The sequence below is a fragment of the Arvicanthis niloticus genome, chromosome 25 (assembly GCF_011762505.2).
Source record: "Arvicanthis niloticus isolate mArvNil1 chromosome 25, mArvNil1.pat.X, whole genome shotgun sequence".
NCBI lineage: Eukaryota > Metazoa > Chordata > Mammalia > Rodentia > Muridae > Arvicanthis > Arvicanthis niloticus.
The window spans coordinates 16,172,527-16,279,339 of record NC_133433.1 but is presented as its reverse complement, the minus strand read 5'-3'; the positions used below and the strand labels follow the sequence as shown (position 1 = coordinate 16,279,339).

The 106,813-nt window shown below is 41.0% G+C and overlaps 3 protein-coding genes, 1 long non-coding RNA gene and 1 pseudogene across 6 annotated transcripts; 2 read left to right on the top strand and 3 right to left on the bottom strand.

Annotated features, from left to right (window-relative positions):
• Positions 1-2,293: 2,293 nt before the first annotated feature.
• Positions 2,294-28,039, bottom strand: Decr1 (2,4-dienoyl-CoA reductase 1). The gene is made up of 10 exons (XM_076924126.1): positions 27,882-28,039; positions 15,497-15,699; positions 13,741-13,798; positions 13,534-13,620; positions 12,352-12,499; positions 7,361-7,460; positions 5,583-5,655; positions 3,036-3,182; positions 2,560-2,622; positions 2,294-2,460 (listed from the first exon to the last, which is right to left on the bottom strand). The coding sequence occupies exons 1-10, from the start codon at positions 27,948-27,950 to the stop codon at positions 2,401-2,403; spliced, it is 1,008 nt and encodes a 335-aa protein (XP_076780241.1). The 5' UTR covers positions 27,951-28,039; the 3' UTR covers positions 2,294-2,400.
• LOC143438508 (uncharacterized) lies at positions 27,080-27,921 on the top strand. Of its 2 annotated transcripts, none has more exons than XR_013107294.1 (3): positions 27,080-27,144; positions 27,378-27,433; positions 27,788-27,921. It is a non-coding gene; the product is annotated as an uncharacterized LOC143438508 (long non-coding RNA). The 2 variants fall into 2 exon arrangements; XR_013107295.1 differs by having other exon boundaries at positions 27,106-27,144; positions 27,378-27,444; positions 27,788-27,920.
• Positions 28,040-39,403: 11,364 nt separating the features above from the next.
• On the top strand, positions 39,404-75,183 carry Nbn (nibrin). Of its 2 annotated transcripts, none has more exons than XM_076924123.1 (16): positions 39,404-39,559; positions 42,935-43,068; positions 44,813-44,961; positions 45,296-45,455; positions 46,176-46,279; positions 51,750-51,867; positions 53,133-53,326; positions 54,199-54,296; positions 57,301-57,430; positions 61,008-61,280; positions 62,933-63,374; positions 65,542-65,610; positions 68,095-68,244; positions 70,935-71,048; positions 73,787-73,836; positions 75,028-75,183. In XM_076924123.1, exons 1-16 carry the CDS (start codon positions 39,523-39,525, stop codon positions 75,053-75,055), a joined length of 2,250 nt encoding a protein of 749 aa, XP_076780238.1. In that variant the 5' UTR covers positions 39,404-39,522; the 3' UTR covers positions 75,056-75,183. The 2 variants fall into 2 exon arrangements, with proteins under 2 accessions (XP_076780238.1, XP_076780239.1); XM_076924124.1 differs by having other exon boundaries at positions 39,409-39,559; positions 45,337-45,455.
• Positions 75,184-81,009: 5,826 nt separating this feature from the next.
• On the bottom strand, positions 81,010-101,492 carry Osgin2 (oxidative stress induced growth inhibitor family member 2). The gene is made up of 6 exons (XM_076924125.1): positions 101,250-101,492; positions 90,119-90,273; positions 87,863-87,999; positions 86,811-87,002; positions 83,285-83,376; positions 81,010-82,777 (listed from the first exon to the last, which is right to left on the bottom strand). The coding sequence occupies exons 1-6, from the start codon at positions 101,291-101,293 to the stop codon at positions 81,745-81,747; spliced, it is 1,653 nt and encodes a 550-aa protein (XP_076780240.1). The 5' UTR covers positions 101,294-101,492; the 3' UTR covers positions 81,010-81,744.
• On the bottom strand, positions 92,016-93,023 carry LOC143438387 (tubulin alpha-1A chain-like; annotated as a pseudogene).
• Positions 101,493-106,813: the final 5,321 nt, after the last annotated feature.

The following is a 106,813-nucleotide window of genomic DNA, read 5'->3' as shown; positions in this document are numbered from 1 at the left end:
GAAAGAATCTGGAAGGCCTTGGAGTGGAAAAATATGATTAGAATATATTTAAATTTCAAAACCATTTTAAATAATAAAAATAAAATACACTTTTAAAAGAAAAAAGAAAATAGAAGCGAAAGAAAAGGGCGATGCCAAATTCTCACTCATGTGTTTTGTATTTTTAAAATGTTTACTTCATCTTACTTCGCCCTAAATAACTCTAAGAGGAAGAAATCATAATCTTGTGTTTTGCTGAAGAAACTAGGGCGTTGGAGAAATGGCTGAGAGCATGCACGGCTCTTGTAGAAGACTCCAGTTCACCTACATAGGAGGCAGGTAGCTCTCAACTACCTGTAACTTAATAACTCTGGGTTTGATGCCTATCCTGCTTCCTCTGTGCACCCAAACACACGTGTGCAGACACATACATAAATAAAATATGAAGAAAAAGAAGGAAAGAGATGATGAGACCTCTATAAGATTATACAACTGCTGAAAAGTTTTTAATGTTGAAGAAGGATTTGACAAGTTTAAGCAGAAGGTGGGGATGAGGGGAAGGAAGTAAAGCAATGCTGGGGAATGAATGGGTGGTTGTTGGCGCTAAGAGGATGTGCAGGAAAAGTGCCAGCATCTTCCACCAGCCCAGTGGACACCAGTGTAACAGTCACTCTCAAGGGCCTTACTCCAAACCCAAACGATGACACTGTGGATGTTTTACTGAACAATAAACAATCCTTTAGGGACACAAGTACCTGTCAATGTATAGTTCTCATACAGGTCTTATACATAACAAGCAGAAACCATACATTCTTGCATAGATCTACTCACGAGGTAATAAAAGCTGCTTCCTATTGTAGAACAGAGGACAATGGTGGCAGTCAGGGTAGTGAACACACTATAAGCACTTGCTCTGAAAGCCAAATGAACTTTCTAAAAACACAGGCTCTGGAGGCTTAAGACTGTGGCTTTCTTATTTGATTCTCGAGAGTACAAGATTATAGCCCAAATAAAAAATACATATTAGAAAGATACAAATTTTTATAGCCTTCATTATTCTCTTACAGAATTTTTTTTTTTTTTTTTTTTTTGGTTTCTGAGGCAGGGTTTCTCTGTGTAGCCCTGGCTGTCCTGGAACTCACTCTGTAGACCAGGCTGGCCTCGAACTCAGAAATCCACCTGCCTTTGCCTCCCAAGTGCTGGGATTAAAGGCGTGCACCACCACCTCCTGGCTCCCTTACAGAAATCTTGACTGCTATCTCATATTACTATATTTGCTAACTTTGAAAGCAATGTAAATTATCCCTTCCCAACACCTAAATCTTATATAATATTTATCCCAATGTCTTCGATACAATTAGTTTAGATCCATTCCCACTAGCTAGTTTCAAGAGCCACATACTATTAGTTATTCTGTATCAAATAAAGCATCTGGCGAAATATACAATCTCCTAATACACTAAGGTTGAATTAATACAGAGCTGTAAAGAAGATAATTCCCAAGTCTAAAGGAAAACAGAATATACTGAGAGGACGGGGTCCTCTCATTTCTAGGCACCATTGCCGAAGGCACAGTGTGATGTGTTCCTCACAGGTTACCTCCGCTCTCAAGGTTCTTCTGTTTTACCAGATCACAGAAGCCAACTCCCTTTCCATTGTCCACCTTTCCACACACACTTCAGTACTATCAAAGCTTCCACAAACACCCCACCTGAGGTGCTACAAGCAGTGAACGGCTGCTGGGGGACGGGCATCACAGTCCTCAGTGATGCAGCCATTCAGTCAGCCCCCTTACTGAAGGGAATGACCTCCCATGATGCCAATGGAAGTAACCCTAAAAATATGAGGAGACTGATATGGAAAAAGAAATTGTTCCATGGGAGAAGAAAGGAAATACACACACACACACACACACACACACACACACACACACACACACTGGGCACAGGGTGTGCACGTGAAGCAGGCAGAGACCCACTTTGGAGAATTGGTTCTATCCTACAGAGTAGGGCCTTGAGATTGAAGTCAGTTCATCCAGCTTAGCACCAAGCACCTTTACCTACCGAGCCATCTCACCAACATAAGAATAATTTGAGAAGGAAAAACAATCTTTTCTCCTTTTTGTTTTTCACATGTTTTAAAGAAAAGATATCCCATCCAATTTACCCTTCAGTACACAGTGGCCACCCCTGACCAGGCACACTGTTTGAACTTGGCGAATGTTGACCACTTACTAGGGCTGAGGTGCAACTCAGAACACGAGCATACCGGACACCCTGGGTTTGATCCCCAGAACTACATAAATCATCAAGAAAACAATTAAAACAGTTTATTAACCCTGGAGACAAGCAGAAGGCCATGGTCCATCTGTATCACTCTCGTCCCTAACTTTAGTGTGTGACAGATGAAGTCAGGACCATCTTAGGAGCCTTTTGTCTTCCTGATGAGTCCTTCAATTATATCCCACTCCTCCTTGGTGATCTGATGGAAGGAAACAAAGTCAGTTTAACTGGGTCTGCTGGTGGTTTAAACAAGCCCAGTACTCTAGCCTGTAATGGTGTATGAACCCAATGGCATTACCTTCTTTAGAGAATTGAATTCACCTGACAGAAATACTTCCTCTCCGCCGTCAAATCTAATGACCTGAAAAAGATAGCACAAACCCCTTCACTCCTTCTGAAAAGTCTCTCAACCGTTACCCATCTTCATAGCCCAACTGAATGCAAGCTCCTCCTCGGCAGCATCAATCAAAGCTCAAATTTCAAAAGATAAAACTGAGACACAATCTGACCTTATTTGTTCTGATCAGAATGCCCCTTTCCAACAAAATTCTACCCAATTTAAGGATCATCTGTGAACAATGTCTACCAAGGCAACTTGCGCTTAATAAAATTAATTTATCAACAAATAAATGTTTAGGATGAGTAATGTGTAAATATTTTATACTGCTTGCAACTATCTAAATATTTTAAATTATACCTATATTGAGCATTAGGATCAAATTCAAACTAGGGCTCCCCCCACCCCCCAAAAAGTGAAGACACAGCAATGCTTACTGCCCCATTAATCCAAGAGGCATAATCACTGCAAAGGAACGTGGCTAGATTTGCAAGTTCCTCCACAGTTCCCAGCCGACCACAGGGGATTCTGTCGATCATGTCTTTCTCAAATCTTCCAGTCGGGTCCAAACGGCTGAAGGCACCCTTAGCAACAAAAGAGAAAATTTAGGTTAATGTGTCTGTCTGTCTGTCTGTCTGTCTGCTCAGGTGTGAACGCAAGAATGTGTTTTATTTCTCCACTTTACATAAAATACAACTGTACCATAGCATGCTGCTCACAGCAGAGACGTTGTAAAAAAGATTGTCACCAAAACTGTTCTCATTCACTGTCAGCCAAAACAGTTCATTTCCCCCAAAATCTACCCTTTAAAAGGAAAAGAGGTCTACCAAGAATGTAAACGGCTACCTTAGTTTTTAATTTCTCCTACTCAACAAGTCATTATAGAAAGTCAAATGAGCAAACAATATACCCAAAAGAGCTCTGAGCATACATTGAGTGAGACAGTGAGTATTTCATTCAGCAAACACAGAAAAGCAATTCAAATATGAGATGTTTAAGAGAAGTTACTCTATTCTCTTTTCTTTACAAATAAAAACAGAAAAGGTAAAGCAAGGGCTATTAACTCCAAGGGCACGTGTGAACAAGGGAGCAGGGATCACACTGGCCAGCGTCGGGGGCTGTGATGTGCAGGCATAGCAAGGTGAGGTCAACGCTTGCAGTCTCCTAAAACGAGGGTCCCTAATACAGGTGAGGGCTCACCCAGGAGGTGCCGGGTGAGCCTGCAGTTCTCCCAAGGCTGGCACAAGGGAGCAGAGACTAAAAGCAGCAGCTGGTGCAGCCTTCATGCCATCAGACCTTGCCAGTTAAGTTCTGGGCTTCAGTTCCCCTTCCTCTCTTTAAAATGGAATACCTATTAGTTGGGATCAAGCCTTATCTCCACTTCTCCACTATACACTCCTACTTGGGAGACTCTCTGACATAAATGTTCTCACACCTTTTCCATTATTTTTTATAAAATGGACACTCAAAATATCCAATGTAGGGGCTGAAGAGATGGTTCAGCAGTTCTGAGCACTTGTTCTTGCAAAGGATCAAGGTCAATTCCCAGCACCTACATGGTGGTTCACAGCCATCCCTAGCTCCAATTGCAGGGGATTCACTGTTCTCTTCTGACCTCTGTGGCACCAAGCATGCATGTGGTACTCTGATGTGCATGCAGACACACATGTGCACTCACAGAAAAGGATAAAACTAAATTTAAAAAGTAAAGAAACACAAGGCAAATAAATACATAAATCAGATGATCTCTCCTAGTCGCTGGAGTCCAGGAAAGAAGCTTCTGCAACTATAGTTCTTCTGGGACAGTGTGCAGCAGGGGGCACTTGAGTTATGTGCCTTGGCTTTCAGTTATTTTGCCATTAGATTCTTATTACTGAATGTGTATGTGCGTGTGTGTGTGTGTGTGTGTGTGTGTGTATAAAATTTCTATTCACTCTGGCACCTTTTCTTTATATTTCTATCAATTAAATTAATAAATAAACTAATAGTAAAATTTCCATTGAAAATTTAATACTACCTACTAATCAATCAATATACCTTGGTATGGTTCTTATGTAATTTTTCTGGGTTTTCAAAGTTCCATCTCAGGAACCATACATTCTGGCTTTACAAGAAAATAAATGATATTTAAGAGTGAAATCATCAGGAGATGATATAAGAGTGAAGTCATCAGGAGATCACGTGAGAGAGAAGTCACGAGGAGATGATGTGAGAGCAGAAACGTGTGGTCGTTCTAACGATGTCCATAAAAATGGTGACTAGGAGTTGTCATGGGTGTCTGAAAGGTTAATGACAACTGGTGAGGTGCACTCCTCCAGAGAGAATTTAACTGGCTGCAAGTAAAGTGGCACAGGCAATGACCCAAAGAGAATGTACCTGAAAGCCTTCCTCTCAGATTTCTAGAGGTCCTTGTAAGCTACAGATATAGTGGCATTGCCACAACTTAAAAATAAGACTATAAGAGTCACAGGACTTTTAAAACATGCAAACATTGGGCAGGAAGGGTGGCTCAATGGTTAAGAGCACTGGCTGCTCGTCCAGCATCTAGGCTTCTATTTCCAACCCCCACATGGCAGCAAACAACCATCTGGAAGTCCAATTCCAGGGCATTCGGTGCCCTTTTCTTCCTCCACGGGCACTGGGTGGAAATGGTGCATAGTCAAATATGCAGGTGATACACCCATACACATAAAACACATTTTAAAATAGGCAAAAAATTAAGAAATTCAAGGCAATAACATATCTATGGTAACAAAATAATCACTAAAATGTCAAAACTGATTACATAAGTACCTGGGAATATGAAGACACTGGCTGTGTTATCAGTACTTATAGTGGAATAATTGCAAAGATTCTCTCCCTACAGCAAGGGTTTTGGGTCCAGGCATCCCTGGAAAGTCCCACACAGCAATGAGAACACACATCCATCACGGTTTCGTTCTTTAATCCCTTCACAGAGTTATAATATGCCAAATAAAACTTACTTTGGTTTTGATAGGCCCTGGCTGAATTATGTTGAAACGCATTCCATATCTACCCCATTCAGCTGCAAGAGACCTAAAAATTAAAAGAGATAAAATACCAAAAATTAAAGTACACAGCATGCATTCTAAAACAGTGTACTGTATGTTCAAGCATGAATAGACAGGGTTCACTACATACTCACTGCCTTCCAGGAATCATCATCAGGTAAGTGTTACTATTACTCCTTATGTTACAAATAGGTAGATAACTGAGGTGTGGGGAGATTAAACCATTTTTCTTAATTTTATGTTGCTAATCTGTCAACCTCTGAGGGTCTAGGCCATGGTTGTCCCTTTACCTTCCCTATTACACAACAACACATTTTAGTGTCCTTAGTCTCTACAGCTACCATCTACAGTTTACAACAAGAAATCTAACATGCTGGGCATAGTGACACATGCCTTTAATCCCAGCTGGTAGGAGACACAGGTAGGTGGGTTTCTATGAGTTCAAAGCCAACCAGGTTTACATGTGAACTTCAGGCTCGTCCCCACCACCCTCTGCATCTCAAGCTTACTGTTACAAAGGTCATTATGTTTCCTTATAGCCTATGCTCTGGATCAAAATGTCTGTAGGCACTATCATAAGTACATCAACTGAACAACAGATGGATTACACAGTTAATTAAAGCAGAAACACAGCCTTGTTTAACAAGGTTTTAACATAATTGTTGAACTGGGGTCAAAGGAAATAAGACTCAAACAAAATCTTGAATGTCCTAAACAAAAATACATTATTAAGAGTGAACATGGAACTTGTTTTGAAATGCACTTAACAGTCTACTTTTTAACATGATCATATTTTACAGATTTTATTGTCATGTTTCTTATGTGTGTGTGTGTATATATGTACGTGTACTTAATACAGTTGCAAAAGGAGAGTAAAGTTACCTTAAAAGATACAAGTAATGCAAATAAGGGAGAGAAGACAGGAGGAGAAGCAGGGACGGGTCAAAGCAGACAAGGAAGCGTAATGAAGCAAAGAGCAATTTGTTAAGATGTTTTATGTAGGGAGGCTGGAGAAATGACTCAGTAGTTAAGAGCCCTCATTGCTCTTCTGAAAGTTCTGAGTTCAATTCCCAGTACCCACATCGCAACTCACAACTGTCTGATGCTGTCTTCTGGTGTGCAAATGTACATGCAGACAAAGTACCCATATACATAAACAAATATTCTTTAAAAAAAAAAAAAAAAAAAAGATGTTTTATGTGACCAGATGTGGTGGCACCTGCCTTTACACCTAGCACTTGGAAGGCACAGGCAGGCAAATTTCTGTGAATTAGAGGCCAGCCTGGTCTACAGGCTGAGTTCCAGGACAACCAGGGGCTACATAAAGAAACCCAGTTTCAACACCCTGCCCCCCAAAAAAGTGTTTTATGTAATGGGAAATTTGCATCCTCTTACTGTGACCCAATGAAAATGATAGCCTAGTCAGGTATGGAGTTCGCAGTGCCTATGACAAACAGCATGCTATTTCCTCAGAAGTGCATGCTTTTAGTATAAAACTCAGTAAAACATTCCCTCCTGAGAATGTTTTTAACATAATAATGACCTTAAGAAACTGTAATTCTGCAACAGATAAAATTCAGTAAGAGAGTATCAATCAAAGTCGAGGTCAGTAAAATCAGTCCTATGGCACAGGAACATGTGATCAGACATAGCCTGTTCCAAATCAGTCTTTCTTTTGACCAGAGAACTTTGTCTATTTTCAGCAACACAATTAAGTCAGTAGTGCTCACTTATTCATGGCTTCCACGCCTGATTTGGCTGAAGAACTTGGCATTACAAAGCCTGATCCACTCTCAGCATAGATGGTAGTGATAGCAAGAAATGCAGCTCCTGGAAAGTTAAAGGACGTGGTTATCAGCATTGCAGCTACTTCATGTGACAGGCAAGAATGAGGTCCTGTGCCAAAAGGAATCACAAAATCTAGAGGGTCTATTCTTGTTTGTAAGTTTACTAGCCTTCATCACTGAAAGAGTAATCTAAGAAAAGTATGTCGTCTTGCTCCTAGTCTTAATGTCTGTAGTGGATTTCGTATTTTTGGCCTATGGGAAGTGGCACTATTAGGAGGTGTGATCTTATTGGAAGAGTTGTAGCCTTGCTAGAGGAAGTATATCACTGTGGAGGCAGGGCTTTGAGGTCTCTCAATACACTCAATACATTCAAGTCTAGCCAGTGAGATCTAGGACTGCCTCTGGGCTGCCTGCAGAAGACAGTCCCTCTCTGCTGCCTGCAGATCAAGATGTAGAAATCTTAGCTCCTCCGACACCATGTCTGCCTGTACGTTGTCATGGTTCCTACCATGATGATAATGGACTGAACCTCTGAAACTGTAAGCCAGCCCCAATTAAATGTTTTCCTTTATAAGAGTTGCCTTGGTCCTGGTGTCTCTTCACAGCAACGAAACCCTAAAACACTGTTTTGGGAATGGCCAGTCTTCACTGTCTGCAATTCTTTGCCCAGCCTGTTAATACAAAGACCCAAATCTAAGAGACACATTTCACAGCCAAGAACTACTTCAAAATAAAGAAATCAGAATTAAGTTATCAAGGACTTCTATCTCTAGCCACGATGGACTTATACATCACTATAACTGTACAAGAGATACAGATACTGTCATTGCCAGCCACCTTAGAGCAAGTAGAGAAGGGATGCCATCCTGAGATGATAAGCCTAACACCATTTTAGAATTTCTGAATGAGAAGCAGTTCTGAGAAGGGATGTGTGCACAGGAAGAGGGCTCAACTACTTTTCATAGAGTCTCCCTGCATTCGTGCCGATGCCCCATTAAGTACCTGAGGGTAAACATCCATGGAATCCAGAAAAAGGCAACTGCTATCACAGCATTGAACTGGATGGTGTCCCTAAAGGCTCACAAAGGGCTGGAAGACAGAGAGGCAGTAAGCACCCTAATGAGCATGCAAAACCTTCGGTAGCCAGCTCAGGAGAATCACACTGAAGAGCTAAGTTAGGCTCAAAGGAGAAGCTACTATACCCAGCCAAATAAACCCAAAAGATGAGCTGTAAACTGACCGTGTGCTCAGAGTAACTGCTTCCTCATATACGACTCAACACACTTCAAAGGAAACCTCAGAACCCAGGCTTTGTGTTCACTGAGGTAGAAATGTGGGGAAACTCAGTTAATAGAGGCAAAAAAAACCGACCAGACGATACAGCTGTAACAGTATGATAAACTTGATAAAAGATTTCAAAGAAAACATGTTAAAAGAGTTCAGAGAAGGCCCTTATATGAGCATCTGGGTAAAGGAGCCTGTTGCCAAGCCTGACAACCAGACTTCGACCCCCTGGAACCCAAAAAGTGGAAAGAGAGAAGCTGATTCTGAAAGTTGTCCTTTGACCTCCCGTGCTCACTGCAGAATATATCTAAGCATACGTGCATGCGTGTGCATACTCACACACAAATAAATAAATGCGATACTAAAAGTAATTTAAAATATCAAAATAGAAACAAACAACACCTATGGCAGAAAATGTACTATTTGAAATTTTTAAATTAAAGGAATGAGCTTAGCTGTGGAAGATCTTCAATGAAGGCCCAATAACAACTACCCAGTACAAAGGTCACAGGGGAAACGGTCAAAAACAAGCCAAAGACTAGAACATATGGGACATTCTAGAAGAATATACGTGTAAGTGGAGATCTGGAAGGGAGAAATAAAGACTGAAAAAAATCTAATTTGGAAAGAAACAAAACTATAAATTACAACTTTTAAGAGGCAAACAAATGCCAAGAGAGGTAAACAGAAGGCAGAAACTGTAAAAACAAGCAACGGGCCACCAGAAGAGGGTAGATAAGGTAGCCCAGGTGACATCTTCACGAAGCCTTCATCAGGGACCACAAGGAAGACAGTGACACCTTTAAGATTCTGAATCAAAAATCCTGTCAACTTTGAATTCCCAAACAAACAAACAAAGAAAGAAACAAAAAAAGTCCTGAAGCTGAAGGTGCTGTCTTCTGCTAGCCCAGTGCAGAGTTCACAGCCCCTAATCTGCATCAGAATGAAGTTAAAGACAGTCTTAAGGCTAAATAAAATTAATATTAACAGAAATTCAGATGGACAGAAGAGCGACATATCAGAAATGTAGACAAACAGAAAGCATGCCTTCTTGTTTCTCAATTTCTTAAATGTGTTTTACAAAACACATTTTAATGACTGTATATTGGAAAGTGAGGTACAGTGGTATACACCTATAATCCCCACACTTTCAAGGCCGAGGCAAGAGCTGAAGGATAGCCTGGGCTACATAATAAAACACTGCCTCAAAACAACAAGCTTGAAGGACCACAAAGAAAGCATTTTGAAGCACACGTCAGTAAGATCTTCTCCTCCATACCGTTAAGATTCTTACTGTCAGCCATATCTGAGAACAGAAACAACATGCAGCTCAGCCCCAAGAGCCTGGGGGTACTAGAGGGTCCCTTGACAATATGCAAATAAGCATGCTTCTGTTCTCCATTCTCACAACTACTTCTACACATTGAACTCGGCCTTTCAGATCTCTAAAATCGGTTTGTCTGCAAAACATCCTTGTGTGAAAGACAAGGGATGTGGAGACTTAGTGGCCCCAGAACAGGACAAGGACAAGAAATGCCAGGCACATTTCTCTTTTAGTTACTCATAGCTGCTACCTTTGTACCATGACAGCTGGGCCTCAAGTCTACCCTCAACCCTCAACCCTCAACCCTCAACCCCTTGCTGTGTCGATCTCTATACTGTAAGAAGCAAGAGTGCAACATCCAGGCTTACCTATACTGGCATGCTTGAGAGATCATAAGTACTTGAGACCCTCAACTGCTAAAATAGTACCAGCTTAGACACACAGAACTCAGCCTCTCCAACCCAGGACCCAGAATGTCAGGGCACAGCCTCAACAGGCAGGAAACGTGGAAGAACAGAAATGGGCCCCCATCTTTTACAGAGTCTTAACCTAATACATTTATAATGAAGCCCATAGAATTTTAATCCAGTGTGAGGAGTAAAAATAGACTGAAGACTGTGTTAAAATGAAAGTCAATTGAGAAGTGAGTCAGAAAACTAAGGATCCTGAGGATGAGCAAGGAAGAAATCAGAGATGATGAAGCAGAGAAAGAATGTATCATGGAGACAGAAAGAAACAGATAACCAAAAATGAAGAGCGTACAAAGGGAAAAGAGATAAAGACAAAAATAGTGGCAGGATCAGAAATTAGGGAGGGAGGGAGGGAGGGGGGGGGAAACACACATAAGCTGGCACAGAACAGAGACAAAGGACAAGACAAAGGACACAAAAAGTAACAGCAGGCAGGCAGAAAGAGCTGACAATCCCAACTCCCTTCTCAAGTCTATCTATCTGTCAGGAAAAAAATTAAATAAATCAGTAAATAAAGTAAGAGTGTCACAAAAGTCCAGATCCCAGTCCCATGTGCTTTGCTTATAGTGGAGATGGGTAAAGGCTGTGCTGAGTGCTGGGAAGCCATGGAATTACTAACATCTGTCGAAAAGCTGTGCCTCTCTGTGATGATTTTCACCTTTCCATGTCTTTGACCATCCTTTCCAAAGCTGGTTTGTGAGTTATCCACACTGGGGAGAGGAAACAGAACCTCACAGGCAAGTTTCTGAACAGAGAGGGGACCAACGTCAGCTACAATGTCCTCCATACCCCACTCCAGCCACTGAGAGTCCTTGGCCTTGTTTGGAGTACTCTACCTACTCTGAGAAAGTACCCTAAGCCTCAGGTCCTGACCCCAAATTATTGAGAGGCACAATCTTGTACATTTTCCCCCCAGAGGGCACACAGCACGAGGTCTGTTATATAAAGTCAGAGCAAGAATCTAGTAAACAAAGCTCTCTCTCTCTCTCTCTCTCTCTCTCTCTCTCTCTCTCTTCCTCCCTCCCTCCCTCCCTCCCTCCTTCTCTCTCTGTCTCTCTGTGTGTGTTAAGTATATATAAGGCATTACATGTTTTCTATTTATATAGACATAAATCTTAATAAAGAAATTGGTTCAGTCATGGCAAAACTCTTCTAGTAATGTCCACTCAAATCTAGCCTCTTTGTGGTGTTCTTGATCTCTCAGGTGTTTGCTGTCTCAAAAATGTCACCTTCAAACAAACTATTCACCTCAGCTAAAAACCTGCCTCTCTTAAGTTCTGCTGCTACTAGCTTTGAAACTGCCTCCCTTACCACCCACAGCATCCCTCCACGTGCCCAAAGGAAAAACATCAAACTTCCCAGGAACACAATGCAGTCAGGGATATTTTCCAGCAAAGCAGCCTTCTTCACAAGGTAACTTCAATGGACTCTGACTTCCTATTTTGGTGCTGGAGACTTTCCCAGACACATGACAAGCCACCTCCCCACAGTTGTTTCCTACTTCCTCTGCTCCTCTTCTCTGTCCACATCGAATTCTTTATTATTCTCTAAACACATCTGTCCTTCTCCCCTACCAGGCCGCTATCTAGGTAAAAATAGATTGGAGTCTGTGTTAAGATGAAAGATAATAATGAATAGTGACTCAGCTACAGGAAGAAGGAGTCACTCAGAGTTCCCAAATGCCCTTGAAACGTGTTTACTAAGCCTTCTACCACAGCCTCTGGTAAACGTGGATCTATCTTCATGCTATGAGACACACGAGTGAGTGCAGGCTACCTCATGTAAATCTTGAAGTAAGCCAGGGCTTCGAACTGACTCAGCTGAGAAAGAGCCTGACAATGATTGAACAGACAGACCTTTCTGTGCTTTAATTAGCTGCTTTCCAATCTCCAGCGTCACATAGGCCGTGCCATTGAGAACTATGTCAGTTATGGTCTTCCAACCTTTGGGAGACAGTCTCTCACTGGGAGAAATGAAGTTCCCGGCGGCGTTGTTTATCACCACCTGAAATAAAAGAGGCAAGGTCTTAGGCACATGTGAACACCACCGTCAGCTAGGAAGCAAGGCCACGAGACTCATTTGGCTTTTATGTTTCTGGAGTCTGTAAAAGACAACCTGTATTATTTCCCAGTCTCAGAATTCCCGAGCCTGTCTTTAAAATTAGTGCAGACTAGAGGGACAACAAAAATAGGTAAGCTTACTTACCACATAACTACACTTTACTTTGAATAACCACAAGATGCCTCTGAAACAGCTGTGTTGGTGCATGCCTGCAATCCCAGCATTTGGAAGGCAAAGACCAGAGGACTGAGATTAAAAGCCAGCCTGGGGTACACTGGAAGTTCAGGCCAGCCTGTGGTACATGGAGAAGGAATCCCTATGTCATCCTCCACCCATAGACAGAAATCAAAATAAAATTGGCTTTTAGGTTATGCTGTGCTTTAGCTTTAAGTAATGAGCTTCACTGATGCCTGGTCCCTCCCTCCCAGGGAAGGATCTGCTGGGTTCTGGCAAAACTTCAGTGTTAGGGGTCTCTCTGAAACAGCTTTTAACAGAGAAAGGTGTTCTCTTTGAGACTATTGGAAAAAATAGGTTTTCTCTCGCAAATGAACCACGTAACAGCAAAGTACTGATTACCGCTCAGGTCCAGGAAGCAGAAGTGTATGGTATTTCTGACAGTTTCTCTGGTTTGTGCCATTCTCTTCTACTGAGAGACACTGACAGTTGTCAGGAAAAGCTAACCCAACCAATCACTGAAACCAGCCTCTGTGCTCTTGGGTAACTCCTCTTGTTATTATATAATCTCATTAAATAAAGTATAATCAAGTTTGGTCTGTGACTATAAATGTGTTTTTTAAGTATTCCTGCACAGTAATGGCATAGAAGTCCACCCAGTCTTTTCTCGGCTTTAAACGGAGCTGGCTTTGTTCCAACCTGGCTCTTGCTCATTTCAACAGCTCATCCCCTCTGTGCATCCTGGTGATGCTCTCAGAGTCAAAGCCTTGTGCTTTGAAAGGCTTCAGCCCCGTTACACTTACATCCGGATGCCCTGCAACTTTGATCAGCTCCAGCACTGTGTTATGTACCATATCAGGATCTCGAACATCACACCGAATCGCATGAACCTGCAAAATGATGAAAAAGAAAGAATTCAGCCATTTCCAGGCTTCCCAAGCCAAAACCACAAGTAAACTGTATATGTTATAATCCCCACATCAGATTTAAAGGGCTGCTGCTAAATATACCTTATTTCCAGTTTTAGCAGAAATCTCTTCTGCAGTAGCTTTCAGAACATCAATATTCCTAGAAATAAATACAAGGAACTTCACATAAGTCCTAAAATGCTTTTATATTGTAATTTGTAACTTTCTTTTTTGTTCTCCAAAGAACACAGAGAACTGACCTTTTAAAGAAAAACATTTCTGTAAAAGTATAAAATTTATACTTACATGAAAATCAGGCTGATTAATTTCATTTTTAAAAAGTTAAATTGAAATATATCTGTGTAGAGGAATTTTAATCCAGCAACATGGCTGCTCTAGATTATGGTATGATCTCGCTGGAATATGGACACACCCTGAATACATACCTTTAATCCCAAACAATGATGTCTAATTGAGGGATAGACAAAGTGTGGTATCAGAGAAAGAGAGAGAGAGAGAGAGAGAAAGAGAGAGAGAGAGAGAGAGGAAGTAGTTTTTATTGGGACAGTTTTACAGAGACAGATTGCAGAGAGAGAACACTAGATACAGGTAAAGACAGAATGAGGCAGAGGATGAGGAGCCAGAAGATTAAACAGATTGCTAGAGTTAATTTGGGGCCAAGCAGAGCAATTCAGTGAGAAACTGAGAGAAGCCAGATTGAATCAGTCAGCTTGGAGAGGAGTTTGAGCCAGAACAGCTGAGTTGAGCCAACCAGCCAGAGTTCAGAAAGAGCTAGAAAGGGTGAGCTCATTCAGCAGTAAGCATCCGAGATGACAATTACAACAGGAAAATAAAGGTTACTTTTACATATATAAAATTAATTCATAAAAAATTAATTCATGAAATTAGTTACTTTTATATAGCATTATCTACATATCAAATTATTTAGGAAGGTTTCGTTTTGTCTTAGAAACAGGCACTTATGTAATCAATGCTGTCTTCAACTCTATTATTATTAGTGTGACCTTGAATCCTTCATCCTCCTGCCTCTAGCTCCTACATGCTAGGGTTACAGGTATGTGCAACTACACCTGACTTACTTATTGATTTAAATTATTTCCTTGATTAGAATCATTACATCTATTCTTCAATGAAAGAAATGTACTCCTGTTATCATACTCCTGGGTTTCAGATTTAAATGTATGAGTTTGGATAACTCTATGTGTCTTACATCCTTGACACAAACAAACCATGAATGTCGACTATATAGCATTAAAGTGAAAATAATACTTTAAAATTCTTACACATTACAACATTAAGAACATAATAAACTTTCTGTTCAATTTGCATTTGTGAATGACAGCCTACTAACTGTCACTGAGGTGACTACTTGGGCAGAAATTTTAACAAGGATCTAAAGATTCAGATTTCATAGATGGTACCAGGATGTGCCTACATAAGAACCTCCACCTGTGTAGCTTTATATCCACCACAATATGCATTTTGAAATTCTTGTCCACCATAAAACAACCATATGGGTTGCATCTGTTATTCCGGTATGAGGTTAATTATCGATTGAATTAGTAAGAAGGATAAGGACTCCAACAGAAATCAAGACCACCTCAATGGAGTCCTTCTAAACTCCAACTTCATATTCAGAAAATGAAAACTGCAAACACCATCAGTTTCATGACAGCTACTATTTTTATAAATCAAATTGCAACTGAATTTTTCCAAGGAGATTTATTTAATCTATCTACAGGTTATTTTATATAGGATGCAATCAAATAGCCCTGGCAAACTGTTTTTAATACTTCAACAAAGGGAGTTTCTTCACAGACTCTCAAGTGACACTTACCTGCTGGCTATCACACACTGGGCACCCAGGCTGGACAGGAAAGTTGTCATTGCCTTGCCTAGGCCAGTACCTCCTCCCGTAATGAAAGCCACTTTTCCTTGAAAAGTATTAGGTGGTAGCATAGGCTTTAAAATGGGCAGGAAGAATTTAGCCTGTGGTGCATCGATGCTTTGATGCAGTGTTTTCGTTCCAAAGCTGAAGAACTAAAAAGAAAAAGAAAATGAGTTGAGACCTGTACTCCTGCATATTTACAAAAGGGAAGAAATTGTCTAACCATCTATCATTATTGCATTTAAGAATCTTTTTCTGAATGATTAAATATATTAGGTGAATAAGTAGCATAATGAGGTTGTTTGAAAAGCATGGGCTCCGGAGCTTAGACAGCATTGGAAAGAAATCCCTCCACCATCATATAAACATAGTAAGTTCTTAAACTTCGTTGTGCGTTAGTTTCTTCATTCATAAAAGTGAGACCAACAAAAGCATCTCCATGGGACATGTAAGGATTTCACACATTGTTGTAAGTAAAATAACTACAGTAATACTTAACCCAAGGAAGCAGTGCACAGTGCACAGTACTCTGGTATAAATGGTAGCATTATCATTTGCAGGTGTTATGTTTACATTCAAGTTTAACAAGTAACACAGCTTGTGGGACAATGGTGGTGTACGCCTTTAATCCCAGCACTTAGCAGGAGGCAGAGGCAGATCAGAGTTCGAGGTCAGCCTGGTCTACAGAGTAAGTTCCAGGACCACCAAGGCTACACAGAGAAACCCTGCCTCGAAAAACCATATTAATAATATTGATGATGACAACAATGATGATATGATATAATATAATATTATATAATATAATATTATACAGCTGGTAGATTAGTGCATACACAGCAGAGGATCAGGCGTGCCAGGTCATCCTTAGACACAGCAAGTTTGAGGCCAACATGGGTTATATGAGATATTCTTTCTCAACTCTAAACGCACAAAAAACATAAAGCATTTTTTTGTTTCTGTCTTTTAAAAGAATATTTGATATAGGTAGTGGTGCTGCACACCTTTAATCCCAGCATTCACTTGGGAGGCAGAGGCAGGTAGATCTCTGTGAGTTCAAGGCCAGCCTGATCTACAAAGCTAGCTGTAGAACAGCCAAGGGTACACAGAGAAACCCTGTCTTAGGGGGGAGGGGAAATAATGTATTTGAGCCAGGTGAGTGGCCCACACCTGTGACCACAGCCATTCAGGGGGCTGCAGCAGGAGGATCACAAGTTCAAGGCCAACCTGGGCCATATAACACAACCTATTAACAAAAGAATAATTTAAATGAAAAACACATTTTGTCTTTGGATTTTTGAAGACAATTGTGGTGGTTTAAATGAAAATGGCCCCAGAGGCTGAAAGGGACTGGCACTATTAGGAGGTGTGGTATTGTTGAAGTAAGTGTGGCCTTATTGGAGGAAGTGTGGGCTTCGAGGTCTCAGATGCTCAAGCCAGGTACAGTATCTCATTGTCTCTTCCTGCTTCCTGTGGAACCATATACAGGAGTCTCTGCTACCTCTCCAGCACCATGTTCACCCATGAGCCACCATGCTTCCCACCATGACAACAATGAGCTGAACATCTGAACTGTAGGCCAGCCCCAATTAAATGTTGTCCTTTATAAGAATTATGTGGTCACAGTATGTCTTCACAGCAATAAAAACCCTAAGACAATTATTATTAAACTCTTTATGGAGTTTGTCAAATGCCTTTTTTATGCCCCGCCCCCCAAAAATTAAAGCAGGTAAGATGTTCTTGCTATACTTAAAAATGAAGGGTAAATAATTCAAATTAACTTAAGCAGACTTCTTTTGCTCAGTTCTATATTTACGGTTTAAAAATTAATTACTCGTGAAAAGTACTGCTATTCTCAAACATTTTAATTATAAAAGCAAACATCAAGTATGGAACAAAACACACAGTAAAAACCAACACTCATTTAGCGGTTGCTATGGGGTAGGATTATATACCAAATCATGTGATCACCGCAGCCACTGCATAGCAGAGGCTCAGAGACATTATGAACATTGTCAAAGTTGCAGGATCAAATTCAGACATAAGCTGGCAAACTCTGGAGCCCACTCCTTTTTTTTTTAATTGGATATTATATTTACATTTCAGATTTTATCCCCTTACCCCATTCCCCACCACCACCCAGGAACCCCCAACCCCCCTCCTCCTACTTCTATGAGGATGTGCCCCCACCTACTCCCCCACTCCCACCTCCTCACCCTCGAATTCCCCCCCACACCCGGTGTTCAGTCTTCACGGGACCAAGGATCTCCTCTCCCACCTATGCCCGACAAGGCCATCCTCCCCTACATTTACAGATGGAGCCATGGGTCCCTCCCTTTGTGTGGAGCCCACTTCTAAAACACTCTGATATGCTGAGTCTGGCTGACTTCTAAGTTCTTCACAAGCTTCATATACACCAGGAAAGGATATGACATTTCCCATAAAAGACAAGTCATGGTTGCAAGACCAAAATTCTATCGTTACCTGCTAGAATTTTTCTGTATGCTACCTAGCTATCATCAGATGATCCATGGTATCTACAAATTACTCCCAAAGAAACAATTAGGTATGTGAGCAAAACAATTAGGTATGTGAGCAAAGACTTAAAAAAAAAAAAAGAATAGGCTGTCCAATGAATTTCTGTTGTCATACTCATTTGCACATTAGGAAAACTGAGACTCTAAAAGGCCAAATAACCCACTTTTAAGATAGCAAGGGAGCTGGAGAGATTCCATCACTCTGACGTAACTACCTGTAAGGCCGGCTCCAGACAATCTGACACCTTCTTCGTGATATGAAGCACCCCTAACATACGGCATACACTCACACAGATGCATAAATAAAATTTTTAAAACAATAAGTTTGTAATAAATAATAATATGAAGTGAAGCCTTGACTCAAATCCAAGAAGTGTCTGGCTTCAGAGTCTCTCCCATACTCGGTTATTATCTCTAAATGATGGGATCGTGAATACTTTTTTCTATTAGTTTCAAATATTTTCAGAATCCACTGAGCGAGTATGATCTTATTTAATAATCAGGAGAAATCATCACTAAAGGTCAAGTTTTGCAAATCTGGTTGTCTCGTCTTCATCATACTTGAATCATCATATTGACAACACTGGTTTATTTCTCTCTCTCTTTCTCTCTTTCTCTCTCCCTCTCTTTCTCTCTCTCTGTCTCTCTCTGTGTCTCTCTGTCTCTCTCTCTTTCTCTCTCTCTGTATCTTTTTTGCCACGAAACAATAATACAAGCAACCTACAATCATCTTTTCTTCATAACCAGCAGATTTGCTTATGACTTCCACCCGCCTCCACAGCCTCTCCATTAAGATGATGAATCAGGAAATGTATGCAAGTGGGCTGATAAAGTTGTCACTATCTGGGGATAATGGAAAAAGGGTGCTGTGACCTTCCAAAGGCTCTGCCCTGAACTTTCATTTATTTGTGGTTAATCTGTGCAGGAATTTGAAGCTTTGTGAAAGATAATTAAGTATTTAAATGAGACCATTTAAATATACTAGACAGCATTTTATCACCTTCTAACAGGCAGAGGAAGCACACGAAGGTAAAAATATTATATTTGATAATAGAAACCCCGACTGTATTAATGAAGCATCATTACCTCTCTTAGTAAGTTTATGTAATCTGATTGATAATAATCTTATGAATTCCTTTCCTGCCACTGAAAGGGAAAACACAGGCTTGCTATTCTAATTGACACCATCCTCTGACAACTGACAGCACATGTATGTGTGAGCACGAATTCAGCCGTGTCTTTGACTATTCACAAGGTGTCTATTAAGACTCAGGAACATGACTAGATCTCACAGGACCATGTTGTGACCATGCCTCTTTCCACAGGCATTATCCTGAATAACCCAAAACTGCACCTTTCTCATTAGGAAAAGCAGATGCAACAGAAATGGGCCTTGGATGACCTTCAAATCTCACACGGTGGTTTTTTTTTTTTTTACACATGGCTTCTTTAGAAGTGAATTGGGCTTTTTGTTTTGTTTTATTGGAAATAATACCTTTCTCACCAGCATTGAAGTCTTTGTAGACCTTTGGTGTTCTGAGCTTTTAAAAAACTTTCTAAAATCTTCCTATTTTGGAAATGCCAACTGATCACGAGTTGAGCTCTAAATCTGCCTTAGGAAAATTGGCCCTCACCCCCTCCTGTCCCCTTACTCATCAGCCTCCTACATCATATCCAGCGTGTAATTACGGGTGATCACACTTATCCTCAAAATGGAAAGTCTGAAAGAATATTGTCTGTGTCCTTCTCAGGAGGAATTAAAAACCATAGTTGAGATTCATACCTAAATGATTTAAGGATATTTTGTTAGCCTAAAATAAGTAAATTAACTAAAATACATGCATTGGTAGTCTTAAGCCAAATGTGTATTATGAAGCTAGCATGAAGTCTTGAAACCTTGAATCAACTTTAAGATGTTGGGGAGAATTCACATAAAACTCAGAATTCATGCCAAGACTACTAAGTACAACCTTGAACCATGCCCTCCTGAGGTGAGATCTGCTGCCTGCCCAGCCTCTGATCATACAGACTGTATGCCCTTCCCCTTCTAGGGCCTCCCCCATTTATGGGACTTTTAGTGACCTGAGACATTTGAGTGAAGAAGCCTTGTCTAAACAAAACCCAAGCATCAGTTAAAAAAAAAAAAAAAAGTGAGACAAGTTTGGGGTTTTTGTAGAGGACATTGTTTGTGTTGTTTTGCTTTTCTGTACCACAAATAAGCTTCTGACATTTCCATATAAAATAAATATCTTTTTAAAATAGTACTTAAACATGCTACGTTTCTAAAAAAAAAAAAAAAAAAAAAAAAAGCTAACTTTCAAATCTGTAAAATTCATTAAGCAATAGATTTTTCACAGGAAGTTGTGAGGCTGAACAGATTAATATTTAAAAGCTACTGCCTCAGCTATTTTGTCACCAACATCATGGCTATTGATCGGGTCTGCATAATCAAATTGCATACCTCCAAAATGAGGACACACCCAGAATCAAAGACAAAACCATACACTTCAATTTTCTCTCTCCTTGTCTATGTCTGCGAGTCTCTTTGTTTCTCTGCCTGTCTATCTCTCTCCTCTTCCCGTGTGTGTGTGTGTGTGTGTGTGTGTGTGTGTGTGTGTGTGTGTGTGTGTGTGTATGAGAGAAAGGTGGGGGGGGGGGGAGGTGCATGGGCATGCCTGTGATAAACCTTGTATATCATCCCCAGTAATTGTCAGCCATGTTTTTTTGGGACAGGGTCTGTGACTGGCCTGGGAATTGCTGATTAGGCTAGGCTGGCCAGCACGCCACAAGAGTTCTCCCATCTCTGGCTCCCAGGCACTGGGATTGTAAACTGTAAACGTATACTCCCTGACTCAGTTGTATATGGGTCCGGGGATTGTCGTATACTACCTGAGCCAGTTTTATATAGGTTCTGGGGATTGTACTCAGGTCTCGAAAGCTGCCCATCTAGTATGGCCTCAGCTTGCTTTTCTAAAACTACTTCATACCGGTTCCAACAAGAAACTTCAGTCACTAATGCTGCAGCATTCCTACAGCTTGCCAAGAACTTTCACCTTCTAACCTTTGCTCTATTTTTCTCTCCAGCCTGAGCTACTAGTTTTTCAATTTAGCAGAATCACCAGTCCAAACCAGGCAAATTCTCAACACTTCCCCTCCCACTTGGTGCCTACTTCTCTGGAGGTCAATTTGGCAACACTGATCAAAATGTCACATGTGATAGCCTTTGATCTAGTCCCTCCACATTCAAAAATGTATCCAGTCATTAAGTAGACAGTGGAGAAAGGACATTTTGTTCAAAGATATGCATTAAGGGGCAAGAGGTGAGCTCGGTGGTACATGGTTTGCCTCACATGGACAAAGCCCTGGGTTCTATTGCCAGCATTGAAAACAAATGATATCCTTATCAAAATCCTACCTAGCTCTTTACAGAAGTTAATGAGACTATCCTAAAATGAACATTAAACTGCAGCAGGCTTGAAATAGTCACAGCTATTCGTAAAGCATGGACCTATTACCCATGGAAAGGACACAGCTCACACGCTGAAGGCAAACACTGCCACAGTTTGCCGGATTGCTCAACGGGGTCGGTTGAATATCAACAAAGGGACGCATCATTTGTTAAGAGAAAGATGCAAAGAAAGCGATGTATGATCTGTGTGCTTTTTAGAGGAGGCTGTGTTCCTATACGTGTTGACACAAATGCAAAAGCTTCTGGCACAATCCACAGAAAGCTAATCAGTGCAGCCCACTCTCAGAAGAGTTCTTACGAGATAGGCACGGCATCACACTGTCTGGGTAGTCAGCGTAGTCATTAGACGACATTTCACTTGAAATATCCAACGCAAAATTGAATCGTGTGAGCAGGCACACAATACAGGAAGGTTTGGGATGGAAACGGTACTCCAGAAACGAAACACAGAAACAGTTCATAAGGACGCCTCCTCATTTAACATGTGGCTGAGAGTTCCACCGTAGACAACAAACCCCTTCCACAGTCCTTTTGGGGAGAGGGGTAGGGGCTGAGTGTCTGTTGATTTGCATCAGGTGAATATTTTTAGATCAAATTTACTCTGACTCAGAGTCACACAAAAGTGGGCATTTGTGCAGACTACTAGTCATATGACGTACGTTTGGCAAAAACTGGCTAACCCTGAATTTCAAAATATGTGTTGGAAAATGCGTATCTTCATACACGTTTACTTTACTTTTATCTCTTACTCTCAGAGCACTCCTGGTATTGCCCGCCCGCTAAGCCTTCCATTGCTGGCGCAATTTGTGTTTATTTGCCAAAATGCGCTTATCTGTGCTAGCCACATGATCTTTTTAGTGTCCATAGCTGCCTTGTCAGCAAAGCACCTATGGTTCTTAGCAGGAGGCATGTGGTAGGTAACATAGGGACAGGTGTGCTCCATGTTCTCACATAGAAAGCAAGGTTCTTAGGAAGGAAGAACTGCCAAGCATCCCGAATGCCAACTATGACCCTACAAACTTAAACAACTAAGTTGTCCAAACTCTGTCACCCCTGGCTCTTCACAGGCCGTGTTAAGCCATCTCTGTAACCGTGCACACCACCTGAGCATGCCTGCCCACTCGATAACCTACAAGAGCACTGCACAGAAGGCTGGGATGCTGAGTTTCTGAGGAGCTCAGATCTTGTTGCCACAGCAACCAGCCTGAATGTAAAAGAAAATGCATTGCCGGACTCCAAGCTCCAAAGGCTAGGCTGAATCATGCAGTTGCCAGGAGCAAGGCAGAAATTACATTTCTGAGTAACGGCACATCCCATAGCAATGAACCATCATTTTTGAAAAAGTCATTACTCTGTGCTATGGGGTATACTTCCTACCGTTATTACAGTTCTTATCTGTCTGCACACTAAGATGTTTCCCAATTCTGTAAAATAAAAGAAGATAAAACCAGCCTCAAATTAGAAAACATTCTGAGGTACCCCACTGGAGTCTTCACTCCTGTCTGCCTTGGAGATACCTTTTAGTGACTCCCTATTACATAAGCCAAGAGAAACATGACTCACATTATTGAACCAAACAGCAGAGCCACTGCTCTTACAAAAGGATTGGTTGGCTTGGAGGATTTGCTTATGTGGGAAATCATTAGACAGAAAACAGACATTAGGGTAAAGTTCATTCAGTTACTTAGTTTTAGCAAGTTTTTATTGAGCATCTACTATGCTCCAAGCACTATTGTAGGCAATGATAATACAGCAGTGACAAAAAGATATACTATTCTACCCTTGGTGAGATTAGATTGGGGGGGGGGGGAACGTGATAAACAAATTAAGTGAAACATACAGTATATTAAGCCTTGGTGGATGTTACAGAATAACATAGAATGTAGGTAGGACATTGTTACAGGTAAAAGGAAGGCACAGCTGCACCTAGGATGCCAGTGGCAAGTGCAGTGGATATCTGATAAGAGCTAATAGCACCCCTCAAAGCAGCCTGATCTTCCTTTCTCCCCCGCCCCCATCTTACCCATTCATTTACAGCTCTCAGTGTACCTCCTAAACCCTCTTCTACTGCGAGTGTCCACTGCCACCCATTACCTGAAGCCACATCACCTCCCATCTGGGAAGATCAGCCAGTGTTGACAACATGTCTCCTTCTTTACCAGCACCCTACTGCCTTTGGAAAACTCTAAGTCCTTCAAGGCCGCCACGGTTGCCCAGTAACTTAGCTATCACCACCTGCCTCTTCACACTACACCAACCACCTAGACTCAGTTCGAACCCACGCATAGGCTACTCTCTTGCCTAGAACTTTATGGGATCTCAGGGGCTGTTTTGAAACTGCAGCTCCTAGCTCCCTCTGGACATTGGAGCCCCGTTCTGAGGTGGTAAGTATGTCTAGTTCCAGAAGCCCAGTTAGCAGGCACAGTTGGATCTTAGAACAATCCTTAGCCTAAAGATCTGTTACTTAAGTATCACGGGAGACACAATTTCAAATTGGGGGCTGGAGAGATGGTTTGGCAGTAAAGAGAACACACTGCTCTTCTTGAAGACCTGGGTTTGGTTCCCAGCACCTGAATGGTCACCTAAACCATCTAGAATTCCAGTTCTAGGGAGACTGGTGGCCTCCTCTGACCCCCTGCAGGCCTCAGGAATGTATTAGGGGCACAGACACACATTAAGACAAAACATTCATACACATGAAATAAAAACAAAACAGTGATTCTTTGGGGTTATCTTCTTCAGAATAGAAGAAAAAGACAGCACTCCTCCAATGTCATCCCCAAGTTCTCCAGCGTCCTTAGACTGAGATGAGGAACCTCCTGTATTTTGCCTACATCCTAAGATACAAACTCCATACATCAAACCAGAGGATCTTTCAGAAATAAGCAATGACCTTCGTTTGTTGATGCACGTTATTCTTCAGGTTGAAATTATCTTTTATAATTTTTAACTAATGTGTATGTGTCTGTGGGTTTGTACGTACAAACGCATACCGTGCTGTGCCATAGTGGTTTGTAAAAGAATGGCCTCTATAGGCTCATCTTAGGGAGTAGAACTATTTGAAAGAATCACAACAATTAGGAGGTGTGGCCTTGTTGGAGGAACTGGGGGTGAGCTTTGAGGTTTCAATAGCCCGTGCCCCAAGCCTAGAGTCTTCCTGCAGATCCAGATGTAGAACTGTCAGCTACCTCTCCAGCACCATGCTCCCTGACATGGTGATAACTGTAAGCAAGTCCCCAATTAAAGACTTGCTGTTATGAGTTGCCTTGGTCATGGTGTCTCTTTGCAGAAATAGAACAGTGACTATGACAGGTGCCCAGCAAGGGCAGAAGTGGGTGTCACATCCCCTGGAGTTGTACTTCTAAGTGGTCGTGACTAGCCAGCCGATATGAGTGCTGTATAGCAAGCTTCAGTCCTCTGAAAAGGCAGCGAGCAATCATAAGCACTGAACTCTCTCTCCTGGCCTAGGCTGAAATCACTGGCCTTGCAATCTGACTTCTGGGATCCACCTTCTCTGGGCAGTCTTTTCTCCCTCTATGTGCACATAGCTTTGTTCATCTATGCATTAGAATGCACCATGCTTTCAGTCTGTTGGAGCTGGTGCTATCTCATTAAACTATCATTTTTTATGCATTTTTATGTGATCCATGGTGATAAAACTTCCAGCTTTACAACATGGTATACACAGTCACTCATGTGACACGCCTGCCTCTTCCATGTTTATTCTGTGCCAGGCTCTGTGCTAGGATCAAACAGTGAGCAGTGAGATATAATGGGATTACAGACGGAATAATAGAATTTTAAGTAGGATAGAGAAAAACTTCATTTTTTTTAAACAGAGAAGTATTACTCTGTACTTTCTTTAACTACATTTCTTATGTTATCATTCACCAGGAATCACTTTTATAAAAATAATAGAGTACTCTACATAAAAACAGAAGGTCATGCAGCAAGCACCAGCCAGCAAGAATCTACAAACGTGAGCACATATTCACTAAGAAAATTTAACCTTACTGAAAGACACAGTGGCATGGCCTGTCTGCCTACAGTTCTTTGTCACACCTACTTGGGTTGCACCAAATGTATTTCAAAGTTCAATCCTAAGTTACTAACCATGCTCCAGAAATATAACCGAGATATGCCTACACTGAAGGCAGGCTTGCCTTTCCTGCCAGGGAGTCTCTCTGAAGAAAGCCCCACAATTCCATTTCATGATTAACAACTGGTTAAATTAACTGTCTTATTGGAGAATGAAATACAAACTAAGGGCAAGGTTCTTCTCAGCAGAAGGAATATTAGCTGTTTACTGGATTGAACTGAGGCCTTCCTAAGTCAAGGTTCAGTGTAAAATACCATTCATAGATAGCACTTACGACAACTGAAACATTTCTCTCACACATAACATCATGATTATAATATATTTACTCTCAAAACCATAATGTTGCCTGGCAGCTTCCAATTCACAGATGTTATTCCTTCCCCCATAGGCTTCAAACTCCAGCCTTCATGGGTCAAGGAGACAAGCACCTCTATTACCTTTTGTAAATAGAGTCTCTCTACACATCCCTGACTGTCCTTAAACTCAGTGTGTGGATGAGGATGGCCTCAAACTCACAGAGATCCACCTGATCCTGTCTCCCAATTGTTGGGATTAGTGGTGCACTCCACTACACCTGACTTCTAACATGTTTCTTAAGCAAATGAATTTCAAAATGTCAGGTTGCAATTTTTTTTCTTTTTTTTTTTTTTCTTTCTCGAAATGGGCTGTCCAATGGTATCAGTAGAGTGGGATTCTGGGCCGTGGCTCTGGTGCTGCAATCCTAAGAGCATCTGTAGGTCACAGAGGCACTGTGGAACGGGAAAAGGACCAGTTCTCAGAAAAGGAATGTGGGGGTGGGGGGTTGTCCATTTGTCTTTGCCATGCTACATCGTCTTTAAAAAGAGAAACTGTATCAACGCAACCTGAGCAGTGAACAGACCACTTTCCAGAAAAAGGTCCTCTGACTCCAAGAAGTCATCACACCTATTGCTGCCTTGAAGTTTGGAGCCTCTTTCCAGCCTGTGCCCTAACATGTTCTCTCTCCTGTGCTTCTCTGCCCCACCCCCAGGACCCCTGCCTCTCACACCTCCCTGCCCCCCAGTACCCAGATCTTTCGAACCACTCCCACATTTTTCTAAAGTAACACTACTGGACCTGTCTACTAAACTCAAAGTGGGTAGAGATGGGGTACCAATTGATGGACCGACTTTTCTACTTGGATAAGGAAATTCTGATTTTTAGCTTAAGATTTTTAACGGAGTTAGAGGCATGGGTTGTCTCAAACTAATGCTTTTTGTTTTCTCTTCTTCCTCTTCCTTTTCTCCCCTGTTTTCTCCACTTGCATGTTTCATTCCCATTGTCGACCCAGTGGGAAAATGTTGGAAAACAAACATCTAGAGGTGAGATGCACCTCTAGAAGGTGAATCAAAAGGTGGCTTAGGTTTTTGACATTTTCAAATTACTTTACTTCCGTCGTGCTTGTTTATTTTGGGGAGAGAGGCGTGCGCCTGCGCCTGCCGAACAGGAGTTCCATCCTGGGATCCAACCGTAGAAGGTGAGAACCAACTTCCACAAGGTTTTGGCTTTTCATTTATTTCCTTTTTATGTGCCTTTGTTTTTTGGAAAAATAACTATAGAAAGTGAAGTTATCCCTGCCATGTCCCACAGAACATGGTACTGTGGGTGGGGTGGGGGGGGGGGAGTGTGAAAGGGCAACAGTGCTCAGGGAAGGCTTCTTCAGAAGCTGAACCAATCTAGTAGCCTATTCTTTCTCTTTCCTGCCCACAGAATTGACAGCTATGCCCTTCAGGCTAGCTTCGACTAAGGGCTTGCCACTGCAAAAAGTAGGTAAAAGGTCCGTGGCTTTCTTCCAACGTAATGTCTGGTTTTCACATCTCAAAATCCCGTTGTTCACTAGACAGACCTGGGTTCACCCAGCCTGCTACATGTGTAGCATTCCCTGTTTATTGACAAATGCAAGTTCCTTTACAGGGGAATCGTGTCTCCACCCCACCCCCCTCATTCTCTCATCTCCCTGAGACCCCTGGCTTCTCAGTTAGCTGGGTCTCTCCCTCTCCCCTCACTGCGCTCCTGGAGTGCTCTCCCCAAGTCCTGGAACTCTTGTCCCCTCACCCCTCTCCTTGCACCCTCTGCTCCCCGGGACGCCTTGCACCCGAGGGCCCTCTGCTCTGTTTCAGCTGCCTACGCCCGGGGCCCCTGTTCTCGGGCCCTGCGTGCTCAGCTTCGCCTGTGGATGCGAGCCTGGCGGTCGCCCACGCCGCGCTGCCTTACCCTCTGAGGACCATGATCGCAGGAGAGGCGGGACACCCCAGCAAAGAAGGCACGGCCGATCAGCGCCATGTCTGCAGCAGAACTCGGTCCTTAATGCCAGGGTCCGCCCCGGCCCGGAAGTCTGAGTTCAGAGGCGGAGGGAGGGGCCGGACAAGGCTGTGACCCCGGATGGTCGAGCCCTTGGAGAGGGCGACTCCCCGCCGGCTCCACGCAGTTCTCGGCTCCCTGGGAAGAGAGAATTTTGTCCAGAGGGAAACGAGTTCGGGACCAGCCCCTGCGCAAAACAAAAGTTTTTCTAAACAATGAGACCTGCAGTTCGTCCACCGAATGAATGCCTTTTGGTCAGTTGTGTTTATTCCTCCAGCATGTAAAGCCGTGATCCATGGGAAGTTCGTCACATACCACCAGACTAATATTTTGTGCTCAGAGCATGGCCTCTTTTCTAAAGCCAAGCAGACAGTGAAATGTTGGACGGCACGCCGCCGCCTATTAGAAGAAGCTTAGCTCTGACTCTCCAAGCCGTTGCTTTTCTCTCCAAGGAACGAGTGCACACTTGAAAAGCAAATGCACAATTATAGTATAAATGACTTGGGATAACAGGGTTTGAAATGCGCGGGGCACTATAAAAGATGACAATTTTTCAGACTTGAAAGAAATATTTATTTATTTATTTATTTATTTATTTATTTATTGTGTGTGTATATGAATACAGACACACCTGAAAAGGACATCAGATCCCATTACAGATGGTTGTGAGCCACCATGTGGTTGCTGGGAATTGAAGTCTGGAAGAGTAGTCAGTGCTCTTAACCATTTGGAGCCGTCTCTCCAGCCTTGCTTCAAATTTTAAAAAACAAAAAACAAACAAACAAACAAAAAAACCCTATCCTTATCAGGAAAAAAAAATAATCCTTAAAGCTCTGTGTCTTGGTTTGTTTTCTTGCCGGAGTGATAAAATACTCTGAACATGAACCTGTCTGGGGACAGTGAGGTAACTCACCTGGTGAAGTAACTTGCCTCCAAGCCTGAGTTCCATCTCTAGGACTCACAAGGTAGAAGAGGAGAGAACCGATTCCAGCAAGCAGTCTTCCAAGCTCTGCACAAGTGCGTTTGAACACAAAATAATAAATCTATTTAAAAATTTTTAAACACTTTGAAAAAAACCGGAGAAACTGTTTATTTTAACTCGAGGCTCCAGGTCCATCATGATGGGAAATTGAAAGAGCAGAAGCTTGGAGATGTGCTCACACGATGTTGGAAGACAGGGGGAATCGATGAATGTATCGGCTAGTAATCAGGCCTCTTTCTCCACTTTGTACAGTCCAGGATCCCCTGCCTGGGAAACAGTCCTGCCCAAAGCGAAGACAGGTCTTTCCACATCAATTAACACAATCAAGATAATGGCCAGGCCTCCAAGGCCAGTATGTCATATGATTATTTCAAGTCCACAGTTAAAAACAATTGCTGTAGCTCTGTTGTTTATCAGCCTGACACCCAACCTCATTAATTTTAGGCAATAAACTTCCACCTTTGTCCCTATAGGCTCATAGCCATGTTATAGTGTAAAATGTATTCAGTCTAACTTGAAAAGTCCCACATAATCTTTATCGATTATAACACTTTAATATTACAAAGTCGTAAACACATTACATACTCCTGACACATTATAGTACAGATAAGAATTCCTATTCAAAAATGGAAGACCCAGGATATAATACTAAATGAAAATAGAGACATGGCCACTCCTAGATATAGTTGCAGATGTGAGAAAGACCACAATGCAGAGGCATCTGGAAGAGTCCAGACTGAACCAAGCCAGCTGAATAGACAGGGCCATGAAAGGAGGGGGGGTAGGGTAGGCAGCAAGGGAGGAAGAAAAGAGGGAGATCAGAATGGAGAGAAGAACCTAGAGAGTCTGAAGAAAAAGAAAGCACATGGCCAAAATGACTGGGTTATATTGGGAAGAGAAGCTGGGGGAAGGGAAGAGAAGTGCAAAGATTGAAGAGGTTTAGGGCAGGGGTGGGTCTGAAAGTGCTGGAAGGAGTCAGGATGCTGTATCTACTTGGGATGCAGATTGCCTGGTCACAGTTGTGTTCCAATGGCTTGGAAAGTTCCACCCCTGCAGCCCTGTTGCTCTCAGCTGTTACGTCCTCTGCTAGGTTGGCTCCAATCCATGGCCACAACACCCGCCTTGGTACAGACTCCATTGTCCTAGCTTCTCCATCTCCCCGGGGTCTCCACTGAAGCCTAGGCCTTACCTTCACAGGTTTACAGAATGTCCTCTCAGGGCCCCCTGACATGGACTCTGACTTCACCGCACATTGTCTGGCCTTAGCTGTTCTCCATGACCCCCCTATCATGCCTTCAAAAGTCAGTTTCATATGGATATTGCTGCCAGGCTCTGCTATGAACGTGTAGAGCCCGTCTTCCGTCTCTGCTCCAGCTTTTGCACGGTGACCCCCAGGAACCACGTTTTTAGATAACTACCTTTGGGGAGCAGAGACCACATTCAGCCCCGGGCTCCTTTAAATGATTTGGGTCTTCATATCATGGCACCTTGAAGGGACAGAGTTTTGCCTTGGGGACATCTTTTCTCGTGTCCCATTTCAGCACAGATGACTTCTCTTCAGCAATGCCGATCTCGTTGACAACCCAGCTGTCTCCTAAGCACCAGCCTGAATGTTCTCCTGTCTTGAAAAAAAAAAAAATCCACCATTTTCCTTAAACTCGACTTCATTCTTCACAGTTCCAAGGGCCTAGTTAGAACGAACCCATATCCTTGACCAAAAATATCAAACAAATGTCTTCTCTCCAGTTCCTTATAGAGTCACTGTTCACATCTGAAGTCTTCTTATGAGCTGGCCCCCCACTGTCTACACGTCTCTCGGTGTTCTTATCGCCCAAGATCCCCTCAGAATGGTAAGCATTCAAGGCTTCTTCTAACCACAAAGTGCAAGTTCCTTCACATTCCATCCACAAACATGCTAAGAGCCACAGAGTCAGGTGTGTCTCAATGACCTGCTTCTGTTACCAATTGCTATCTTAGGTTTTATTTCCCATTTCTGAAGAAAACACTCTCACGGATGAAAATATAGCAATGGTTATATTTCAGACATACATTTTAGTAGGCTATCTACTACTCTCTAAAGGCTCTATAACAGCTTTCAGGGAGGGGGCAGCCCTGACCAGGTAATTGACAGCCCCATTTAGGATAATTCTTAATGGAAAGGACAATTTTCATTTTTTCACCAGACACTCTCCATTAGAGATGATAGTGTCTTTATCTTCTGGGAAGTTTAGAACATTAGTCCTCACCCACAAGACTATCAGAATGTGTTTGGGATGGAGAGATGGCTCAGGAGCTAAGATCATGTGCTATTCTTACAAAGAGCAAAGTTTTGTTTCAATACCTCTGTTGGCTCAGAACTACCTGTACCTCTGCAGGCACCAGCATTCATATATGTCTGTATGAGTATTAACAGCTCTGCCAAGCACGTTCCTGGTTTTGAAAGAGCTGTGCTACTTACCCATCCATCAGGGCCTCAAAGATCAGTCCAGCCTTCAATTGTCACCCATACAGACATATAAGTACACACATAATTTAAAATGTTCCATCAGAAAGAAGCTGTTTTGCTGTTTTTCCCCAAGGGACTTCAAGAACCCCCCCACCCCCACCCCCCGCTTTCACTTTCTCTCTTTTCTATCAGATTTTAAATTCTAACGGGTCAGCTATGGCGTTTTTCCTTCCTACGAAAATTAATGAATTGGGGGTAAGCAAGAAGGCTGAGCAGGTGAAAGTAGTCAGTGCAACACATAACAATTCATTCAGTCCCTGGATGCAAGGCATGCATCTTTACTCCAAGCATGTTCACGGTGAGATGAGAAACAAAGACAGGACAGTCACCAGGAAGCTTAGGGACAGCTAGCTTGGAGTATGAAGCAGGATAGAAACAAGAAACTCTACCTCTGCTTCTGATCCAACCTCCCCGTGGTTACCATGTGAAACTTTGATGGGCATATTCACAGATAGCCTACTTCCACCAATCCGAAAGCTAAGACTGTTACCAGAGTGACAGCAGCAGGCATCTTCCTACTTTGCTCTTACCCCCGCCTGATATGCCTGCCAATGCACTTGAAAGGTACCTTAGTTTGTACCTTTCTTTTATTTTGGGCATATACAAATTTCATGAAGTGTGACTATTGAAGGCTGGACTGATCTTTGAGACCCTGGTGTATGGATAAGTAACACAGCACTTTCAAAACCAGGTGCACTTGGCAGAGCTGTTAATAGGCTGGGGCCAGGGCCTTGGGAGCCTTTCTCTGAGGCTCTGATTTATCAAGAAAAATAAAAACAAACAAACAAACAACAACAAACCCAACTCCTTCTCTAAAACCAGGGATATGCTTCACAGACCCAGTAATAGCCTGGGACCAGAGCCTTTTGAGATCTATGGCTTTCAGATCCTGAGAGCCGAACTCTCCTGTTTGAAAGGGTTATGTTATCAGTACCAAGGCCATTATACTATATGCTCAGTCTGCAACACCCTTGTGTTCCACTTGTACAAGACTGGCTTGATTAGCCTCCTGCTGGTTTTGTCCCGTTGTATGGTACAGTCTGTTGACTTTGCCACATTTCTCCCCTGGAAATAGCATAAAATGCTGTACTTCTTAATAAACTTGCTTGGCATAAGATATAGCTTCTGCAAGACCTCCGAATTCCATTTAAAAACCAAATCTTCCCTACCATCCTCTTTATGTCTGGATCTCCTGATCTTCTTTCTAAGGACCCTGACAATGAAGAAAGACCTGCTGAACCAGGTCTTCTGACCATGTTGGAACACTGTATTTGGAGTAACCTGAATCTGCATTTCTGGGCCATGGTTGTTGGATTCCAATACTAAGGTTGTAGTCTACCATATCCAGACAGCTTTCCTGAGCTTGGTGCAAAATGGGGACTCCCTTTTCTTAGCAGGACTTCCTCTTCTCTGCCTGATTGGGGGGGGGGGGGCAACTCCCTCATCTTCTACCTGAAGAATGTCACATACTCCCAGGCAAAATTTCAGCTTCAACTTCCTCTCTCCTGATAAGAACTTCTCCATGCAGATGAGGCATTCCCAGTACTTTAAGCTGCAGCCAATGATTTACATCCACCTTGAAAATTCCTTCCTACTCTTCAAGGTTCATATAGCCCTTGTTTACACCAAATAAAGCATTTGTGCACAAGCTGTTTCACTGAGTATCATCTAAGAGCGCTGTAACACTGAAATCCCCAGAGAAACTTTCTCCCCCAGCACTCCCTGCAGGCCTGGGGTCCTACTGACCCACCTATTCATGTGGGGCTGTGAAAGGGTGTCTTCGTTTTTGGTGTGGCAAAGGCTTCGAAGCCTGACCCCAGTGGGGCAATGGCAGGTGTTCGGCCACTCCCCCAGAACCCAGGGTCCTGACACAGTTTAAGACCTCCATTTGACCTGTGCCTTGCAGAGTCATGTAGGGCAATGACCCTCCACAGGTAGAGGGCAAGACTACAGGCCTTAGGCCTCAAGAGATTTCCATACGGAGTTACCTAAAGGTCAGAAGGCGCGGCTAATTAAGTATTCTTTCCCAGTCCCTCCCTCCCTATTTAAGTCAGGCCCGCCCTGGCCTAAGTGGGGAGTTGCACATCCGGACCATCTATCGTCTGCCAAGTCAAAATGCTCTTGGAATCCCCGACTTTCTTTTATTGGGGCCTGACCGTTGTGGAGGACTTCTCTGTGGTCCAGCCACAGGAGGCACTATTCAAGCCAAACAAGTATAACAAGCGAGCACTTCCCTCGCCCGAGCTTTCTGCGGCCCCCCGCCCCCAGTGGTGTCTGGGGGCCGAATGGAGACACCAAACTCCGGGTCCACTCCAGAGCCCCGCGCTGCCCACGGAATCAGGCTGAGTTCACGCCCCACCCGTGGGCTCCCCTACGGCCTCTCACGGCCCAGTGTTGCACAGAATGAACTCAGTCAAGGTTCCTGTGCTCCAGTCTCCTTGGAGCAGTGGGAATCACCAACTGCCCAACAAGATTTAGAGATCCACGCCGGTATGCACTGCCTTCAGTTACTCTTCCCCTCCCCCAACCCCCAGACAATCAGTGACTCCTGAACATCACCCCAAGGGACAAAGCGAAAGTGGAACCACATTGGTCACTAATATTCCCTTGGTGTCCTATTTTGCTTTCTGTTGCTGTAGTAAACACCATAATAACCACAAGCAACATATAGGGGAAGGGGCTATTTGGTTTACAGGTTGCAATCCATTATGGAGGAAGTCAAGACAGGAACTCAAGGCATGAGCAGGATGATTAGTGAGAACTGAAGCACAGATCATATAAGAACACTTCTCACTGGCTTGCTTTCTGTGGCTTGCTCAGCTACTACCTGGGACACCTGCCCAACCGGTACCTCTTACAGAGGGCTGTCCTACATCAGTCAGTAATAAAGTGTTACAGACATACACACAGGCCAATCTGATGGAGGCAGTTCCTCAGTTAAGATCTCTATTTCTCAGATATGTGTTGGTTTGTGTTGACAAGAACTATGATAATTTGAGATGAAAGCTGCTATTTTGAGTGAACAGGCCATTGTTAATTCTCATCCGATACTCTTCTGTAATAAACTCTGTCTTCTACATTGTCCCCTCTGTCTCCTCTGAATTGATTTGACCAAGAATCTAAACAGTGGGGTCTAACTTCAGTGTCTGAGCATATATTTCTCTTAAACGCTAACATTTATCAATGTTGTTGTTGTTGTGTGAGTGTGTGTCTGTATGTAAGAGAGAGACCAGGGTCAGTATTCTTTATATACACATCCCTAATCCTCGCAAGCACTTACAAAGAATATGAGATAGCTTTGCATCACTATAACAAAATACCTGAGCTAAACAGGCTGGACTTGGGAAGACTTCCAGAAGTGTCAGCCTGATGACTCTGTAGGCATGTTTTTGTGTATTGTGTAAAGATTATCTTTGAATTATTCAAATGCCGATTTCTCTGGCCCCATATCTCAGACACGGCATTGTAAGGCTTATTTTAAGAATCTGTTTCAAATTTGTGTAAACATTGTTCCCAGTTTAGTATTATTTGTTAATAAAAGCTGATCAGTTAATGGCTGGGCAGGGCTGGACTTATGATTCCAGTGAGGGGAGGAGGGGGGGGGTGTAAAAAGATATATGCCTTTGATTCCGATCTTGAATCTGGAAGACACATATTTAATCTGAGCCACACCATCTTCTGGAACCCATATAAGGACATGGAAGAAGGAAGTGTTTGCTCTTTGCCTGCTTGCCCTCAACTTTGTTAGCAAGTCCACTCCCTCCTTCACTAGCATTATATCTCACTTCGGGATTACAGCATCTATTGAAAATCAGCTAGCCTTGTGGGCTGAGCTACTTCTGGATTCTTGGACTTTCTGTTCACAGCCAATGTTGCACTAGTTGGACTGTAGTCTGTGATTCTAATAAATCCCATATATATTCATTAGATATATATCCATATATATGTACATATATATGGATGTATCCATATTTTTTAGATATATAATGAGATTCATTCAATAAATTCTGCTACTCTAAAGAATCATGACTAATACAGAGGGTTAGTGTGAGATCATCACAGTTGGAAGCAGACAGGCAAGACAATAGAGCAGTAGTTGAGTACTTTATATCCTGATCCTGTTGGGGTCTAGAAATTGTTACACAAACCACGTAGACATCAATCTCCGTCAAATAGGGATGATTTATTGAACACCATACCCCAAGACTAATCAGGCTCAGGAGCTGAACCACGACCCTGAGTTAAGATCCTACAGAGCTTTTTAAGCCTGAGATCTAAAAAAATCTATATGAAGTTATTCCACCAGTTAGGATTTAGGGATAAGAGATTTCCTTAGGAATATATGTTGTACATTTATCTGTTAACATTGGTTGGAAAATTCAACTGTGGCAGGGGATTTTCCTTGTCTAACATTCATGTCTTAACTTGTCTACCAGGATGGGACTTGTCTTATCTAACATTCATGTCTTGCCAACCAGGATGTCAGCTACACATGTACACGTCTCTTTCTTCCATGTAGTATGTCACTCAGTTCCCAGGGAGGCCTTGACCACTACTCAAAATGAAAGTCTTATTTTAAGTAGTTTCTTATGTCTCTTATGTTGGGGTCCATCCCAGGGGAAGCTTATAAAAGCAAATACCATAAAAGCTTACACACAGGTACAGGATGTGCTGGTGGGTAGTTGGTTCAGGTCCAAGTGTATTATGGGTAACTATACAAAGCAGTGCTACTGACTTCTATTATGATTAGTTTCTGAGGGCACAAAACATAACAGAATATGTAGTTAACTCGGCATTAGAAAGTTTCCTCCTAACAGCAGAAACATATGAGAAGGTTTCCTTATAATGGCAGGCTAGCCAGGTAACAAGTTACCCAACCCTTAACACTTTGCCTAGGCCTTAACATTCCATCTAGGCCTTAATTGTTTACCTAGGCCTCAACAATCTGCAGTCGGCAAGCAAAGAGAAAGAAACGTTAAAGCCTCCTCCAGCCACACACTTCCTCCAACAAGGGCAAACCAACTCTAACAAGGCTGTAGCCTAATTCTTCCCCAAAGGCTCATCAACTGAGGACTAAGCATGCAAATACACAAACCTAGGGGCCATTCTCATTCTCATTTGCCACAACAGAGGGCAAAAGATATGAAGGGATACACACACACACACACACACACACACACACACACACACACCAAATCACACCAAAAAAATGGGAAAAGATTTTCTTCCTTCCTTCCTTTTTTTTTTTTTTTTTTTTTTTTGACAGGGTCTATGTAGTCCTGGCTGTCCTGGAATTCATTATGTAGACCAGCTAGCCTTGAACTCAGAGATCTGCTTGCCTCTTCATCCTGAGTGTTGGGATTAAAGGAATGTGCCAGCACACCCAGCTGGGAAAAAAGTTTCTTAGTAATGAGGCTGAATATCGTGTACGTGCATATAATCATCAGATGATCACTCCAAGACACTTCAGAGGTACAGTCCTCTTCTCAGATGCCCACACCCATGCTTTTGGATACGTCCTAATCTTTCTGAGTACCTCTATGTTAACTTCTGCACTTAAATCTGTGTTTAAACATTCTCTTCAACAAACTCCAATTCTGCTTTATGAAATTCTTTTCTGCAGTGAGGTTAAGGATCATGGTATAACCTAAAGGATAAGGCAGTCCACAGACTGCAGGCACCAGATCCGGGCTGCTTCCTTCTGTTCCTCTGCTGACAGGATAATTGATTAAAACACTGTGAATGTGAAGAGTTGAAATGTTTTAAATACAAAGCCAAATTATCTTACGCTACCTTTAATGCCCTTAATACCCAGTTATTGCACCTACTTCTGTGTCTGACTCAACATCTTTGTACCAGTTAAATCCTTTTAACATGTATTAACAGACAACTAGCTTCCAGCAATGAGCGGGCTAAGACGTATCACACCTTTCCTTTGCTGTAACCTGCTTAGCTGGTGTTTTCACCAAGGTATTTAGTAAGTATATTGATTTACGACTTTCTTTTGTTCTCTAACTATAAAAACTCCAGGAAACTATGTCCATGTTGGAACAGGGTATTTAGAACCTGAATGCACATACTGAGGTGCTTGATGGTCACTTAAATTTGGCTTAAGAATTACTATCTTTTGTACTTTTTGAACTGAGAAAATGTTAATTACCTGCTTCCTCCCAGTAGAGCTCACCTCGAGTTTTCTTTACTTCCCAATAAGCTTAAAGCAATTAGAACATGCCCTAGCCTAGTAATAGGCAGGAAATGCTCACTGTTTTCCTGCCTGTGGAGAATGGTTGCTAGGCCAGAATGATGTGACAGGAACTGACACTGTGGTTGTAATATCATGTCTCTTTTCATGGTCTCCCATGTAGCAATCCATGAGTACTTTGAACAAGAAAGCAAAACAAATGCCCTCAGGTTTTTGTTTTCGTGAGCAGAGAGTTGAGGTGGGACTTCAAGTGTCCTGATTAAGTGTTGTCTAGAAGTTACTGAAGTATTGGCTAATGTTTGTGTTAGCTATAAACACCCAATATTCAGTATCTTGTGTACATTTATGACAGGTCATTTGGTTTAAATCAAGGCTCACAGCTTCTGGGGTGAGGAAAGTGTCTGAAAGGAGTCCGTCAATCCCTCCAAGCTTTGCAGTATAGGCACAATTAAGAATAAGAAGCTGAGTGACTGAGCTGCGGTGACACACACCTTCAATCCCAGTGCTTGGGAGGCAGAGGCAGGCAGATCCCTATTAGTTCAAGGTCAGCCTGGTCTACATAGAGTTCCAGGCTAGCCACAGATACATGAGCCTCTCTGAACAAACCAAAACAAAAAACAAACAAACAAAAACCCAGTAATTTTCAAGCTCAGTTCTCTGTGTTGTAAATAAAGAAAGAGGTCCCTTAGTGTAAATAGTTGATTGTCTGCTACGTCTTAGATTCTAAGGGTTCTAGGTTTCCAGATTCTAACAACCACATGCCAAAAATACTAGTTAAAAAGTATTTCTGCTGAACATATACAGGTTGTTTATTATTCCTTAAACAATAGAACCGGACAACTGTTTAAATTGCACTTACATTTTATTATATATATCATATGTAATCTAATAGTCAATTACAACTATGTAGGAAGATTTCTGTGCTGTTTATTAGTGCTGACAATCAAAACCAATGATTCATGCATGCTAGCTAAGTGCTGCATTTACTCTGCTTGTATCTGTCTCAGCTCTATACTTTAGCTTCCCAAATCCCTTGACGTCTCTTGCTGTGTCTCTTCAACTCCTTTGTAATCCATCTTTTTTCTTTTTCTTTTCTTTTTGGATAGGATTTCTCTGTTTAGACAAGGCTGGCCTCAAACTCACAGAGATCCACCTGCTTCTGCCCCCCAAGTGCTGGGATTAAAGGTGTGCAACGCCACTCACAGCAGTTGAAGTCATTCTTTAATGGACACACACCCTTGCTGTATGATGTATTAATATTACAACTGGAAAAAAAAAAAAAAAAAACCTGTTTACCAGTGATCAACTCTTAAGGGAAACTGGGACTACTTGGCAAATTGCAGTCAAAGATAACGCAGCTTGCAGATTTATTGTTATATAGTAAATTCTGACATTGCGTTAAGATGTAAATATGGGTCTGGTGTAATACACTCAGGACACAATGGAGAAGATTAAACATACAATTGGCTTTGACATGAAATTTTCATTTTGACTGATACTACTACAAATGATGTAAATTTACTACAAATGATGTAAATTGAGACATTTTAAATACAGCAAATAATACACCCAACCAGCAGTCTGATGTATTTAGTTTAAAATCCGCATAACTTCCGAGATCTTGAAACATTACAGCTTGTTGATTACACCGTGACACTTTCTGCGCTGCACTGCTGCATCTTCCGCACTAGGTGGCGCCCGCGCCGGCGGCGCGCTCTGGCCCCATTCCCACGTTTCCGAGGAACTTGGCGGAGGCTTTGGAACGCGCACGTCCCGGAGCCCGCGCCGCTGCAGCACGGTGGCCGCGCACGCCGGGCGGCCGCGGTTGGCGTCGCACGTCGCGGGGTTCTGAGACGCCGGACCCATGTGGAAGCTGCTCCCGGCCGCAGGTGCGGCTCCAGGTAGGAGCGTTAAGGAGGTGGCGGGAAGTTCTTCCCGGGAGCCGCGGGGAGGTGGGGGTGGGGAAAACAGCAGAGCGCACTTCCGGTCCGTCCTCCTCGCCTTCCGGCCCAGGCTGACTGGACACGGAAGCTGGGTGGTGGGAACCGAGATGGGAGCCCACCGTACACTTGGGGCGGTGAGGTGTACGTGCCCAGGTTGGACCGGTCCAGCTAGGCTGCGAACGACAGAACTGAAGCCCTTAATGGAAACACCACGCAGAGTTAGCTCAGGCGCCCAGCCAAGGGTGGAGGCGGACGCAGGAGCATGGTTACGAGAAATCACGTGACGCCACAGGCCGGCTTTAAAGTTTTCAGACTTTTCCCCTCCACCCAGCCATTTTTACGCAGTGAGAAAGGTTATCACGTGTTAAGTGGTTGTCCCCTTATATAGTCACAATTGATGGACGATTAAGTACTTGCCTGCGACTGTATCTTGTTTTCTGGGAACTTAATGAAGATGCAGCTTACGAACAGTATAGAGTCTGAAGGATAAAGTCTGAAAGATTATCTTTGTGGGTTGGGGCACAGCAAAGGTAGAACGCAAATTTGTGTTGCGGAGCAAGGAGGACTCTGAATAATTGGCCTTGAGCCTAGCTAATTCTATGGGTGTCTGTAAAATAGAAATTTTCTAGCGGTAGTGGCACAGGCTTATAATCCCAGCACTTGGGAGGTGGAGGAAGGAGGATCCCGAGTTAAAGGTTATCAGCTACTGTAAGTTTGAGGCCTGCGAGGTACGTGAGAGCCTGTCTCAAAACAGATAACAACCTGCCAAATTTAAGTTTGGGTAAGGGAAGGATTTGTGAATTGCTTGTCACCGTGAACGGGTAGAGTTTCACAGAGCTCCACACAACACCATGGTCAAGCAATATTTTATACACAGAAAAGGACATAACTTAGAAAAGCACCTTGATTAAATTTTACTTCAGCTGCCCTACTTGAGGGAATGTATGAAGAGGCATTTAGAGTATAAGGACTCTTATCTGATTCCTTCCTGGTCTGTGACTGGCTGATACCTAGCTGTTAGAAAAATGTACTTTTAGGCTGTGGTTCAGTACTCACCCAGGTAGCCTTAACCCTTTAATTAACATGATAACAGAATAAATATGCTTCTAGAGCCAGTATCAGCTGCATTTCAGAATCTGATGGAAGCTAAGGGATTAGTTGTCAGGTTAGTTGGTCACCTTTGTGTTACAGCAGCAACTAACCGTATTTATTTACCTCCCTTGAAACCATCCAAGTTCATCTCTAGTAAACTGAGTGTGATAGTTCCTTCCTGTAGTTCCAGCTCCTGAGAAGTTGAGGCTGGGGGATGTTGAGTTTGAGGACAGCTTAGGCAGCATAGTGAGACGTCCTCTCAAAAATGAAAGAAAACAAACAGAAATCTCACTGACAATACTTAACGCAGACCGTTTAGAAGGATGCCAGGGGTCTGCTGGACTCTTCCTATTTGTCTACTTGTGATAATTACTGCACCAACTGGAAGCCCATGCCTCCGAGAATTCCACAGGTCTCCAACATGCCTGCTATTACTCCACCGGTTGCTGATTCACTACTTTATTTTAACGTTTGATTGATTCTTTGTGAATTTCATACGATACACTGACTTTCTCCTCATCCCTCCATCTCCACCCTCCGACCTTGCAACCTCCCCCTCAAACAAAACAAACAAAAGAAAAAACAAACAAAATCTTACCCTGGAAGCTTCAGTGTGTCATGTCACGCAGTACACCTTTGTGCCTAAACAACTTTTTTTTTTTTCAAATGTTCATTGGTATGAGTTATTGATTAGGCTTAAGTCTTCTGCTACACTATCAATACTGGATCCTCACCAGGACTCCTCTTGGATATCCTGTTGTTGCCCTGTGTCATGGAGATACTGCAGCTTTGGTTCTAGAGGACCAGCCCCTTCTCATGCTCCAGCAGTTCGGCAGTGGGGTAGATGTAGGGATGAGCCAACTCAGAGCCCTGGATCTAAGTCTGGGTGATTGCTGAGTTGGCCAGCCTAATAGCTCTCCAGAGTGCCACAGCTGGTGAGGGATGGGGCCAGCTCTGCACAACCCTTGGACATCAACATGGTCCTAGCTGACAGCCCAGACCAGGGATGTCCACATGACCTTTGGTGGTACCATGATCCATGTTACATGTAACAGGTCCCCACTGCTGCAGGGCCATGGACCCAGACATGGCCTTGGATGGCATTGCAGGCTACTCCTATCGAGCCATTCCTTACTACTTTCCATTCTCCTGGTCCACCTTTCTTCTTCATACATGTCCTTCTGATTCTCTTTCTATCTCTCCACCACTTACTTGTTCATCTTCCTTGCACCTGAGCTTCTGGGTGTCTTTTTTTTTTTTTTTTTTTTTTTTTTGGTTTTTCGAGACAGGGTTTCTCTGTGTATAGCCCTGGCTGTCCTGGAGCTCACTCTGTAGACCAGGCTGGCTTTGAACTCAGAAATCTGTCTGCCTCTGCCTCCCAAGTGCTAGGATTAAAGGTGTGCACCACCACCGCCCGGCTCTGGGTGTCTTTTTAATGGTGCCTGGTAGAGGTCATCTTTGAAGTGCTCCGCCCCACCAGTATGTCTTGGCTCCCTCACCCATGTCTCCCAGACTATAGCGTTTATTCCATACTCCTCCCTAAATCTTGAGCACTGCTTCTCAGTCCATTAAACCCATCCTTATGCGCAATGTCCCTTGGACTTTCAACAGCTAAGTGACTTCTATGTTATCTTAGGGGCAGGCCAATCCTGACTCCATTAGGCAATGTGTTACCTCAGTCATTCTCCCTACATCCTTATCTTGAACATTGTTTCTGAGTCAACAGAACCCATCTTTATGGAAGAAGCCATATGCTCTTTGTAAAGAGTTTCAGTGTAAACAGGTCTTAAGCTTTGTTGTTTGTGTGGGACTGAGCCAATTGTCATCAGGAAACTATTATTCAAAGTTGTGCTTAAATATGGCTAATATCAACTGTCTGGTGCCAGCCTCTAGATGTTTGTACCAGCACTGGCTAACTTAAGCTGAACGGAGCTCCATTTTTGCCTCTCTATGGATTGTTTTACTGCCAGCTGTAGAACTGGCAGGGACACCCCTCCCCCACAATATACACACGATGCACATATGTACATGTAGACAAAACACATAAAATAAATCCAGCAAAACTTTTAAAAGGAAAACCTCACATATGATGTATATAATTTATATAAATATGCATGCATAATATCAAGTTGCTTAGCATTTGAGTAGCAGAAGAATGAGTTATTTGTAATAAATATACAGTATGTCCTGTATTGTGAATATATGTGTACCTTACATTCATTTACTTCTGTTTTCCCTTAGGAGAACCATGCCGACTTTTGGCTGGCGTAGAGTACATTGTTGGGAGGAAAAACTGTGCCATTCTAATCGAAAATGATCAGTCAATCAGCCGAAATCATGCTGTGTTAACAGTAAACTTTCCTGTAACCAGTTTGGTATGCTGCTAACTTTTATTTTACTATCTTATTTTTGTTTGTTTTAAGGTTTATTCGTTTATTGTATGCACGTGAGTATTGTGTCTTCATTGACACCTGCAGGCCAGAAGAGAGTATCAGGTCACATTTTAGACAGTTGTGAGCCACCATGTGGTTGCTGGGAATCGAATTCAGTGCTCATAACTGCTGAACCATGTTTCCAGCCTCTATTTTACTATCTTGTTAGCATATTAGATAAAACAAAACAAGAAACAACAGAAAAACCCACACATAGTTATTCTAGTTGTATTTATTTTGAAATAGGATGCTTCTATTTAAATGGTTTGCTTTTTCTGAGGGTGATTTTGAAATTCAGAGAAAGTGTTTGTTAGAAAATATCCTGTTAGTCTTTTGTCATAGTGATGGGCTACCTAAGATAAACAGATTAAAGAGGGATGTACAGACTTTGCCTCAGGATTTGAATCTGTGGTCTTTTGTTCATCATATTTTATCTGTGGCCCATGCCAAACATCGTGGAACACTTACAGGAGGCTACTTCCATCCTGACAGCTAAGAAACAGAGCAAAGAGGGGAGGCCCCAGAACTTCTTTCAGGTTACCCTTCCACAGATCTAACTTTCATCCAATGGTCCCACAGGCTGACAGCTAAGCCTTTAACCCATGGTTCTTTGGAGGACACTTAGATACAAACTACTGGGCATTTATTGAATGGTTTGTGTGTATCAGTCAGGCACCAATGCTGGGAATACAAGAGTGAATGACCTTTATAGCTCACAGTCTTAAAGGACTTGAAGCAGCTGTATGGACACTGGCTTTTCCTATGTAGCACATTTTGTAGCAGTCGGAATTGATATATGTTACTAGGGAAGATGACTTGCCTATGCCATTTGGCTCCATTGAATGGCTCTGAGTATGTTTTATCACAACCATAGGTGATAAAGGTGGTAAAGGTGATAACGTATTTTTAACTACCCGTGCTTATGTTAGTATTCATGGTGCAAGGGAAGCTATTACTTTGTGTACGGTGCACATATGTAAGTGCTAGATGTGCTCAGAGAAATTCAGGTTTTAAGTCTCTTCTTTTAGGGATGGAGAAAATGTTTATTATTGAAGTTCATCTCGCCAGGCAGTGGTGGCGCACACCTTTAATCCCAGCACTTGGGAGGCAGAGGCAGGCAGATTTCTGAGTTCAAGGCCAGCCTGGTCTACAGGGTGAGTTCCAGGACAGCCAGGGCTATACAGAGAAACCCTTGTCTCAAAAAACCAAAAAGCAAAACAAAACAAAAAACAAACAAACAAACAAACAAAACACAAAAAGAAATTCATCTAGAAAGAGTAAAACAGTTGCATTCATTCAGAAACTCTACCCCTTTAATCTCGTGTTCTCATTGGGTTACTTTTTAATGATATGATTTTGACAATGTAAAAAATGTGTAGATGAGGATACACCTGGCATGTTAAATACAAAGCAGACTGTACCAAAGGAAAAGCCTCAGAAGAATGGGTTTGCTTGGCTCAGGAAATGCACAATCTGAGCAGTGAGATCTGTTCTCAGGGGTAAGGCTTGACCTTAAGAAATGACCTTAGGGGAAAATGCTAGTTGAGTGACTTCCCTAAAGGCGGCCTAAGTGGAATCATCATCTCCTTAGTTTCTGCTTCCCTAGAAAGTTACTAATCTTGTGAGATCTACCCTGTAATTACTAAGTGGTAAATGACTTTAAATCATTTATTGATTTTCTTTTCAGAGTCAAACAGATGAAATTCCTACATTAACAATAAAAGATAATTCTAAGTATGGAACCTTTGTTAATGAAGAAAAAATGCAGACTGGTCTTTCCTGCACTTTGAAGACAGGAGATAGAGTTACCTTTGGGGTGTTTGAAAGTAAATTCAGGTAAGATGTTTCAGAGTTGATGTGAAATCCACAGCTGCATTTGAAATTCTCAAAGAAGAGACTTTGGCTAAGGTGTTGAAACTGTGTAACTGGATGAGGTTGTGTGGCCTGGACAGTTGTAACAGGGACTCACTTGTATGAATCCTCATGGGTTACATTGTAATCTTAAATTGGGTCATCGTTTCTTTTTCTTTTTCTTCATTAGAACTCAAGACTGAAGAAATGATAATTTCTTAGGAAAAATACATTAAGATTAAGATGCTATTTTAAAATCCTGTAAGTGGCTGTCACAAGCACCACAATCTAACTTGATGTAACTTATTTTCATTTGCAGAGTAGAATACGAGCCTTTGGTTGTTTGTTCTTCTTGTTTAGATGTCTCTGGGAAAATGGTTTTAAATCAAGCTATACTACAGCTTGGAGGACTTACTGCAAACAACTGGACAGAAGAATGTACTCACCTTGTTATGTCGTCAGTTAAAGTCACCATTAAAGTAGGTTGGAAACCTTTGTGTCAAGATCAGGTTCTGTCAGTTTACCCTAGTGACTTACAGTCATTTACTTTGAAACAGTCAGAATGGCTATATATTCACGTATGATTATTCCATGTTTGTATTTGGACTTGAATGGCTTTTCATGGTTTATTATCTCAGAGAAGCAGTAGCACGCCAAATTATATTTCAGATTTTGATTTGACATTTTAAAAAGGTTTTATGTTATCCTTTGCTGTGAAATTTATTTGATTGTACAGCTCATGTTTCAGTCTAAGACAAAGACTATAGTTAATGGGCTAGCCACTCTTCAAGGTTTGCATCTTACTTCTGTGTCAGGTTGCCTTTCCTGTCCACATACCATCTCATGATAGCACACTCGTCTTTTCTATTGAAGATTCTATTCACAAAGACTGTGGAGTTCTTGTAGTTTAGTATTTCTTTAGTGAGTCTCACCAACCTAGATATGTAGATACATGTGTGCCTTTGCAATAGTGACTGAGGGCTTTCTAAATTTGAGTCTTTATATAATGGTTATATAAACCTAAGCTATGACCATGTACTGACTTTTATTTTAGATTGTGTCTCCTTTGTACATTAAGGACTTTGAAAGGAGAAATAGTGTAAAACCACCTCTTTTTAGTTTATAACTTACAATTTTCTTTTAAGTAAGCTATTGTATGAATGTATGTATTTATAGTTACATTTGATTTTCCGTTTTAGACTATATGTGCACTCATTTGTGGACGTCCAATTGTAAAGCCAGAATACTTTTCTGAATTTCTCAAAGCAGTTGAGTCTAAGAAACAGCCTCCAGAAATTGAAAGGTATATAACCTAAACATTAAATTTAATAATATATAGCATAGAAATGAGTAGGTGTTGGTTTTATTCAAATTAATCTTATGTCAAATATTTCTTGTCACCTTGGAACAAATCTTAAATAAGTGTCAATATTTAAATAACACAGTATAAAGACAATGAATGACCCTCATGGTGGTCAGAAGAGCATGTATGACTGTACCTGGTGTCATCTGAGAGGAAATCCCAAAGCTGTGTGGTGCAGCAAGACTCTTGAAGCCACAGAGGCCAGGACTCTGCTCTCAGCTACCTCATGCAAAAATGTGGCTCAGCAGGATGTAGAGGCAAAGCCTCCACACCCCAGCTCCAAAACTCAGCAGGAGGCTAAGCCAGAAGGATGGCGAGTTCTCAGCCTGCACAGACTGCTTGGTGAAAGCTTTTCTCAACAGAAGGAAAACACACCTGAGTGTCAGGGGTGACTGATACTTTCTAGCTGAGCTACTTTAGGTATTAGTAATAATGTACAGTGCGTACAATCTGAATATGTTGCCTGATACAAGTACTTGATGCGGTAAACTGTAAAAATATCTGAATGGGTTCATATTTTTTATTTTATTTGCTTTTGATACTCTGTCAAATGTTAAACAACCGTCTTAGGAAATGTATATGCTGTGTAGGGATACTTTGAAGCAGTAAGAATTGTGATTAGGTAGGAAGATATTGACCTTACTCACAGGTTCCATGGTGAAGCTGACTGTTGGTGGGCTCATCTTTATAGGTTACTATCTAGCAGATGTGTAGGTACGTGTGCCACAGCAGACAAGTGGAGGTTCTATCCTTCCACCACTGGGTTCCAGAGACTGAGCTCAGAGTGTCAAGCTTAGTGACCAGTGCCTTTATACACAGGACCGTCCCTCCAGCCCGGTTGTTGTCTTTCATTCAGGGTCTCATAGGTCCCAGGCTGGCCTGAAACTCATGTGGTCAGAAGATGACTTTGAACTTGGGATCATCTTGTCTCCTCTTACTGACTGGCAGGATTACAGCTGAATTCCAAAGTTCTCAGTGTCTGTGAGGCTGGAAGAGAACCCAGAGCTTCTCATATACCTAACAAACACTCTACCGATAGAACTACATCATCAGCCTTGAAGAATCATTTTTTAATTAAAATGTTTTGCAAGTAAATTTTATTACCAATTTTAAACTACCTAATTCAAGTAATTTTTTCCAATACAGATTTTTTTTTTTTAAAAAAAAACTAATCCTGGCTGGCCTGGAACTCAGTATGTAGACCAGGCTAGCCTTGTACTTACAGAGATCCACCTGCCTTTGTTTTCTGAGTGTTGGAATTAATGGTGTGTACTCCTGGCTCCACTGCACGTGTTTTAGGGACTGTTCATCCCCCTGTTGATCATAGGTGTCCCTGTTTAACTTAGTCAAAAATTAGTTTCTTCTGGTTTTTGTTTGCTTGGTTGGTTGGTTGGATGGTTGATTGTTTTGGGATTTTATATGGATATAATTTTTATCTAGGAGGTTTATTTTATAATTTGGTTATTGAATAACACAGTATTTTGGATTCTGATCAGTGGTAGGTGATTCTTTTTTTAATTAATAATAATTTTTTATTTTATTTTTATTTATTTTATATTTTATTTACATTTCAGATGCCATCCCCTTTCCCCATTTCCCCTCCCAAGAAAGCCCTATCCCATTCCCCTTACTCCTTTTTGCTTTTATACATTTTTTAAAAATGTTAATCAAAGGCTTTATAAGTTTGGTAATGCGCAATCAGAAGTGTAACCCAATACCCAACCTAGATATATAAACTATCTTTGACTGGTGGAGACACGTGAACATCTGCCTCCATGCCTCCCTCTCTTTCTCTCTCTCTCATCACCTAGCTTCACCCTTCCTGTTAAAATAAAACTTTTCTCTCAAAATGAAATTACAGCATAGTTATTCCTAATTGTACCGGTGAGGTACAAGATAGTCCTAATACCCAGTCCATCATTTTGTTGACTAACCAGAACCTCTGTCATCTGTCCTAACTAAAGCATTCAGTTTTGAACCTGGCTTTTTTTCTTGGCTTTAGAATAAATGTCAGCTGAAAACCATCCACTCAGATCTGTTCTCTCAAAGTAAATAGCCAGGATTGGCTATGAGACTATAGGTCTTTACCCCGTCAGAAATCCAGAATGACTAAGTTAACTGAAATTATGGGAAGCACTAAGCATAGCTTCTAAAACTTAGCCAATTTATAGAGACCACTGAACACCTCGAAAGCCCCTATACTACCAAACGTTGGAGCATCAAATCTTCAGCCTTCTGGCCCAGAATCATCTGACAGACCTTAGTGATGCAGAATTATTAAGGGCTGATTACTCTGTCTAGGCAGATATACTTAGTTGACTATTCTGCATGTGTGTCCTTTTCTGGACAGTAATTTGTCTGTAGATGGAAAGAGGCAATTTTTGCCTAGTGGCTGTCTCACCACAATTGGAGTAACTCCAAAGATGCTCAATTTTTTCTTAGAATCCACAACAGGAAGCTGTCAGGAGCAGACAGGTCTCTAATCAAAATGAACATTAATATAGAAATATTTGTAACGTCAATTCTATGGACTTCTGATGTTTTGAAAACCCAACTATCCATGTAAGGTAACCTGGACTGTTGTCTGTTAACTCCTCTCAGCTATTTCTAAAGAAAATATGGAAAACACCCTAACAATAAAGTCAAAGCCATGAATTTGCTATAGTCCCTTAACTCATAGGCTAACCATCCCAAATCAGTTAAAAAAGTTAAAGAAGGACTGGGTCTAAGCCTTGTATTCCTAAATGTGTTATACAGGCACAATGCCCATGAGAGTATCAATATTCATCTCCCTTTTATATCAATAAGAAGCTCATACCAATGAAATCCTTAAATTTGAAATCAAAGTAAATTTTGTACCATTTAAGAAATTATACCTTCATCTTGACATTAATTATACAGATTTCTACCAATAGGTTATGGCTATGCAATAAGTCCTAGCTAATCCTCCCTGTTCCAACAAAACCACTACTTTTCCCTAGAAAGACAGACCAATATTAACCACCTCAGTCCTCAAGCCCAGGGAATAGGGGCACTGACTCTTCTTTAACTTCTTCAAGCTGATTAAGGGTGTTGAGATATTAGAAGAGGGGTGGGGGGAAGAGTAAATTGATAAGCCTCTGACACTGTGTCTTCACTGCATCCAGATGGAATTCCAAGGACATCGGAGGTTTGGGCAGGTCTGCTCAGATTGCTTGATGAGTAGATACACCAAGGCTGTGTATTCTGCAATATACAATTCTCAGAACAAGTTTTAGTATCAAGAAAGAATTTTTTTTTCCTAGAGGGTTGACATTTTTTTTAAAGATGTTGGTTCTAGCAACTTTTCTTTTTTCCTTTTTAAAAATTGGTTGTAAGTAGTAAGTGATTCTTAACCTTCAGTCTTACAGCCTTGTGAAAACAGCTTGGGGAAGCGTCCCTTACGCATTTCAAATTTGGCTGGTCTTTAAACAAAATCATACTGTCCTTCAGAAGCCTGTCTCTCTGTCTCTGGGGAGTCTGTTAAGTCCTGTAAATAACAATGATTTATAGTCATAAATCATAAGCCATTGTTGATTTCAGGCTGCTTTAGGATGGAGAGCCTGGTAAATGTTTACTACTGGGTGTATGTCCTGTTGTTGGGGCTTTAGCATTAGCCATTGAGTCATCCTTCTATTGAGATTTCTATTCAAATTTAACACATAGGACCACAGTGAGATAGCTTTACTCAAGGAGAAGTTGGAATAGCTCCTAACTTACTGCCTACTGTAATAGTCCGTGTTTTCTATTGGCAGTTGACAGTCAGATGTTTCATATTAAGAGCTGGCATGGTAGTACATTCTGTAATCCTAGCACTCAATATAGAAAGATTAAGACTAGCCTATGTTGTATATCAAGACACCGTCTCAGAAGAAGACCAAACAAAATTAAGAAGTATGTAGTCATTTGTCTGGTAGTAGATCCTTATATCTGCATCTATTTAAGACCAAGTACTTTAAAAAAAAACAAAAAACAAACAAACAAACAAACCAGGATCTCATTAAGTGGGCTGGCTACTCTTTGAGAGGACCCTAGGCTTCTTTCCCAGCTTCAGATGGTAAACTCACAATTGTATGTAACTCTAGTTGAGGCCTACACATGGTGTACCAACATATATGCAGGCAAACACTCATAAACATAAAATCCAAAACAATATTAATGGAAGTGAGTATAAAAGGAATAGCAAATAAATTACAGTAACTCTTAATATCACTCTACTTTTAGTTCTGAAAAAGTGTTGGCTAGCTCTGAATTTAAATCAATGGTGTAATGTGGTGTTATTATGTAGCAAGTGTTGAGTACAGTTATGTCTGTGTTCTGCAGGTCATCAAGAAAAAAACAATAAGGCAGTCACCACTGCGTATTGTTGATGTGATTTGTGATTCCTTGTTTCTGTAAGACATTCTCAGTACTGGGATAGATGACGTCATGTTTAGAAGAGTCATTGTTGTAAAAGACTGTTTAATTGTATCGTGGATATTCTAATAGCAATGTCTTCATTGTGTATGTCTGATGGTAAGGCAGGCAGGATGGTATTCCCGTTCAGTTAGTACAGAGCTCTCATGCTGTAACATGTTCTCTCAGTTATTTTACACAAGCCTCTCACTGTTGGGAGCGTCTCCACAGATCTCTAGCATTCTTATATAGCGTGCTGGCTGCACGAAGACTGCAGATTCTGCCAGCTCTTTACATACCCATTTCTGAAGAATGTCTGTGGTGAGAAATCTTGGGAGATGAAGTAGTGTCTCTTCAGAAATAAAGAGCATGCTTGCTGACAGGTAGTTGGGATTCGTGAATGCAGTGCTCGTAACCCTGCAGCACAGGTGATCACTTACCGTGTACACATTCACCAAGGGACTTGATTTAGAAGAGATGTGCCACTAACAACCTTTCACCTTTACTCTTCCCTAAATATGTGTCTTGATAGACTCATCTTTATTAGTGTATTCATTTTAAGTAAATACTATCATATATAGAACTGGCATCACATTTTAGGAAAAGCCATTTTGGTTATTTTGTTCCAGATAAAAACTGTTTGCCCTAAACAAAACCCTCAAAGTACTAGCTTGTGTTTGCTTCTCCTTGGTTTTGTCTTGTTGTTTTGTTTTGTTTTGTTTTTATGACAGGATGTCACTGTGTTGCCCTGGCTGGTCACTCATGTTGTAACACATTATCTCAATTACTTCATTCCATAATGTAGGCCAGGTTAGCCCCAAATTAGCATTGATCCTCTGCTTCTGCCTCCTGGGGATACAGATTTATGTCATTGTGCCTAGCTCAAGTAACACTGAAATTCAGCCTTTTTGGTATCAGGTAGTCATTTCATTTGCAAATTTAATAGTAATCATAGAGAATAGTATATAATTAGAATATGTTTTGATTTTCCTTACAGTTTTTACCCACCCATTGATGAACCAGCTATTGGAAGTAAAAGTGTTGATCTGTCAGGACGACATGAAAGAAAACAGATCTTCAAAGGGAAAACATTTGTATTTTTAAATGCCAAACAGGTAATTTTAAAACTAGCATACATTAGTATCCCTTTTTTTAAAATTAGTTTGTCAGTCAGTCAGTCTGTCTGTCTGTCTGTCTGTCTGTCTGTCTGTGTATGGGTATGGTTTTTTGTTTGGTTGGTTTTGTTTTTTACTTTTATTTATTTACTTTCTAATAGTTTAAAATCAGAGAAGGGTACAGTATTATACAGATTCGGTGTCCAGCGGCCTTTGCAGGAAGATTGCTTCGGAATTTGGCATAAACCATGCCACTGTTTCCATGGACCCGAGTTACTTTTCACCAGATCACTCTGGTTTTGTTTGGTTTGCCTCCAGGAGTCACTGTATTGTTTTTTGCCTTATGTACATAAGTGCATCTCTTGTCTAAGTAGAACTCACATTCTATTTAGGCATACATCCCAGGCATCCATAGCTTCAGTTTTAAGAAGAGCCCTGTGTTCTCGTTGGTTCTGAAACCCTTGCCTGTAGCCAGCCAAAACGACTTTGCAGCACAGCCTTCCAGACATACTTGCTTTTTAGAAGTCCCGTTCCCAGCAGGCCTCCACAGGTGCCAAGATAGTGGAAATCTGTGTATGGGTGTTTTGTCTGCATGTGCATCACATGCACGCCTAGTACCCTTAGAGGTCAGTGGAGGGCGTCTGATCCCCTGGGTCTAGAATTACAGATGGTAGTGAGTTAGTTGCTACCACATGGGTACCGGAAACCGAAATCCAGGTCCTTGAGAAGACCATGCTCTTAAGCTCTCCTACCGCTACACCAGTGCTCTTACTGACAGCTGGTAGGGCTTCTCACTTGGGGTTTTTGTGTAGGTATGTGAAGATAAAAAGCGACTTATGAGCCAGAACCTGCCCAGTGATTATGTATCTGATTATGGTACTGCCGAACACTAGCTAATCACCTTTCATTTACGTGAGCACCTTAGTGGGGAAGACAGAAAATAATGTAAATCGTGTCTGGTTTAGCTAACAGAACATTTGTGGAATGTCTTTTGTGTTCCGAAATGTGGATTTCAGAAGTTTATGTTTTAGGGGCAAAGCTATGGAGGCGGCCCACCCCTGGAGAACTGTGTCGGAGTGTGGTGAGGAAACGGTTTAGTGGTGCGGGTCACAGATGGGCTTTCAAAATGGAGGCTCAGGTTCCCTGCTGGGAAGGAGGATGAGCTGTTTTCATTGCCAAGTTAAATTTGTACACAATGAGAATATGCTCAGAACCCTCACTGCAGCTGCTGCTTCGCTTTGTAAAGTGCATCCTCCTATTTCCAGCATAAGAAACTCAGCTCGGCAGTTGCCTTTGGAGGTGGGGAAGCCAGGCTGATGGCAGAGGAAGATGAAGAGGAACAGAGCTTCTTTTCAGCTCCCGGAACCTGTGTTGTTGACGTAGGAATAACAAACACACAGCTCATAATTACAGACTCCCAGAAAAAATGGATTCATTTGATAATGGATATACTTCAAAGGTACATAATTCCTCACTAATTAAAAATGCAAGTAATTTTACATGTAGCCCATTTAATACCAAAAGAATATACAAGGCACACAAGTATACCTGTCATGCCGTGTTCTCAAGAATTGTGATTTGGGGTGCTAGGTAGTGGAATATCTGCATAATCTTATCTAGATATTTTCCACCTTTTGCTTCCTTAATAACATTTATAGAATTTGCTTCTTTTGGTTGTTGTTTTGTTTTGTTTTGTTGAGACAGGGTCTCACTATGTAGCTCTAGCTGTCCTGCAATTCACAGTGTTGATCAAACTGGTCTGGATCTGCTTGCCTCTGCCTCATCTGAGTGCTGGGATTAAAGGCAAGCGCTACCACATCCAGTAGTTTCTTAAATTTAATGAACCAGTAGTTTTAATGCTCAATATATTATAGCTGGGGTTAAAACTCAAAAAATAAAATATTTTCTGAGGTACATAGAATTGAAAAGTTTGCCCTCCGTAACTACTTGTGCTTATAAATTTTATATGTATGTAATTATATATTGTATATAATATTGTATATAATTAACATATATATGTACATACATATATATTTATATACGTGTGTGTGTATGCATATGCACAGGCATGCTAGTTTGGGAAAATAGGGAAAATGTCAGCTGTTTTCAGTGGGGGTGGTCTTGTTTTGGATTTTTTTTTTTTAAACTTTTTGAGACAGAGCTGGTTTCAAACTTTCTGTATAACCAAGGATGACCTTTTTCTTCTGTTTATACCATAAAATTTTAGTGTCTCTTTCGGGAGGAAAATAGATTTTTTGAAGCTCGATATTATATTATTGAAAGTTGTTAGTTTTAATATACTACTGTATTTAAGCTATTTTATTCTCATAGGAATGGTCTCAGACCTATTCCTGAAGCAGAGATTGGATTGGCTGTTATTTTTATGACTACGGAGAATTACTGTAATCCACAGGGCCAGCCTTGTACAGGTAAATAAAACATTTTATTAAATCCTTATGAAATTTATATATGTGTAAATATACATACATATATTGCTTTACTGTATATATGTGTGTGTCGTTTACTGTTATATTTGCGAGGTGTGACCTTATTCACTTTCTTTTAAAACCCATCTATTTATACATCCATGCATTTACTCATTCAGTACATAGTTCCGCCATAATACTGGGTACTGCTCTATTTGCTGAAGTTTTATTAGTGAGTGCAGTGAGCAGGACCCCTGTTCTTTTGAACTCTCTCTTCTAAAGGTCAGGGTCTGGACAGAAAACCAGCAGCACACACACCTCAGTTCAGGAGAGCTGAGTATGAAGAGGAAGCTGACAAGGCTTGTGGCCCTAACTGGAAGTGTGCAGGCTCAGACTGGACTGAGGACAGGGCACTTGAGTCTCTGAAACCTGAGCTGCTTAGGCAAGGCAGCTGCGTGGAGTTTGACATAGAATTCTAGGCAGAAGGACCACATGGCTCTGGTGTAGCAAACAGATCTTAGGGGTCCAGAATGGAAGTGCAGACTGAAGTAGAAAACTACTGTGGAGCTACTCAGAGAGGGCCACAGATTGATTTCTCTGTTACACTTGGGTCTCTGTGTCTACAGTTTCCACCAAGTTATCAATCCAGTCAAGATTACTCAAAGATACTTAGTTTGGAGGCAGGGGGAATCATACATCTAAGACCAGTTTAGGGTACATATGAATTCCAGGACAGCCTAGACTATACAGCAAGTCCCCATTTTAAAAATATAAAAATAACATTTATTTTTGAAAAAAAGTTTTGCATCGATTTGTATCAACTTATTTTTTCTGATATTATTCTCCGACCAATAGGACAACAATTGACTTAGCATTTACAATGTAAGTATCAAGATCTGCTATACAGATACTGTGACATTTTTAACAGAGGGGTCTTGAGCACCTTGTATTTTAATACCTGGTGGGAGGAACAGTGTCTTAGAATACAAACACCTGAGGATTACTATATATTCCTATTTGGGCTTTTTTTTAAATAAGTTGATTCATTTATAATTATTATTTTTAAAGAGTTTTTTCTTTTACTTTTGAGTCTATAATTACATCATTCCCCCTTTCCTGTATTCCCTCCAAACCCTCCCATAGACTTCTCTTTGCACTCTTTCAGATTCATGGCCTCCGTCTTCATTTGTTGTTGTTGCACATGCTTTGTGTGTGTGTGTGTGTGTGTGTCTGTGTCTCTGTGTATTTCTAAATATTGCCTGCTCAATCTAGTTTTACTTGTATATTTTCAGGAATGACCACTTGGTACTGGATAACCAGTTGGTGCGCTCTTCTCTAGAAAAGATGGTCTCCCCCTACTCTAAGCATTCCTCAATTGCATAAAGAACTACAGAGTTCTTTATTTAGGGTTAAGGCCTCCTGACCACTCCAGCATGTCTGTTGTTGGTGACCTTATTTAGGTCATGTTGGTGAGACTACGGGTGTTTTTCTGACATTCCTAGGAAATCTCTTAGCAAACCCCTGATCCTCTGGCCTTTGCAGTGGCTCTGCGTCCTCTCCTGCAGTGTTCCGTGAGCCTTAGATACGGGAGCTGTTCTGTACCTCGGGACAGGGTGCTTTAGAGAGTTGTATGTTTATTTCTCCTGATAGCTTTTCTTTGACTGCTTTCATTAGCAGGTTTTGGACTTCAGCTAATAGACAAGGTAGAGAACATGGTCTCCACTTATACTTGGGGCTTCTGTAGTGTACTGCACAGTACCTGTGAAGTTGGGCACTATAATTTAGTGTGTTCTGCAACCTTGGTTTAAATGGAAAGGGAATATGTATGTATCAATAATTTAAGGGAATATTTGAAATTAGAGTTTGGAAGGATGCACCAGGCTTAATGACTACGAATCAGTTAGGTATACAAAGACTATCACTGGTACTGATGAGCAATAATCACTGCTGCCTTTGCATGTACAGAAGCTATGGGAAGAATTTTACATGTATCATTACAACTTAGCCTGAAACAAAAAATTTTTTAAAGATGTTTTATACATTGTATAAGCAAGGAAACTGTACAGAGAAGTTAGTACAGTAATCTGAGTTTACAAACCAGGTAATCCATCCAAACCAATTCTTACATCTCAGATGTTGTCTGCTGCATGCTTGCAGTCTGATATGCTAAGCGAAGCTTATTCATTTCTCCTCCTGCTGACCAAGTTCCACGAACGTATAGTGTGAAGTGCTTGGGACATTTTAAACATGGCACATGACTTTTGCTGAAGTTGTGTTATGATTAATGGTTTCCCACAGTTTATGAATAAAACTCCCAGAGTTTGTTCTTAGAGTAGAAGCTAAAGATGAACTTTCCACCCTTTAACAAGAAAACTAACATAGCTGCCTACATATCACCACATTCTTGGAGAGGCCATCCCTTCCGGTCTGTTACAAACTAACATAGCTGCCTACATATCACCACATTCTTAGAGAGGCCGTCCCTTCCAGTCTGTTACAAATCTGTCTGACTTTTTAGAAATAGCATTTGCCTTTTGTTTTGTGGTAATTATGGGGTTGGGGGGGGACAAATGTATCAATAATTTAAGGCATAAACAATAAACATGAAAATAGCTACTGGTCCTGTGACAGTAGCTTCTCCTGTCCTAGCCCGGTTTGTGGCACTTGCCTTCTGTTTCTGTTTAATTCTTAACTATAGGTGCACACCACAGAAACAGTTTTTACTTTAAGTTGGAAACCTTTAGTTCAGAATATCCTGGGAAGTGGCCATGGCAACTGGGTGCTCCATTTTAGTTGTAAGTGTGTTTCGCACAGCCCTCAAGAGCCACTGGCTTCGATGTTCAGAGTGACAGCTAACAGTGAAAGAGTCCCCGCTGGCTTCTCAGTGCTGCCCTATTTCGGTCCATATATCTGTTTATGTTGTCCCCAAAACAGCTTGATGTTTTTGTAATTGTTTCCATCTTATGCGTAATAGTTGTGATTTTTTTTTTTCTTGCATGATGTACAGAATTAAAGACAACGACTCCAGGACCAAGCCTTTCCCAAGGCCTATCAGCTAATGGAAAAATAATCCCAAGTGCTCCAATGAATATGACCACATACGTAGCTGACACAGAATCAGAGCCAGCAGATACATGGTAAAGCATCTCTTAGCATGCTGTTGTAATTATTTTATCAATAAGAGCATATTTATCAAGACAAAGCATGGGGGAAGGGGATGCCAGGGAAAAAGCAAATTTTTTCCTTTTCTTTTTCTGTTTTTTTTTTTTTTTTTGAGATAATTACATCATTTCCTTCTTCTGCTTTCTTCCTCCACATATTCCCTATACCACCCCCCTAAATTCATAGCCTCTTTTTTTATTTTGTTGTATGTGTGTGTGTGCATGCACGCGCACACACGCACACACCTATGTGTATTCCTAAATGCATACCTACAACCCACTCAGTCTGTATAATATCCCTTGTATGTATGTCTTCAGGGCTGACCTTTTGGTATTGGATAACCAGTTGATGTGCTCTTTGTTTCCTGGGGAAGACTTTCTCCCACTGTCAACATTCCTTTGTTGGATGTAGTTCTTTCAGCAAGGAGATGCTAAGCGGTCTTGATCTTCATTATAGATACTTAACTCTGCGGAGTAGCTGTGGACAGCACATGGCTGAGTGAGGAGGGGAGTGTGGCACAGCCGAGTTAGTCTACCAGCTGATCTTTTACTGCCCTAGGGTAAATTTTATTAGTTCTTCAAATGTGTTTTAAAGAGAGAAAGTATTTGTGACTAGTGAAATAAATTTGAAATATAGTATCCCTGTATTTTGAATTACCCATTGTATATCATTTGTCTAAAAGTATTGAATGGAAAATTGCTGAAACTAGAAATTTCTGAGTTTTAACTTACACTTCTGAATAGCATAATGAAATATCTTAGCACAGCGGTTTTTGTGGCTACCCCCAAACATAAAATTATTTTTGTTACCACTTGCTACAGTTATGAATCATAATATAAATATTTGTATTCTCTGATAGTCTTAAATGACCCCAGTAAAGAGGTCGTTTAACCCCAAAGGGGTCAAGACCCATAGATTTCGAACCCTTGTCATGTTATTTTACCTACATGTTCAGTGGGTCCATACTGTATATTGTTAGATGTCTGCATTAGATATCAGCGTGCTCAGAAGAGACCACTCCAGACCACACAGTTGCGGGTTGGGGGGAGGTTTACTCAGGAGATAGGGCAAAGGTGAGGGGAAGAAGATGGAAGAAGACGGAAGAAGAGAGGAAGAAGAGAAGTAGAGGCCAGCCATGACCACATGGAGAGAGGAAGAGAAAGGGGAGGGGAGAGGTTTACTCAGGAGATAGGGCAAAGGTGAGGGGAAGAAGATGGAAGAAGACGGAAGAAGAGAGGAAGAAGAGAAGTAGAGGCCAGCCATGACCACATGGAGAGAGGAAGAGAAAGGGGAGGGGAGAGGGGACAGAGAAGCTAGAGGCAAGAGAGTAAGAGGGTAAGAAAGAGTAAGAGATTAAGAGAGAGAGGAGGGGGCAAGCAGCCCCTTTTATAGTGGACCAGGCCTACCTGGCTGTTGCCAGGTAACTGTGGGGAGGAGCATACCTAGCTGTTGCCAGGTAACTATGGAGGTGGAGTTTAGACAGAATACTAACATTATATGCTACCCACCTGTTGGTCACTGCTAGCTGTAGTTTGGAGTGACTGGCTTAGTGTCATTGCTTACATTCATGTAGTTTTTACATAGTGGCCTCATACTACCTCTGAAGCTGCCAGCAGCTTCAGTCAACCAGGTTCACCTGAAAGGAAGGCTGGGAATGAAAGGGGAATGGAGCGCGAGAGAAAACATGGGGCCAAGACAATGTATTATGATCAAGGCCCAAAGTTTAATATTTAATATTTCACATATAAAGGGGAAGCCCTACCCCCAGAACTCCAGTCTCTTCAGCCAGTGTGGGTAAGGGGATAGCAGCCCTCCCCGAGGTGTCAAGGCAAGCTCAGTGGGCAGTCCATTCTTCTCAGCTCCTGTAGCAGACTCAAGGCTGCCAAGGCCAGCAATGCCTCCTGGGCCCTATTGTTTGGTCTATGTGGTAAATGACTGGTTCAGGCCTGCTCAAGGCTGGGGGGAGGGCAAATACCTCATAGTACCTAATCCATTCATCTCTTTAATCAGGTAGTGATTATTTTATGTCTTATCATAAGGGTAGGTATAGTGCAATAAGATAGTTTGGGAGACACCACATTCATGTAACTTTTATTATAGTACATGGTAATTACTAATTTTTTTTAGTTTCTACTGTTAACCTCTAATTTAAGCCTACTTTATAAATTAATGGTATGTATACATAAAAATATGTACTTACATAATTTGGCACTATCATTGCATTTAGGCCTCAAGTGCCTGGTGATCTTAGAATGTATTCCTCATGAATTTGGATATATTATTATAAATATTTCAGTTTGTATGATTGTTAGGGATATTCCTCCAAAGATGACCACACAGACACAGGTTATAGCCAATTAAAAGGTTTTTTTCCAGGCCCCTGTGCTACATTTAAGTATTTGGACCTAAGTGTAGCCCTAAGCATTTGGACCAGGAGACTTTAAAGGCAAAAACCATATCCTGTTATCTTGGTCAGCAGCTGTGGGGCAGGGAATTTAGCAGAAACTAAAATAAGTTAGCTGGGGCATATTGGCCTTGGTCCTGGAGTAGAGCTGGGTAGTTTACCATGTGATGCTCCATCAAGGAAATCAAATTCCAGTTAAATCCAAAATGGCTTCAGTAAGAATACAGGATAAAGGAACTTCTGCACTGTTTTTCCCTGTTAAATAATACCTATAATTAAATATTGCTTATTTGGGAGATAATGTATTAGGTCAGCTAGGATATCCAAATAGTTAATATTCATCCACACATGTCATTTTTCGGTGGTTTTTCTTATTTGAAAAAATTCTGTTTCTTTTTTGTTTTTGTTTTTGTTGTTTAACAGAAAGGGTTACTATTTTTGTATTTTTATGTCTTATTTTTAATATTATACAAAAATATGTTCCCATTAAGATACACAATATACTATGTTAGATTGTGTATAAATTTTTACTAATATATTGTGGACAGAATTTGTAAAAGAAACAGCTAACTTTTAGTAGTTGCTTGAAAGAGCTTTATTTTTATTTGTTTTTTGGTCCATTCAATCGTATTGCACAAAACAATGTATGTCTTTAAAATAGTGTAGAGTTCTACAGAAGAGACCACCGTCTGGTTAGATAGTCAGAAATCAGTCAGTCCAGGGTGATTTAAATGCACACATAGTCATCTATGTGTGATGCTAGAATAATACAGTTTTCTCCATTTCCTATATTTTATTGTAACACTTGCTTTCATGAAGATATTAAGAATGTTTAAATAAAAATTACACAGGCCTACCACCTAGTTTAGTCTACAGTAGGATGCTAGGTTAGGGTCGTGAGTGTATCTGACAGTGTTTCTAGGAGAGTGCCTGAAGGTGTGTGCTGTGGGGAGACTGCTGGGCTGTGCCAAGAGGATGATGTCACCTTCAGGCACAAGACAGCTGGGGTACTGCTCTCTTGGAATGGGAAAATATGCTAGCTAAACTATTTTCTCCTCTTCTGAAGTTGTAGTTATCGGAACATTTAAAGAGCTTCGTTGTAAATGAACGTTGTGCTGATTGTCTGCCTCTCTGTCCTCCCGCTGCAGTATGTCTTTGAGTGAAAGACCAAAGGGAGTAAAGATCCCTGGACTGGAACAAAACTCCAGGAAGCTTTCACAGGAAACATGCAATATAAAGGAGGCCCCTAAACCAAGCTCCAAAGCTAATAACGCAGCATCAAATACGCTGGTTAGGGGGAAGACCCCGAGCTATCAGCTTTCTCCAATGAAATTTCCTGCTGCAAATAAAAATAAAGATTGGACTTCTCAGCAGCAGCAGAACTCCATCAAAAACTACTTCCAGCCATGCACCAGAAAAAGGTATGTTGTCAATAATTCCTCTATTGTGTCTCTGAAAAACATAGTTAGATCAGAGATGATTGTAGAGCAGTATTTTCTTGAACCTGTTCTGTTGAAAAAGAAACAGAATGTATCTATAGAAGGTATGTATTTATGTTTTTAGAAGTTACTCTCCCTCTCTCTGTCTCTGTCTCTCTCTTGTCTGTCTGTCTCTCTCTGTGTGTGTGTGTGTGTGTGCTCATGTGTGATAGAACATTTTTGGAGGTCAGAAGATAACTTATAGGTGTCAGTTATCTCTTTTCATCACGTGGGTCCTCGGATCCACTGCAGATTGTCAGTGTTTTAGTAAAGTTTTCTATCACTTCGATGAAACACTGTGACTAAAAGCAAGTTGGGGAGGAAAGGGTTTGTTTGGCTTACACTTCCAGATGATAATCCATCATTGGAAGAAGTCAGAACAGGAACTTAAGCTGGGCTGGAACCTGAGGCAGGAGCTGATGCAAAGGCCACAGAGGGGTGCTGCTTACTGGCTTGCTTCCCATGGCTAGCTCAGTCTGCTGTCTAATAGAACCCAGAACTACCAGCCCAGGGTGGCACCACCCACAATGGGCTGGCCCTTCCCCTTAGCCCATTATTAATTAAGAAAATGCCCTACAAGTGGATCTTATGGAGCTTTCCTCAGCTGAGGCCTCGTCCTTTGTGATAACCTAGCTTGTGTAAAGCTGACACACAAACCCATCCAGTGTGTAAAGTCAGGATTAGCGGCCCTCATCAGCTGAGCCATCTTGCTGGCCTAGTGGTTTTAGTTCTGAGCTCAGTCCATTCCATTTTGTCCTAAGCTCTGTGTCCCACTTCTCCTTCACTAGGCCCATCATACAGACTCCGTGCTTCTTTCTCTTCCTCCTGCTTTAGCTGTTGATTTTGTGTGCTGCCCATCTTTAAGAATGATTAATCAAACCAAAGTTCCAGAAACTTTCTCTTCTTTTTTCTATAATAACCTATCTCGGAAGGTCATCCTTAATTATTTCCTGTCTGCCTCCCTGGAATCTTCTCTCTCCTTTACTGGACATTTGCAGCCAGCTCTGTACTTAGATCATTGACAACCTAGAAAGCAGAGAACCGAGTGTTATTCCTCTGGACTGTTGTAAAATTTGTGTTAATAAAACTGTTTAGTACTTGAGTGAGTGCTGTACTGTGGTGTAGAGGACGGTTAGACACACGGTCACATAGTGTTTTCAATATTCAGTTCTCTGTTCTAAATTTAGCCGGTTTGGCTTGATGTCTTGACTCCAGCTCTTTAACACATCAGGTTATAGTCCCAGGTCTGAAGATTTGAATTGCCCATGAATTTGCTGTCCCCCTGGATAAGGTGCTGCCTTCTGCCAGCGGGCCCTGTGTATCTTCATATATTTCTCTTTTCCCTCACATCCGTTTATTGGATGATTCTACATTAGCAGAGAGGACAGGACTCTTCAAATGCTTTAAACACAGGCTCTGTCAGTTCTGTCAGCAGTGAAAGAATATGAAGTACATACCACTGGGAAGGCTGATCTTCAGTAATATTGTTAATAAAGTCAGGAGAAGGTTGTGAGTTGTGTGGACTGAGTACTAACTACTGACAGGTTAAACAAAATTCCTCATTCTGACTTTGTTTTTTCCTTTTTAAACCTAAGGGAGAGGGATGAAGAGAATTCAGAACTGTCCTCATGCAAATCGTCAAGACTGGAACTGTCCTGTTCTCTGTTAGAACAAACACAACCTGCCGGTCCCTCACTGTGGAAAAACAAGGAACATCAGTCTCAGAACGAGACTCTGGACACGGAAGCTGATGCCTCATTTGTGGGTGGAATAGACATAAAACCCAATGAGAAAAGTCCCGACAGTAAATCATTTTCCACAGAAAATCTTAGACCAAAAAAAAGAAAAGAAGTTGATTTGGCTATAGAAGAGGAAGTATTGGAAGAGTTATTCAAGAGTACAAAGCCAGAGCTGGCATTTCAAGTGAAAGTTGAAAAGCAGGAGTCAGATGTCACCATAAGAAAAAAGCCAAGGACAGATGCAGAGAGGAATTGGCCCCTGAATGGTGGATCAATGCTGGAAAGCAACGGTGCACTTGTAAGTAACGGTTTACTTTATTATGAGACAAGATGCTCATGTACCCAAGGCTGGTCTCAAATGAGATGCATAGGACTGATGATCTTAAACTTCTGGTCCCTCGGCCTCCGTGTCCTGAGTGCTGAAATTGCACTTGAGATCTTTACATGGCCTTGGCTTCTTTTTCCTAAACTCTGTCCCTGGTGACCCACCACACACAGTGAGCCCAGACCTGCAGAAGAGTGGTTGTAGTTTGAATCATAGAAGCCCTTGCTCTGGCTCTGCCTTACACTTAGAATCCAGATAGGAAGAGATAAAAATTGAGTACTGTGTACCCTGGACACCACTAACATAGTATTCTGTGAAACAGCAAAAGGCTGTTTAAATATTTAATATTTAAGGGTTCGTGATAATGTGATCAGACAATAAAATTGTGTTACTGTGTCTTAGTTAGGGTTTTACCACTGTGAACAGACATTATGACCAAGGCAACTCTTAAAAAGATACCATTTAATTGGGGCTGGCTTACAGGTTCAGAGGCTCAGTCCATTATCATCAAGGCAAGAGCTTGACACTGTCCATGCAGGCATGGTGCAGGCAGAGCTGAGAGTTCTACATCTTCATCTGAAGGCTGCTAACAGAATACTGACTTCCAGGCAGCTAGAATGAGGATCTTAAAACCCATGCCCACAGTGACACACAGTGACAAGCCCACACCTCTAAATCCTGCCACTCCCTGGGCCAAGCATATTTAAACCATGATACTATGGTATTTGGTCTTCTTGCATAGTTCTTTTAGTCATATTTTACTATTTTGAAACGTAAGGCAAACTGATGTAAGCAAGGGTGTAGTGAATCACTGGTCTGAGCACTCCGTATGTCAGGAAAGGTTCTTATTGTAAATATGATAGAATAGTCACAGGCATTTGGGGAAGTTCAAAGCAGCATGGCTAACTCTCTGGAGCAGAGGAACCTAGCAGACAAAGATATCTCTCTGGTGCACAGATAAATTAGGGAGGGGAGCTCGCCCATTATAAAGAACAGGTAGGGTCAGGGGAGGGAAGCCTGTGGACTGGAGCATCATGGGAGTTTAGGGGGCTTTGGTATATATAATGGGTACAAGTTAATAGGGACCAAAGGAGCCTGAAGGTTACCATGGCACCTTGCTATGTAACTAGATGCCCCATTTGTCTGTCTCCAGTAGGAACAGATAAGTAAGTGGCTCTTTTTTTGGAAGACAGAAATCTGTTTCACAAGCTCCTGAAGTATGCTGCCTTTGTGCTTTATCTGTCCACCAGAAATACTATAGTCCAGCCTAAGCTGCACCCAGATTCTCATCTTGAGACATCACATTTTGGTTGGGGGAGCAGGGGCTGGTATTGGGGGTTCCCTTTGGATCTAACAGTGACATTATAAATGAAAAATACAATGTAGGCATTAAGAGCCAATAAACAAGTTAGGATCCATTTAAGAAATAGATCACTATATTCTAGCACTAACTTGTTTTTAGGAAGAATCTTTTCAAAAAAGTTTCAAAAAATATTAAGGACATTTTATTTTTCTGGCACACAGGAGGCAGAGGTAGATATATCTTGTGAGACTGAGATCAGCCTGGTATACTTAGTAGTTCCCAGCAGACAGGCTTGCACAGCAAGACCCTGTATCCAAAAACAAACAAACAAAAACAAGACAAACAACCTCGCCTTATAATTTTAAGGTAATTGCCGATTCTCCTGTGTGTGGTGTAGAGGGCATCTTTGGGCCCTTCAGTCGGCTTTTCCAGTTCCTTGGTCAGCATGATGACTGTGGCATCACATAGAGGGAGGAATGGTAGAGGTAACCAGTATTACTCAGTGTAAGACTCTTCTTCATTTGATTTTCCTAAACCATTTTGAGGATTTATCTTTGTAAATGCTTATAAAGGAAGGTTGATCAGCAGCTTCTATCATTATCACGTCTGCCATGCCAGCCAGATACAGCATCTTCTTCATAATATTTTTTTTCCAATATAGACTGTTAATGTAATTCTCTGACTATGATTTTATAACTTGGTGTTGTGTTTACATTTTGTTGGATATAATTTACTTTTATTTCCAGGGTCACAGCATGATTGTCTTTGAGGTTTTTAAAGAGATTATTTACAACTCCTATGAACAGTGTTTTTTTTTTGTTTTTTGTTTTTTTTTAGCAAGAAGATGAAACAGAAAAAAAAGATGAGCTTCAGACAGAGTCATGGTCAACAAAACATGAAATAGCTGTAAGGAAATTCTTATTTTATTCTTACACACATTTGACTTAAAATGATTATCTTCATATACATTTCTGAAAGTTTACATTTTCTTTTTATAATTCTGGTCCGTTTATCGGTTTGCCTGTTCTGGAAATAGATTATGCTATAGCCATGAGACATCAAAGAGTATAGAGAATCTTAGGCTTAACCCCTTTCTCTGTACTGCATGGATACAGTCCTGAACAAATGGTTTTCTTAAGGACTGAACCTTTTGCAGCAGGGTTGTTGTTTATATCAAGTACAGTAATAGATATGTGATACCTATAAGTTCCAAAAGGATTAGGCCAGTTTTACTTAAGTAAGGTTCTGATTGCATTCTTTATCATCAGATGAGCCTCTGTGCGGGCTTTTCGGTTTTGTTCTTTCTATCCGCACTTACATATAAATTATATAGTTCATCAATTAAAAGAATTAGTAGCTGGGTGTGGCCTATGCCTTTAGTCCTAGTAAGGCAGAAGCAATGGAGCTCTATGAGTTCTAAGCAAGCCTGATCTACATAGCAAATTTCGGGTTAGCCACGATTACATAGTGAGACCCTTCACCAGAAAAGAAAAAAAGAATTAGGATGGTCAGTCTTGGTGTGTAAGTATTCGGATGAATTAGATTAGATAAGGATTAGATTAGAAGTAAAAAGAATTCTAGATCCAGGCTGTGAATTTTAAGTCATCATCGCCATAACTAAGCTCAAACACATCCTTGTTAATCAGAATAGGAACTATTATAATCAATACATTTTTGCCAATGAGAAATGAGTTTTTTCCTGTAGCATAAAAACCCAGATTCAAGGAATTCTTGGAAAGCATTATCTGCTTATGATAGTGTTTCCCTGTAAAGGTGAGATGCCTGAACATGGTGGATGGGGAAGACTTCCCAGCCAGATTCATTTCAACTTTGGAAGTGTTGATTGTGTGGTATGCAGTTAGATGTTGTCATGAAAAATTGGGACCTTTCTGTCAATCAGTGCTAACCGTAACAATTGTAGCTTTGGGCACATCTTATCAGACTGCTGTGCATACTTTTCTTAGGCAGTGGTTTTACTAGGAATTAATTGAAAAGCCGTACTGGGTCAGGCCAGCAGCATCCAGCCAGTGACATGTGTTGCCTGTCACAGTCTGATTGAGAATTGGCTTGTTGTATAGATAAGAGATGATAGATAGGGGCTGGAGAGATGGCTCAGTGGTTAAGAGCACTGACTGCTCTTCCAGAGGTCCTGAGTTTAATTCCCAGCAACCACATGGTGGATCACAACCATCTGTAATGGGATCTGATGCCCTCTTCTGTTGTGTCTGAAGACAGCTACAGTGTACTCATATAAAATAAATGAATAAATCTTTAAAAGAAAAAAAAAGAGAGATGATAGATATTCAAGTTAATGTATTATTTAATCATCATCACCACCACCACCACCATCATCATCATCATCACTCAGCTCACAAGGCATCCCTTTTCACCTCAGGAGCTCTACAGTTCTGAAAACATCTATAGCATGTCCACCTAGAACATGCTGAATAATAAAAGTTAAATGGTCCACATGGTGCCCATTCAGTAACTTTTCTTGTAGTCGTAAGATCTGCTTACAACATGGCCACATGCTTCCTGATGGCTGCCACCACACTCCTTATTTCCAAAGCTCCTGCCTCTTTTTCGAGACCTCTTGAACAATCACTGCATTATATGTTCATTACATGTTCATATATTCCTGGGTCAAGTGCCTTGCATGTAGTCTCTGCTGCCTTATGAGCCATTTTGAAGTCAGCAGACTCACTCAGATTTGCTTTTTGTCTGATATTATTTTTTAGAATATAAAATTAATATAAAATAGGCAGAAAATAAACAGTCTTTATAAAAATATAAAGCAGGAAATAAGCATTGCAATTCTATATTCTGTAATCACATTTGTTAAGAATGTGTTTCAGTGTCATAGAGCAGATTTTAACAGTGTAAAACTGCACTTACTACCAATGCGATCGTAGTAAATTACAAAATTACAGAACCTCACTGAACAGCTTATCAGTTAATGACCAAATGTCATCAGAATTGGTTTCTAGATGTGTTAAAAATATACATATAGAGGGTGGTGATCTATCAGATGGAATATTTAATAGCCGTGGCACACAGCATTAATGGGAAAGAGGCAGACTGTGATGACGTATGTTAGGAGAATAGCTATAGGAAGGGAGCTTGCTGAGGTACCGCCCAAGCCGCTAGGGGAAGAATACTGTACAAACGATAGTCTTCTAGGTGGCCGTGCCATGGATGTTTCAGAACTGTAGGGCTCCCGAGTCATTTTCTGATTTTGAAATAGATATGATTGATCCCAAACACAAAGTTCAGGTGCCAGAAACAACTCTGTTTCCCTGGGTATTTAGAATGTTTTTCTGTAGATGTCTAAATGATAAGTCGGTTTCCCTTCCCTTCTGATGTTATCTGCACATTTAATTTCCACTTAAGAATAGCGATGAACTTCCAAACAGCCGTGACGAGCTTCCGAGAAAACTGCTGCTGACTGAGTTCAGGTCATTGGTCGTCAGTAACCACACTTCCAGAAGTCTGTGTGTAAATGACTGTGGTCCACTGAAGAATTTCAAGAAATTCAGGAAGGTAAGTGTCTTTATTAACTCTGCCTCCAGAGGGCAGTGCTTGGATTGTTGTTAGAAATAACACTGGCACTAAATATAAATAAAAGGAGTAGTTAATGGGAATTTTTTTTTGTTTTTTGTTTTGCCTTTTACGTTAATCTTTTTGTTGTTGTTGCTGTTGTGTGTTATGTGGAGGTTAGAAGGCAGCTTGCAGGAGTCAGTTCTTTTCTTCCACAGTGTAGATTCTAGAGAATGAAGTCTTGATTGTCAAGATTGACGGCAAGTGCCTTTATCTAATGAACCACCTGGCCAGCCTCTAAAAGCAGTATTTTGAAAACCTATTCTATGCCTTCTGTTCCAAACAGTTAAGGAAAAGAAATTACTAAAAGACAACACAAACTATTAATAAACAAAAGACATTTAGAAAGAAATGTACTTTATGATTACTTAGTTCTGAGGTTGCTGTTTTCCCCAACGTAAGAATTAAGTATGCTTTATCACGAAGGACAGGGTCATCCGGGTTCTAATGTTGATCTGTGACTACCTGAAAGCGTTCTTCATCTGAGGACTTTATGAAGATAAGAGAGTTAAAGTAAATAGTCAAATTCAATAGTGAAATTATAGGCATTTCATGGTTGGGATAATATAAGTGGAACTGTGTACCTGATATGTGTGCACTGTATCATATCACTTCCCTCTGTCACTGTCAGACCTGATATGTGTGCACTGTATCATATCACTTCCCCCTGTCACTGTCAGACCTGATGTGTGCACTGTATCACATCACTTCCCTCTGTCACTGTCAGACCTGATATGTGCATTGTATCACATCACTTCCCTCTGTCACTGTCAGACCTGATATGTGTGCACTGTATCATATCACTTCCCTCTGTCACTGTCAGACCTGATGTGTGCACTGTATCACATCACTTCCCTCTGTCACTGTCAGACCTGATATGTGCATTGTATCACATCACTTCCCTCTGTCACTGTCAGACCTCATGTGTGCAGTGTATCACATCACTTCCCTCTGTCACTGTCAGACCTGATGTGTGCATTGTATCACATCACTTCCCTCTGTCACTGTCAGACCTGATGTGTGCAGTGTATCACATCACTTCCCTCTGTCACTGTCAGACCTGATGTGTGCATTGTATCACATCACTTCCCTCTGTCACTGTCAGACCTGATGTGTGCAGTGTATCACATCACTTCCCTCTGTCACTGTCAGACCTGATGTGTGCATTGTATCACATCACTTCCCTCTGTCACTGTCAGACCTCATGTGTGCAGTGTATCACATCACTTCCCTCTGTCACTGTCAGACCTGATGTGTGCACTATATGTAAGTCATTTCCCCCTTCCTATTACTCCCCCAAGTGCTCCCACTTTTTCTCACTCCTCGTCAAAGTCAGAGCCTTTTTATTTATTTATTTATTTTTGTCCTCACACAAGTTAATAAATAAATAAAACCTATTTGACAGAGACAAAGGGAAGTGTCCATTTAGTGGCACTCCTACTTGGGACTGTGAAAGCTAGTTTTCAGAAAGGAGGCTTCCAGGTCAAATCCAGCTCTTATTTTTCCAACTCTTGTGTCTGAAGTACTTGGTATTTTCAGCAATAGGGACTTGACTTCAACTTCTGGGAGGCAAGCAAGGGCTATGGCAATGATCCATATTATTTTGGGAGTTGCTTGCATTCCTCTGACCAACAACTCACAAGGACATTTCTCATGTCTCGTACTGGGATTTTTGTTACTGTTTGGCTCTTGAGGGGAACATTTTTACCCTAAATAGAGTAATTTCATTAAAAAAACAAATAATACATGAGATGTACACATGTGTGCACCCATACTCAGACACATTCACATACTATTACCTGGAACGTTTGCTCCTCCTTTCTTCACCCAGTCCTGGATATTGGGGTTGCAGGAACGCACCACCCAGTTCTGGGGTCTGAGTCATCCCTTTACCCGTGCTAAGCAAACACTCTGCTGACTGAGCTATAGTTCTGGCACTGTTGCTCATTTTATTTTAAAACATTTATGTGAGGTTTTTGTTTGTTTGCTTGCTTATTTATTTTGTGTGTAAGGGTATGCACATGCCACAGCATGTATGTCTGGAGGTCACAGGACAACATGTGAGAGTTATTATGTCTTTTCTTCCACTGTATGAGTCATAAGAATTGAATTTAGGATTGACAGGCTTGATAGCAGAGCCTTTATCCCCAGAGCCAGCCCCATTTTTGCTTTTTTGTGATAGTCTTACATGAAGTATGAGCTTGCCTGGAACTCGATATATACCCAGACTTGCTTTGAACTGTGTAATCTTCTTGCCCCAGCCTTTCAAGTGCTGGGATTATCTTAAACTTTGAAAACCTTAGAATAAGATTTTCAAATACAGTGTTTTAAACTATAGTTTGTTTTCTTTGAGGAGCTTTGATCGCAAGGTAATGAATTAAAGCAATTTTAAGGTAAAAGCTACAGTTAAAACTTCTAAATGTTTTTCATTTGTATGTAAATCCTAGCAGCATGTCTAGCTCCAGATATAGTAATAGCAGAAAAGGGTGGAAATGCACGGGTCTCGTTTTCACTAACAGAATATACACACCTTAGACGTTTATGCACAACTTACACTGTTTACATTTTATTATTTTTTTTAAAAATAGTTATCTTTATGAATATGCTTACCCTCACCGCTTACTCTTTCACAGGCTCCGTTTTCTGGGGCAGGGAAGCTTCCACACATCATTGGAGGATCAGACTTAGTTGGTCACCATGCTCGAAAGAATACCGAGTTAGAAGAGTGGTTGAAACATGAAATGGAGGTGAGCAGGAAGTGAGGCCCCCACGCTTGGGTGGCACTTCAGCCTTTGGTGACTTTTTAGTGTGGGTGGTATGTCTGCATGTGTAAGTGTGTGTGTTTGGGGGGGAGGAGGATGCCTGTGCTCATGTGGCAGTCAGAGGTTGATTTCAGGAGTCTTTTATTATTACCTTATTTTGTATGTATTTGTTTATTTCTGAGACAGGTTTCTCACTGAACCTGGAGTGCTGGCTGCTCAGCCATCTCCTGTCAGTGACTTTCCCCTAGTGCAAAGGTTCCTGGCGTGTACCCAGCTCTCATGTGGATGCCAGGGCTCTCAGACTATCATACTTGCACAGCATGCCCTGCATCCACAGAGCCATCTCCCCGGTTCCAAGTAAATTCATCTTACAAGCAAACTTAAGTGACTTTAGTTTATGCATTTAAAGAAAACTATTCCATTACAGAACATTAAGATTACTCTCTATTTTTCCATGTTTATTTTTAAGAGGATTACAGATTTTTGTTAGTTAAAAAGCAAGTGGGATCTGAGTAGACTAATTATACTTGCTGATATAAAAAGAAAAGAAAGACTGAAGCTGAGAAAAATGTACAGAGCACAGTGCCGAGATGGTGGCAGGGCGTCTGGAAGCTCTTCCGTGAAGAGCTCTCAGACCCAGGGGGAGCCAGGGCCTTCTGAGCTGTGTCTGCCTTCCATCAGCTCTGCATCCCCTTGCTGTTTCCTGGGCCCTGCCATTTTCCTGTTTCTCTATAGTGTCCTTCTACAACTCCCAGTAAAAGTTTATCAAGTTTAACTTTTGTTTAGTCTTACTATAATTTTGGAAATTTCTCCGGGTTGTCCCTCAGTTGACTGTTTCTGTCTTCAACACTGACTGTCTACATCCATGGAGTTCTAAAGACGTGGATTTTTTTCTTTGCTGAAAGCCTGTTTCTTTTTACCCAATTCCTCCTATTTTCTGCAGATAGTTTTGCCAGGAAGTCCAATACCTTATCTGTTTTTTTTTTCATTATTTGTTTTATGTATACAAAATGTTTTATGAATGCACATTCTTTTATGGCAGTACATAAAATAATGAAGAAGGTAAAACCTAAAGCCTGGGGGTTGCCTGTTGGAACATCAAGTGAATAATAATCCAGCTGCTCTTTGTTGAGGAGGGTGAGAGGCAGAGGTAGAGTGGGAGCAAGGGAGAGGCCAAGGAGAAGGAAGCCGCACCAAGCATGCCCCAGTGCTCCTCGGACGCTTGGGGGAAGTTAAGTGATGGCGCAGCTGCTGGCCTTTTCCGTCTTCTGTTCATTTCCCTAGGAGTTAGAGAGGTGCTGCATGTGTGCTGGGAGCATGCCGTCAAATACTCGGTTTGTTGCCACAGTGATTTTGACATGCATACAGCTGCTGCACACACACCTGAATGCACCATGACAGTGACACCTTGCTCCAGGCTTATCCCCACTACCTCTGTCTGTCGTGTGATCTTTTGTTCGTCTGCCCTTCTATTCATGCTGCAGACCTATCCTAATTTTCCCAATCACTGGGCCGGTTCTTAAAGTTTCCTTGAATTGGTGATGTCATTTCTGTAGTCAAGACATCATCTTTAACTCTGTGCTACCTGATTTGAATGTGTTCCTCATTGTGTAGTAGACACTGAGTAAATACTGAAGAAGTCGACCTTGAAAGTGACTAGATGTGGAAAAACAAGTGGAGGGTGTCTTTCTGGGCAGAGGGAGAAATAGGAACAAAAGTAGTAAGGATTGCATTTAGGAGATGAGTCTGTGGTTCTGTTCTGACAAAGAAAACAAGCACACAGAGTCCATGAGGAGGCACAAGGTGGTTAGGAGGCCAGCACACTTACGAGGCAGATTTAAGAAGGTTTACATATTTAAGGGTCTGACTCGGGAGTCATTTTCTCCTGGGTAGATAGGAGTTGTGGAAGAGCACCAAATGGCATGAGCTAGGATCACCCTGGACTTGGAAAGGAGCTTTCGGCAGAGGCTTTCCCGATTCCAACTCTGTGGTACTTTAGGAGCTTGGGGAGGTCTGTTGAAAATTATTGTGGCCAAAAATTTCTTCCTGATTTAGAAGCAAGAGGGAGGGAGATTGTTTGCCTGTCAGGCTGCTTTGATTGAAGATGACATGATTATTGCGCTTTCAAGTTCATGGTCACTAGGATGTTGGGCAGTGACTATGTATGACTCCTCACAGCAAGTTAGACAGACAAGTCTCTCTTTAAGTCCTTAAGTAAAGGGTTTAATTTTGTGGTTTTGCATGGTTCTATGTGTATGTGCATGCACTTCCATACTATTGTACGTGGGAGAGGCCAGAGGTCAGCCTTTTGTAGTCTGTTCTCTCCCTCTTATCATGTAGACCTGGGTATCGAACTCAGATCATCAGGCTTGTCAGCATGCAGCCTCACTCACTCAACTATCTAGCTGTTCCTAAATTCTAAGTTTCAGTGAAGCCCATGTATCGTCATCTTTCTTGAGCCCAAAGCACTGAATTTTCTGCCAAAAAGACTGTTTACAAACTCAGTAAACTAGCTATCAGTATTGATCAGTGAAATTGACTAGACAGTTACTTAACTACAGTCTTGCAATAATCTTTTCATGAAGTGAAAATAGAGGGGCCAGCCGAATGGGAAAGACTAGAGAAAACTTGCTGATGAGTGATGTGGAAACCTGGAGGATGACTGATACTCAGTATTAACAAGTGTTTGCTGTGAAGTAAATGATTCACATTAACGTTGGCAGGTACAGAGACAACAAGCAAAAGAAGAATCTCTTGCTGATGATCTGTTTAGGTAAGATTTTACTTTTCTCCCAAGACTATTTGTAAAATGTAGATATAATTAATTCATGTATGTTCATGACAAATATCTATTTCTTCTGTCCTTATAACAGACATGCAATGCCTTCAGATAAAGAATGTTTGACTTTTAACTTATGTATTTTTATTACTTGAACACATTGATTAAATTTCCTGGCTGTAGATTTAAGGTCGATTCAGTTTTATCATGAGATGTTTAAAATTTACATGGTATCTTTCAGCAAGGGAAGGTTCCAAAAGTATTTCAATTATCAATCTGTGAGGTTTTTGTTATAGTAGAATTAAAAGAACAGATCTTGAAATCAGACAATTAAGAGTCCGGACCATTGTCTAGTTTTAATTTGAAAAATGGATAAAAATTAAAGATTGGATGAGAGATTCAAGCTGGTTCTTTACTTTATGGCTGGTTTTAGAGAGTTGTTAAGAATTTAAAATTTAATATATTTTGAGATTTCTAGAAACCCAATAAACTTCAGAATGGTGACCTCTCAAATACTAATGAACTACTATATCAGGTAGACACTGGCTGAGACAGAGTACCATTCTTTCTTAACCTAAAATACGGGATGCCTTCATCTGTTTTTAAACCACATTTACTGGGTGTGTATGTGCACACATTTTTCTATACCTGCATTTGTGCACATGTGTGTTAAGCATGCATGCCATAGTGAGTTCAGAGGACAACTTTCAGGAGTCTCTTTTCTCCTGCCATGTCATGTCATGGGGACTGACCTCAGGTCATCAGACTCAGCAGCAAGGATTTTACCTGCTGAGTCGTCTTGCCACTCCCCACACCCCAGTCTGTTTGCAGCCAGTTTTACAGTTTTATTGACTTGATAGTTGACAGTGTAAGTCACTGGTAAGAATGGTGACAATACTGATTTTTCATGAGTACAAGAAAAATCAATGAGACAGCTGGTTACCGAATTTCTACAGGAGAAAATTTTATAAAGCAGGAATTATATTTTAGAGGCACTAAGCCTTTTGTACAAACAATATACTTTATTTTGTAGAAATGTTTATATGGGATATATTAAAAATCCACAGTAAGTTTTTATGCTGTTGTTTTAGTTTTAATGCAGTCTGCTAACGTGAAGACTGCAGGCTGACAGCCCATTAACAGGATCCCTACTGAAATGTCCTTTAACTGATTTTTTTTTTGTAGATATAATCCTAATGTAAAAAGAAGATAATTGAACTTTATAAAGGAAGCTATAGAAGTGCATTTCTACTTCAAACCAACTGGGATACATGAATGAAGTACATAAAGATTACAAATGCTTTAAGTTTTCAATTTATTAAATAAAGCAAACAAACTCCATTCCTTTTGTGTGATAATGTTGTCTCTGGGGGATACACACACCATACATATTTTCCCCCTTATTTTAAATGTGTTTCAAGTAATTATTACAGTGTCCAAAATCCTGAAACTACATTAAGGGTAAAGGCCAAAGTCACCCGTCCACTATCAGATTGATTCCCACTGTGGGGCGGGGAGTTATATCTATATATAAATACAGATATAGATGTACTTACTTTCGTGACTCAATCTTTCTATGATTTATTATTATGTATATAGTTCTCTGCCTGCATGCATGCTTCGACACCAGAAGAGGGCACCAGATCTCATTATAGATAGTTGTGAGCCATCTTATGGTTTTGGGGAATTGAACTCAGGACCTCTGGAAGAATGACAGCTAGTGCTTTCACCCTCAGACATCGCTCCAACCCTCCAGTACTCATTCAAATTCCTGTGCATAACACTTCAGGAATTACATGTGTAATTACTCTGTACCTTGTTTGTTTTCACTTTAGATTAGATGATAGGCATATCAATATAAGTTTTTCTTTTCCATTATTCTGTTGCTTCTCTAAACTGATGTGACCTAAGTGCAATGGCATCGGTGAGAATATGTCCCACATCTTAGTACAAGAGATGAGGTAGTATGCAGCCTTCACACTGACTAGATCACACCAAAGAGAAAGATGGACCCCTTTTTTGTGGGTTTTTTTTTTTGAGCACCAGTGACTATCTTGGCTTCTTAAATGTCCAAGTGTGCCTGTCTATAAAGTAGAGGCAAAAAGGTTGTCCTCTACCTAAAAAGGAAAATGATAACTGGAAATAGATTCTTTTATAAATATTTTAATATAGAGAAGTGGATCTCAACTCCAGCTGTAGATTATACTCTAGAAAGTGTAACAAACCTTTTGTGAACTGAAAGCTTTCTCGTCCATGTAAATTCTGCCTCCCTAGCAATCTTTAGTTAGAACATACATAGAAACAAGGTAACTTTTTGCTGGGTCTTGATGGAACACTGTTTGTGTCCTGTTACAATTATATTTAAGTGTGTGGATCAGCTACTCTCTACCTTTGACCAGACCTCAGAACATTCTACCTCACTTTATAGAGACAAGTCATAAATACAAGCTTTTATTTTATTCTCATTCTTAATTACACTTTCTTCATTTGTGAAACAGTAAGCCCATGTCTGAAGCATTGCTCTTCCTCAACACAATGAGGGAATAGGCATTAAAGGTCTCTAGTTTCAGATCCAGTGGCTTCGTTAAAATCCCTTGTATGGCAGAGGCAGGTGGATTTCTGAGTTCGAGGCCAGCCTGGTCTACAGAGTGAGTTCCAGGATAGCCAGGGCTACAGAGAAACTGTCTTGAAAAACCAAAAAAAAAAAAAAAAAAAAAAATTCCGTGTATGGGCTGGGGAGATGGCCCAGCAATGAACATTTGTTGTACTGGCAAGAATCCAAGACTGCATGCAAGGCAAGCACTCTGTTGCAGTAAATTTCCAACCCAACTAGGCCTGATCAATAAAAACACAACTCAAATGATGTAAGTACAAACTGCACGCCTAGATTGGGCAGAATTACCATACACTACTCTATTCCCCATCCATGAGATCCCTTATAACTTGCAGGTTTTCCAGGCCATGTGCTTCTCCTCCATTGTCCTTCCACCTCCTCCTGTCATCGTCCTCCTCTCCCCCCCACCTCGCCACCCCCCAAAAATCCTCTTCAATCCACCTCCCCTACTACAGCCCAATCGTTGGCTCTGGCCTTTATTCTACAGATTAAGGTGGGCAGAAGGTTCACAAGAAGTCACCTGTGTGACTTTTCACCTGCAGCCCCTCCCAGGAAAGAGAAATTAGCATCAAAATACAAGACCAATATCCACAACAGCACTCTAACAGAACTACATCCCCAGCCTAATCTTTAAATTTCGATAACGTTATATTTACCTATTTCCTTTGATATTTTTCTTATCACACACATACACAAAAATAGTATTTAACTCCAAGACTCGGGGTTAGTCCATAAGGTTACATTTTAATATTTCCATAAATACTAATGTAAGTCCCTTCACTTTGAATATGATGTAGAGATGGGTCTCCCCCAGATGAACATCAAACACTGTTAATTGGGAGAACTCTTTTCTGCATTAAATTATCTTGGCAACTTTATCACACATTAATTATGAGTTATTATGTTTACCCATCCTTTCACTACTCTTTCTTAAATTACTATAATGGCATGTAAGCTTTGAAAACCGATACTCTTGTTTAAGCACATGTGCATGTGTTCAGAGGCATGTGTGGAGGCTCAAAGCTGATGTTGAACATCCTGGTTCATCTTATTCACTGAGGTAGGGGTTGTCTCATATTGATGCTCAGATATGGCTAGCCATTGTGTTTTAGTGATCCCATCTCTGCCTTCTGGGGGCCTGAATTTCAGTGGTCAGTTTGTGATGCAAGTGCTTTCATCACTGAGCCATCTCTCCTGTCCCTGAGGACAAACACTGCAGTCCTCCTAGCAAGCCAGTTTCTATCTGTTAGGATTTTAATTGAAATTGTACTAGAATTTAGTTAAGAGAACTGATATCCTGTTGGGGAGGGAGGAGGAGTTCAAGACAAGGTTTCTCTGTGTACCCTTGGCTGTCCTGGAACTGTTTGTAGACCAGGCTTGCTGGCCTGAGATTCCTGCCTCTGCCTCCCTAATGGTGGGATTAAAGGAGTGTGCCACCATACCGGGCTAAGAACTGATATCTTTAAAATATCCAATCTATATACCTTGTCAATTAAATCTCCCATTTCTTTCAACATTTCTGTACTTTCATTGTGAGGCTTGCATACTTTAAATTGAACCCTAGTACACTCAGTATTTTGACATTGTAAGCGGTCTTTCAAAAAGTTCATCTTACAATGATTTATTGCTTGTATATGGAATTTTTTGTATAATGAATATGGAACACTGTTTAAGTAGCTAAAATCACCTTTAATATCAACTCTAGGGGTTTTGGTAAAAATTTTTCGGATTTTTACACACACATCATTTGTGAATAAATTTTTTTCCAGATGGTTTACCTTTTTTCTCACCTTATTAAATTGATTGACCATTAAAATAATATTGAGTGTTATACTGAGAACTCAGAACAGGGTCATGCTGACTGCATACCCAGTTATGTTGTGTATGAGGTTTACTAGTCTTCAGAAATTCCACATCCATAAGTGTCACTTAAGACCCATCCAATTAAAGGTCAATATGAACTGTTGTGTCTAAAATAGTTTGAGTCAGAGCTGACCATCAGACATTGCTTCCAGCACTTTCCTATGAGCTCATTGTGGTTTTAATGGGTTTAGCCTTTATAAACTGGCCCTGAGAAATGTTCAGGGTTATAGCTTCAACTTCCAAAACCTGAGCTATGTCCCTTATTGATCAATCTCAGGGTATTCATGTGGTTTGTGGGGCAACTCCTGAACCCTCATGTTATGCCTGAACATAGCTGTGCAGACTTTCCATTTCTTGTAGTTTTGTTAGCTCATCTTTTAAGGACTTTATCCATTCTCTTATGCCTTTCTATAAAGTTCTCCATTTCTGCTATACTGATATCTCCGTTACCGTTCTCATGCTGAGAGCTTTGTTCCTCTCGTCTGGCTGGCTAGGAACATGTCAAGTCTATTGAGATTTTGAAGGTCATCTCATTTGTTGTCTGTTACTTCAGTGATTTTCACTACTCCTTTTTTATACTCAGGGACTAATTTGCTCTAGCCTTTGTAGATCATTTAAGACTATGTTTTAATGCTAGTACCTGAAACTGTCAGTCTGCATCACTGCGACAGCTGTGTTCCAGTATTCAGTTTTTCCTCCACTTTTCTTATTCCTTTTAGCTCCTAAATTGGTTTTGTAGTTTATCAGGTTTTAGCTAATGTTAGAATATGTAACAGTCCACTTTAAACTAGTAGCAACATTTAATGTATACTGTAAATGTCTTATAAAAGTATACTATCTTCCTATTATTTGTACTTTAATTCATATTTTGATTTTAACTGTTTTCGTCTTAACAGTCAGATTTTAAAATGTTTTCTGGAACACTTCCCAACTTCCGTCAGCCTCCTTTTTCATGTAAACACATCTCAGTACGTTTATGTTCCCTTAACATGAAGTTTAAATGCAGTCCAATTTTTTCAATCTGAGTCTCTTCTATTTCACAACAAAGGAGTTACCAGAACTTCCTTTCTGAAAATAAATTTAGAAGATTCCATCACTTCCTATTAATTACTCCATCATGGTGGTTTGAATGAGATTCTTTCCCACCCCACCCAAGTCTTGGATATTTGAATATCTGGTCTTTAGTTGGAGGCTGCTTGGGAGAATTAGGTGTGGCTCTACCATATGACTGATGTTTAAGAGTCTGCATCACTTTAGAGTGAGTTCTCTCTGCTTCCTATGTGTGGATCACAGTGTGTACCCTCAGCTGCTGCACCAGTGCCATGCCTGTTTCCCTGCCTGCTGTCATGTTGTCCCCCAAACAAACCCCATGATACTGATATGGACTCATTCCTCTGAACTGTAACCCAAATGTAACTAAGACATTCATGTCTTAAAATCTTTTTCACAGTACTAGTGTTCTCATGTTTACACTAAAGGACTCCCCGTGTGCATCTTAGGGGTTCTAGGCATTTCTCCTGGCTGTGGTGACCTTGTGTGTTTATTCTATTGTTTGTTTTTAATCCCCATCAGATACTTTGAGGATTCTTTCAACAATGAAGTATGGTCTTTTCCGTATATAAGCAAGTGCTCACATGCTAGAGGTTAGGTACTCAGTTCATCAAAAAGAAGTCTAATACTAAAAAGTAAATGCAATTTTGGCACAGAATTGATTAACCAGTACAGGATAGTACATGAGAGCTAATGCTTGGATGTGGTGCTCGGCACTAGCCAGCCAGTACTGAAGGGGTTGTGGGAAGCTAGAGTTCATTTGAGAGGGTTCATATATCAGGTTTAAGGCCTTACTGAATTTCTATAGCATCTGAATCTTAAAATGTGTTAAGTTCATCTCCTTCCCAACAACTGCAATGAAGTATAAAACAATTTCCTGATATAGAAAGGAATGCCAACAAGGCTTATTTTACCCCAGAAATTACATTAATAATACTGTTATTTTCAATTTGCAAGAGACATTAAAGGAAAACATCCAATCCAACCCAGAGTTCAAGCACAGGTAAAGAAGAGACTACTGAAGTATGGTCAGAAGTGTGACATTTAAAAAAGGTGCGAAGTTGCTCTGAAAATGGTTAAATTTCAATAAGGAGGTAGAAGTAGACTTGACAGTTATAAAGCAGTTAATGGTTATCAGGAGTAGTCAGGTGTGTTAGCTATCAGACGAGGCTGTTAGAAGCAGACTAATCCAAACAACACTGAACGTCTGAGTCCTGAGCTCTCAGCATTCACGTGAACAAGACTGTCAATGGTAGGTCGTCCATTTAAGAAACTGGAAACAGAAGTTCAGTGAGCACATTCTAGGTAAAATTATAACCCTCAAAGGAAGAAAAAAAAAAAAAAAACTCTGAAAGACTTTGTTTAGGAGTAACACATTTCACAATTTATGTGAAAATACAATTGAGACTATAGAGGAGATAAATCTAATAACCACTGTGGGCTGCAGTATCATTTCCTATGAATGAACACTGTTACAGATCTCAAAATAATCACGTTGAGAATGGGAAAGGGCACAATCTGATTTTCCACATTAACCTTTAATAATTCTGGCAATACCCAAACAGTACTCTAATTTTAGAACTTATCGTGCCCCAAATCATGTTTCATTAATAGAAATTAACTCAGTGTTCACACAAGGATAAGTAGTTCCATCCACAATTTATTGAATTACAAATCAGATTCATTAGCTGTTATCATGGCTAAACAGACTAAATCTCTAAAAAGTAGCTTAGTGGGTTCTTGGATGTCAGCATTATTGAAATATTAAATTATGAGGAGTTAAAGATATCAAGTACCTCTCTGTCAAAATTTTAACTTGTAAAAATATTTTAAAGACCATCATATTTGATAATAAATTAGGTTTATATAACTGATAATTTCAAAATAAATAAAACCTGAGTTGCAAATGCTTCCTCATATCCTACCCCAGCACACATATAGCCCATTTTCATTTAGACCAGTGTACTTCAAACATCAACGAATACACATATAACCCTTCGAGATCTTGTGTAAGGGTAGTAAGTTAAATGCCTAATGAGCTACAGAGGAAGCTGATGCTGCTGTCCTTGGACCATCTCTTGAGCAGTAAGGTGAATTAAGTATGATTTCTGTCTGAATGACTGGCTTTATAATGCCAAGTTAGAAAAGAATGTTCTAGTTAAATGAAAGCATGAAGTATACCAAGTTGGCAGTGTTTGGGTTTGTCTGAGACTGACACCTTTGACACACTTGAATACAACTTGGGATACCAAGCTTCCTTAACTTTAAAAAAGTGACAGCTAAAGGCTCTCCCAGTTAATTCAAGCCAATACACTGCAAACTACTGTTAAAAAAATCTTTAATGGTTAAGTGTCCATTTAAATTCCTTGTGAGCTTTAAGCTACCCCATCTCCTCCTCCTCTTTGAACAAACAAATGCTGCTTTTTCTTCTGTCTTGTAGCCAAACATCGAGTAACACCCAATGCCCCTCCCTTTAGAAAGCGAACGAAATTATCTCCAACCAAAGGGCCCAAAGCAAACAGGTTGGCTTCTTTAACACATTCATAGGTGTATGCATCGACCTCTACAGGATTACCCTTGCACGTTATTGGCTGGCTTGAGTTACGGCCTAGGTAACACCCTTGTTCCTTCAGAAAAGACAGGTTAGGATGCGAACCTATCAAGATTACAGCTGCAGACAGTTTAAATATTTTCTTCAATCCAGAGACACTTTGAAGAACGCATTTCATGTCTGACTTAAAGGAAAGCACACGGTGCTCAGGAAAACTGGTGTAATCAGATAAAGAGTCCGAGTCTGCAGAGTATGACTGACTACACATCATATGGTAGACTTTGTGATACTCAGGATACAACTTTTTGGGAAGCTGTTTGAAAATTAAGCTTGGATCAGTTACTCGTCTGCGAAACACGTGGATCACAGGGATATTATTGTTATAAGCACAGAGCACTGCATCAGCTGCAGTCAGGCCGGAACCTACAATCAGCACTGGGTCCACTCTGCCACACAGCTTTCCTTTGTTTATAGCAGCTCCAAACTCAGGCATTGAATGAAATACAAAAGGAAACTCTTCCCCTTCAACTTCCAGATGGGCAGGAGAATCCAACGTTCCAGTTGCAAGAGCTACATTCTCAGCAAAAAGGCAAAAGGGAACATGAGAACCACCTGCTATTCGCTGATAACCTCTGATTTCCCAGTTTCTCTTGATGAATTTTGACTTCTGGTTCTGTAAGGGCTTTGTTGAAATATCTCTGTCTTGACTACCATTATCACCTTGGTCTCTATAGAGTCTTGATACAGATGTTATGTAAGTATTCTCTCGGAAATTCTTCTGAAGACCCATGACCTTTACATAGTGCTTGTAGTAGCGAGCTATTTCCTCTGGCATGACACGGTCCCCCTTTAAGTTCCTGTAAGATGAAAAGGAAAAATACCCTATGAGGAGAGTACTTGATTACTTTCCTATCTGGTAAGCTTTTATATCTTATTTTTTCCATGACTGTGATAGTTAAAAATTGTCCTCAAGTTTTATAAAGATCATTTTCATGCTTTCTTATTCTAGGCATGTATACACCTAGTATACATAATATAAGTAAATAAAGTCACATACTCATTGAAAACATGACACATTTGGGAAATAATGCATAGGTAGATGAGAAAGTAACTGATTCAATATGAAAAATAAATCTTGTTTAACAAGGTTAATATAATCAGGAAGGCCCCTGTAAACAGTCCTTTATGTGCACACAGCTTTATAGTATCCTAATGGAAACTAGCTCATAATCTCTGCTTCCCAAGAGTTTTATTTAGCAAGTGTATTTCTATTCATGAAATACAGGATTCACAGATACTGTGAACATTTCTCAATAGTCCATTTCTTCATATATCAAAGAATTTTAATATAGTTAGATCTTTACCTTCGTTTGCTAGATATCCAATCTTTAAATTTAAGTCCAGGTAGCTCCATCCAATTTCCAAAGCTGATTGTCAACATAGAGCCTTCCATATTCTAGTTTAAAATAGTTGAAAAAAATGCAATGAAACAGAATTACCTTTTGAAAGCAAGCATCTTATTTACACACAGATTTAGATCATATAAAACATGCTCACACGAGTCCAAAAGAAACAGTGGTACATAAACACTATGGATTGTGGTTTGGAGCATGAAAACTAACAATCACACGATAGGAAAATGGATGCACCTGGAGGTAATCCTATTAAGTGAGTTACCCCATTTTCACAAATACAAGCATCTTACATTCTCTCACTTGTTAATACATTTCTTCTGAAATTCCATTCTAATACAACTTTTATGTATTCCATCATTTGGAATGACCTATAGTCATACGTTTTTGAGACAAATCACAGCACTAGTGATCTATAATTTAGATATACATGGTAACAAACACATCAGCATATTTATTTCTTAAGGAAAAGAAAAATGTTCACTGATTTCCAAAATTCTGTTTTTTCATTTTGGTGTTTTTTTGTTTTTTTGGGTTTTTTTACAGATTTTTTTAAAAATTGGAAAACAGCTTTTCTCTATCAATTATAATTCTGCAATCTGGACTAGGCTAGATACAACATAATCACCTTCTAAAAATAGAAAAATAAGCAGTGGTTGCCTGAGAAACAGACTCAGCATTGGGGTTAATGTTACCATCAAACAAATAAGCCTCTCAAGCTTTCTCAAGCTACTTCTGCTTCCCACAAAGAAATCGAAAAGTTAAGTGCCAAGGGGCCTACCCAACCACAGACAATCTCATCCAGCTCTGTAGACAATGCCTCTGTTTTCACAACTTGCCCTTTTCTTCACAGCCCAGCACTGAGAATGGGCATATTATAATAACTTTTATTCATCCAATGACATAACGTACATCTCTAAGTAAGAGATGAATACGTTTACTTATGTAATTTTTGTAACATACATACGGTCTTATATATGCCAGTTTGGCCTTGACCTTCCCTATGTGATATATAAAGCATGAATACCTGCTGTCACTGGGATAGCAGTGTTCAGAAAGGGGCAGATGTGACACAAGTATTGTCCAAGTGTATGTGAAATGGTACTTCTTCAAAGATGCAGTGGTTTTTTTGTTTGTTTTGTTTTTGTTCGTTCATTTGTTTGGTTGGTTGGTTTTTTTTGTTTTTTTTTGTTTGTTTGTTTGTTTGCTTTGTTTTTTTTTTTTTTTTTTTTTTTTTTTACGAGACAGGGTTTCTCTGTGTAGCCCTGGCTGTTTTGGAACTCACTCTGTAGACCAGGCTGGCCTCGAACTCAGAAATCCGCCTGCCTCTGCCTCCCAAGTGCTGGGATTAAACATATGCGCCACCACTGCCTGGCGATGCAGTGGGTTTTAAGGAGTGTGTCATTAGGGAGGAAAACTATTCCAGGCAAAATAAAAACTGAAATGACAGATTAATAATGAACAACATCATCAGTGTCATTCAGGAATTAAAAGGCCAGTCTCCCCCAGCTTCTTAGACTCTCCTAACTTTTAGAATCTTCTACTGGATCAGTTTGTACTTGCATACTCAAGCCTTATGCAATGCTATGCTTCTATGACTACAGATGTTTTATCCTAATGATGTGATTTATGGTGAATACTAGTGGTCTTGAGACACAGGTGTGTGGCTGCTTGCATTTACACACACACACACACACACACACTTGCTTTCATACACAAACATACACACAATCTCTGAAGGGATTGGGGTTTCAGTCTGGTTGACAGAATACTTGCTTAGCATACACTGCTCTGTGCTTTGTTCTCAGGGCTTCATAAACTAGGCATAGTGGGGCACATCTGAAATTCCAACATTTGGAAGGTAAAGGTAGGAAAAGCAGAAGTTCAAAGTCATATTTGCTACACTCAAGAGTTTAGGGCCAGCCTAGGATGAGGCCAACCTGGTCTACAGAGGGAGTTCCAGGACAGCTAGGACTTGAAAAAAACTAGTTAGTGTGTGTGTGTGTGTGTGTGTGTGTGTACACTAGGCATAAACAAGTTTCCCTGCTAGGCAGCTCTACAAGCAGATTTTCATATACTGTTCACTGCTGGAAGATTTCAACCCATCTTCAGCAAACAGCAGGGCAAGAGCAGCAGCGCAGGGCAAATGGTTAAGTGTAGGAACGCCTGTGTGAGTCAAGCCTGTGTGAGTCACTGTGGTGGTCTGAATGAGAATGGCCCCACAGGCTCCTATACATCCTTAGTCCGCAGTTGTTGTAACTATCTGGAAGGACGGGGATATGTGGCCTTGGAGGAGGTATGTAGCTGGGACTGGGCTTGAAGTTTGGAAGCCCTTGCTGGGCGCTGACACTCACTCTCTCTTCCTGCTGGCTGGGCATGAGGATACAGATCTCAGCTGCCTCTCCAGCACTGTGCCTCCCTGAATGCCACTATGCTCCCCACCATGATGATAATGTATGAAACCTCTGAAACTGTAAGCAAGCCCCTGATTAAATGCTTTCTTTTATAAGAATTGCCTTGGTTGTGTGTCTCTTTGCAGTAATAGAAAACTAAGACAGTCATTAAATGGGGTTCAAGCATGAACTTTACAGGCTCTGAAACAGGGAGAAATATCTTTTGTTCAAATTAAACCTTTCATTTACAGTATTTTTTCTTTAAAATCTTAACAGATGGAAATACAGGCTGGAGACATGGCTCAATGGTTCAGAGCATAGGCTCTTCTTCTAAAGGACCAGGGTTTGATTACCAGTACCTACATGGCAGCTCACAACAATCAGTAATACCAGTTCAAGGCACCTAAAATCCTCTTCTAATTTCTGTGAGCACCAAGCATCCACATGGTGCACAGACATACATGCAGACAAAACACTTATACACATAAAATAATATAAATATAGCTTTTAAAAAAGAAAATACATGGAAAGAAGAGATAACTGGTTTTCAAAATACCTTGTGAGATTTTTCTAATCTTTAAATTATTGAAATTTTATTTACTATAAAAAAGTATTCTTTTTTTGTCTACACAATTTGTATAGGTTAGTAGAGATATACTTATTCAAAGACTACATCATTAATAAAAATCTGGCTTAACTACCTATAGTTAATGTATGCTTAATGAAACAACGGAAATAAAATGTTCATGTTGCTGCACACCTTTAGTACCCACACTTAAGGCGAGGCAGATGGATTGCTGAGATCAAGGCCACACTGGTCTACAAAGTGAGTTTCTAGGTCAGTCAAGAGATACACAGAGAAGCACTGCCTTGAAAAACAAACAGCCGGCATGGTGGCACATGCCTTTAATCTCAGCACTTGGGAGCAGAGGCAGACGGAACTCTGAGTTTGAGGCTAGCCTGGTCTATAAAGTGAGATCTGGGACAGCAAACGCTATGCAGAGAAGTCCTGTCTTGAAAACAAAACAAAAATTGGTTTATAATAAATCCCTCAATATACACTAGAATGTGAATAACATACTTACATGCCATGCCCCACCAGGCGGGCCCTTACCAAGAACTAAGTGAGGGATATAATGATGTTGTTCCAATTTCCAGTGCAGAATGGACGGGGAATCATACCCAAAGTCAGCATCTGGGTGAAGAAGGGTGTCAAAAAGGACTGCCACTGGATTGGACGATCGTCCCTCAAGACCCTCGGACAGGTATTCTAAGTCCTGAACCAAAGGAAAAAAAAAATATGTGAGTTTGAAAAAAACGAAGACAATTAAGTTGACGAAGGCCATGCCAACTCAGTAGCTTCTAAGAGTGAGTTAGAGAACATGGATTTTCCTTGAGTTCATTCATACTAGATTCCTCAGCAAAATAAATGTAGGCAATGTTTGAATTTAAAACAAAGGTTTTTTTGTTGTTTTTGTTTGTTTGTTAGTTTGTTTGTTTATTAAAAGTCCTTCTAAGAGTTGAAGATGCCTTTGGCATAGAAATGTCAACCGGGATGTAAAAGGTAGCACTTCCCAAATGGATTTCAGCATAGAACACACTGAACCCTCACCAGTGGGGTTGCAAAGATGACTCAGTCAGGAGCTTGCTTTCTTTTTACAAGCAAGCTGAGTCTGATCACTAGAACCTACATTTTAAAAGCCAGGCATGGTGGCCCATGCCTATAATCACAGCAATGTGGAGATGGAGATGAGAGGACTTCTGCAGCTCACTGGCTAGGCAGCCTAGCCTAGGTAAGATTAAAGCCTATGTATGAGAAGCCTCATTTCAAAAACCATATGGACAGTTCCTGAGAAACAACACCCAAGGTCAATGTGCGGCCTACACGCATGTACACTCATGTTCTCATATGAACATGCACCCAAAGCCATATAAAATTCTTTGAAACTCCTCTAAAAAATTAGAATTTTTTGCTCAAAAATTCAATATAGTTTAATATGACATCAGAATGTATTTATAAAACTAAAGTAAATACAAAGCATTATTTAGAATGAAGGATTTACAACAAAGAAATATATTTTAAAAAGCTAATCGTTTTAGCATTAAAATGTTTTATAAGACATGTAACAAATAATACCTGATCCACAATGGAGAGATGTCTTGCTTCTTCTAGTTTACTATGTAAGATTGTATTTGGATGTATTGCTTCAGATGATAAATACGGTCTGTAGCCTGACAGCATATAGGAAAGGCATATTCCTGAAGGTCCATTTCCTATTTTTTTAGAAGAGCAAAGTGATGTAAGTTGATCCTCTTATTGGCTGGGTTCCCCTCCCTGTTCTTCCTCCTCCAATCAACTAAAACCTAGCACTCATAGTTAACCTCTCCTTCTCTCAGTGTTTCAGACTCTCATCTATTTAACGCTTCCACTCTATGCTACTGATTTCCAAAATTAGCGGTCTACGATGACCTGTTCTTGAGAAATACATATTTTCATAAGCTACTTCTTTATTACAATTGATGTGGAACCAAAAACAAATTAACCAATAGCAGGAGAGACAGCTCAGCAGATAAATGCACTTGTCGACCTTCTCTGCAATCTGAGTAAAATCTCTGCAACTAACACAATGGAAGGAGAACCTATTCTTGCAAGTTGTCCTCTGACCTCCATGTACTGTGGCATACACATACACACACAGACACATTAAATTGATAAACAATCAAAATAAATGTGTAAAAAAGACCTTAAAAATATTTTAAAAACCAATTTATATGGCTATATCCACAAATGCAAGGAGAACCATTTAACAAAACCCAGCATCCACCCATGATTTAAAAACATGCAGCATTTGAAAGAGGAAAACTTCTTCAACATAACAAAGAATATGTTAAAAATAGAACAACAACAACAAAACCCAAAAACAGTCCTACTCATCCCCATGACGGACAGTCTGAAGGAATGAAATAAAAAGTGCACAACTTGAGAAAGGAGGGGAAACACTGTTTGCCTGTAACATGATTATCTACATAGTAAATCCCAAGAACTGACCCCTTAAGATCTCCGTTACATCAATAAGCAAATACCAACTACTTTCTTGCAGCAGCGATGAAAAAAGTGCAACTTGAAATAAAAAACACACTATCATTTATATTTATGTCAAAGAAATATTTTAGCATAATATTAACAAAACGTGTATGAGTTACATAAAGACCAACTATGACTAAAGAAATAAAATTTTAATAGCCCACATAGATGAGAAGATACTCCATCTTCATAGATAGGAAGACTCAACATTGTCAGTTGTTCTTAACCTAATCTCTAGACTTAATACAACTCCAATAAAACAGTTCAAGAAAGGCGAGTGCACGCCTTTAATCCCAGCACTTGGGAGGCAGAGGCAGGTGGATTTCTGAGTTCGAGGCCAGCCTGGTCTACAAAGTGAGTTCCAGGACACAGGACAGCAGGGTATACAAAGAAACCCTGTCTGGGGGCAGGGGGAGAAAAGAAAAAGAAAGGCAAATAGCCACCACAATGCTGTCTTGAGATAGGTCTTGCCTGACTTCCTCAAGTTTGAGTGTTAGATGGAAAATATAAATGGCAGGTAGTTAAATAGCAGCTGTACATCCTGTCTGTTGAGGGGATACAAAGGATACGGATGGTTATTATAATGTAGGTAATTATAAATCTTACTGCATAGCACTACAATGTCAAATGGCACCAGTTACTAACTCACAGTTGTCACTCATTTTATAAGTCTGTCTACAGGTGCCTAACCAATATGACAGAGCCGTAGGGTTGAAGTACAATAATAATATACACAGAATGGCCTGCACAGAACTCTAACAACACTGGTCATCATTAACAGCTATCATCAGTAAAAGCTATTGCATCCCAAAATGACTCTCTAATCATACAAGCCAATCCTTCTTCAAAGACTTGGTAATGGCTATTTTAACATATCTAACAACTTCATTATAATTCTGTTTTTCATTAACTGCCTCCATTCACAGAAGCATCTTCTTTTATTTTCGTGCTTTTAAGATACTTGGAGTTGTACATATCTGTGAGGCAAAGTGTGGCATTTTAACACATATATACAATAGTGATCAGATCAAGGTGACACATACATCACTTTTAACACATATATACAATAATGATCAGATCGAGGTGACACATACATCACTTTTAACACATATATACAATAATGATCAGATCGAGGTGACACATACATCACTTTAGATACATACCAATCATAGGAGCTGGTAACAGTCACACTGCTACTATTGTAGTAAGTGGAGCCTTTTCAATACAATGTAAGAACATACACACCTTAGAATTACAAAAGCAGTAAGAGCAGTAACTGGCTTTAAAACACAAAATATAATAACTTACCAATTATTACCATAGGCAAAGTCACTGATGAATCTTCAAGTAAAGAAGTTTCTTCAACTAATGGCATCCCTTTAATGTTTGGCCCCAAATTGTCACCAAAATATTGCACTAATGAATTAAAAATCTCTCCTTCAGTTTCAGTGTCACTATAGTTTCTTAAAAAAAAAAAAAAAAAAAAAAGTATAGTTACTATAGGTTTTATAAAATCCAATTCATTCTTATATTGTGTTTAGGCAATAGAATATCCATGAGTTGCATAGTACTTTCAATAGTATATCATGTAAATCCACAAGTCTGAAATACCTATTTATCTCATATAAATATCTTAAAAGCACGTTAACTACTAAGTAAGCATTTTTTCCGGGCTAGGGAAGGAGCTCAGTTGGTAGAGTACCTGCCTACATCAGACCCAAGTTCAGTCACCAGAAACCACACAAAAAGGCTGATCACTGTGTCAGCTCCCTGGGGCTCAAAGGCCAGCCAGTCCAGTCTACTTAGCAAGCTCCAGGTCAGTGAATGATTCTTTCTAGAAAATATAGGTGGACAGTTTCTAAGGCACATGTGCATGTACACACACACACACACACACACACACACACACAGCTTCTTCTATTGACCAAAGACAATTATAGTTGAGATTTTGTAATTATTTTGGGATGCCTAGAAAGAGCTGCTTTCTTCTCTATTTTTTTTTTTTTTTCCTCAGCCAGGAACCGATGGTGCACATCTTTAATCCCAGCAGTCAAGAGGCAAAGACAGGTGGATCTCTGAGTTTTAGGACAGCTTGGTGCACTACGGAGTGAGTTCCAGGAGAGCCAGGGCTACATAGAGAAACCCTGTTCAAAAAAAAAAAAAAAAAAAAAAGCACTTACACAAATCTAGCCACCGATATTTTAAGGACAGAGAGAGTACAAACACTGGGCCTTTTGGTAAAAGAAATAAGACCTTTATGTTGACTTCAAATCTTTATTTACCAACTGCCTCTCTAGAAACTAGTTTCAGTATTCTGGCATTCAGTTAGTAACTGTAGCATCCTCTGAACTCAATTAATGCTGTTATCTTTAGATTACTTCAAAACAGAATCCTCAAATTACTTTTCATCTCTCGCCAACAATTGCAATGACTGGAAGGGTTAATGCAGTGCATGTTAGCTGTGTTTGTTGGGACTTTCTAAATGACAGATGTTATTTCATAGGACTAAGGTGAAACTGTTAATCCCAGAGGTGATAGATGGAATCTTGAGAGGCTCCATCCTGCCTTTGATGGCTAATCTCTACTGTCAATTAGACTGAGTCTGAAAGATTTCCTAGATCGGATTATTTGAAGCCTGAAAACATACTATAAATGTGGGCCACACCTTCTACTAGGAGGCCTGATTAAAGAACATGGAAGGAAATTTGCTTTCCAGCCTGTGTGACTTCATCTTGCTGGCAAGTTCCTCTACTATCCTGTTGCTGAAGCATTCCTTCATTGATCTTAGAAGCAACTTCTTCAGGGTTCCACCATAGACTAATACCAGCAGCCCTCCAGGAATCTTTCAGGCCTTCAGTCCCAGCCTGAGATTGCTGAGACATCCACTTCATGGACTGAGCAACTATCAGCTTCTCCACTTATCCAGCCTGAAATAGCCTTTGTTGGACTACCTGGACCACATAAGACAATCTATAAATTCCTTTAATTACCATTCCATCAGTTCTGTTCATTCAGAGAACTTAATACACTACCCAGGCCAGTACAAAGTTACACTGTCTAATATTCTACCCCAGGATAGTACAAAGTTGTTAACAGACATTAACCTTTCCTGGCTCTTAAAACAACAAAAAGTCTGCCCTTAATATGACCAGACCAGTATTAGATTTCTATTTGTTTTGTTTTGAAGACAGGGAATATTTTATTTAAAACCCATCAGTGAAATGGACAGCTTGGTCAGCTTGGACGATTCATGTTTAAAGCCTAAGTCAGCAACTGTATAACCAGACCACAACTTTCTGTGTTGAAACAGAATAAACTTCCTTGTAAAAGTTGCACCTTTGTGAAATTTACTTTAGTATTTAGCTTTTTCCTCACCTTCTCTCCTCAACAGAATCCACACCAATTTTTTCATAACCCTTCTCTAGGGCAGCCATGTCCTCATGGACCTCAGAGAATTCCTTCTCCATGCCCTCACCAACGAACCAGTACATGAAGGCATGCTTGGCATACATAACATCAAATGTGATCTAGGCGAGCCCATGCTTCAGCAACGGCTGCGGTGTTGCTCAGTATGCACACAGCTCTCTTGGCCAGATACACAGTGGGAGGCTGGTAATTATTCCAGTCTTAAAGTGAGTGGGGCACCAGTCCACAAACTGGATGGTAGACTTGGTCTTAATGGTAATAACATCTTTGGGAACCACATCTCTTCCATACAGTAGGCATCACGGTCACAAACTGCTATCTAGTTAGCTGACTACAAGCAGATATTGGTTATCTCTGCTACAGGAAGCTGCTCATGGTAGGCTTTCTCAGCAGAAATCACAGGAGCATACTGGCCAGAGGGAAGTAGATTCAAGGACAGATCACAAGATTGGTCTGGAATTCTGCCAGGTCAACATTCAAGGTCCCATCAAATCTGAGGGAAGCAGTGTCAGAAGACACAGTCTGACCTATCATCCTATTCAAGTTACTGTAACTTGGGTGTTCAATGTTGAGATTTCTATAACAGATGTCATAGATGGCCTCATTATCTACCGTGAAGGCACAATCAGAGTGCTACAGGATGTTATGGGTGGTGAGGATGGAACTGTAGGGCTCAACCACAGCAGTGGAAACCTTGGGGGGGGGGGGGTGTTGAATAAATGGAGAACTCCAGCTTCAACTTCTTTCCATAACCAACAGAGAGCCACTCCATCAGCAGAGAGATGAATTCACGGCCAGATCCCCTACCAAAGCCATGGAAAACCGAGAAGCCCTAAAGATCTGTGCACTGGCCAGCCAGTTTGAGAGTTCTGTCCACGACAAGATCAATGGTCTCCTTGCCAATGGTTTAGTTGCCAGAGGTATGTTGTGGCCTTTACTCTACCTCAACGGTTTTGCCTCAACACTTTTGGGGCTAAGTGCTCTGGTCAAGAGAGAGAGTGGGGCTCTTGGGGCAAGAGACTCGAAGAATGGAGACCAAACAGGGTGTGATCAAGTCTCTCTTATTGAAGGGAATTCTGAGGTATTTATATACACAAGCAGGAGAACACAGGTGAAAACACTTTACCACGTGCACTATACAGCTGGGGTCACTAAACAGCAAAACAAGCTATGTGGGATAAACAATATATTTATCAGAGTACGCTTCAGCTGTTATAGGCTTTTGACAACCAAGTCTTTCATCAGGGTATATGGTTCCAGATGGCTGCAAAGTTGATCTAGCCGCTTTCTATTAAAGTCGGCTCCCAACAGAGGTATAACTATAGTCAGCATCTTCCTTGTCTGTGATGAGCTGAGCTGCTCAAGGTAGAAAAGCTGGCAGTAGGTACCAGTGCATAATTCACCAATAGCTATGGGTTCCAGGTCTATGACCACTGCCCAAGGCACATGCTTGTTAGTACCTCTCTCACTGAAGGTGGTGTTAAGACTCATCTCTCCCTCCAGTGATCATGTCACTTGGCATCTGGCCATCAGGCTAGATGCCATTTTCCGGGCAGTAGAGCTCCTAGCAGGCACTGCCCATCTGGACACCAGCCTGGCCAACGTGGATAGAGATACACTCACACACGGTTGCTACTTTGAGGCTGCCGAATGAATGGGGTAGACAAGGAAGCAGTATTACTTCTTACAGCTCGACTCTTAAGTGGTCCATGTAAGAGAACCTGCTACTTACAGTTCTCTTATGTAGCCAAAGCAGATAACCTGTTGGCATGGCTGTTAAAGGTAGCCCATCCTCACATGCAGGCCTGCCCGTAGAAGGGTGTTTATGCTCAATCCAACCCATTCAGGATCATTCCACCTACACCTCTGGAATTAGATGCAGATGTATCTGCTGCTTCCCCATTTCTGCTTCTTGGCAATTACACTAAACCTGAGTGGTTTTTCCCTTTGGTGAGATATTTTTCTACAGAGTTTAATATAACTCAGACTAGCCTCAATTGCAGTATGTAGCACTTGCCTGCACTACTCAGAGGCTAGAATTACAGGTGTGCAATGCTCAGTTCAGCCTAACTTGAACTTTTTATATTATCACATTTATTTCCTCACGCTGGGGGAAGGGAAGGTCGTGAGTATGCCAAGACACTTGTGCAGAGGTCAGAGGACAGCCTGTGGAAGTCCGTTCTCTCCGTCCATGTGTGTAGCAGGATCTAACTGAGATCATTACTCCGAGCTATCTCTAACCTGAGTGTTTCATGCTCTGGGCTGTTCATACTTCTCCAGTGAGTGCAAAGGAGAAACCCTATTTCTTTTGCAGGCTTCTGGCCAGTCATTTTGGCTACACAAACCCTATTTATATTATTACTGTTATAAAGGTCACAATTCTGTCTTGGGACCTGCAGACCTTCCTTTAGTGTTTTCCAGCCATCCTTACCTTAAACATTGATGCTTGCTCCCACAGATAAAACCCAAGACGTATAAAGATGATCATTATGCTAAGGTTTTGGTAACGACAAAGACTACATATTCCTTCTCATAACTGAATCCTAGCTTTTAATTTTAATGTGGACATTTATGCTGGAGTACATACAAAACCCAAGTAGAAAGGGACCCATGAGGTGGAAGATGCACCTTAAAGGGCATGGAGCACAGTTAAATATGTGACTTAAAAAAAAAAAAGTAGAAAGGTGAATGACTAGAGGTAGAAATGTTTCACTAAACAGGAGAACAGGGAGATGAGAGACAGGTGGAAACTAAAGACGTATGGAAAAGCCATACAGAAGCATAATACTCAGTAAGCTAATTTTAAAATAAAATGTAAAAATGGGACGAGATTTGCGAGACGGTGAGATGGCTCAGCAGCTGAGAGCTTGTAGTGCAACATATGGACCAGAGCTTGAATCGCTGTACCACATAACAAGCCATGCACGATCCCCTCAGACCTAAAATCCCCATACTGAGAGGGTAGAGACCTGAGGGAGGGTCATTGGAGATTGGTGGCTGGTAGCTTAGCTCCAAAGTGTACATTCTAGCTTCAGCAAAGTTGAACAGAATGATCCAAGAGGATACCCAATGCTCCCTCACTCCCACTACACGCACCCCTCCCTCCACCAACACACACAATTTTTAAAGAGCTTAAAATAGCACTAGCCTATGTGCATAAATAAGGCTGCTCCCAGAACCCATAGGTTGTTAACTGAAAATCCCAATGCCCAGACGTTGGCTACCTCCCTACACACTATTAGTCAGGGAAGCTCCAGAGGCCCCCAAAATAATGCAAGTAATTAACACTGCTGTTGGCAGTGCAATAGAACTAGATAGTAAAACCTTACTGCTCAAGACACCATGTGCTCTGTTCACAGGAAAAGAATTCAAGTGGTAGCTGGGAAAGATGTCCCAGATAGAGGTGGGACATCCTCCCTCCAAAAATCCAGGCTGCTGAGGGAAAATCACCAACATCCCTAACTCAGCTGTGGAACCTGCAATACTACTGACTGGCCTGGCAAGACATCCCCAGTGGTGCAATAGTGGCAGGTTTGTTCTGGGGGCAACAAATTGCTTTCTGGTTGAGACTGGGCCTTCTCCATAGGAAAGAATCCCATTTGGCACTGCTGAGCTAGTAGACAGTTTGGGCTGGGAAGGTCATGGGCCTAAGGGGGAAGCTACTACAGTTTTGGTTTCTGTTGGCAGTGGTGGTAGGTTTTGTTTTTGTTTCTTTTTTGCTAAATGGATAAGATGTTCCTGACAAACTGCCTTCTAAATAACTGTGTCTATGCCTATAAAATAGTGCTGCTGCCAGCTCTGGTCGGAGCAGCTTCTTCTCTGGTGGGCAGCAGTTACTGTAGACTCATAATGGCTCAAAGTGCTGAGAGTAAGTGAGCAGTGGATGCTCAGCCATGTATAGGGCGTCTCTATCCTGAGAATCACATCACATTGCACAAAGGGTGAACTGATATAACAGCCAGAGAACGGGCTGGGTGCCATAGACACTTCTATATTCTGTACCATGCCAGCTCTGATTACCTGTGTAAGACTAAGCACAGTCTCCTGTTGTGAGTGGCACCTTATGAGTGAGCCTGCATAGGCCCCACCCCTTTACTCAGGCAGCTAATGTCACTGAGCGAGAGAGAGATTTTCTTCAGTGGTATAGCCACTGGTAAGGTGTCCATGGTCTAGTAAATAACCTCTCATCCATGCTTCTGTGAAAAAATCTAGTAAAACATATCAGTCACTGCCAGAAAAAAATAAAAAACTTAAAAATAAAAATAAACCTGTATTTTCTTACCCATATAAATAAATGTTGTGAGATGCAGAGTTAATATTCAAGTGCTATATGTATAAACTTTGACTTAAACTCCAAATCACTTCCATTTAAAGGAAATCCAGAAGTCAGCCTCTGGGTAACTCATTAGGACCAGGCCAGCATTCTACACCAAGATGTTTCAAGAAGCTGGAGAATTTTAATACAGCTATCAATTCCTGAGTGCACACTTTTTCATTTCACTAGGTATGCCCTCTCGTTTTGTGTGTGTACATGCATGCATGTGTCTAGAGGTTAAGACAACTAGAAACAAATGCCCTCTGTGGAATTTCTGTTAACTGAGAAAAACAAATGGCTTTCAGGAGATCACAGATTAGGAACAGAAGATAACTAGTTATTTGAGGAGATCCAAGACCAAGATAAACAGAGGAAGCATTAATATATATTTTTAAATCTTTAATGAAATGTTTTAACCTATTAAGCACCCTCTTGTGGAGTGCGGTGATCGTCTGGATAAGGCCACTCTTTTGTTTGCAGGGATCTGACTGCCCTGACATTTGCTGAAACTAGTGTCCATTTCTTGTTTCCATGACGTAGGTCCTCATCAATAAGCCCATGGTTCCAATATGTTCAAAATTTTGTAATTAACACTAGTATCAGAAAGCATTTTATTAGTAGCATATGTATGTGTACATGACGTGTGCATGCATGTTGTGTGATGACGTGTGCCCATGTGCAGGGTGAAAGCTAGAAGAGAAAGACATCCTGCTCTATCACTCCCTGGCAGCCACCAGACCTCAGCAATCCTGCCATCCCTCCTAGAGTCCAGAGGTTACAGGAACACACAAATACTCGTCTTTTACACCTTGGTTCTAACAAGATGTAAGAGACTGGAGCTCAGGTCCTCACCATTACACAGAAAGCACGCAACCACGGAGCCACCTTGCAGCCCTCCCAAAAATTATTATCCTCTCCAACTTATTTACATACGCCTTAGCTCTCCATTATCCCAGGAGCATCATACTGTAGTTTTGACCTGCATTTCCCTAATAGTATTAAGAATCATTCCATGTATGTGTCGTTTCTTCTTATTTCCTCATTCCCCCTCATTCTCATATTCTCTCTCTCCCTCCCTCCAGACCCTTTGCCTAGTTTTAAATTTGGCATAGTAGATCTTTTAAGGTTTTATTATTTTTTTTTTAATTCTCTAGTCAACTTTCTTCAGACAGATAGTTTATAAACATTTTCTCCCATTATCTGTTTGTTTTTCCTCTTGTGTGTGCTATGGTGTGTGTCTAAATCAAAAAACAAGTTTAACAATCAATTTTCTTCTACCACGTGGTATCCCCCTGGTCAGCAAGCTCAGCAGCAAACACCCTCACCATCTCGACAGTCTATTTTTTTTTTTTTTCAGTTTCTTGGCATCCTCTACATACATTTTAAGTTCTGACCACTCCCAAAGTATTTTTTCTTCTGTTGATGTGCTTTCAATGTCATGTATAAGAAATAAGTGCCTGATTCACAGCCACAAATGTTTACTATATTTTCATCTAAGAGTTTTCTGATTTCATTTTCATGCAATTTGAACAAGCAGACAAGTTCATTCTTTTGTTTGTGGAAACCCTTGTGGGGATCTGACTGAACTACATTTGCTGAAACTAATGCCTATTTCCTGTTTTCGTGGGGCTACCATCAAAGACAATTCATCAGACAATGATTTGTGGCTGTCCACTGCATCCCACTCATCTATGCTGACATTTGTGCAGCACCAGGCTGTCTTGATGCCTAGTGCTTTGCAGGAAACTTTGAACCGAAAACAGGTGAGTCCTCTAACTTTGCTTTTTCAACCTTTGTGAGACTACTCTGGGTCTCTTGACACTCCCTCCCAACCCCCCACCCCCATCAATTTATGCAAAGAAGGCAGTTTGTCTTTATAATACTGCACTGGCCTGTAGACCAGCCACAAGAATCTTTCAAAGATTCAGGTTTTTAGTCTACAAACATAAAATATTTTTCTATACAGTCCTGCTTTCAGTGAATATCTTCTGAGAAATGCACAGCTCTTTCCATCCCTATGTTAACACTGAGTGTATCATACACAAACTGATAGTTATGTTACTGCAAAACTTGAAATTTATGGGAAGCCACACCTGTATTCAGTGTGTCACTACCTGCAACTTCATCATGTAGCACACTTCAACCCTAACTTCTTCTAAGGCTTCCTGCTTTTCAATGTACAGCCTTGTATCTTTTGTTAAATTTCTTTCAATTTTTTTAACGAAAATTTTAGTGTTTCACTTTTTACACTAAGTGGAACTATTTTGTTATTTTCCCTTTCTGGTTATTCATTATTGCTGCATTCAAGTATAATTTACTCTTGTACAACCAATCTTGTATTCTGAAATATTGCTGAACTTGGTATATAGGTCTCAAGAAGTTTGAATCAAACAATTCCTAAGACTTGAAGATAAACAGAACAAAAAGTTTAGTAGCTCTAAATTCTTTGTACCTACCCAAATTCCACAGTATGGAGCAACTCCTGATTTCTTGGTGCTATAGTTCAGGACTATGAGCAGTGTTCATTTGTACTTAGGTTTCCAATTTGATAAATAGTCTAAGAAAAATTATTTTGAGGTTTTTTTTGTTTGGTTTTGTCTATTTTTAAATCTACTGTTTCTTTATTCAGGGCACCAATAAAATTGCAAAATTTATAAAATTACATTTCAGAACTAGTAAAGAATGCGCATTTTGCATGGAAAAAATGTTAGCACACTGTCAGACATTAGAGTCAAGACCCTTTGCTATGATTTTGGAAGCCTTGCACATTTTGTTTTTGAAACACTACAGTCCAAAGTTACTAAACAAGGTAGTATAGACATAATTTTCGTAAATAAAAAACTTCTCAGTTACAGCAACACCTTTTTAAATAATCAAATACAAATCTGCATCTCAACTTTAAGGGAATTGGAACCACAATTCTAGAATTTCTCAAATGGACACTTCCACACTAAAAGCTCTAAGGTGCCAAATAAAGACAGTCTCCCATTTTATTTTCCAGAATAGAACGTGCGAAGTCTTCCCCCTTGAAACATTCTGTCATGATGCCTATTAATACAGGCTCTGGAGAAACCCCAAAATGTAGTTGTTACCACAAACTGTTTTAAAATCAGTCTCTATTAAAATCTCGCAGCCTAGGTGGCTGAGGATGGCAATGCAATGGTAGAGCACTGGCTTCATTGGCAAGGCCCCGAATTTCATTCCCAGCAACACAAAAACCGATGAATGAAAATACCACTAGACTTCGAGGTCAGCCTGGTCTACAGAGTGAGTTCCAGGACAGCCAGAGATACACAGAGAAACCCTGTCTCGGAAGAAAAAAAAAGAAAAAAAAAAAAAAAAGAAAACACCACTAGAGGAGAAATGTTCCTGAAGGAGCTGGCAATCTTTAAAAAATTTTAAAAAGTTTTTTTAAACAAGTTTTAAAATACCCGACCTAACAGAAGTATTTTAAAGATGATACATTTAACTATAATAATATAGTAGACATGCTTTCCTCTCTCCCAACACTAAACTGTAGCATATTCTCTTCACTCCCTCCCTAAATTTCTTTGCTCAGAGATAAGAGGGTGGTATTTACCCTACAGCCTCAGAGTATGAATTCCAAGCTCTCCCCTTACCGTTCAAAGGTACACCAAAGGTGTCAGGAGAGTTTCAGCGGGTTATTTTCTAAAAGAAATGTAGCTTCCCAAGAGGCTTCAATTTTTCACTGCAACCTGCTTTGTACAATACGCAGAGTAGATAGCTTGTGAAGTACACAACAATCTGTCTAGAAGATAGTATCCAGCAGTCTATGAAAGTCTCATTACAAACTCAAAAGGTTGGGCTGACCTAGCTTGTGGCTACTACACCAGGAGTCTGTGCGTTCTCTGCACCTCATGTCCCTTTTTAACCTCTTCTGGGAAGGTTAATAAATACACACACCACTTACCATATTAAATAAAATAAGCTCTCTGATTTGTATTGATGACAGTCACGAATACTGTGACTTGTGGCTCCCAGTAGTAATCAAAGAAATGTTAGTATTTTTAATAGTAATATTAATATCCTTTCCACCCAAGTTAATGGTTCACCTAATTCTATGAGCCTCTATTAAACAACTCTTTATCAGTTTATTCTGTAACATTCATACATGTAAAGCCAGGTTCTGGAGTCCTTACTAAACGTAACATTTCACCCACGAAGTTTCTAGTACTTTTGACCTTTTCTGTAATTCTCCTAAGTGTTGGTCAATTGTACTGGATCCACGTTCATTCATATTTAAAGCTATTCTTTTTCTCACCTAGAGAACTTTTATCACAATCTGAGTATAAAACTGCCATTTTCCAAATTTCTCCATCCTAATACGGCTTTAAATCACTAATACCTTAGTAAGTCACAACCCACTGTCACTACATGACACATTCTTCTCCACTTCCCTTCAAAGCCAATAACTTATGTTCCTAGATCTTTAAAAGATCAAAAATTCAAAGGAGGCTCGTAATGGATTTTTTTCAAATTCACTATTTACACGTAACCGACTCACCACCGGCCTAGCCACTCTCGCCGTCCTGTGACCCGCGCGGTCCAGGAACAAGAAGAGGGGACAAGAAAAGAGCGGGGGTCCCCCGGAGCTCCGAGCAGCGCCGGCCCAGCGGGCGGCGGCCGAGGAGAACACGCTGCAGAGCCAGCTCCGACCCATCCCGGGGGGAAAGTTACCTGAAATGACCGGCCAGGGAGCAGCGGCAGCACCACACAGGCATCGAGAGCGGCTGCCGTCCTCCGCGAGGGCTGACCGCGGGCTCGTCCCGGCGCGCGCCCTGCCTGCACCGCGGCTCACGGGCGCGGGAGTCTGTCCCCGGACAGCGGCTTCCGCTCCTCCCGCCGGCGGCAGGGCGGCGCAGCGAGTGATGGGTGCCGCGCTGGGGGCGGGACCGGGCGCTGCGACGGCGACGCGCGGCTCCGCCCACCAGGTGCGGCGCGTGGACGCCGCCGCCGATTGGTGGAGTCGCGGCGAGGGGCGGGCCCACGGAGGGAGATGCGCACAGCCGCGGGGCTGCGGTCCCGGTCCTCACCAGGCCTACCCTGGGGGACTGGGTTGCGTGCTCGGTGCCCGCTCTTGGGGTTGCCGAGCAGAGGAGAAGGGGCTTCTACCTCCGGCCTGCGGGTCTCAGGGAAGTCTGGCCACGAGAACCTACCTGATCTCACGTCCTCGCACAGTCTCGGGTGCGTCTGGCCTCGGTCCCCGCATCGCGGTCACCCAGAGAATCCCGCAAACCATAGGTGCCCCGGCCGCACGCCTGGCGCTTCCCCTGGCCGGGTTCAGCCTCCCGTCTTAAAGAGCGCGGCTCCAACATTCCCCAGAGTGGGAAGGCCTCCGCCCTGCAGAGACGTATGGAGGGGGAAAAGGGCAGGGCCAGAAGATGTTTTGAGTCTCTCCAGGTGTGATTCCATTGGCAGTCAGAAAATTTAGAATGGGGCGTGTATCTCTTGGTATTTGTCCAAAGTTAAAAGGTGAGGGTGGACACCGCAGGAGCGATTGATCACCTGCTGTTCTACTCAGTCAACGCCCCCCCCACCCCTAAAGCCATGATTATTGTGGGGGGTGGGCAGTTAAAACACGTGTATGTTTATGTCTGTAAAAGAAGTTCTCTATGGTGCCAAAACAAAAACCAAAAAATGCAAAGACTCCAACCAACATTCCTAAAGAGAACTCCTTTTTTGTTTGTTTGTTTGTTTGTTTGTTTGTTTTGTTTTTCAAGACAGGGTTTCTTTGTGTAGCCCTGGCTGTCCTGGAACTCATTCTGTAGACCAGGCTGGTCTTGAACTCAGAAATCCACCCGCCTCTGCCTCCCAAGTGCTGGGATTAAAAGCGTGCCCCACCACTGCCCGGCGTCTTTGCATTTTTAAAAGAGAACTCACCCTGGCAGAACATTGTAGCCTTTGCCTTAATTTCAGCACTGGGGAGGCAGAGGCAAGTGGATCTCCATGAGTTCAAGTCTAGCCTGATCTACATAGGACAGCCAAGGCATTATAGGGAGACCTTGTCTCAAAAACAAAATGAACTCTGCCTGCCTTCAGGATTCCATTATCTAAAGGTGTATTTATTAGGGTTTTTTTTTTAATGGTTTTTCTCCTCTTTGAAATAATAGTAGTATGACAGTTCGTTTTACTTTTAACGTGTTAACAGTGTGAAGGAGAAAGGAAAGAGGCTGCGTTTGCAGAGACATTGACTAGACCTGCATTATGGTGGAAAGCTTAGATTGCTGCAGGTCCCGAAGCTAATTGCCTTATCTAGGCTAGATCTAGCACTGCAGAACAACAGTTACTTGCCCAACTCTGTGTGTGAACTAATGTCTTGGGACTAGTCGATAAAAACCTTTTGGAATCTATGGACTTAACAGATCATTAACTTTCACCTACCAAAAGCTAAGAATGCAATAAGATAGCATCTCGAGAAGCTTCCCTCATCTTGCTGAACCTGCCTCTCTGGTGTACTTAAATAAAGTACAACATCGTATTTTACACTCACCCAGATTTCTTTGTTCTGTGAAACTTCACAAAACTTCCAGTTGGAACATGGACTTTGGGGTAGTTTAAATCTTTGTAATATATTCGGGGTAGTATAAATCTGGGCTCTCGTCACTCAAAATAGCTCCAGAATAGAGCTATTCTGAGTTTATTTATTTTCCAGAATAAATCCTCTTATTCTGTTTACGAGAAAAGCTATGGTTTCTTGCAATGTGACATTTATGCTTTTTCTTTTCTTTCTTTTTTTTTTTTTTTTTTTTTGAGACAGGGTTTCTCTGTGTAGCCCTGGCTCTCCTGGAACTCACTCTGTAGACCAGGCTGGCCTCGAACTCAGAAATCCGCCTGCCTCTGTCTCCCAAGTGCTGGGATTAAAGGTGTGCGCCACCACCGCCTGGCCTGCCTATGCTTTTTCTAATATTCACACCACTATCCTTTTATACATTTTTTTCCCTTCAAGTCCCTCTCTGTTTTAATTTGTGTGGTTTTTTTCTTTTTTTCAGTTTATATTGTTTTTCAATGGTTGCAGAACAAATTAAAAAACATCAGATTTCAAGTTTACATTGGTTTGTATTTAGTGTATTTTTAACAAATACTTTTGGTCACTTGTATACAGGGTATGTGGGCAGGGATGAGGATGTGAATGCAGATGCATACAGAAACCACAAGAGGTTATGGGAAAACCCTGGAGCAGAAGTTATTGGCAGTTGGGAGCTGCCCAATCTCTGTTCCCAGAACCCAACTCTGGTCTTCTGCAAAGCAATTATGTTCTTAATAGTTGAGCTATCTCTCCAGGCCCTAATGTTTTGAGTGTGTCAGAGCTGTAAGAAAACAAATTTCTGGTGGTGAAGCCTTCTGATCTGTTATTACAGTCCAGCAAGTTAGTGTGTTTTTGCATTTTCTACAAACAATTTCTTAAATCATTCAAAACAAACAGTTGCATTTGGTATCATCTGGGCAAACCTGGTAATTGGCCATGTTATAAAAGCCAGTAATTTGATCATATAATACTCTGAACATTCCAGGGAAGAGTCTAGAAATGGTATTATTAATTTGAAGATAGAGACCCCTTCAGATTTGTTAATCATCAAGACCATTGATCCTTTTGGTACCAGAAGTAGCTGTGCCTATCTCTGATGAAGCTAAAATTCCCATCAGTTCAGTTTTTTGCCCTAGACAGGAAGTACTCAGAATACTTCAATGATTATATACAAAGCACAAAACTTCAGTTTTGTTCAAGGGACAGAAATCTAACAGAGAGGCTTCCCTCTTAAATAAACCTTTTTAAAGTTTAATTGTTAATAGTATAACAATCCAGTTCAGCTGCAGAGAATTTACAGAAAAAAAAAAAGATCAGAATAACTTCATACACTATATTTTATAAGGGTTACTTTATAGAATAAGAGAGCAGAAGAAGCCTAATGAGAGGTGGGATTCAGAAAAAATACCAAGTCTCGCTGTAAGATTCCATCACTGTCTGAACAGAAAGCTGTGTGCCTACTCAGAAAGCCGCACCTGCACTCAGGATACAGCTGTCTGCCATGCAGGGCTCTAATGTGTTGTATTTTTCTTTCTCTGCTACAAAGTTAGTTTAGGAAGTCAGAACTTTGTTTCTTTGTTGGATGTTATATAACAGAATTTGGCCCGTGGTAGAATACACAAGTGACACCCAGGTAAACTCAGCAGGGCTAAAGATGGCTGTGTCTTGAACTAAATGGAACGAATGGGCCAATTTAGAAGGGACTTGCATGTTTTGCAGCTTATAAACTCAATATGTGAGCACCATTGTTATAAGATTAGAGAAAAAAAGAAAAATTGAGGCACCTCATGTGACAAAATATAACAGATGTTTAAAATAAGTTTTAGAAAATGAGAATAGGAGATTCTGGAAGAAATGCATAGTAAGAAAAGTAGGGGTGGTGGTGCATACCTCTGAATCCCGCACTCTGGAGGCAGAGGCAGGTGGGTCTCAGAGTTCAAGGACATCCTGTTCTACACAGGGAGTTCCAGGACTATATAGAGACCCTACCTTGAAAAACAACAGACAAAACAGAAGGAGGACGAGGAAGTAGTGAGAAATTTGATTTCTTTGAAAAACACAGAAATACTATAGGAATATGTTTTCATTTTAATCCCAGGTGTGGTATATGGGGCTGCTTCAGACTGTCCACATCAGTTGACTATGATTTGCCTCCTGTGCCACCAGGGGCATGATTTTGTCAGCTGCAGATAGTTTCTGCGGGTATGTGATGTTTGGGGTCCTGGAGACTTTTCAGAGGTTATATAAATGTGAGCACCCCAATAGGATTGCTGCTGCTGGTGGTGGGTTGTTGTTGGTTGGTTGTCATTGATTGCTGTTGGTCACAGTTTTGGTTTGTTAAGTAGTCATGCCCAAAGAAGCAACAACAAGAAGAAATTAGATATCTGGACCCCAGCAGGGAACTTGACACCCCTAACCATCAGGAAGTAGTTTAATGGTAACATCGCTCCCTTTCCCCTGTGTCTTTTTTCCTCTCCTATGTGGTTTTAGGGGGTTGGAAGGGTAGAAAAGGGGTAGAGAAGGGTGGAAAGAAGAACCCACAATGTAGCTAATGCCAGTTACAGAAGAAGGAGGAGGAAGAGGAGGAAGAGGAGGAGGAGAAACAGTCTGCATATGCACATAACCAACTGCATACTAAGCAGAAAAAAACATGCATGAAAGTCTATTGTGGAATTCGTTAAGAAGAGCAGAAGAAGCAAGAGGAATGAGAATCTGACTAGCGTCAACAGGACTGAGTCTTATAAGCTCCAGGTATAGCTTTGAGCTTGGAGCCTGTTGTCTAGACTGAGTAACTGCCTGTAAGGAAAAAAAAAAAGTTCCTAGTTATGAGAGTATCCTGGAAATATTTTAAGAACCTAGTCAAATGATGCTGCCACAAAAGTAGACTTTAATAACAAAAGTAGAATTGCACTTTGTAATCCAATTGAGATGGCTTTGTGACAAAAGATATCCCAGAATGAACCTTGCCAGGACAGGGAGTGTTATTTACATAAAGATAAAATAAACATCAAGCCATTTTCAGATTTACATCCTATAAAGGCAAGAAGCTATCTGAGATTTTGGAGTGCTGGATAGCTTGGAAAGGAGGTGTTCTGAGGAGAAGTGTGCCGTTCCTGCTGGCAGGAACGGGAGGAAACAGCCTCACACTTTGAGCAGAGCAGTGTTTCTCAACCTTAGCATATTAGATTGCCAAGGAGCTTCTAAAGCACACTCTCAATGCTTGAGCTTCAGAACTTCTCCTGCTGTGCCCCTTCCACTGCCAATTAAGTTCAAAAGGTTCCAGGGAAGGGACCAATGTGCGAATCATTCAAATCATGGGATTCCCAAACCGTCAGCCACTGAATTGACAAAACTGTCACACTGCCCCTATCTTTTGAGGGGAATTGGGCAAGAGTATTGTCAAGCTGTCCTGACTAGCCTGAAAATCTCTGTGTTGACCAGGCAGGCCTGAGATTTACAGCCGTCTTCTTTCCTCTGCCTTCTGACTGCTGGGATAACAGTTACGAGCCACATTCCCATCTTAACTTGCCTTTCCCCAGTTTCATTTTGATATTTTTAATAAAGTTGAAAATCTGAAACGGAAAACTATACTCACTCTTTTCCTCCAAGAGTTGTGCTGTTGTTTGTTGTTGACAAGGTTTCTCCATGTAGCCCTGACTCTCCGTGAACTGGCTCTGTAAACCACGTTGGCCTTCGACTCAGAGATCCACCTACT

Coding starts and splice junctions, on each gene's coding strand:
- Decr1 (XM_076924126.1), bottom strand. CDS start 27,950: ATGGCGCTGATCGGCCGTGCCTTCTTTGCTGGGGTGTCCCGCCTCTCC. Junction 2,623..3,035: donor CCTCTTGGATTAATGGGGCA/GTAAGCATTGCT, acceptor TATCTTTTTCAG/GTCATTAGATTTGACGGCGG. Junction 2,461..2,559: donor AATTCAATTCTCTAAAGAAG/GTAATGCCATTG, acceptor TCCTTCCATCAG/ATCACCAAGGAGGAGTGGGA.
- Nbn (XM_076924123.1), top strand. CDS start 39,523: ATGTGGAAGCTGCTCCCGGCCGCAGGTGCGGCTCCAG. Junction 43,069..44,812: donor ACTTTCCTGTAACCAGTTTG/GTATGCTGCTAA, acceptor TTTTCTTTTCAG/AGTCAAACAGATGAAATTCC. Junction 51,868..53,132: donor TATTTTTAAATGCCAAACAG/GTAATTTTAAAA, acceptor TCCTATTTCCAG/CATAAGAAACTCAGCTCGGC.
- Osgin2 (XM_076924125.1), bottom strand. CDS start 101,293: ATGCCTGTGTGGTGCTGCCGCTGCTCCCTGGCCGGTCATTTCAG. Junction 87,003..87,862: donor ATCTCTCCATTGTGGATCAG/GTATTATTTGTT, acceptor CCTTTGGTTCAG/GACTTAGAATACCTGTCCGA. Junction 82,778..83,284: donor TGGATATCTAGCAAACGAAG/GTAAAGATCTAA, acceptor TTCATCTTACAG/GAACTTAAAGGGGGACCGTG.